Here is a 142,291-nt window from a genome sequence, read left to right on the forward strand (position 1 = left end):
AATGCTTCAATTCCCTTGAAGGATGTTTTATGTAAAATATGCTTTTCCGAAAAGACATTTAATCAAGATTAACCTTGGTATTTTAGTAGCCAGTGGTCTAGCTTTGTGAGGGTTCATAATGGAAGACAATTAAGCACTATACCTGCAGTGCTGAGGATCTGCTCTTGTGGGAAAAATAGCACGAGAGTTAAAAAAAAAAAAAAAGGACTAACTATATATCCTATATATTAATGAAAAGATCATCAGGCATGTTGAATATTCCTACCTAAATGGACTTTTCTACTGCATTTACGTTTTATAAACCATGCTTTGTATTAGAAAAAGAAGTCATACAAAAAAATTGAGGAAAAAAATGGAAAATTATATCGGCATTTAGGTTCTTGTTTATTTACTTTAATACATATCTTAATATAGCTATGTTGCGTTTTCTGTCCCAGCTCCGCGCTCAGCGAAAAACAAATAAAAAAGTGCAGGCACCCTAACTTCGTCCAATAAAATTATCTCTGTTTTTGTCCAGAATACTTCACCTTTAAAAATAAATTAAAATAGTCGAATCAGTACTTGTAGCAGCCATTAGCCTGCTGGAAATGTGGCAGCAGGGGAGCACTACTCTTGTGAATGTTCATTCATGGTTTTCAGAGCATGGCAGACTCGAGTATCCTCACATTGTCTGCTAAGAAAGTGCAGAGAAAATAGTTCTCCTGGGTGGTCCGGCTCATTAATACACTCCGCGCTTCTTGATTTACGGCTCACAGTTCAACTGCTGCTAATTAACGTGAAAACACGTAAACAAAAAAAAAAGAAAGAAAGAAGAAGAAGAAGAAGAAGAAGAAGAAGAAGAAGAAGAAGAAGAAGAAGAAGAAGAAGAAGAGGAAACTACAGAGAGGGGGAGGAGGCCAGTGAGTGTCCAGCACAACACTTGATTCAGGATGAACCTGCCCTCCACATCAAGGTAGGACAACAGCAATATTACACCGACAGAGCAGGAATACAAGTACCTGTGACCGGCGCACAGCATATACATCCGCTCCTTGAGGCGCGCTATTCCTCACAGCTGTGGCTCTGGTTGGGCCTGGAAGTGTCAGAAACTGCGTTCATCCGTTTTATAGGCCTGACATGCTTTTATTATGCTCTTTGGAAATACTGTGTGAGGTATTTAGGGTACTTTATATTCATTTGGTTGCTAATTGAGAAGAAAATACCAGGTAAAGTAACGTTAGTTGCGTTAATTTACTCTCGGCGACGCAACGGTAACGGCGAACAAAACTGTCGTTGTGCACGTTAACGCGAATTGTTTTTAAATAAAACCAAACACCCCCAGCTTCGCTTTATATTTAGTTTGGTTTACATATATGCACATAACACATGATAGTAATGTGTGCTGAAACTATGATAAATGGATCCCGACAGTATTCTTTTTCCTTTTAGTATCCCTGAACAGTGATTAAAGTACTCATTATAACTTCCAAATAGGTTTCAAGAACGTAACATTTGCTATCTCACGTTAAATAAAAAGGCTTACCATGGCGTGTTGATTGGATCAGCCAGATTTAGTTAGTTATTATTCTAACTAAGGAATACCATATTTCAAGTCCCTTTCGGTTTCATGTGCTGTATTTCAAGGTTGTAATAAAGCATTTTGTTACATCATCAGCATAAATCACAGGCAGCCTTGAGGACAGGAATCCACTGAAATCACTTAAAAATGGTATTAAACTCAACACCAACTTCTTAAAGAAAATCATTAAAGCAAACTAACAAGCTATATATATGAATGTAAAGTATTGACTGCCATTTGGGAAGAGAGCTGCAGCCACATGTATCAAAGTGGAGTATACTTAATTATACGTTTTTATATTACTCCTTGTAGCCTGTTGCTGGCTGGGTGAATGTTTATCTTTCAGTGGTCATTTATATTTTATTAAGGTGTCTCTGTCTTTAAAATGATTATTTTCTTTTTTGTTTGCTTTCATCCCTTGGCAGCTTCCTATTGAGGTCGTGCACTGTTGCACGGTACCCTGTGACCTTGTCAAAAGCAATCACCGTGGTAACACACAGCTATAGTTTTCCTCTCATCTTAAGACATAATCTCTTTAATTGGTGTCAAAGTCGGGGTCCTTATGGTGAAAGTCCTGAAAATATCCACACAGAAAGACACGCTCACTTGTTGACACTTAACAAAAAACCCAATGAAACAGGGTCTTGTCAATGTGGTGCTGAAACTTGTAAATCTATAGTGGGAGGGGGGGGGGGGGGGGGGGGGGGGGGGGGGGGGGGGGGGGGGGGGGGGGGGGGGGGGGGGGGGGTGTTACCCTCCAGCCACTCCGGTCTGACAGGATCCTTCGATTTAAGTCAGTCCCATCTCACCTCTCAGATTATTTAACCCTCCCTCTTTACACCTGCTCAGGCCTAGAATGACAGAATATGTGAGAACTTGAGGAAGAAATGTGTCTCATTGTGTGAAATATTCATGTTAATTTGGTCCAAACTAGGGTTGGGCTGCAACTACTATTTATTTTCCTTATCGATTCATCTACCACTTCTTTCCTTGATTGACTGATGAATTGATTTGTCTGTAAATAGTTAGACAATAGTGGAAAATGGCCATTATATTTTCCCAAAGCTATATGTAACTTTTTCAAATTGTTTTGTCTGAACACCATTCCCAAACCCAGATTATAATGATACAAACAAAGAAAACTGAAAGTCCTCACTTTGGAAAAGCAGGAACCAGAGGATGTCCGATAAAAATGAACAATTAATTGTTAATAATTTATTGTTAATATATTTTCTGTCAGTTGCCAACTTGATTAATCAACTAATCATTGTTAGTTTGACTATTTTCTTCCAAGGTAGTATAGTTTTAATATCTTTGGTTGAATAAAAACATTGCGAGTAATGTTGCAAATCAATTAACCAGACTTCTTTTTATGATCATATAGATTTACAGGATTTTGGCATAAATCTGATGAAATATTACATTTTTCAGGTATTTAATTAACTGGAACAGACAAAATACATTGATTCAGTATACAAGCTAAACGTATTCAGCGTATTTTCAGGGAGATTATAATCTGTTTTTGTTGAAACAGTTTTAGTGAGTTGTGTGATTCGACTTCATGATCATTTTGGAAGATGTAGTTATTATGTTATACTGAGAGATGTTTCTAATATTTACCATGTTGATTTAAATGCAGTGGAAGAAATATTAGAAAACACCTCTGGGTAACAAAATACATTTCAACACCATCACAAACTACAGCCTCCGAAATGAACATAAAATTGAATCAACGGCTCTTGATTAAGTTTCCTATTATAACATGTATTCAGTCAATGCATGGTTGTTGCATTAGACAGCATAACTTTTATCTTGCACCTAATAAATTGGCACCTGACCGTTTTATTTAAAATGGAATATACAATGATAGATTTTATCTAGCCAATCTCTAGATCAAATATTTGATATATACGTATATGAAGATAATCAGCACACACCCAGACGTGGTCATGAAAACATGCTGAAGGATGCTCTCAAAATCTATATAATTCTATAAATGCTGTGAGATCCAGTAACATGAACCAGGATCATGAATGACTCTGACATTACACCTGCAGATAAAGGTGGTGTTGTTTGAGCCACAGATTGCGTCAAGGTCACATGAGCCGACCTTCCACCCAGTCCTCCTACACATAAACATAGAGAGTGTAAGTTAGCAGAGATCAACCATGTCTCTTCTCACCTGTGACCTCTTGTCTGTGAAAATGGGTCACTGACTTAAACCAATTAAATCAATGAATAGGTGTCGATAGGGAGGGTGACAGAAAATCAGCTTCTGACATAAATCATATGTAACATGACCAAAAATCACCAAAGAATGTCACATTAATGGTATCAAAGAAAGGCTATTTTTTTTTTACAAGATACAAAATTTGACCTTCTCAAACAACAATTAAACCAATTGGTCTTCAGCATGGAGGTTGTTTAAATGTTCTCTTTTCCAGTTTTAGACATTTACCTGAATGCTCCTCACCTTTGCCACATAAAAAGCAGTGAGGAGAAAAAGGGGAAACCCAGATGAATGTGGAAAACACACATTAATAAAACTGTAAACTGGGGGGCTAAAGTGCAAATAATCACTGGATGTGAATGTGTCCATTGAAGCACTCTTTCGGGTGCTCGCCTGATGCTCCCACTAATGGTCTGTTTCACTGAAGTAGCACCAGGAATGCTAACCTTCTCAATGCTTCACAACTCAGGGCAAGCATGGCAGCACTCCCAGTTGTGTATGTGTGTGCATCTGTGTGTGCCTCACTGCCATTATCCTTTCTCAGGAAAAAAAAAACAACTAATTCTAGCATACTCTCCCATCCTGTAATGAACAGGGTCTACATATTTATGTTTTTGCCAGAGAACACTTGAAACACAAGAGGGGTTAAAGTAAAGAGTGGGGAGGTCTTTGGACCATTTTCAATATTTCCCCCCTCTGTGCCCCATAGGGCAAGTGAGGGGTTGCTTCTTTACAATAATCAGGTGACCAGAGGAAAATAGGGTGGCCTTAACAAGCCCAAATTAAAAAAGAACATCATTTTCATTATGCAGTCAAACACAATTACAAGCAAATGTTTTCTCTGTGGAGCTGCCCCTGCTTTCAGGGTCTTTGTCCCTCGCTCCTTAGTGTGTGCAGAGAAAGGCCCCGGTGGTCAATGGGCAGCTGAGTGGCGTGTTCAGCGGAGGCCCACATCCTTAGCCCCCAGCGCAGAATGCGTTTTGTTAGAAGAGCAGCCATACATTCTGAGCAGATTTGTTGAATTAGAGAGCGCAGCAGGAGACGGGGAAGCGGGGGGGTAAGTGATGGGGAGGACTTGTTGCTAGGTGACTGACATACAACTGCAGCATGCCAGTTTTCAGAGCTTGGCACTCCTTGTCTGTTTTCCTTTTTATTTTGTTTTCTTCCTTATCACCCCCCGTGCCCCTCCATCTCCACCTCCCCCTCAACACTCCCATCAATTCACTTGTCTAGCGCTTCTCATTGCTGAAGTGTAGATAATAAAATGAAGAGAAAATAGACAAAACAGGGTGAATCATGGAGGATTCTACAGTACACCTATAGCACCTACTAAGAACATAGTCATCAGCTGTTCGACTGTGTCGATACTTAAAAACCTTACAGCTGCTAAGTGTTGTGGGAGAATAAAAATGCTTTTATGGGGAAAGTAAAGGTGGATTCCCTCTTTCTAACGCGCTTGTTAGTATAGAATCTGACATAAAGTATTAGCCTCATGGAGACACTTTGCGCTATCAGCAAAAAAAAAAAAGTATTTTCCTCGGGCTGGTAAGTGACACACAAGGACAGGCAGGATTTCTCTGAACCCCCAACTCACTGCAAGCATTGCTGCTAGGTAGATTTGCCATTTGAAATAATGATATTTTCAAATACAATCCAAGATGGACAGATCACTATGTATAGTTTGAAATTCTCACTTCTTTATTCCAATCAAAATTATGTCAATAACTAGAACCCACATCAGGGTTATTAAAATTTTTCTAACCCACTCATTGAATTTTCCTGAGCAAACACTTCCTTCTGCTCTCTCCTCATTCAATAAGTGTGTTGTACATCTCCTGACGGCCTGACTTAGCAGTCTGACCACTTACCTTGTCAACCCCGTCACTGCATGTCAAGCATCTCAGCCCCATGCAGCCACACTGACCCTTTCAGAGGGCCACCTGCAGACAGAAGTTAAGAGGAAGATGGAAATGGAGGAAGAGAGTTTTAAGGAGTCTTATTTCCATAAATATTTATACTGTTTAAAGGTGGAGGAATTTGTTTCTGCTTCATAAAAGAAGAAGAAAATTCAAGCTCCATCTTCCCGAAGGTTGACCAAACCACAGGAGGTTTCACATTGAGATTTTCTTGACGAAGGTGTCCATATTGAGTCACGGTCACATGCATTGATAGGACAGTTGCTTAGTGTATATTTGATTGCCATGTCCAGCACTTCTGTCTTCAAGAGTTTAAATAAAAAGAATTGGCTGCACCTGCTGGTGCTACCGATTGTGGAGAGGCATTACCCGCACACTTTGTCTCTCCATTTGTCTGGAAATGTATTACACTTTCAGAATTAGACTTCCCCCCGCTCCCAGTCATCTTTGAACACCACATATTCATTCCTTGCCAGTGTAGGGTGTATAGATTCAGGGTCAGTGGGATTTTCGTATTCCCCCCTCGGTGTTGCATTTATATGAAGCTCTGTCTGAAGGTCAAAACCAAATACACCCAAACGAAAAAAGCCATTGTTGATCTGTTTCTCCACCTCGTGCCTCCCTATTTCCTTTCACCAAGAAAGCATCTTTCTTTGGGCTGCTGGGGCTTATGAGACTATCGGGGCTCTGAAAAATTCCCTTGCTCTCTATAAAGCAGTATTATTCAGCACAAGGCCATGACAGTCAGTGTTTCTAAAAGCAGTTGGAAGATTGTAAATAGTGATGCTAAAACTGTCAGAAACCCACCAAGGCCTATAAAGAAAACAGATTCTGCACACAATAGATTCATAGAAAATTGTCCGGAAGATACAGGCTTCATATTTGATAGTAAAATAGCCCTTGATGTTGCTTCCATAAGTGCAAGAAAAAAGGCAGCTTGTATTTGCCTGAGAAGGCGATATATGTTGTTTTTTATACCAGTAATTTATCTGGATTTTAAAAGACGTTTAGTGACTTTCGGTCTTTTGTTGAGGCTGATTTATTTAAAACAGCCTTTTGAGGCGATGTCACATTTTTAACATTAAGTGATTACAGTCACAGCCCTTTGCTGAATTCAGTTTAATTCAATTTATATTTTCTGAACAATTGGTTGGCAGTTAAAATGTTTATTTCATTTTTAACATTATAATGAGTCTCTATTACTCCCAATATGGGACATGTTTCTGCTTTATATACATCTGACATTACCATGGCATGAATGACAGTATAAATGTACCTTATTATTTTGTATTGCAATAATACAATAATAAACACATTTCCTTTAACTTACATTTTGTGAATGCTTATTGTGTCATTTTCTGTTTGCGAGAGAGGTTTTGTATTTAGCTTTGGTCAGGTTGTGTAAGTCCACCTGTGAACAGGTGAGTGTGAGTGTGTGTGGCACAAAAAGGGCTACAGCAATTGATTATCTCAGCTCAAACTAAAGCCTTTATGGACGTGTGCGTGTTTTAGTTGATTAGATTCGCAGCTACATCTCTTTGGCCAGGCTCCTTATGACTTCCAAGCTATAGCATTACAACTGTCTCAGCCTCCCAGCTGCTGTCAGTGACGAGGTGCTGCAGTGTGCCAAACTATTTGCTGATGAGACCATAAACATACTACTATCACATTCTTGAACAGTTACATGACTTTTGCGCCCTGTTTTTTTTATACATCTATCTCCATTTATATAGCTGATTTTAATATGGAGTTTTTCTTGGAGCAACTGAAAGTGAATTGTTAATTGCAACAGCGAACTCTGCTTGGACTCGCTTCAGCATCTGAATAAGCGCTTCCATATCACTGTCACCACAGCTGGCCTCGACACAGGCTCACAGCCACAACCTTTATTGATCGGATTTTGTCTGTTATATTATATTATTTTGGCGTCTTTAGAAAATCCACTGCTGACTTTTGGTGTCTAATAGCTTGCTCATTTACATTGACCTGAATCCCCAGCATGTCTGTTAAGTAGAATGATTTAATCTTCCCTGGCAGGAGCACCCAGAGCACCCCTCTGCTTACCCTCCAAACATGCATTTTTAATCAGTATATTAAGATGTCACATAACAGTCTGAGCTCATCACCAGTGCCGCTGGCCATAGCAGATATGGATTCAGCTGTTTAGAGTAGCATTAGACCTGGCTGCTGGCTATTCGAGAGTCACCCCTGAATGAGCATGTGTAAAATATATTTTCCTATACGAGACCCATATGAGTGTCTCTCAAGGTGCAACTAAATAAAATATTTGTTAAGGGTATTGCAGGAATTACTATGTGTAAGAAAAGCAGGGACCAAGGTGAAAATCATTTGACTCATCTTCTCAAGGTCCCTGAAGTCTCTACAGGGCCTTGTCCTTGTGGCACAAGACTGCTGATGCCACGCAGTGCACCGAGAGGGCTGTGCACGGATACATATTTGAGTATGTGTGAGCGGCGAAAGCGAGATGACTCTCAGCCTGTCAGTTGTGTTTGGAGTCGTGGCATCAAGCAGGGACCTGCTCAGTGACACCGGGTAACTCAAGCAATGACATGAACACATACACATATACTTTCTCTCCCTGCACTCCATCAGCCTCCCTCAGCCCTCTCTGTGTATCACACACACACACACACACACACACACACACACACACACACACACACACACACACACACACACACAGATAACCCTGTCAGCTAACTCCTGTCACAGGCATCACCCTCTAGGTACAGTGGTGAGCTTTGTGCACACAGTGATCAGGCAGCTCGCCAGCTCTGCCTTCTCCTGCCTCTACCTAGACGACTCCCTTCATTCTAATGAGCTCTGTCAGAATGGCATTTGACATAAGCCATCAATAAAGCACAGCTGACAGACATTAAGAGTCCGGAAATCCAAGATATCCATGGCTGCTGCCCCTTGTAGTGGAAACAATTCAAAAATTATGAGTTTGTGCTCCATTTGCAACTAGTAGACAGGTTACTACATTATGTGTGGGGTCAGATGCCCATGGATATCTCTGACGAAATCTTTCATTCTCTTTGCCAAATATACACCCAACGCTGTAAGCAGTTTTTAATCTGCAAATTTGAAATGAAGCTGCTTTAAATAGAACACTGTATTTGAAGATAAGGATCACTGGTCTTGTACCTTTTATTTTGAACTATACTCAATGGATAACAATGCATCATTTTTTTTAAATTAGAAAACAGCACATTTAGCCAATGAAAACATGTATATTTTCAGTAGGTAAGGGGTGTAATTGTAAGTGGAGGCTCTTCTCAGAGCCTTGCCGTAGTTTACAGATTACTGCCCATCTGTGCTTGCACTAATACAACACAAGGTCCAGAAAACAATTCAGTTTTATGGTAAATAAGGAATCTTTTTGATTATTCTTGTCTAGTAGAGTGTAATGCAGTGATGAGTGTATAATTTACAATGAAGTAATTCTGAGCTCAGATTGAAGTCACTGCGTTTCAAGGGGTTCGGTATGAATCGTTCCCCACAGCTAATGGACACAATTCAGACTTTTTATTTGGTTACCCTCTCTGTCAATTTGCCTATAGATTAAAATAGCGGGAAAGTAAATACATTAAATGAATATAGCCTGCCATGTATGTACAGTACAAGAAAGAAGTATTGATAGCATTTTTTCTGCTTGCATAAAACACATTGAATCGCAAATATCCTAGAGAAAGGTCACAATTGAAAAAGCTACCATAGTGCAGACAAAAGAGCAAGTCTGTTGCTAGAAAAGACATTTATTGACAGTCCTCTGTATGTGAGTGTGTGTGTGTGCGTGTGTGTGTGTGTGTGTGCGTGTGTGTGTGGTGACTAGGAGGAGCAGAGGCTCTTAGACAATGTGAAGTGGAGGTGAGGCCCAGGCAGCATGGCTGCGGCGTTGTGACCTGTGCCCTGACTCACGCATCATGTAGCTTCCTGGCGCCAGAGGACCTTCTGACCGTGATGAGTTTTGACTCCTGTCACCTTTGGGTGTCGTCAAGATCGCCTGACATGGAATTTCTTTTTTGAGTGGGTGCTTTTCTGCAGCCTAAAATGCTCTACGGGTGACCACTGTCCCCACCAGTGATACATAGAGAGGATAGGAGACACCAAGGAGGCTTTCTAGACTCTAGACACAAGGAAACAAAAAAGAGGTTTACTGGCAGAATATTCTGATAACTATTCAGAGAGGCTTGTTTTTTGGAAACCTGCCGTTACGCTGACAATAATAGAGTTGCAAACTCAGTCAGAAACGTTCGATGCACTGCTATCATAATAGATGTAAAGATTAAGACGTTTCAGATGTTATGTATTGCAGGCCCGCTGCGTATTCATGTGTGAATACAATGGAAAAAGAGAGACGGACATGGTGTGTGTGGGTGGCTGAAGAGGAAGGTCTAAAGACCAAGCATTCAATCAACCCACCTGCTTTGACAGTTTGTCTCTAGCTGTGTCAACAATTCATTTAAATGTTCTTGTTGTTGAATTTCATCTCGTACAATACTCAGGTTTGACAAGTGGACCATTTTGTTGGAGATTAACAAGAAACCATAGTTTACATCCATTCTCTATTGCTTTCTACAGTTGCAGTTCAATGGGACTGAAGACGAGGATGTTTTATGTGGAAAATCACTCACTGCTGTGTTTAATTTCAAGCATGCTGTACAAAACTAGAATTTACTGTTCAAAATTTACAAGTTGGCATTTTAGCTCTTAACAGCGAAATGCTGCCTCGCACATACAATCACTTTGTGGTGCAAGTGCTATATGTGATGCATGCATTTGTTCATTTGCAATTTCTGCTCTCTTGCTCTGCCTCTTACACAAACACTCACACGCACAAGTAATATATAGCCTGGCCGTGTGCAACATGCACTCTCTCTAGTTCCATTTAGCCCAGAAATTGACTGCATTCAAGAGTGGATGTAATAATTGCAAGCCCTCTATAACATGCTCTGTAAATGTGTTTTCAAACAAAAAAGTAAAGAAAGAGGGTTTCAAGGTATTCCTAATGGCTTTCCTAAAGGATTTGAGGTTCACTCTCACAGTATTGTTTGTTTTGTGGCAGCCCAACATACAGTAGTTCTCTCACTCAGATGCGTGACCTGCAGGGAAGACGGAAACATTCAATATAGGATCTCACTTTTTATACTACATGATCATAGCAGGATTCAATGAGGTTACATTTTCAAGCCACAGATTGATTAGATTGATAAAGCCTGTTGTAATGTGCAGGAGATCTGTAGTGATTTACGCAACAGAAAATCTCTTTGACCGAAGTGCACCCCTGCTTTTATAGCTAGCAGCATTGAAAACGGACAGTACACATTCAGTGCTGCTGTCAATCTCAGTTTGGTAAAGAGCATTATGATATTACATATTCACCATGCTAGTGTGAATTGGCGTGGGGGATATAAGGTCAAATATCACGTGCACTGATTATATTAACCGTGATCTACACTGTATAATATATGCCCTGTGAAACAAAAGCTTGGGGGAGGAGTATGTGTGTCAGGGCAGGGCTGGCCATGTGTTTATGCGCCCCCACTGCTCCAGTGTATTGGCTCTCCTCTATCCGTGTCAGCAGAGCTGTGTGAGTGAAAGGCACTGGATTACGTACACTGGGGGCCAATGGGTCAGTGGATAAGAAGTCTTCTCTGTTACCACAAATCCACAGATTAAACGTAGTGTCGAGAGCTAGTGCTGCCTCGAGGGCAACTGGGTCTGCAAACAGAACTCTCACAGAGCTTTAGCGTAACCCTCCTGTCACTGTGTAGCCACGAGGCAATGTCTTCTCTCAAGTCCTGGCCTTTAAATACATCCGGGTCATGCAGGGGTTATGGTGGTGTGTTGCTGACATGATATCTTAATTGGAAAGTTAATCCTGTGCTGAGACAGCTGACTCTCAGTTAAAACAGTCTGTCGTGCACAGAGAAGTCAACAAAGCACTGAAGTCAGGCAGGCAGTGAAAATACATAAATGCTTGCATCTTCCATCATTGCTAAGCAGAAGTGCCTTCCCGCCCCAGGCAACTAAAAGCAGACATTAGCATTTTGTGGCTCAATTTTACATCCTGCTTCTCTTGATGCTGTTTAGGTGTCGTTAACACCTAAGTGTGTTAAAATGAAGTTGATATTATTTGTTTTAGGATCAGATTGGCATTTATCAGTGGAATTTAGAGTGAGCACTTGTGCATGTTCATGAAAAGGAGCAATGATGGGGAGAGAAAGGTATACAGTAGGTCTGCATATGATAGTGGCAGGATTGCTGTTGTGACCGGCTCTTGTAGCGTCTCGTCTGCTCCAGCGATCCTAGGGAATCTGGGTCATTTCCAGCCTGTTCACATGTAACTATTCCCCACTCTTTCCCTCCCTCTGCCCTGGGCAAGCTAGGGCCCAGCTACATGCTAATGATCACACAAAGTGGATGCACTCGGCTCTTATCATAAATTGGGAGGAGAAATGAACGGTGGTCTGTGGCAGGGTGCACCACACCTCTGTGCTGTATCAATCCTCTCTTCACCTTGTAGTCCTCGTTGCGTTGCTGAGCTGAAGAAAGACATCAAGCCTTTTCTCTTTGTCAATAATCTTCTCTAACGGTTCGATGCAGCGAAGGATCTGTGTCAGTTGGTGTAACAGCAGCTGCAGAAGCTGGTTGTGTGTATGAAGTAGAGCCTTTGATATTCCTCATATTATTACACTTACTGTTGTAAAGTGGACCTATGTGTTTATGACGATAAACATGGATCTAATTTTGCTCTAATTTGACAGCTAATTAATATTTTTTTGGCTTAATGTTAATTATTAAACATGTAAAATTGTTGATAAAACACTCCCTTACTAAAGGTCCATTTAGTGCATTAGAGCTTGTAGTCATATATCACATGATCTTAACCAATGGAGTTTGCCAGTTATTGTGAAATTTAATATTTCCATTTTTCGAAACATTTGAAAGAATTCTTGGCAATATGTTTATTTTAAATGTTTACAAGTAGAAACCTCCTAAAGCATCTGCAGAGGACTTGCAAAACACAGGAACACCTGACATTATTGACATGAATGCGATTCAGTGAAATGATCCTGCAACCAATATTGGTTTGTTTGGACTTTTTCTGAATTGTTGAATTGTCATTTTTCAGGTCCCAATTAGACTGGCTGGATGGATTCTCAGGTGTCCCCGTCCCCCGTCCCCCCCCCCCCCCCCCCCCCCCCCCCCCCCACCCCCCTCTGTAAATGAGGGAATTTACATTGTATTTAATAAAAAAGCAGCCGTTTAAAAAACGAATATGTCTAATTGCATCAAAAACAATTGTGTCTGACAGAGGGAGGGTTGACTGCAAGTATGTCAGTGGGAACCATGAAACCATTACACAAAAGAGAAAAAAATGCAATTCAAATGTGTTTGAATGAGATCCACTGTGCGGTGCAGAATGTGCGGAGATATTGGTGTCAGGAGGCCGACTATCTCCTGACACAGTGACATAGGCCTGCACGGGTTGGGTTATATACCACTTCGGCTTAGTCTGAGTTGTCATATATTTAAAATGGCATATATTTAAATGTTATAAGGTGAAAGGATTGGAGTATTAAATAAAAAATAGAAGGATGCGAGTAATTAAAAAACAATACAATAATAACTAAATAAAAAGGCCTTATGGGGTTTTCTATCCATTGATTTAGCACCGGTTTGTTATTGTGGCGATACCATAACAAGAATTCAAAATGACAAGAAAAAAAATCGCTTCCTTCTTTTTTTCCTCCTATTAATGTTTTAACAGTGTCCATAAACTAGACGTGTGGCTTACAGAGCATAGTCTACAATTGTTATTTCCAGCCCTCCGTTTAAGAGATCCAAAACTCGTCTATATTTTATTGATGCGCGCTTCCTGGAAAAAGAATTGCACTCCTTGTAAATTTAGTTTGGGACAGGCAGCCTGCAGGGTTGAAATATTTACAAGCATCTAAATATTTCAGACCAGCACCTTGTCTGTCGCCCTCGGAATTTACTTCCACTGCTGCATCTGATGGAGCTCTTATCCTTTATTCACCGATATTTACCGGTTGGTGTGAGAATATGGGTGAATGAATGGCGACACCGATAGACAGAAGCGTGTTAATCTGTTCATTAATTGTTTATAATTGTCGCTCTATCTGCTATACATTGGACATTTTCAAGATAATGCTGCCTTGTTTGTCAAAGCGGAGAGACATCATCTGTCTATGTACAAATTCTTAATTATTATGTTCTTTTTTTAAATATAATAATGATGCTGTCTCCAGTAAACCAGCAAGAGATGGAGCAGCTTCCTGTGCAGAAGGCATTTCATAACGCTGCATCAAGAGTCCATAATTCATGCAAAAAGAGCCCGAAGGGGATTCAGCTTGAGTCTGTGGCGCGTGCATGAGAGAGAGAGAGAGAGAGAGAGAGAGAGAGACGAGGGGGGGGGATAGATAGAGAGAGAGAGAGAGAGAGAGAGAGAGAGAGAGAGAATGTGTGCGTGCGTGTGTGGCGGTGGGGGGGGGGTGGGGGGATCTGTGAAAATAATATCGGGCTTTTCCGTCAGAATGAACTTTACTACTGTATCCAGCCATGAAATAATCTGACCCGACACTTCAAACCATCTGCGCTATCTATCTGCCCTCTTATTTACTAAATCGGCCTGTGCACAAAACGGAGTGTGTCTGATACTAAAGCCGAGTAGCCTGGCAGGGCCATGATAATCCTATATATAAACAACTACATCACGTTTATTCCCTGCTATGTTTTTGCAGCCATCACAGAGGCACTAATACAAGATACTGTAAATAAAGGCGGATATAAGCAACTGTATGAGCTCCAGTCGCTGGGATCCCCATCGCACGCACGCACTCACGCGTACGCGCGCACGCACGCACGCGCACACATACACACACAGCTAACAATATAACAGCAATCAATTAGCCTGTGCATTTTTACATGCTGCATGCACATAAAAGAGCATGCATGCTTCATCATAATTTAGGCTCTGATATTGTTTATTATAGTTAATAAATGTGCACTCTTGCGAGGTGGCCTCTACTAAATCTGGTCAAGGTTGCGAAAGTGAGTTGGCTTCAAATTTGCAGCCCTGTTGAAATAAAGCCCACATTGACCCTTTTAATGATTTCTACAAATCAGCATCAATATAAGCCTCAGGATATATGAGTATTAAACATAACTAACTGCAGGGTAATCTTATTTTAAAACGAAGACATACATTCAAACTGCTTATAAACATTTAGCCACGTGGTATATGAATATTATAGGAGTATAAACCTGGTTGTAGATTAATAGAAAGCCTATAAGCGAGGTCACTATAAACGCCACATTTTAATAGCCCACGCTTAACGTAAATAGATATATACACAGTTGAGAATTATATAATATTATATAGAGTTTTAGTGCCACACAGCTCGTCAACGGGATGTGTCTTTTTGCTGTGTACCCTAAAGCCCGTTTCAAGAGCTCTAAAGGGAGACTGAGATGAGCGTGTTTGCCCGCTTTGGCACTTGACTACATAGACTGAAGAGTCTTTCTTTAACACAAAGGCAGAGGGTGTTTGGAAAGCACGACGGGGCAGTTAAACGTTTGAAGACGCGAAGCAAAAAGGTCAAAATGTTTATATTATTTTTGAAAAGGGAGGCGCTGAGATCTCCTTTCCGCCTGATTGGTCGAACTTGACAGTGATTGACGTGCATCCATGGCAACCGGGCAGCCAATCTGCCAAGTCCAATAGGAAATCATCGGAGGGGGCTTGACTGTCTTTTTCTCCCCCCTTAAAAAATACATCTCGCCACCGGTTTTAATTCTTTCGTACTTTCAATCCCAGCCTACCTCGAAAAATACATCGCGGCTGTGGCTTTAATTTGCACGCACCTTCAGCCCTTTGCCTGCCAAGTTTGCCAAGCCCGAGGATGCGGTAGCCGGGCCCCCGCGCAGCATCGGTCCTCCTCCGCCGCGTTTGGTGTTTGCGTCTTTCAGGGCTGGTCAGGCGATTGGTTCGGTGTAACTTTGGGATTGCCTGGTCTTGGGGCTTCGGCGCACGGAAAGCAGAAGCACGAGGACTCGACACGGAGGAGAGAGAGAGAGGGGAGAAAGGAGGGGGAGAGGGAAGCACAGGAGAAGCCTCCATGTTTCAGCTGCCCATCTTGAATTTCAGCCCCCAGCAGGTCGCCGGGGTCTGCGAGACTCTGGAGGAGAGCGGGGACGTGGAGCGCCTCGGCCGCTTCCTCTGGTCGCTGCCCGTCGCGCCAGCGGCCTGCGAGGTCCTCAACAAGAACGAGTCGGTGTTGAGGGCCCGGGCAGTCGTCGCCTTCCACACCGGCAATTTCCGTGAACTCTACCACATCCTGGAGAACCACAAGTTCACCAAAGAGTCGCACACGAAGCTGCAGGCGCTGTGGCTCGAAGCGCACTACCAGGAGGCTGAGAAGCTGCGGGGACGCCCGCTGGGGCCGGTGGACAAATACAGGGTGCGGAAGAAGTTCCCCCTGCCCAGAACCATATGGGATGGAGAGCAGAAAACCCACTGCTTCAAGGAGAGAACCCGGCACTTGTTAAGAGAATGGTATTTGCAGGATCCCTACCCAAATCCCAGTAAAAAGAGGGAGCTTGCACAGGCTACAGGACTTACGCCGACACAAGTAGGAAACTGGTTTAAAAATCGCAGACAAAGAGACAGAGCAGCGGCTGCAAAGAACAGGTGAGCAACATGCATCTCTTGTGTGGTTTCTGATCACGATAGCTGCAACACAAAACTGAGTATTTGACTAGACAACGACGTGTGCATCATGCGATTTAATAGTCTTTCAGTTTGATTTATAGCAAAACAAACCGGAACCCACGCTGGTTGGAGCACCTCATTCTTATATTTCTCTAGATATTAGATTCTGAATTGTTCTATAATCCTACAATCGCCGTGCTTTTTAGATTGTAATTAATGTTGTTTGCAGTGTCTGACATTATACGTGATAGTTTAAGGGGTTTCAAATGATGAACATTGCCAGCCGTAGTGACAATAACAACATAACGATTTCCCATATAATTGTAGATTATTGGGAGAGCAAACCTCTGGATAAATGATTTTACTGTATTTGTTATGAATACGATTAACACAATGCTGCACATTTAGGCTAACATGAAGAGTGAGCTAAACAGTCACATGTATTGTGTCCCCCCAGGAAGCCAAAGAATAGATGTATGATCTATAATGATAATCAAATATTGTTTTATGTATTTTAATAGACCGTATTACCGTATGGTAATTTCCAATATCAGTTTAATCAATCTGTTAAAAAACCTTAACATTGGTCATGTTTAATGCAGCCAAAACAGCCTAACAGTTTTCAGTTTATATGTAATCAATAGCCTACATTAGTGAGATATTCGTGAAATGGCAACACAATTTGTAATTATCGTATTAGTTAAGCCTATTGTAAATAATAATAATAATAATAATAATAATAATAATAATAATAATCCCTGCATAATAACAATATATGACAGTGATATGTGTTTATATAATGAATATTTCCCACCATGCACCCCAAAAATGGTAGTTTTCCATATTGTGTCTTATAAAAGTGAAGGGGAAAAAATGAGCTAATGGGTTGAGATAGCAGACCATCTGTCTAATTCCTTTTTGTGTTTAGGATGTATTTGTTTGAAACACACAAAAAACGTGCAGATAATTCAATTAGGCTTACATAAATAAATAGAAACAAACCCTTGTTTAAAAAAGATCAGCGGAATTAAATATGTTCCTCCATTTGTGTTTTACAAATAGTTTTCAGAAAAAGCATATAGAAAAAAAAAAAGATACTTAAAAAAATAACTCGTGTTTTGGTAATGTCCTGTCTCCTGTCCAGGCTGCAGCAGCAGGTCCTGTCCGGCGGCTCGGTTCGCTCCCTGGCGGACGAGGACGGCACCGTGGACCGCCTGGGGAACTCATCCAGTCCGGAGGCCAGTCTGTCCAGCAAAGCAGCCGCCTCGGCCATCTCCATCACCTCCAGCGACAGTGAATGTGACATCTGACAGCGTTGATGAATTAAAGGCGGATACGAGTGAAAGACAATCCGATACAAACAAGTCCTAGTGCCTGCGTTGAGTACAAAACACACACACACAAACTGATATTTGACGGGTGCCAAAACATGAGGGGATCTGTGATCTGCGGCGGAATACCCGTCCTTTTCCTTTTAGGCCTACATTTTTTTTTTTTTGCGTTTTACCCACGTGTGGATAACTGAACTTAATATGGACGAAACCTATTTGACGGACTAATAAACCAACGCCCCGAGATGAAAAGTTAAAAGAAGAAGAAGAAAAAAATACAAAAAAGGGGGGACGAAGGCATTCGAGCGCCTAACCTGCTGTTCTCTGTGGGTATTTCATGTTGAAAAAGAACTGTGATATTTTTACTTTACTTTCAAAGTTTTATAAATAATGTTTATTTGCCTATTTAAAAAAAGATCTGCTCTGTCTCTTCGAATTTCATATTCATTTGCTTGGTGTTTTTAATACTTACCTTGTACACAGGTGAACCTGTTGAGCATGCGCGCTTTAGTGAAAAATGTGTTTCAGTCAAAGAAAAAAGTAAAGATAACTTAATAAAACAATTGTTGATCAAGAGAGAATAACGTTTAGTCTTATTTTTTGTATTGCTGTTTGGGGAAAAAGACAGTCATGAATACAATTGTTAAATATTAACATTTTTTATATAAACAATCCTCTTCGACGTTTTCATGAAGAGAGAACTTTTACTGATTATAACACCACGGTGATATATTCCCTGACACCTTTTAGAGCGAGGCCTAATTGGCCAACATGCTTTGCGTCGTGTAATGCAGGGTGACAGCGAGAGGTCACAGAAAGGCCGACTCGGTAACCCGGATGATCCGCGAGAGAGATCCTGGAGATCAAAACACAGCCGATTGTAGAAATGGGCCTGGTTCTGTCCGTTCATAGAAACAAGCTTCCTTACTGCAAGTGTTATTTTTACAAGTCAGGCTTGGATTTAGAAGACTGACAGATTTATAAAGGCTACATCATTATAATATTGTGTGTAGCATTATTGCACACACATAGTATTATTGTAAATGTACACATATATCTGTTTGGACAAAATGGCTTTTTTGTCTTTTCTTATTTTCCCATTTTAATTGACTATACATGCTTGTTTATGTGTTGATTTTATCTACAGCCGTCTCCCCTCAGTCAGTCAAAATGTTCACTCTTAATTAAACGATTCATCACAATATTCCAACTATATTTAAAATAGATACTCTTTTTATATTATTTTTGTCTGTGGAAGGCTATAATATTCCATATTGGTTTTGTTTTTGTATATATCTGCAGAATATTTCCCAACTGAAATCTTTAATTATTCTCCTCCAGGTTGAAAACAATGTCTGTAAAATTTATCTCCGCAGCATATTACTAAACATTTCTACTGGGCTTCAAATATATATTTTTATATCGGAACAAATACACTGAAGTCTTAATGGTGAGCAACAAAGCAAGTAGAGCAGACTAAACCAGAAGTTAAAGTTGAGCTTTTCCAACTGATGGGACCGACACCTGGTTTCGTCCAATTTACTATTAATTAGGCTACAGTAACTTCTGAGACATACAAAAGCCTTTCAGCTTGAACACAGAAGCTAAATCTGTATGGAGAGAGGAAACAAGTGAAGGGAAATAAATGGGGATGGGGGGGGGGGGGGCGGGGGCTCTTTTTATTTTTTATTTTTGCTGCTTCTCTTTCAAACCACGGGGACAAAATGGCTGAATATTTCCGTTTCTATTGAAAATAAGGACGACCGGGGGACAAGATGAAAAAGTCTTTCTCGCAGTCAATAAGGTTGTCAAACTGGTCAGCGGTAATCAGTGCTAATGATGGGTCTGGGGTCCCTGCTCGGACAAAAGGGGCCCTGCTGCTGTTGTGTAAAGGGAAGCGACCGCGGGTCCCTCTCCAAAGAAAAGACTCCTGTGAGGGTATAGTCTGGGGCACGGAAATCACAACTTCTCTGTGCGTGTGCGTGTGTGTGTGCGTGTGTGTGTGTGTGTGTGTGCGTGCGTGTGTGTGTGTGTGTGCGCGCGCTACAGTTTGAGCTTATGGCTTGGCCTGTTAAAAGGATTTAATTACCAGTTGATTGTTTCCTGGCTTGTAGTGGCCTGTACTCACAGCGCAGCAAGCATGCTTCAGTAAATTAATAGACGATTGAATGTAGTTCGTTCTAACGTGATCTCGGCATTGTGGATGGAACATTTCATCGTATCTATCTGCTGGGAAAAGTATAGTCTATTTCAGCTTCAGAGTATTTCGACAATTTAAGGGTTCTCGGTAGATAAGTGAGGTTAACTTCATGTATCTCTTTCAGCTTCGGTTGTGATGTGTTGAATGGCAGACGTATAGTCAAGGCTGCAGCCTCGACTATACGTCTGTTCTTTATTGAACTTGTCCCCGTCGTTCAGTGTGCACACACTCTGAATTGCGATGTAGTTTTGGTGGATAAATTACTGCACAGGCATGATAGCCTGAGCTGGCCATTATATCTGGAAATAATCTGTAGAGCATCTGATTGGATCGCGTATTGTAAATTAACTTTATTTTAACACATCAGACTGTTTTAGCTTACTTCATTTGATCACAAAATGTGTACCGGAATAAATACATATTATACGAAGACTAGTCGTAATACTTGTAAATAATAACCTTAATGGTAATTGTAATGTATTTTTATCAAATGGAAACTGCTTTGGAGCTGCTTCATTAAATAATATAAGAAAAATAGCCTGATTAAAAACAAATAAGAGTAAATAAAAAGCAAACAAGTAGTCCTATATCGATTGCTAAAACAAATAAAGTAAATGTAAGGAACTTAAAATGCCACAGCCATACGATTGAAGTGTTTATATTCTTGTACACGACCCGAGAAGTCCCAGGGCAGATAACCAGAAGAGAGGCATTTAAAAATCTAGCTGTAGGGTGACAAACAGTGTAACCTTTTATTACTAATATCCTACAGAGAGGAAACAGAAAGAAGGTCACAGATACGAGATGTTGTCGAAACATTTCTCTCCAGCAGCTCTGTACTTTGTCTCCCTCCTGCTTTTTGTATCCTGCCATTGTTAGATTGATATATTGCAAATTGCATTAATTTTCAATCACGACGAGATGATCAGCAGTCATACAATACAATAAATGTTGAAAGCAGCTGAAGAACCAACCTTGACTGTCTCTTCCCCGAAGAACCTGATACCTCCAGCACCTGCTTTGTGTGTGATTAAACTCAAATGTAGCATAGCCGACTCAATGTATGTATAACACTGGTTTTAAAACTGATGGACACAATTTAAAAAAACACTAAACACCGACGAACGACTGCGGTTAAACGTGTCCAGCGTCATGCAGCCACATGGTTGGCTGTTCAAACAACGTGTGTTGGTAGCACTTGACTTCCGGTCTGCACAGTAATAACAGACAACTGGAAACAACAGTGTGTCCGATATACCAGTTAGAAAATGCATCTATTCAGTGTCTGAATGTCGTTGCAGACACCTCATCCAGTCAGCCCAGTGTCAAACACATCCTCTCTGAGCGCGAGCCGGAGTGATTTGATTAATCTGGGAGTAGATGCATCTCCACCCACAGGGATGTGCTTATTTGTGTGTGATGGTCTGTAGATCTGTAGGCAGATCCTTCCAGTGGAGGGATCTAACACAAGCACTGCGCTTAAGTCAAATTTTATATTTAAAAAAAACTATTGCAAATATTGTACTTTTCAGTCACATTTATCCGGCAGGTTTTGTTACTAGTTACTTTGCAGTTTGACATTATTAATGCAAAATACACTCAGTGACCAGTTTATTAGGTACACTTGTGGAGTCGGCAGCAATCCAAAAACAACTGTTCTGCAATAAAGTCTGCTTTTATGATGCCTATGATGTTCAGTCTTTGTCAACACTCTCATAGAGTTTTTATTAGTTTTAGCATTGCAGTCATAGTGATGTTGTACTTGACTGCATTGTATTGAGAACTGTTCCTAATATTCTGCACACCTTATTAATGTAGCAACACCACCTTTAGCTATAACCTTAATAATAAACATAATTTAACCGACATATTTTCAAAGACCCAACATTATGAGCGTTGTATTGAACTGTTATGTATTATTGTTCAGGTGCAGTGACCACTGAGTGTATAATCAAGTAATACATTATGATGTATTATTATAGATTACCGGACAGCTGCAACATTAGCATATACAACAATATAACATATTCTGAAAGGGGTCCTTCTTCATAATATGTATACTTGTGGTAATTTATTTTGATGCTCCAGTTTTTAATGGAATTTTACTCGTGGAAGAGTATTTCTACACTCTTGTACTTTTACTTCTCTGAATCTGAACACAACCCTGGAACCTGCCCCACAGCTAATACTAATAATATCAATAATGATAATAGTAATAACAGCAATTATAACAATACTCGTAATAATAACAATAACTATACTAATACAATGATGATGGTGATAAAACCCTGCAGCAGTGTCGGGCTAACATGTCACGCCGTCACATGTCACCCTCTCAACATGCCTCCTGAAGTTGTCGAGGTCGCTCAGCAGGGGAAACTTGTCCTTTTCAGCGGGGCTTTTGTTCTCTGCCCTCTTCCTTCTCAAACCAAAGCGCTCTCCATCCCATCAGCCCTCCAACAACGTATTTGTTTAGCCCCCATTGTTTACAAGGTTAAACCTGAACTCGCACTGCGTGATCTTTAAAACATTTCTTTTTTTAAATCCCCATCAAAATAGTTTTTTCCCAGGACCAAAGAAACCAACTGCGGGGTTTTCTTTCTTCCTGTCAGCTCATTGTGTGAAAAGCCATGAATTTATATCAAAATATTCATTTGAAACCCGCTCTCTTCCGCGCCCTTGGAAATACTATTTCGAGGCTCTCGTGTACGTTATTGTTAGCCGGCCGATGTTTTTCCTCCCATCAGAAACGTTTTCTTCTCGAAGAATAAGAAACTATCTCATATTTGGTGTGTGTAGCTGCATCATCTTCTGAAGGCGTCACTGAATTGCCCTCTAAAAATTAAACTGCAGAGCAGTGACGCCCCCTGGTGGCAAACACTAGTGTGGCTTTCCTGATGCATTTCACCTGGAACAATCTAACATGAAGTTCGATATTAGATGTTGGAGATACTCCACCTAAGCAGGCAAGTCACTAACCAGTCGCACCTGTTGCACTGAAACCTAAACAAAACATACTGAGAACAATGAATTGGTTGTATGTGTTTTATAGCTCTTAGGCATTGTTGTATTTATTACTCAGCTAAATAAGTTGAACCGCACCAAGAAAAATAAATCTACATCATATTTAATATATTATTGAGCCTTAACTGTTCAGTACTACTTTCAGTAAATTATCCTTGATGCTGGTATGAACACTGTTACAAAGAAGCCTATTCTGTCACAGAAAAGCAGTACAAAAAACAAAAAACAAACACCCAATGTTTGAGATTGTAACACGTGCATAACCCAGGTGTCCTCTCGTGGTAGCTGTGCTCACTAGATTTAAAGATGCGGGTTGACACAATGCACCTCCGAACATCCACTTACAATTTAAATTGAGGAAGCCATACTCAATAGAAGTTAGATTTATTCGCTGCAGGAGACTTTCAGCACCATGGACAGAGACACAGTTCAGCTACATAAATAAACGGTTCCATAATATCTGTTTCAGATCAGTATGATATCATTGACATTATCTGGGTAACATCCCAAGTTAGTATTTTATTATTGCAATAACCCCGTGTAGAGTATCGTCTGTTTAGTCTCTCCCATAAAGCCAAACCGCTTCTTCTCAATAGATTGACCAAGTTGTCAGAGCAATTTAAACATTAGAAAATCCTTTAAAAGAAAAAAACCTTTCGTAGTATTATTCACTACTAAACACCCACATGTGATTGTTGAACATTACAACCATTCCAAACCATATATATGTGTTTATGTATATATGCTGATACATTAAATCGGTCCAAATGATAACATATGTTGCCTATAATCATGTGTAACTACACATATAAACACTAAACCACTGTATTGTTATTGCAATAACTACATTTAAGATGTTACACATTGCACCTTTTTAGTAGATGATGAGGCCTCTTTACTGTGTCTTATACTTAAAAGACTATAAACTAACAACTGTAAGGAAGTTACATACACTGTACGTATTGATTATGTTGAACCACAAATGGAGTTCACATATACTGATGTTTTTGAGTTATGCCTCCACCACACCGCTGTAATTGTTTTCTTAACAGACGTCTAGACACCGTTTAGTTCTGCTGTAAATCACGTGCATGCTCCGATCAATCGATACATCGCTCCAACCTCGGCTCGTCTGCTTTGCTTACAAATCCGCTGTTTGTTAGCAGATACAATGCAGACAATGTGAGGCAATTATGTGAAGTCAGCCAGCGTTCACATCATCGGGCTGCTCTGCCCACACAAAGAGGACTAATGTCAGGATCCTCCGCTGCAAGGAGCCTTTGTTTTAACAAGCGCTGGTGACAAAATGTATATGGAAATATGATCCAGTCCTGGTTTGTGGGAAAACTTATATATGGACAGATTACATTTTAGATGAAGGTGCCTGCTAGAGGTCCCATTACCTACAGCATGTCAATTATATTGGGGATAGTTAAGACGCAGGTCTTAGAGCACCTTTAAACATGTCAGAAACCTAAATAGATCAGGCCTACCATAATTAAGAACGTCCCATCAAAATACCAAAATGAATTGCCACACAGGGAGCCTCTTTGGGACCCTGAGGGTCTTGGGCCCTGAGGCAGTTGGTTTGACCAGATGTTGTGATAACTTTACTATTGGACTCTGCACTCACTCTGCAATGCACTCATGTCTATTTTATAAGCTGATGGTTTCCATTAAAATTGTTTTATATTTTGATTAGCATGCCAAGAACGACAATTATTGCTGTGAATTTTTCTCAGGTCAGAGTGTGAAGTACAATATGCTGCCACTAGATGGAGACGGCAACTAAAGAAAGAGATTTTCTATAGAAGCCTTGTTATATTTTATCCAGATATGAATGAATGAGATTCTGTTAGTTCAAAAATATGCTTTCTTTTCTGTGACTAATTCATCAGCATTCATTTCTTCTAACTATTAAACTAAAACACTGACTACACACATCAATTATTTATGTGGGTTTTCGCAAAAAAAATGAAAAGATGTTAAATTATTATTGCACCTTTAGAAAGTAAACCTTTTGTACACTTGTTTAGAAGTTATAAATGTTTCTTAAATGTGACTATATTCATGATGAAGTGCTTGTTTTATTTTTGTGAAAGGCCTTGACCCCTCAAATTAAATGTTTTTTCTTCAGTAATCTTAAAAATATGACTTTGAATATAACTAGTGCTGTGAAATTGATGTTTATGCTATTTTATATGCTTATCATAATTATTTGAATGTCTCCGTTGTTTTTATTTATTGTATTTCCATATAAATTGTTTTAATTATATGATATGTTTAACATTTACTTTTACATAAAGCATTTTACAAAGTTTACATTTTTTAATTAAATGCTCATCTTTCACTTACTCAGATCAGCACTGTGACAAATGTTTTTCATGAAATGTAGGGTGTTTTTGCCATTAAACCTAACTATAAACATCATATACGATTATATACTTTTATAAGACAAGCTGTCTTTTCTAAGTTTATTTACTTAAAAAAATTAAATATACGCTTGGAACTGTCATGTCTGTACTTGTAGTACTGCCTTTTAACCATAAGATGGTGGACAAGATCCATAGTGAAGAAGAAACGACTCAGCAGCTCTCCAGGCGGTTTTGTACACTAGTCATATATCAATATATCAATGAAAAACATCATATTTGCCAACATTGCCTTCAATTACTAATTTTATTAGAAAAATAAATAATGATTTCACTCAGACTACAATGGAGGACGTCTTTTTTTATTTTGGCTTTTTTTCAGACCTCCATTTAGGCTTTATTGAATTAGAGAATAGTTAACCTACATTAAGAAAACCAATAACTGTACAAAGAGCTCTTTAAATGCATTTTTGACTGTGCATACAAACAGACTACAGGTACACCACAAGTAACTTTAGAGGTGTAAATGAGTGTACAGTATCACTGAAAGGAAGGTGTGAACGTACATGTGTAAGAAAGTGTTGAGGCAGGGCAAGTGCACCAGTTGGGATTTTTAAGGGGGTCTATATTTAAACTCTTTGGTCTCCAGTTTCTGCAGCTGTCGCCAAGTTTAAGTTCAACACCTTGAGCCTTTCTCAGTCATGCTCTTGAGTTATAGTTATAAACCTGCCAGACTCTGAGACGGAGAGCCTGAAGCAGAGACCCTCGTCTGTCGTTCATGTGGTATCTCCTGCAGCATCAGAAAGTCCAAATAGTCTCAGTGTCACTGAACTACCTGCCTAATTATCAGCTCAACTTTATCTGACACACTACGACTATCCAACGTCACTTCATAATGCATCGCACTATGCCGCAATATTACTGCACTTCTTCTGAAATGTTTGACTAACTCACATCTTAGTTTCCCCTTTTTCATCCCCCTAAATTATATTATCAATGATTCAGAGTTGACACTTTTTGTTATTGTATTGGTTTGTTCCCCGTGATTTCTAATCAAATATTTTTTATTTATATATTTTGCAGCCCCCATGTTTCTTTTGTTTGTAATGTATTGTAGCTGACTCCGACGTACTGTAATACCCTGGATATAACCAAAACCATTGTGTTTATGTCACATATACATTCCAGTATAGTCCCCTGTTTTAGATATTGTATAAAAATAGACAGATGAGTAGATTATTCATCGTGTTTTAGCTCTGTCTGTAACTAATATCCACAATCAGATCAAAACCTACATTTTTAGAGGTGATAACTATAATATACGTTGTGCTTTTCATACACCTTTTCAGAACCACTAGCAAAAAGATCATAATTGCTGATAAAAACAATCGGAAGTCACTGTAATCAATTACTGTATGAAACTAGCTCCCTGATTTATGTTTCCACTTATATAGTATATGAAATACTGTTGTATCATGAATAATACTGCATCGGCTGTAATCTGCATGTCCCAGTCAGTACTGTAACAGGAGCACAGCAGTCTGAGTTGTTGTCGTGATTTAGGACAGACCAAGATCACTATGGAAATAAGATATTTAAACTTTGCGTGTTTTTATCGGTTTCATATGCTCTTTACATTTTGTGTCTATATGCTCATGTTTTACGTTGGTTTGAATCTGTGTGCGTTTGTTGTGTGTTAAGTTGTTTTATGACTGAACGAGACAAAACCAAAGTGTCAGACTTGCATCAACTGTGATGTTTTTCACTTTTTAAACATTTTAATTATGTATGAAAAGCAACACAAAATGCAGAGACTGTGGGAAACTACGAATTTGAGAATGTCCCACTGTGATGGAGAATAATGCATATCATTCGAGAGATATGTCAAAGCAACTGAAACATGTAATCTATACTTATTTTTAAAAATACATTTATATGTGTCTTTCTGTAAATGTTATTGAGTACTCTTTCAGTAAAACATTACTTTACTCAACCATAACTTGTTCTTATTTTTAAAATGTTCAAACTATCTCTATGTGGTTCTTTAAAAGTGTCTCTGTCTGGGTATTACTTGGATGAAGGGAAACAAAGTGCTGAATGTAAATGTAAAATCTTCAGGACAGGTCTAAATATCTGATCTGATAACTAAACTGCTTCTTCTCTCCAGGTTTCTCTACAGGCAGCAGCAGGCAGTGTGAAGACATGCAGCCGGAGGATGATGAGAAGGCTTTCTCTCTTCTGCTCCTTCTTTGATGGGTGACTGGATTTACACAAAAGTCTTTCCAAAATGCAGCCTTGATAAAGACATTTCTGTCATTTTTTTGGAGCCAGATGACAACTCTTCTCTGAGTAATTATAGCTGCCACATATAATAAACATGTTTCTTACATAGGACAACGATCCTACTAATTTAGCACTCCGGCCTATACTTTGTAAGTATAAAACAATCATTCATCATGCAGACAGACTACATGGATGGATGGATGTATAGACAGACAAACAGACAGATGGATAGATGGACAGGCAGACTCTGTGTCTGCTGAAGTAGCGCCTACTGTCCAGTGGCAGCTCTGTGCCTAATAACAGAGCTTAGCTGGCATACCAGAGCCGGTGGCACATTGGTGTAGCGGTAACTCAGAGAGAGCCTGGTAATTACCACCGGCCGCTGACACCATGCTGCAAATGCACCAGTCAGCATTGAGAGGACCAGCGGAGTATTTCCCCTTCCTTATGCTGCCAGGATGCCCTGGTGATCAGCCATGGCACACAAGTTATTGGAGGGAAGAACACACTCTCACCAAACAGCAGAAAGAGAAGAAAGTATGATTTATTTCTGCTTCATTAATACAAATCTGAATGTATGAGTAGGCAGAATGTGTTTGATCACGCCGATCTTTCTCTCTTTCTGCCCTTGTCTTGGATTCACTCGAGTGGGCTGTGGCCCTGAATGAGGAGTCATGAAGGCTTCCTCTCAGGAGAGGCACGCTGGAAAACATACTGCAGGGCCGGAATGGGAAGTTTATTTTGCTTGGTGCATGAATATCTGTGGGATGTGGGGCTCTGTGCACAGAGGGCTGCCGGAGCACTCCAGTTTCATCACTGCAGCAGCCTCCTCCTCTTTCACTGTCTGAGGAAATAATTTCAGTTCATCCCCCACTGCATCCTAATAATTCCTAATCCCTCACTCATCTTAATTTCATGCCTTCTCTTCTCTCCTTGCCCTCTGTGTTTCCCTCCCTGTTCTTCTATCATCTGCAGGCTAAAATAGGCACAGCAGCAGCTTTTCTCTGGGCCTTTTGTCCCTGCTCAGGGAGACGTTTGGCACACAGAGGATCATGTTACAACTTTCATTTCCTGAATATTTTTCCTTTTTTTTCTGTGTGGAAACCAAGAAGGGTATTTTATCCTCCCTCTCTGCAGCATGAAGATGAAGGGCGAGGGGAACGAGATGGCAGCTCAGATTCGGCTGCTGTCACTCCAACGTCGGCAAACAAATAAAGTACAAACTGCATGTAGCTCCAGGGTCTTGGTGGAGCGTAGCTGTGGTGTGGTTTGGGCATAGCGGGGGGGTGGATTGTGTGTGTGAAGTAGGGGGGCTTGGTTACTTGAGCTATTTGTGAGCCCCAGGATAGGTGAGGTGATGCCCTTTGGGAGTGTGAGGTATATTTCATTATCCCATATCCCATACCACTTCCTCTTGTTGTGTCTGCCACCCCTGCCCCTCCCTGAAAGCCCCTTCAGCCCGGAGAAGTGATGTGTCTGGGTTTATACTCGTGGATCTTTTTTGCTGGACAGAGAAGAAGCAGAACAACAAGCAAAAACAGTCTGCAGAATTATCAATTATTAATCATATTGTGAAATAATGCCCATTATATGATACCAAACCCATTATAGATGTCCAATGCTGAAAGAGAAACTAGACTTGAGATGCTTTTTTGTGAATTTTTATTTCATATTTTTTAACGTTGGTAAATAATTTCAAAAGATGAGGATGGCGTTATTCTATGTTTTTCTTATTGCCAACAATAAGAAAAGACCAAAACCAACTATGTCTTACTCCACCTTTCAATAAGTTGGGACTTTCCATCCCTGCCTGTGACTCTCAGCCTATTGGTTCAACTGACAAATATACAGTTTTATGTTTTTTAAAGGTTAAGTAATTTACTAAAACATTTGGGTACTGTAGTTTTGTATCCAATGTTGCTTAAACAGAAGTAAACTGTGCATTTGTTAGAGACTACTTTCCACCGTGGATTAATCAGTGTGAATTTATGCCATCAGAACAGTGTTTGTGGGATTGAATTCAACATCATGAAGGAACATGTCACCCAATTAATTACTTAATTAATGGAATCAATTAATTGTTGGTTTTAGTCTTTTTGATGGGATTTGTTGAGAATAAGTACGATATAGAATATCACCAGACATTTGCTTTAAATTAAAGAGTTTTCTGTCTTTTTTATTTTGTTCTCTTTATTGTCTGATTAAAAAAATTGTCCACGTATAATAAACCATCAATACTTTAATTTATGTAGGACACAGTATAACTCTGTTTATAGCTGTTTCTGCACCTGCTATAGAGTACACATACATTTAGAGCATCTGTTGTGTTTTAATCTACAGCTGAAAATAGTCCCCAATAGATGCACTATTTATTTCTGGTTGAGTAACATTTGCTAAAGATTACAGCAAACATCTATTTATGATAAATGTAGAACCTTTTTAAGAAATGAAACTAGTATGTACATCTTCAGTAAGAACCAATGGGCTGAGAGCCGACACACATCCAACGCATTGTTAGTTTGGGCCTTTTCATTGTTTTGTTTTTGACAGTAGGAAATGTATCGAATAACACCAGTCTTAACCTTTAAAGATTGCAAAAGGTGATACATTTTCTTTGAGGAACATTTAAGAAAGCTATGGATTGGATATTTGCACCTGTACTCTTATTTCCACTTCAGTATGATAGTAAACTAATAACAATCCTATATATAGTATATTATATACTGCTCCTGCCCCCTACTTTCAGTTGTCTTCCTCTTGATTCAATCTTTTCTTAGTCCGTCCTTCATCAGGCATCTATACATCCCATAACAAGGACATATTATGAATATTGTAGTGTTTTGGATAGAACAGATCTGTTTTAATTTAGCTTTGCAAGGGTGTAACTAACTAAGAAAGGCAGTTTAGTCCTCACAAATGTATCCAAAAAACATCCCAGACTGATGTTACTTCCCTGATCAAACATATGAGACTAATGCCACTATTATCTTTCTCTCCAGGCTCCGAAAATATAGATATCTGATTCTTAGCAACCAGAGCTGGGTTTTGTCTCTGGAGGAGAACGGGTTGGTTTGTTATATGATCCTGTTCCTTCTGGACACATTTTTTATACACAAGTCCTTTAACGTAGACATTGCACATGTCTTATCTTGTCCTTTTGTCTTTTCCCCTTGTAACGTATTACAAAATATCCCTCTTTCATCAGGTAACGTATATGATGCTGTCCTTCATTTGACACACAACATGCTATTTAACACCTTAATAGGTGGGATCGTCTGCAGAGTCTCCTTCTCCTCATGTCTGAACTCTGGGTCATACATCACTCATCCGACTGGAAGAAAGAGATAAATATTTCTTTCAGCTCTGTCACAAGGAGCTTCCTGTTGGACGAAAGGCTTCCTACTCTCTGGCTCACGGCTCCCACATCAGTATAATTAACATTTATCAGATACAGTAGCATAATCCCTCTGATCTCTTTATACTTATGTCATAGAAATATAGCAGACCCCTTGCCATCTAGAATATTTTTTGTAACTTTAATCAGTTTTATTTCCTCTGGTACACCCACCCTCCAAGTCTGGTACACGTGAGTGTGGCCAAGTCCACACACACATACACACACACACACACACACACACACTGCATCTGCCTCTGGGTATGTCCAGGCAGGAACATTGTCAGATCCATGCATCATTGGTAAGAAAATCTCTCTACCCCCCCCCCCCCCCTCCCCTCCCCAACACACACACACACACACACACACACACACACACACACACACACACACCACCGCCCCTCCTGCCCCTCTGAAGCAGACCTGAAAAGATCCTTTTGTCCCTCATCACCCGCCTGTTCCCTTCTCTCCCTTCTCTCCCTTCTCTCCCTTCGCTCCCTTCTCTCCCCGTCTCCCCTTCTCTGACACACACCCCTCATAGAGCCAGTGGTTATGGATACCTAGGACTGTCTCACATGCTGCTCCTGTGTGTGGTAAAGATACCTGCAGGCACCAGACCATGGAAAGGCAACCAAAAGTTCTGCATCTTTGTGTTTTGTCCTTATAGGAGATGCACACAGACTCTGATGCCGGAGAAGACATTAAGCCAGCTCATGCAGACTACTCTACATGTTTATTTGCACACATCAGGGCCCTTCCTGCTGTTGATTTAGAGCCACTGCCACTTATACCTATGAGAAATGAAATGCCCTTTTGATGACTCAGACTCTGTTTGCCATCAGCAGCTGTTGTTGCTGGCACCGGTGTGCTACAGGCTGACATTACCTCCAGCTTTTGTCATCTAGCCTATAGGCCGGAGCACCCCTACCATTTGCACTTGTTGCATGGCTGATGAGAGGAAGACACAGTGGCTGATACAGCAGATAGATTTATGGCTGCAGTCGTCCCTCCGGATTCGAGAAGCGAGGGATTCGAGTATGATTAAAAGCACTCTCAGAGTTTCCGTTTCAGATTGATTTTAGTCTCCTGCACATCCTGAAGGTGACTCTGATAGCCTCTCTTTCTGTCATGTGGCACAGAGCCTTTTTAATCCTGGCTGTGTCTGTATGCTGCCGGACATGTTGTCATTAGATTAACAGGTATGAGGAGTCTCTTTGGTGGCTTTGTGATCACCTGTTTGTTAATTTGTGAATATTTAGCCTCACTGAGTGCCAAGGACAGGTGTTGTTGTCAGAACTCTATATGATCTGTAGGACCTTTGCTCTCTGCTGACCTCTACTGAATGTGGCATATGGCCAATACTGTTCGATTCACAGGTGTGGGCTATGTTTTGTCTTTGTGAACACATATGTCACATTTCTTGAAGTTAAAATCTAGATGTAATCTCACCTGTGGTTTCATGTACATTAAGTCTACATTTACTTAAGTAGCAAACCTAAAATACCTAACTGCGCTTTTCCTAACTTTTACTTTTACTTATTTTGCCAGCAATATATAATGTTCCAGAAAAATACTTTCAAACCAATCAAGTTTAAGAATATACTTTTCACTTCTACTCTATCACAATTCTGGGGGAAATATAACTTAGAACTAAGTTTATCTAAACCTTTGTAAATATATAGAATACGTTACATTCACGAAAAATACAATGCACTGTTATAGATTAAACAACCAAACAGCATATAAAATATTTAAAAAACATAACAATAACGATCCAACAATGACATAAATAATAGCATTATAATAACTGACTGACAGGGGTATTCTGCCCAATACTTAAAGTACATGTTGCTGCTAATGACTCTGTACCTTTTTAGGTAAAATTTGTAATGCAGGACTTTTACATAATATTGACTACTTTAAAATGTGGCTAATTTGACTCATGTAAATGATCTGAATACTTCTCCCACCACTGACTCTCACATATTAGTTTAGAAATGTAAAAAGAAGAAACACTGACCAAAAAGCCTGATGATGGAAGGTCTGCTGAGGACATTCAGACATTCACATCACTCAAACACAAGCATATGGATCTCCAGGTGATAGATGGGGAGCACAGCCTGGTGTTTTTAGTAGACCTGAGGGGTTCAGAGAGAGAGAGAGAGGGGCCTCTGAGATGCAGAATACCTCAAGGTCCCTCCACTGAAGCCGGGCGTTGCAGCCCTGCAGCCCTGCAATCTTTGCAATCAGGCAGTAATGCTAGCAGCGACTGTTTCAGATTATGCTCAGGAAATCCTCTGTGCTCTCTGCTCAAAACAATTTACCCTGACATGAGCCCAAAGAAGAGTGTAGGGGGTGGGGGACACGAGAGCTGTCCTCACCAGATTCCTGCTCCAGGCCACCATATTCTCATAATCTGTCCTACAAATAATCACTTTATTTATTAGTATTATTATCACATTGTTGTTGTTTACAATGGAAGTTATTATGATGACCTCTGGAGTGGGAGTGCCTGCTAGCAACCCCGCTAAAACTAATATTGTAGCAATTGTATATCTCTTATTATAGCCACAATAATTTGTTTTGTTTTGTTTATAGGAGATCTATATTGATTTTATAAGACAGTGGACTTCATATGAGATGTTTGCCATGTTTGTGCCAGAATATCCAGAGCTGGTATATAAAGGTTGAGTGGTGGCTCTTTCCCATGGCCCGGAACCGACAGAACAAACTCTCGGAGAGAGCAAAGAAAACACGGCAACAAAAAGCCAATGATCCGCAGCACTCGGGCTAAAAATGACGAGAAAGAAAGAAAAAAACACTTTCTCCTGAAGCCAAATATGTATTAGACCTACTCAGCAGACACGATACTCAAAGGAACTGGAGCTGGTTACGACAGCCTCCTGGCAGACAGCTGCTCATGTTGACTCACATTTATGTCATTAAATTTCCCTTTATGACTCTGTGTTTGAATTCTATGTTTTGAATTATCATTATTATTGTTTTTAAAAAAAAAAGGACCCGTAGAGCAGGTTCAATGTTTAACACGAAATTACTCACGATGTTTCATCGCGAATTATCCCAACAGTTTTTTTAAAATCATGTAATCAATCAACAATACAATGAAGATAATAATGAGGAAATTAATTACGTTCTTTCCTCCAATTCACGATGAATTAAAAGTAAATTATCAATGATAATAGACCCGATTAATTTGGTTTGTCTGAAGGACAGAATCTATGACAAAATAGTGTCTATTTTTTTTCTCTAAATACACAAATAACACAGAGACAAATGTATTACTTTTTGTTTTATTGGAAACTATTACCATGACTCTAATGAAAACGTTACCTCTTAGTTTCCATCGCAGGAGGTTTCTATAATTCTTTTATCTCAACAGAATATCATAAATTAAGCATATGGGCAGTCCAGTTAAGTGTCTCGTTGAGTTAAGAGTTTCAGGCAGATCCTGTTTGTGTGTTTTCGTGTGCAGGAGATGAGAAAAGCTCCTGTCATTGGGGATATACAGGTTAAGCGCATAAAGGAATTTTGTTCGAACCAAATTTAACGACAGACAAGTCAGTCTATATTATAAGGTAGGCTATAGTGTTATTTCATTAATGTTCTCAATCTGATACACTCATCAGTCTTCTTTTGGGGGTTTTTGTTGTTGTAAAATAGAATAATCTGGCAGCCTCTTTAAGAGCCCAAATCCACAAGACTGGAGGTTAGAGGTCCCAACAAGGAGTCCTGCAGTTGGTGCGGGTGTCCGTGCATGCTGTGCACCGGCTGTGGGGGCCCCAGGCCGGACATGGAGTAAGCGGAGGCCCCGGGGTGGTTCATGTTGCCCTGAAGCAAAAGCGCTGAGTTCTGGTCGGGGCTCTGAGGTGGAGAAAACTCGTCCTCCGAGCTGGACATGAGAGACTTTCCTCCGTCCAGCGGGGACAGCTGGTTCTGTTTGTTGCCGCCTGCGTTGCTGTTTTCACTGTTTTCTCTGAAACGACAACACGGAGGAATGAGAGAAAATACCCACATTTTTGAAGATTCTATCCTTATGTTGACATTATATTTTGGAAAAAGTCTAGGAGGGCAGCATAAAAGGCAGTCATAATTAGTATTTGTATAGTAACTACAAAAACATAGACTGTGAGGCCTAGGCCTTGAAGAAAACGAATCAGAGAGGTTAATTATTTACCTTCCCTGTAATTTTGTATAATTTCTTTTTTGTTCTCCTCATGTTGGTTGATATTTCCCGCTAACTTAAAAAATAAAGTTAAACCACGTTTTAATTGTATTCCACTGTAACCCAGTTTAACCTTTTACACGTATCTCAAAAGTAAGAAAACTGTTTTTTGTTTTTTTTCCAACATTATTAAACACGACATTATCTTATTTCTGAAGTGGATGTTTTTTTTAAGATTACATGTTTATGTTACAATTTAGGCTCAAGTCAAACGGGACAGTTTCTGTTGAAGAAAGTCCATCATTTGTCAACAACACGCTTCTGTTTACCCACCATTCACTGTTATCAGGAAGCGAGGGATTTGGGGACTACACATATCCAAAATGTAAAAAAATAAATATTTTAACTTCTTAAAATGAAATGATTTCCTTCTGAAATACAATGCTATTGATTTTCCTGCTTTGTCACTTCCTTGCAGTATATGCAGACTGGGATTCTTGCATTTTCAGTTGGCTGCTTGTTGCAAATTTTCATTCTCACTCGAACCGTAATTTGCTCTTGAAACAGATACAAAAGTAAACGTTTTGGTCTCTAAATTACAGGCAGCACCGCGACTGCCAGTTACGTACCTCTCTTTTGCCTCTGCGGCTCTGTCTCGCTGTCGTCTGTTTTTGAACCAGTTGCTGACCTGCGTGGTGGTCAGTCCTGTGGCCTCGGCCAGCTCTCTCTTTTCCCGTGGGGATGGATACGGGTTGTGCGTGTACCACTCTCTCAGGACGCCCCTGGACTTCTCCTTAAAGCAGTAGCTGGTCTCCTCGCCGTCCCATATCGTGCGGGGCAGTGGGAATTTCCTCCGCACCCGGTACTTCCCTACAGCTCCGAGCGGCCGGCCGCGCAGCTTCTCCGCCTCCACGTAGTGCGCCTTCAGCCAGAGCTGCTGGAGCTTCGGGTGGTTGTGCGGAGAAAACTGGTGGCTTTCCAGAATCTTGTAAAGCTCTCTGAAGTTCCCCCGATGAAAGGCCACCACCGACTTGGCTTTGAGGACACTTTCGTTCTTGTGGAGGTGATCACAAGCGGGTAGAGACCACAGGAAGCGGCCGAGCCTCTCCAGGTTCCCTCCCTGCTGCAACACCTCGCAAACGCACGCCACTTGCTCCTGCGTAAACCCGAATGACGGTAATATAGACATGATGTCCAAGCTTCCTCCTCCGCCCAAAACGCCGTTATCCAAAACGATAGCTGTCGTTTGCTTTCTGTGTTTAGTTTCTCGTCGCGATGCAATCCAGCGCAATCCGCCCGCGCGGCACAGGCCTATAGGCGATCCTCTCCACTCCAGCCCCTGATGCGCGCAGCAGATTGGGATGTTGATTGTTGGGACAATTTGTTCCTGTTGGAGATATGTCAGGCTTAAAGGGAGCCTGTGCGTTACGGTGATTGGCTCTCCCTTTGCCCTGCACCGTGTACAGCCGAGCAGGACTGAGTTTGCAGCTCCGTTTCCTCCCCAGAGGCAGTGCGTCAGGGGCTGAAATAGGAGCGCTCTCCCACCTCCCGCCCCCACAGTCCCTCTCCCGCTGCAGCAGAGGGAGCAGAGAAGCACCTAAACACTAATCAATTATTACAGACCTCTTAGAACGCCATATTAACATGTTCTGAATATACATCTTCTGTAATGGTGGCGACTATATGGGCTACCAGTTTTCCCACGTGGGTCAAACCACACACTGCATCTCGATACGTTATCAGTAATCACAGTCAGTGGAGGTTAAACCCACAAAAGACACAACGCTTTTTATCTGTGAGGGGAAGTTTGTCCACGTTTAAAGGCTGAAACACGCACTTTAAACCGCTCACACAATCAACCAATTTTATGCACATAATATGTTCATAAAGAAACAACCCACAATTAAAAATCTTAATTGATTTTGGTTACTTTATTTTTTTTCACCAACTGGAGGTTTATTTACCATCCCAGCTGATCATGGTTAACGCCCACTACCTTAATTACATGCAGATTTAACATTTAGTTGTATCCCCACCTTTCATTGGCTAATTACCGAAGCCGTTTATTTTACGAGGTGATATAATTTAATAAGTTCCTATGATTGTTGGGTCCATGAGTGCCATATCTTTTATATGAGAAACCTATACCTGACCAACGTGTTATTGGACATAGACCACCAGGAAATCAGACGCATGTGTGCGCGTGTGTGAGAAAGAGAGGCTGAGATGAAATGCCAGAGCTTGAGAGACATCTTCTTCCAGCAGCATTCACACTTACCGCTCAAATTGACAACACATATGAGGTTCAGAAATTGGTTAGTGAGAATACGTTTTTTTATACCACATTTTTTTTGACTTTTTGTTTATATATTTATAAATCAATATTAAATACCGTCCTCGCTCTTTATATTTGTTGTGTTATCCTTATTTTCTACATCATCACGTGTTTCTGAAGAGGCTGCAGCCGGCAGCCTGCATTTATATTTCAAGGATTAGACGGGCACCGCTCTGGCTCCAGTGTTTTCTGTGGGGTGAAACACTAAACCAATCCATTAGTAAATTAGTTCTCTGCCACACTGGATCTTGGTGGCGCAGTTGTTGGTTTGAGCTATATAGATCACATTTCTTTATCTGCACTGGAGTCTGAAACTAAGCACCCTTTCAATGGGCCTATGTCAAGGAACAGGATTTGACCTATAATATTGAACTTAAACAAATTCACACGAAACGTTTTGAGAAGATTATTTCTTTCTTAATGGATTTTTTTCTATAACAATAACGCCTGAAGAAACACAGATCTGTTCCGCCCTACATGGTGCTATGGACTAATACGTTTAAGTTAACATCTATAAGGGAATGAGTATGGCTACTGAAAAAATAATAATTTGATTAAAGAATTACTATAGGATCATTTGGTCAGGTTGAATATGCTTCTTTTGTGTTGGCCTGGTGTAAAATAGAAAAAGCTCAAACTTGATCACGTCCACATTTCTAGCATGATTTATTTGACTATTTATCCGATAGAAGACTGGCCGTAAACAGCTAATTTCCTCCTAAATGGATGGCATCGTGCTGAAATGAACGTGTGTCTGTATGTCAGGTCATTGGCTGAATCTCACCCAAAGTCACTGTTATTTAACAATACCTGCGAAGCATTGGGGTTCATTTTAATTGTATTTTTAGCAATAATTTTTAGCAGTGTCATTGTAGACTGTAGACACGGATCATTTCATGATAATGAACAAAAACGTAAATTCTCTAACACGTCCTAATTTATATCACAGCCTAACGTTCCTGTTTTTATACAACAAGCCCTTTCAGACCATACTGCTTAATAAACGTGGTAATGTTTGTATGTCTTCTAATGTAAATAATCAGGCTCTCAGGCCACTTGAGCTCGGGTCTATAGCTGCACTCTGCCGTGTGTAAAACCTCAGTGCTTCAGTAAATGAGCTGTCTGATGAGCGGCTCTCGGGTTTCTCTAATATCTCTACCACATTGCGCCGCGCCTCCTCCTTTAACCCGAGCAGCCCGGGGGGCGAGATTATTTCAAGATGTGGACTCTCCGCCTCTAACACGGCCAGTGCTGGGCTCCTCATTCCCCGACCAGTAATGCAATACTTAGGTAGGCGATCACTCGTTACTCCTCTCAAAAGGAGACTAGCAGGACGCAGGGACTCCTTCTTCTCCTTCTTTTATCGCCGTTAAACTCATCAGTTTACCTCCAACAACCGCACAACAACTCCGCGTGCCTCTCTTTCCTGGAGGCTCGGGGCTGCTGCATATCGTGGATGTTCCAAGTTTTAGTCATTTCCTTTCAGAAAAACTCAAATGAGTCACAATGTTTTCACCGCGAGAAAATAAACGTGTTGCCATTTCCCATTAAAGTGTTTAAACGGGAGGTAGGCGGAGGAGAAATGTGGACCCTTTGCTTGTTGAATTATTCCACCTCATCATAGAAATTTGGAGGGGAAAATGACTGGTTCAATATTGATATATGTATAATATAAATTCGTTAGCATTGCAGGAAAAAACGAACGAAATGTAACGGCGACTGTCGGAGAAAACGAGAGAAAGAAACAGTCTCAACTCAAAGCACCAGAAAACACTTCATAAAAATGTCATCATCAAAAAGTTCGTGTTTCCTCTTGGAGAGTTTATTTTTGTGTAAAATATGAGGGAAAAGTGACACGACCGCTGGCTCACGGAACAGATGGTTTTCACTCTATCTAAATCCAAAGTGCTATTTCAGCTGTATCGACTGGACCAAAGCCGATACTGTTTAAATTAAGTGAAAAGTGTCTGATTTGGTCCCCAGGGTTTGACTTTTTTGGGGAGACATGTTGGTGACATTCAAGGGTGTCCTCTTACTGCACCGAAAAAACACACAATTAGAATTTGTTTATTTATATAAAACATCAATAAAATCAAGCGTTTTAATTATAAGTCCAACTTATTTTACATAAACATTCTCACACACGTGGAAAGGCATTTATTTATTGTCTTATATCACAAAATACATAATAATTGGTTTTACATATGACTAACTGCACATTTATTGATACTTTAATTAACCTAATCAATGGTAGGCTATATTATTGGCTTACCGTTTCTGGTTATAAGATATACTAAATATGTCTTTAATTAAGAGTAAAGCGGTTTATTCTGTGAGGTGTAAGGCAGTGAAAAAAAAAACCTTCTCTCAAAACAAAACACAACTGTTGACATGAGTGAGTTAAATGAAATTGGAGCTGCAATTATCAGCTTAACAGAGTTTCCTGTCATGTTGGAAAATTAGACCTGGTACAAGTGCACTGGGGTTAGCCCCCCATCAAAATCATTACGCATTTCCTCAGAGGACCACCTCCACAAATATGCAATTACGGCCTCGGCTTTTACAGTGCTCTGCTCTAAACACGACTCGCGCATAGAGATGATTGGTTTCAGGGCAAATCTTTTTAGTTTTAGTTTTGTTACAGGGCTGGACTAAGTTCTCAAACCAAGCCGGCAGACCAACACAAAAACAAACAAAAGAAAGGATTTAAACGGTATGTGTTGCTACCTTGTGTGCCTGCTGGCAGGGAGGGGGCGCCATGACAGTGCTATCATTTAAGACAAGATGTAACTCCTCAGAGGATGAGTTGCTGCATGTGTTTTAGCGAATTACACCGTTTTAGAGGGCAGAGCAGCAGGTGTGTCTGCGCGCATCTCCGCTGATCATGGCAGGCCTCATCTGCCACTGCTCCTGTTACAAAGTGCTGTTTTTCTCTTTGGGAAATTCTGTTGTGTGGACCTGATGCTGCCTCCCAGCTGTTGCCTCTGTGTGAGTGTGTGAGCGTGTCACATTCACACATGCACACTTGCAAACTGTCCCTCGGACTTGTGCTCTATGTCCTTGTAGACCAGAACAAACCAGTGAATCACACTGTTTGCATCTTCTCTTTCCCTTACGATGAAGTGCAAATACCTTCGACCCTGCCAAGCAACAACTCAATTATATTTAAGTGGAGGTAGGAGAAAAAGCGGCAAGGGTTGAGGACATTTATTCTGTATAGTTCATAAACACCACCTACTTTTCCGCAAACTCGGAAAAGCCAAGAGTGGATTTTGTTTCTGCCAGGAGGGAGAAGTCCTCTTGCATGCCTCGGCCAGTAGTGGTGGGTCTGTGCTGGTACCCGCTGACCCCTGCCCTCTCATTAGTGGGACGTGGAGCAGTGGAGTACCGTGCTCCCCAGGTCATGTTACATATGGCTTGCAGTCTGCTGCGCCGCATTAAATGTCAGCTTTGAAACCATCTGAAAGATCAGAGGTCAGTGTTTTTAATAAGGCCAGAGTTCTGGGGGAGTTCCCTCTTTTTTACTGCTCACCCGAGTATGTTTTACATTGCATATTTGAAATTGTGGACAAAATGATCCTCTACTATTTAGATATGGGGATGTCCTGATTTTCACACATAAAGGGAACAGTACAAACATTAAATAAAATCAGCAACTAGCTGTATTCAGTCCCCATGAAAAACATACTATACATCTTCTGTGAGGGAACAATTGTGCTCCTTCTCTGTCTAATTTATAGGCACAATACAAAGGTGGAATTTGGAGTTTTCCGTGGCCCCCTCCCCGTGAGACCCGCAGACCATGCTGCGAATGGGATATTGTTCTGGGCTCCAACAAAGCTGTTTTCACCCTCTTCAATATTACAGGAGGAGTTACCTGATACCTAACAATCAGCTAATCCACTGCCCATGGCGACGAGGTCACCTGTGCACAGGTAACTTTATCCCGGTTGCCTGCCTCACCCTCCCTTTCCCGCTAGTCTCTCCCATTTTTTTCCTTCTCTCTCTGTGCCTCAACAGTGAGCACAGACAATCAGCCTCTGTTTATTTAGGTCATCAGTTAGATCATATATAACTCCTCCAGCAGGATCCGCTATAAGGACAACTCTTATAATCCAACACAGACACACTGTAAATAAAGTAAAATCCCCCACTGTTCCTCCATTTGTCAAACCTTGCCTCCTTATCTCTTTGCTGGTTTGGTCGGGGGTGCACATTGAGTGAACAAGCATTGGGTGGAAATTCATGAATTTAGGGAGAATCCTCTCAATCCACGAGAGGACTCCAGGCACTTTTCTGGATAGAGACTCAGTGTCTGTGAGTGACAGCACCTCAGATTCATTCCTCCACATGTTGAAGTAGCGGGTAGCTGGGGGGGTTGTTCGGCCTTCGCTCATTTAAAGGCCATTGGACTGAGCTATAGGGAGCTGCAGACCCCCCACCCAAAAGGAGCGTTACCTCTGGAAATCTCATTGCTGTTTATTTGAATTACATGGGCTGAGATGAGAAAAGGAGGGCTAATGAACTCCAGGTTGCCAGGCATGTGTAAACGATCACTGCAGGTTTGCAGAGAGCAGCACCAGGCTGCTGGATTACTGCGTGCCCCCCCATCCTCACAGTGTGGCCATAGAACTCCTAAAAGATGTGCTTTTTATCTGCCATGGATTTACTGATGTATTCTGTGCCTAAAATGTTGCAAAACCTCAGAGATCACTCCTTAATTCAGTCATCAGGAGGCTAAATTTGTTCAGAAGAATTAAAGAAAAATCAGTTTTATGTTTTTATAAATATAAACTTTTATTGCAGTATGGAGATTTAGAAAAATACATTCACATAATTTCAAATAACAAACATATAATTCAAACTAAGATTTAAAAAACAAATGACCATCAGTTTTACGTTTTTGCCCATGACTCATTTTTGGTATACGACATTAAAGCACTGAGGATACTTTCATTGAAACATCCATTCAAATTGAGGTGATTATTTCATAAATCCCGACAAAGAAAAGTATTTCTAGTCCACTTGTATGAAGACGTGTAATGCACCGATAGATGTGCATGGTGTGAGCTGGCTGTAAGGCTGAAATGTGCTATAACGGTCATGTATGACAGCGAGGAATTAGGCTCCTGTTGTGAAAAGCACTGGACACACTTGACAAATGGGCTCCACATTCTCATGTCTTTCCCTCAACTGACACCCAACAAATGTGCCAGTAACGGCTGCGTGCAGCGGTGGTAAATCTCTGAAGCTGCAATGTCACTGCCTGCACGCCAACGCAAGAGCTACGACAAAGCTTACTTTCAGTGTTATTCAAGAAACAAAAGTCAAAGGCACTAGTGTCCAAAACATTATGACGCCATGCAAAGAGAGATTATTACAATCCCTTTATAGAAAAATATCATTCATAAGTACTGACATTGGAGAGACACATCAAAATGAAACAGGATATAGTATAGCATCATCACATCTAGTTAACATACTATGAGTTGCAGCATTATAAACAACATATGATGAACAACGTGTGGACCGACAGCCAGACCTTTAGAGCATTCATATCTTGGTCTCACAGGTTGACGATGAGACTTGAAATATGAGTTATTACTGAAATAGTGTGCATTTGTTGAGTTGTGTCATGCACAACATGAAGGCTGTTTGAAACATGTTACATTGTAGTGTCATTATGGTAGTGCAAACGCCAAAACAGACCAATGCCATTGTGTATTTTAAGTAGCAGAAAGGCACATTTGTCTTAACTCTAGTCCAACACTCCTTGTTCATTTGGTATTATATAAAGCACAAAACAGGATTTTGTAGTGACTTGAGAGGCATTCAGAGAATTTAAGGTGATTACTGAAGGACACTTTTTCCTAAATCAGCAAAGTTGTGTGTTTAATGACCTATTCTCTGTATCTGCGCAGTCCTTTAGTGAAGCTGTTGCTTTTTAACTGACCGTTTTCACAGAGGCTCTCTCCCTCTTCCCCCTACTGAATGACCTTTTTGGTTTGACCCATATGACGCATTTAGTTTGGAGGAACATCCTTGTCACATGACTCCAGGCATTCCAGCACCTGCTTCTGCAGATCAAATCCACTCAACAGGAAGTAGCAGGTGTTGTCTATAAAAATGCATATTTAAACACGGCTCAAACACATACAGCGACTTCTTCTGTACATAACCGTCGTTATGTTTCATCTTATGAACGGGGCTTTAAAAATATGTCATAGACTTTTTTTTATTTTTATAATGGTCAGATAATGTGCACCTACAGGGCTCCCCTCTGATTAGAGTGCATTGTAAAAGTCAAATGAACAAAAATAATTTAACATTTAAAGGAATTGAATGGTAAAAAAAAGAACACACACACACGCACGCTCACACAAAAGTTCAAAGATTCACTGTAGCCCTGTTTGGGCGGACATGAGTGCTTCTACAAGAAGTTTGAGGTTAAAGGTCAGCCATGTTCTCCTCCATCTGCACTGTCTGTAGTTTGACTAGGTCCTTCCCCTCCACAGCCTCCATCTCCCCACACATGGCCCGCACCATGTCACTCACGCCTCCTGAGCCCGAACCGTCCACCTTGTTTTCTGAAAGGTTCATGTAGTTGCTGTTCATGCCAGTGCCCATCAGGTGCGAGGAGGGCCCCCGCAACTCGTGGCCCCTGAGATACTGTGTGGGCTGGAGGTGGTGGCTGCTGGGGTCTGTTTGGGCCATCAGGGGCGTGCTGACAGTGAGGGTGGTGTAGACCTCTGGCTCAGGGCTGGACGAGCTGACGGCGGAGACCTCAGTGGTCGAGGCGGGGCCACGGCTGGAAGGAACCGCTTCTGAGTTGGGGGTGGTGTAGCTGAGCTGACCGCTGGAGTCCAGGTGGAGCCCGTGGTGGTACGAGGAATAGACACCTCCCTCCAGAGGCTCCTTCTTGATGGCCGGCTGGCCGACGTTGCTCATGCTGTAGAGCACTGTGCTGTGGTGCAGGGAAGTCATGGTCAGCTTGTCCTGCTGCTGGAACGAGTCGCTGGAGGAACTCACTGCTACATTGTTCAGAGGCATGGTACCTGTGGTAATAAAACCATCGATCAATACATACAGGACATCATTCCTCACAGTATTATACGTTTCATTTACAGCAGGCCTTGGGCCACAATTGCTGTTGTGTGTCTCACACACTATGTGCTTGACCTGGTGGGGCCTCAGGGAACGAGTGCAGAAGCTTGCCAGAACTCAACAGCAAGCTGCAATTTTCTGCTTTTCCTTATTATTCTTCATGGTGTAGATTCTCTGCTTTATGTCAAAGTAAGTGCTGTAATGGCTTATTCCCTGTTTGTGTATTTCATGGCCTCTGAAACATATGTCCCCTCCTCCCTGCTCTGCAGATCAAACATGCAATGATGAGTGATGGTATAACTTCAGAGCTGGTTTTTATTCATCTCTGGGGTTTTCAAAGGACCACCTTCTTCTCTGTGTGTGTGTGTGTGTGTGTGTGTGTGTGTGTGTGTGTGTGTGTGTGTGTGTGTGTGTGTGTGTGTAGATGTGTGTTTGTGCGTGTGGCCCAACCCTGTTTCTTCTCATTGATCGGCTTTCAAGCTCAGACATATATGAATATAACATCTACAATATATTTTGATAGAAGTGTAAATTATGTCTGGATTTTTAATATTCGAATACAATGATACCTATTTTTTTCTTTTTTCATATGTTGCACTACATATGATACCAGCATTATAATAGCAAAGTGATACATTTTAATGGTATTACTTGACTGCTTAAAAAGGGTCAAATTACATCGATTGACTCTAATGCGTAAGCTCTATAGCCCCATTTTAGACAATATCACCAATACCTAATCAAGAATAAATACTCTAAAGTCACAACAAATTAGTTTTGTCACTGTCCGTTATATTTGCCTTAATATATAATATAACTTCCAAGTTAACATAACAAGGTTATTACAACATAATAAGAATTCCGTTTAAATAATCATGATGTTTTCTGAACCCACCTTGTGTGATTGTTGAGGAAGATGGAGCCGAAGATAGCTGCAGTGGAGGAAGACCTAAGTCGCTGTTGAGTAATGAACTGCCATCGCTGTCAGAGACTCCACTTGGTACCTGGACCAGATTGTAGCCTCCTAGATGCAGAGCACCTGACGAGGAGTTGAACGTGAGCACAGAGGGGCTTCCGTTCTGGGCAGCCATGGCGTGCACCCCCTCCAGCTTCACCTCTGCTCCGTTCACACAGCCTGAGTAGGAGCCGTACTGCAGGGCTGAGTCCTCAGCAGAATTGCCCAGTCCCTTCTCCTGTCCTGTCTGCATCTGCATGTCCATACCAGAGCCCCCCAGAAGCACCCCTCCAGACGGCCTCAGAGGGTTGAAGGCCAAGGGCTGGATGCCCAAATTGAGCCCATTGAAGAGGACGTTGCCAGGTGTGTGGAGGTAAGACGAGCCACCATTGTGAAACACGGCTGAGGGACTGTTACTTGTCACTAGACTTCCGTTGTAGAGTCCGCCACTGCTGGATCCAGGGGGCAGCTTGATGTCCCCGATTTGTTGGATGACCACCCCACTGTCCAGAGGCCCTGTTTGAATGGGAAGGATCCCATGGGTGATCACTCCATCTGAGGAGTTAGAGAGGGGCCGGGGAGACAACTCCTCCTGGCCTTTGCTAGACTCATCCTCTGTGCTGTGGTTTCCATCAGATTCACTGTAAAAAAAAGAAAAGACACGTGGTTTGTCACAAAACAAAGGTACAAAAAAATGATTAGTGGTAAACAATTGTCATAAGGTGACTTTCACCAATAAATAAAATATATATATAAAAAGATTGGAAAATGTGCACGTTCCTTCAATCCTTTCAATTGTGGACGCACCCTAAAGCACTATAACAACACCAATTCTATAAAATACAACTTGGCGTTTATTTCCTTTTCACCTACATCAGAGTCACATTTGGCGCTGTGTTACTACACCGCTTTAAAGAGCAGGCTGTGTTTGTGAATGTCTAGTCCTCTCTTACATCATGGAGAGCTGCTCTGACAACAACCAACCAACGTCAACAACCGTGCAACCATTTGGCGCAATAAATTCTGGTGTGACAGACTGCCAGCACTGGTGGCATTACAAAACAAATGGCTGAGAGTATTCATTTAAATTTAATTCTCAATTTAAAATGGTGCTGTAATTCAAAAAACCCTCTGTTTCTGTTTCCATGAAGATTTAAGACAATATAGAATTAGTTGGTAAAGATAATTACATAATGAATGACTGTTTTTAAAGATTGATCCAAACAGCTGCAACCCCTCCAGCACACTAACACACGCACTCACACGCACACACACACACACACACACACACACACACACACGCACACACACGCACACACCCTAAAATGTCTCACGAACATTTCCAGGAAAAGATACAAGCACATATTTGACGATTTGTTTAAAATGTTTACAGGTTGTAAACTTATACTTAAATGATGTTTCTGAATCATTTCAGTAGCGACTTTAAGCAATATATAATGGTGTGTGTGTGTATGTGTGTGTGTGTGTGTGCGTGTGCGTGTGTGTGTGTGTGTGTGTGATATAAAGAGAGGTCACCTCCACCAGGTGTGCGTCAGCTTTGTTCACGGAGAGAAACATGAAAGAAATTCGGTCTGTCTGTGTGGAGGAATATGAAATGAAACGCAGGAGCTGATGGAGGCTTTGAGATCCTTTCTGGTCTAAGAGGAAAAACGTGACAATGAAAATGCTTTATGTGCCGGGAAGGGGAAACGTGCACGCGCTAGCACGTTTGTTTGTGTTCATCTCTGACACACTCACACACGCTACACACCTAAAAGAATATACATTAAAGTAACTTGTTACCTGTTTAAGTTATCAACTTATCGTGTCTGACAGTCAAATCACTGGTGTGTGGAAGTCACTGCGTTATTTAGTTGCTTATGGTTTCAATGCCCCTTAGCACCAACACACTTGAAACCGGATCTGAATGGCAACCGCTTCATATTACAAAACATTAAAAGCGTGCTCCAAACCCTTTTACGCACACTTTTTTGGTGTCTTAATTATCACCGGTTAATGATTCACACTGTCAAGTCTTATAAACAGTCCGATGGGAGATTATGAAATACACTAAGTATTGTCAGTCAGAGAGCATGGTTGTGAACGAAAGGCGCCCCTCCACGAAAGAAAACGTTATAATACTTTGTTTAAATGATCCTGGTTCTGTCTTCTTGCAGGTTTTACGCACACCACATTCGACATGTAATAATGTGCCTTATATGGAGTGTGTCACTGATTCAGCCTAGTATGTGGCTTTTTGTTTCCTCACCTTTTGGATTGTGCCTCGGACGGGTTTCTGTCTCTCTGTCTCCTGTTTTTGAACCAGTTGCTGACCTGTGTCAAGGAGAGTCCTGTAATCTTGGCGAGATTTCTTTTCTCTGCAGGAGAGGGATACCTATTGTGGTTATAAAGATCCTTCAGCGCGTTCCGGGATCTCTCCTTGAAACAATACACAGTCTCCTCGCCGTCCCAGATAGTCCTGGGGAGAGGGTACTTTCTCCGGATCCTGTACTTGTCCACGGCGCCCAAGGGTCTCCCCCGCGCCTTCTCCGCCTCGGTGTATCGGGCCTTGTACCACAGATCTTGTAGAAAGGTGTGGTTGGACGGACTGAAACTGTGGTTCTCCAAAATACTGTAGAGCTCCTGATACCGAGCCTGGTGGTAAGCAACGAGGGCTTGGGCTTTCAGGATGCTTTCGTTGCCGCGCAGCAGGTCACTCTGTGGCAGGGACCACAGGAACCTGGCCAGCCGGTCCACATTACCTCCCTGCTGCAAAGCCTCGCAGACACACGCCACTTGCTCCGGGGAGAAAGCCAGAGAGGAAGCGGCGCTCACCAACAGCTCCGTGCGCACCGCGTCCGTGTTACGCTCCATGGACAACTCCGCCGCGTCCAGCGCCACAAGCTTGATGCACTCCCGCTTACCCACCTCCTTCACATTTTCCCTCTTGATGTCATTTGCTGTTGTGACTTCACCGGCAGAAGAAGAAGACATTTTTTTGTTCAAACCTTCCCTGGTAAAGTCACTCCTCCCAGCTCGATCAGGTTACCTCCTCGCCATGCGAATGCGATCGGATATCTGACAGCAGCTGTAAGTAGATATCTCTCTCCCCCTTTCCTTCCAACGTGACTTTTACTCTGCGGAGACTGGAGCTGGAAGGAGACACACTAGGGTCTATCTACAGGAGAGCCACGCTATTGGCCGCCGAGGGCCTCAGAAGGGAGGAGCAAGCGGGATTCAGACACGAATGTTTGGTTTCCAGCTGTCAGTCATATAACAGTATATTCCCGTGGCTCACCTGTGCAAGGTGAGTGCTTTTGGGATCGTGGGAACGGGATATCCTTGTTGTCAGTATTGTCAGGAGCAGCTGACTTAGCTGTGTGTGAAAACACCAAAGCAGTTTTATTCTCATATTGAGGAGAATCCAAGGGGGAAATAATCCTGCGACTATTGTCATTGTGTCAACCTGAAATCACTTACAATGTTATATTAACTCACAAAACATTAAATGCATTTTGAGATAGAGACTGGGATTTTTTAAATGCACTCCCCTTTTTATGACTTTCAGTACAGATATATATCGTTCAAGGTAGTAGTTGGGATTGAGAGATACGGTGTGAATATTGCCAGTCACAAGCCACTTACATTGGTGTTATCATAACCCAACATATAAAGATCAATGAGGAATGCCATCTTACATCCTATACCTAAACATATAACATTTAGTAATGGCTAGAAACCAACATCTCTTCATTGATGATAATCCAGAGTATTTCCTCAATTACATTAGTACATGTTGTGTGATATATCTGAACAGTTTTATGTCAACCTTTCACATTTCTTAGCTTCGTCTTCGATGAATGTAATTTGAAATAAAAGTATTTTTATATTTTCAAAATAAGGTTTACCAATCCACCGACAGCCACGTGAAATGTATCCTGCAAAATTTAACTTGAAAGCTGAGACATTTGTATTTTTTTCCTTTTGCAAATAATAATTGCCTCTGTGGGGCACTGGAGTCTATAATTTGATGTAGATCAATATCAATATAAGAAAATCAATATTCCCATAGAGGCCTGGCCTTTTATTGATTCTACTAGAATATTTATATATATATATATATATATATATATATATATATATATACTGTTAGTGTTACTCTTTTATAACTCTAATACTATAATCATAATTGTCCATCATACATTGTTTATTTAAAATAATAATTCACATGATATATCCACCTAGATAGGTCATGTCATTTATAATCTATTAATCCAACTAAAAACTACGATATGTCAGAAGTCCTGGTGAGTAACATCTGGAGAGGCTTTTTGTGTGAATCAGTCCAGTCTTACATGGGTATACTCTAGGTATTACGACAGTCAAACCTATGATAAAAACAGACATGTTATACATTCGCTTTAAATACACATTTTTAAGTGAAAATAAACCACTCAGCTTTTAACCTCGGACCCACCGTGACCCGTCAGGGACCCCTGGGTGTAACTGCCCCACAGAGTGGATACCGCTGCCGTAGAGGTCACGATTAAAAAGGAACTGATCTTATTAATGGCATTTCCCATCGGACCGCATTCTGTGTAACACAGCAGTTCGCCACCGGGAAAGTGACAGGAGAGGAGAGCTGCTAGTTGTTGACATTGCTCTCAAGTCTTTACTTTGTGTTGCACAGACAGAAATGGACGACCAGGGATGTCCGAGATGCAAAACAACCAAATACAGGAATCCGTCGCTGAAGCTGATGGTGAACGTCTGCGGTCACACGCTGTGAGTAAAGTTTATATCTGACTAATATCAGCTAATATCCTCTAGTTTGTGCAAAAATACACTTATTGACACCACCAAACCCTAAAGCAGGTGGTTAAGCCTTAGTATAAAACTATTATCACATTAATTAAGCTTCATATCCTTCTTAAAATCTGAATGATTTGCTGTTAACGTGCATAAGACGTTGAAAACAAAGTTTAAGCCCCACGAGCTTTAAGCTAACAGCTAACGGTTTTCTATGCTCTCTAATAATGTGGCACATAATGTTACTATATAAGGGTGGAAGAAATGACATCCTGATAAACCCACTATTTGTATTGTTAATATAATATTGACTTTGTTAAATATGCTTATTTTTTTGAAAGAATAAAGTTAGCATTTATATGTGGGTTTATGTTCTATGCCAACTGCCAATCATTGTTAATAAACATCGTAGTATGTTAACTCCTAATAACACAACCTTTACACTTATTTGTACCCTTTTTAAAACCTGTTAAAATAGGTCTTCTAACAGATGCTGCTGCTTCAAACACACACACACACACACACACACACACACACACACACACACACACACACACACACACACACACACACACACATACTCACTTGACCACTGAAGGAGTGTTCAGTCATCTGAAATATGAAATGTTGTTTGATGTTCACCACTTCAGAGATAATTGTGATTGATGGTGTGTATGCTAAAGTTTTAACCACATAATGAGTACAACACTTTCCAGAGATGATACAAAGTGTAATCTTAAATGAACACATACAATCTAATCTACACAAGGACTGCACTGCATGATCACAGGTATGACTGTTCTATAAAACTGATCAATCATGTTACATGTCTAAAGCTGGTTCCTGCTATAGTCACAAGCAAAGACAGAAAGCAGTCCCAGACCATACCCTAACATAACCCAAATCATTAAAAATGTAACTTACACATATTAATTTCCACCTTTTTTATATCTTAACTTAACCATCTCAAGACTGATTCTTAAACATAACAATATTTTACTCACTTACGACCCTGTGTTTGGCAGGTTCCGCAGTTTAACTCATAACCCTGGTTATGCATCCTTAATTTTACGAAATTGAATTAGATTACTTTTCAAGTAAATTCAATACAATATAAGAAAGGCTTTGCTTTTAGTCAAACCAGCAAATACATTTTAAAGTTACAGTTAATCAGAAGAATCATGTGATTACGATTGACTGGGTTGCTTGAACGAATTGCCAAAGCACTATTTTACACTGATTGTATTTATTATCACACTAAAGTCACTTTTGATGGTGTGTCACCATCATGTCAGTACTCTTGTACCCTTACAGTAAATCTGGTCTGCTGTGCATTTTCCAATATTTAACCTTGTCATCTGTTTAAAAACCTGGTAGTTTAATTGAGGGGGACATGTTCTCTATGAGCATAATGCAGTGACGGTGGTAGCCTGATGAGAGCATCTTTTTGACCCTGTCTGTTTATTGACCGTACCATCAGGAAGTGGCCGTGCTTTGTCATCAGGTCAGTAAGCTCATAACTCACCGGCTCTGTCTGTGTGCAGGGCTACACACAGAAAATTAAAATGATTCTGCAATGAAGCAATTTGGAGAGATGTCCTAGCCCAGGTCACCTTGGATTTGTTCCTCAGAGCGGGTGCAACAGTGAATTAATGCACCACTTGGAAACTACTCTACTCTCAAACTGCATCAGTATTTTCATCACTAATATCATTTTGTTTTTTGTTTGTAGCTTCCTAAGGAGTCATGGAGGTCTGTACGATAGCGTGAGCAATGTGTTACTAATTTCACATTTTGAGGTTATCAATTCTATGCTGAAAAAAAGGGAAATGTAAAACAAAATAGGAAATTAGAAAGGAAAATGTGTATGTGCACACACAGTATACTGTACCAAGTGCAATACTTGGTTCCTGCCTATAGTTCTGCAAAGTGATGTACCTCTATTTACAATTGTTCATGTCAGCAGAAACATCACAGAATAGAATCTGCGTTCATAGCGTTTTTTTATTATAACAACATAACAACCTTTAACTGTATGGGATGTCTATGCCAGTCATCCTATTTATTTGCAGCACTTGATTTTAAGGCTTGCTTGTTGGGGTTTAACTTTGTCCTGAACAATTAGTCGAATAGCAAACTGACAGAAAATTAATCTACAACGTTTTTTTAAATTGTGCCCAAATGCTCTCTGTTTTATAAGCAAATTTCTGAAAAATAAATATGATTTAGTTGTTGGCTTGGATGGACAAAAGCAATTTCAATGTCACCTTGGGCAACATTTATTTTTACAATCAACACTTGAAATGATGAAGGCACTTACAAATTATATTTAAGTAACTGAAAAAGACTCACTCTACCATGGCCTGATTGAGTGGCTGTTCCATTCCACATTGACCAAGTGATGCAATGCAGTATTGAGCTTCTCCACCTCAAGCATGCATCTAAATTTAAACCCCAGCACAGCACATTTTGTATCCATGTCATCGAGGCATTTTATGTGTTTTTATTACCTTTGCACAATGACATCGGACCCATGTCCTTTGGCATTTGACACTGGGCACAGACACAAATGATCGTAGCTTAGATATACAGTGGTGATTCGAGCGGCCCACCCTCTATATGAGGTTGAGAGGATGGACACATCTCATTAAGTAGAAGCTAGTTTTCTGCATCTGGTAGTAGTATGTTCTAGGTTGATAATCCATAATCCATTAGGAAAAGTTTTTTCAGGCATGCAGAATTCCAGAAGTCAAAGCTCTGTTAATGTTTTCCATTCGATAGACATGGATGGGCATAACATACTTTTGTCTGAGTAATCAGTACAAACTAGTGGTGATGTAGAAAATTAAAGGTATAGATTGACAATATGGGATATTCATTTATTTGCTTTGTTGCTGAGAAGATAAATACGACGATAGCTACGAGGAGATCGTTAGTTTGGCATAAAGACTGGAAGCAGGGGAAAAGGCTATCCTGGTTCTGTTTAAAGGTTATAAGAAATTCACTGTAAAGTACACCAAATCTAAGCTTTATTTTTTTAAGATCAGACAAGCCTATGCGAGCTTCCTGTGTAAGCAATCATGGGCCTCAGCATTTTTTAACTCTGCTGCTGCAGGTATTGTAGGTCACAGGGCAGGACAGAGAGTCATAGCAAGTTTAAATTTGACACAAAGCCAGCCCTGTCAGGACTCAGTCGTTGCTCTGTGAGGAATATGAGCTTTATGGCACAAACAAAGGAATAATGCTCCTTTGTGTTTTATAGTGCTGTTTTATTTTTGCTCCTTTTTGGGTAAAATGAAGGCAAAGACGCAGACAGTGTCACCCGTGATGGTGTGAAGGCTTCTTTGCTGAGCCAGGACCCTTTTCACCCTCCCTTTTAACCCCCTTCTTTGACCTGCTGACAGCTGCAGATGGGACAGATAGGAGCCTCGAGCTCTGAGCAGGACAGGTGAGAGAGGGAGGAGTAGGGAGTACTCAGTCAGCAACAACAGCCCTAGGACACAGAGATCACAAGCTGCTAGAGATCTGTTGGCTTACTTAATTGTCTGTTCTGTATGCTCAAGCAATACAGCGTAGCCTGGCAAGAGGTTTCTGAGTCCCCTTTTTGATTACAAATTGCAACAGGTACACAATCGAAAAGCTGTCGCTTTTCAGAGAAGGCGCATTTCAGAAGTAAGATTGCAAATCGACTCTAAAATCTCCTCCCTCCCTCTTAGACGTTCACCTCTTTGCTCTAGAGTTACACAGGATTTCCCCTTTGGAGAGTTCTGATGTGTGGTCCATTTATGGGGCAGGGGGCAAGCTACGCCCCACTCCGCGTCCCGTGTTGATGAATGGTCTCTTTGTGGGCCTGTGGAAACAAGCTGAATCCCTCTATCTACCTCCATATGGCCAGGCCTATACATCTCTTGTAGCCTGGGGCCACAGGGAACATCTGCCTCTTCCATGGTGCACTTGAGCAGGGACTCCTCATGCTCTTAAGCGCCAACTGGACAACGCAGATGTTTCTGTCTGTCACTACTTTTTTCATTTTTATTTTGTGGCTTCATCTAAGCCCAGCTATTCTGGCATGCTTGTAAGATAGTCCGCTGCAACGCAGGTTACATCTGTTTGTTGTGACTGTGAAAGCTTGGTGTCATACTTGACAGGTTGGGCTTGTTTGACCCATATCTGAGGTGTTAGATGTAAACAGTCAAACTTCATAGCTCTGCAGTTTCACCTTTTTAACTGCTTCTTTTGTTTGAATCCTGCTGATGAAGTGAAATGTCTCGCATGATGACTTTGTCATGATTGTTCAAATGGGCTTTTGACAAGGCTCAGGTCTCAAGCCCCGTACTTGACTTAGGAAAGAAATGACTCAACCATACTATCAATGATGTTTGGTTAAAAATCTGTCTTTTTCCCACTAACTTGGCTCTATTTTATTATGAAAACTGTCTGCTCAAAAGCAGATAGTGACATTTGGAAACCAGATGGTCCTTTTTTGTAAAGGTGGTTACTAGCAGGAAGGTGAATTCCTGTGGAAATAAAGCTCCACAGAGACTTAATTAAATAAGTATACCGTGCAAACGTTTATCCAGGCCCTCTGGATAAACAGACCCTATCAGGGGAGATTTAGGAACATTCCCATTGTCTTAAGCGTCCACTCCTCACTTGAGTGGGACAGATGGGGAAATGCCTACCTGCATAAATATGTGATTGATGGCTAAGCTCAAGGTTGTGCCCTTAGCTAGGTCTGACAGTTGTCATGGAGTTAAGTCATCATGGTGAAATAAACCTTTCTGTTTGAACCTGGGCTTCACCATCTGACTATTTTGTCCGGAGTTGGTTCATAAGTGGAGGGGCGCGCTCTTTACTTAATAGAATTATACGAGGACCTAAAGGCTGCCTGAAAAACTCATTATGACTGTGCTGTACTGCTACATATTTGTCTTGGAAAGTTATTGTCCCCATTAAAAAGATTTATAGTAGATACTTTGATCAATAACTGCCTAGATTTCCACAGTATTTAAAAATGTGGCTTTAATGTCTCCATAATACAGCTTCCTATCATTCTTTCACTGTGTCAGGAATAATAATTATGTTTTCGGGCAGAAAAGGGAGAACGGTTGCAATTGCATTTGAAAATTGTGATACTCCTTTTAGATATGAAACTTACATTTTCAGATAAAAGAAAGCCTCAAACACAAATTACTGTTAATCTCAAAATACTTAAATGTACCTATGAAGTAAGGAATACACAAAACACTGCAACTGTACATCTGTATTTATTTGCCTAAAAGACTCAGTCCATTATTATAATGATAGACTACACTGTGAATGACAGAGCAGAATTTTATCATATTATGTATACGTGGTATGACTGAGGTCTGTTGAAATAACAATAAAGCAAATGGTTTTCCAGTGCAGACAGACACACCACTGATGGGGTGTCAGACTCTTGTCTGAGAGGAGGAGGCAGCCTAATCGACATTCCAATAATAATCCCAGCCATCTTTGAGCACTTAGAGGAAATATTCATATGCACTATTATCACCCACTGTGCCTGATGATAACTTGCAGACATGAAAGAAAAAACACAAATTGACTTTATTGTGTGGGAAATTGTATCAGCAGCCACACACACACACACACACACACACACACACATGCTTACAACTGTCTCTCAGGGCTGCCTGGGAGGGTCACTGGAAACATTCAACTCAGCGTGATGTTTTTTCTGTTTCGTTGTCCTTTCAGATGCGAGAACTGTGTGGAGATGCTGTTTGCGCGTGGCTCGGGTAACTGCGTGCAGTGTGACACACCCCTGAGGAAGAGCAACTTCCGCGTGCAGCTCTTCGAAGACCCGGCCGTAGATAAGGAGGTGGAGATTCGCAAGAAGGTGCTGAAGATGTGAGTGAGGGGGACCAGGGGCGTGAGGGGTGGGGCTCTGTGTGTTTATGTGTCATCTCATGCCTCCTCCCACTTCTTAAGCCACCTTTTGTCTTGCTCATTACACTGTTTGTTTTGTAGACAATGAGTCTCCCCGGGGGGGGGCTCAAACAGGAAGGCTTTTTCCCTGCCAGGTTTTTACTTCTCAGCCCCTCCCTGCCTTCCCTCTCTCCCTCTCATCTGTTCTTTAATAGCCCCTTAATTGACATCTAATGTGTGTCTATTAGCCAGTATGCAGACATGGTATTTTAAAATGGTTGATTTAATGGAGGCTATTAATGCCGGCGTGTATTTGCTTTCATCGGGTTTTTACCATTTGTCTCATCAGTTTTGCTCTTCCTCTGCAGATACAACAAGAGAGATTTTGACTTCCCCAGTCTGAGAGAATATAACGACTACTTGGAGCAATTGGAGGATACAGGTAGGACCCACTTGGAAGCCTCATGCTGAGACAAACAAGGGATGCCTAATAAGTGTAACGCTAACACGTCTTGACTGGCAACCCACCGTGAACTTTAAGCATGGATGTATCTTTTACGGCCAGTCAGCATCTCTGCCACGTTGTCCCAGTGGCCAACCAAAGCTGCTGCAACAAAATCTAACAAACCCAGAGGCATTTGTCCTTATAGACCAGCATTAGAGACGTCTGTAAAACCTTTGACAGGACACCTCACACTACAAATAACGTTGATTATTACTATTTGTATTATACACTTTTAAACCATGAAGATTACATACAGTGGTGACTAAACTGTTTTGATTTTCGGCCACACACCCCAAACAATAGTAAATGCGTAGTTTGCGATCAGTTACACAGAAAGAAAATCTGTGTTTCTAGAACAGAAAATATCGTGTGCCCTAGTAAATGTATTACCTTTTTAAAATAACTACACAACAGTACTAAACAGTTTGACGTTTGCCCTTTCAGTAGTATTTCTGTATCTGCTGCTCTTAAATTTAAGTCAAAGTAATTAAATACTTTAAAACTCTAATATAGTGCATGGCCTTTGTTGTTATTTGTAAAATCTGTAAATAAGTCAAATTGAAACAGGCAGAAATTGCCAAATCTCTTTAATGGTTTCTGGTCATGGCCTAAGTGCCCACTTAAAAGATTGCAATGCAATCGTAGTTGTAAGATGTAATCTTTAAGTCGAATATTTAGATGTTAAAAACAGAATAGGCCAAAATGGTAAATATAGATTTCTGTGCCAAGAGATTAAGACTAAATCGGCGTCTAGTATTTTAATAGGATGTGCAATGTATATAAAGTGTAATTTAATAGCAATATGCTCAAGTCGTATTCTAGTTTAATTAAAAGAATTCCTCGTGGGCCAATTGAAACATACTTTAGTTGGCCTGCAGCTGCAGTTTACACACCCAGGTGAAATATTTCCCAAACTTTCCCTGAGTTTAGATAAGCTTTTTAAAATGTTGTGTGACATCGTCCAAATTCATAAAGAATGGGCCGAGTGGGACAGGGAGGGCGGGCCGAGGCAGGGAGACACTAATGTGAATGTCATGTTAAAGACGGGTGTCCAGTTCCAATTATAAATTGGCATTTCAGAAGGCTATAGGTCATAGGCCTGGTGCACCGGTAATATTATGTGTGCACCTCCTCATTTTTTTAACCATTTAAACCCTCAAAATTCTCCTTTAAATTCCCTCTTAAGCAGCCTTGAAGTTATATTTTTCACACAGTTCCCACACACCATTCAATTAAATGAAGAATTCTACTTGTCTTGACTGTCATTTTACACACTTTTTTTCAGTATTTCAGATGGCAATGTTTGTTATCCCTGACACTCTTTGGGTCCAGACTGTAATTTAAAATAATACTATTGTGGGTATGAACCATTATTCATCTAGAAATTGGCACAACAGTGTATATTTTCAGATCTGAAAGTCCTGAAAGACGTTCATACTGTTGCACTCAGTTGTTCACTTGAAAAGTGAGCTGAGAGAGAAGTTCAAACCCTGGCTTCTTTTTCACCTCCGCACAACTGGCCAATCAGTTGATGTGAATATCGGACAGTCAGTTTTGATTAAAGAAATACCTATCTGGCGTAGGAAAAATGTGTGCAGAGGAGGCTCTGAAGCTGTTCGACTATCCAAAATGCACTTCTAATGGAGTATACTGTCCCTTTTAATGCTGGTTTGTGTCTGCTTCATATAGTGTATAACCTGACAAACAACATTGATGTGGAGAACACCAAGCTGCAGATGGAGCAGTACCAGAAAGAGAACAGAGATCTCATCCAGAAGAATAAGGTTAAACTGGTATGTACTAGTATTTTCCCAAACATGTATAATACCTTCAATAATGATGATTATTACATGTTAAAATAAATGCTGGAAGGCATTTTCTTCTTGCTTGCTCCCACCCTAGGAGAAGTCAGAGTGTAGGGTCAAGTACAATATGGCATGCTGGGGCTGGTTGGAATTCAGCCTTTTAGTCAAATATGTGACAAGCTTTTTCAACATCCCTGCTCTCTTCAGACAAGAGAGCAGGAGGAAGTGGAGGAGCTGATCTTGTTGGAGCAGCAGGGCAATGAGCAGCGGAGACTGGATTTGCTGCAGGAGGAGCAGAGGCAGCTCCAGGCCAAGAGGAAGAACAAGCAGGCTCTGCTGGATGAACTGGTGAGATACACGCATGTTTCATGTACATTTGTCCACAGTCTGGTGAAGACAAAAGCAGTGACATTAGGGCAGATGTTCCATATCTGACACACACACACATAAGCACACACATATACACACACCCCATCAGCCTGAGGGTTCATGGCTGTGGATCATTAAGAGATTATTACCAGTCATTGTGCTAGGGGATTGCATTGTTTTCATTCTGTGATTCCAAAGCCTCCTGGCTCCATTGTGTTGAGCTGCAGGCTTTGGAAGTGATTGTTCCTGCAGAGCGGGCTGCTGAAGGACCACGCAGATAGCAGCCTAAGCTGTGTGTTTGTTTGTTTAAGGCACAGGGCCTGTTGACTGTAGGCAGATGAGATCAGCTCCTACCCCCCTAGGGGAACTGTCCTGAGCTTTGACATCTGTACATCCCTGTGGTCAGCTCACTGTTCTCATACATATACACCAACCCATATATTTAGATTCCTTGTTGCTGTTTGCTGAACTAGCGGTTAAATAAAACGCATCACTGGGAACAAGTGACACACTTCTTGATTATTGTTTTTCTCTAATGTAAACATACATTTTAAATTATTTGTCTGCAGGCTTATATTCTTTCTTGAACTTATTAACCTTTTTCTAAATATCTTTGTAAAATGAGAATCATGGATGGATTGATGGATGCCATCCAAATAAAGCACTACATTCACCTGTCCAAAATAGCCAACTAGCATGAATGAAAGTGGTAAATGTTTGATATCAGATGTGTTGGAAGCGATTTAAATCTCTTTTTGGTTCATTTTTAAATGCTAAGACACCTCTAGACTGTCCTACAATTGCTGTCCACCCGATCAAAAATGTCCTAACCTTTGAGTGAACAAAGTATCCAAGCTTGTTTTCTTAGACTTCAGTGCTTGGCAACACTCCACTTGAGAAATTGAAATGTCCGACCTTGCTTTTAATGGAGGTAAAGGCGGCGCAGTGCACTTGTAGCGTCCCCTGCAGTGCCACAGTAATGTGGATATGGCTTGCATCAATAATGTGGCCTGAAAAGACCCTATTCTGATGGGGGCTGGGGTAGATGGGACTCAACATATACATACAAGTGTCAAGCTGTTTTTGATGAGCACTTCCTGATGAAGCACTTTGTGGCATGTATCACACACCAAGATTAACATTCTCATCCCAAAATCCCATTTGTCTCACCAGGAGCAGTCCCAACTTCCTGCCACCATCTTGCTCGCCCAACACAAGGTCCGTGCTGCCAAGCTGGAGACCCAGATAGAGCAGCAGAAACAGGCAGTCAAACCTACCAGTCTATTCTCAACTGGAATCCATATGGTGAGTGCAACTTTAGACTTATTATAGACCTTTAATGCCAGTTCAAACTGTACATATCAATTCAAAGCAATGGACTCTTGCCCTGCGCTCAAAAAAATGCAAGGGTGGGGTTGGTGGGGGCGTGTCATTTCAGGTACTTGTGAGACATTGAATTATAATCCAGGAATCCGTCAGATCCATCTATGAGTTTTAAGGCCTATCAGAAGCTAACAGTGCTTTATGATATGACGAGGATGCGTTTGCCAAGTTTTCGACATTAATTATTTTACTTTCCTCTTCAGCAACCGAGAGGTAAACAGTCGAAATACTGATTTCATGTTGCACAGTAATTTACCAGGAATGTTAACAAATTAGGCCAGCTGTGAATATTTTTGTCAAATCCTTCCTCCTTGAGCCCACTTTCTTTATGCAGTGAGGGTGCCACCCTCACTGCATAAAGAAAGTGGGCTCATTCAAATTAATAAGGGTCATGGATGGGTAGTATCTCGATACACAAATAAGTAAAATGGTAGTTATTTTTAGGAACTGTACTTTTACTTTTTATTTTCCTACATTTATACCTTTTTATTTAAACTAGTCTGTTAATTCACATTGGTTGCTTTCTGTTTGAAGCCCGATGGTACATTTATTGAAGAGAATGTCGCTAGTAAAACTAATCTTGGATTTCACTAAATTGGCTGCCAGTCATACATAAACATATACATATTTAGGAAACATTTTTTGTAATGCATAGGAAAAGAGAAAATATGGATGGATGTTTGGCTTTACGCACAACAGACAAGTCTCCTTCTTAATATTTATGTATATTTTCATTCAAATATATATTTTCACTTCATTCAAAGATGGGCCTGCTATTATTATGTTCATAGATGCTTTAAAGGAATAGTTATATTGTATTGGGTACCTGTGCTTTTGGAGAAGGCAAAACATATGCAGCACCCATCCTAAGTCCATTTCAAGATAACCGATACAGGCAACAAAGGGCTTCACAGGTAGCAAGTATAATATTTTATGGTAATCTTATCAAAAATGTCATGTCGATAAAAAAATAATACTTGTATTAAATAGAAATAAATTACAGATAATCACCATGCATAGCAAAGTGCATTCCCTAGAAATAACCACGTTGCACAGTGGCTATTTGTGACCTGATGCATAGCGGATGCAACACTTATTCCAAAGAGAGACTTGGCACTTGACTCAGACGATCGACCAAAGACTTGAAACTTGCATAAACTGACTTGTGAAGATTTCTGGCGCTCAAACACTAAATATATTAAAACAGAATGTAATTTTTACTTTATAGTTCATTGAACAAGTGCTTTTATATACTTGCCTGAGGTTTGTGAAAGGGTTATTTTTACTTTTCTTTTAGCTTTTCTTTTTATGGGAGTAATACTATTCTATGATTAAAGATTTTCAGAACTCTACCCATCATTGATGAGGGGGCCACACCTTTTCAAGAAGGAGTAGTGTGGGTCTGAACACCAACTTCATGCATCCATTTGTCAGAGTTGGCTTTGCTTCTTGCAGCTTGACCAGAGTGAAATGAGCACTTGAAGAAGCTGTACATACCATAAATGAACAAATGGCTTCTATATTTACAATGAGCAGGTTAAGGTCACATGGTGGTACAAATATATCTGCTGGAGGTACTTTGGGTTTGAATGGTTTTGGTGTAATTTTAGCGTAGTGATCATTTATACTTCATGTGCAGTGCTTGTTGACAATAGAGTGCTGATAACAGTCCAGACCTTCAAAGGGAAGATGTTCCTTAATGGCCGGTGCGTCTTCATTGTGGGAACGGAGCCCTCCCCCTTCAGACATGTCATCACATTCCTGTGGGTGAACGGTGGGACCCACAGAGAGAGCATGTGGGCTCACGGCTGTGGCCGCTCTGAGGGTTGCAGCTTTGTGCTCACTGTGTCTGAGGAGACCTTCCATTTGGCTAGCGTTCAGGTTTTCAGCCGTTTATTTTCATTTTACTGTGATGAGATAGTCTGTGTCATCACCCCCACCCCCTTCACAGCAACCCTCATGAGGCATGGTTGTCTTCCCACAGTTTAGTGAAGCGTGTGAGAGATATCTGCTTCGTACTCACCTAGGCTCAAGCACAGGTATAACCCAACTCGCTCTGTATTTTATCGTCTTTGTTTGCCTATTCTGCCCATTTTAATGTGTGTTCCACTGACATAGCTCTTTGAAAGAACTCGATTAGATATTCCGATGGAGTAATAATCAGGAGGAATTAACAGAAGCATTCATTTACTCATTAAACCCCAAAGAGACAACTGGCACATCCACCACCAGTAGAAAGACATTGAATTGATCCAAAAAAAGGATTAGTACTCGGACTCTCTTTTGATATACAGCATAAAGTTGAACGTGCTGATGGAGAGAGAAGCAGCACAGTTGTGTTGCTTTTGGCTTCGTCTGTGGCTGTTTTTCCTCACTTTCTTTCTTCCCATTTCTTTTCATCCTCCCGTCCCTCAGCTCCTGTTGGTGTAGCAGAGCTCTCACCATGCATCTGCTCAGTTGGACTGTGAGACTTGAGTCAGGGGAACGTGTGGGTTTGGATTTTCCTTCATTTCAGAGTCCATAAGAATGACTTCTGTTTGACTTGGTGGGGTTTCAACACAGAGCGGTGGATTCCTGTAGATCGCTGGAATTCATTTATCTGCGAGTTTGTGGTCCCTTGTTCCAAGCAAGGTTTCAGTTTTTCTTCTGCAGGAATTAGGGGAGGCAAATGTAAAAACACATTTACAAACATGGTAGACATTTCCATGATGTGCCTTTTACACATTTAAGACGTGTGTTCCTCTCTTCACTGACAGGAAAACCAATTAGTGCTGACTAATTTGCAGTCGACAAGGCATCCATCTCTACACATTTCCAACACAGACAATAGATGGACATGATTAAAGTAGTCAAGGCTCCAATAATCACTTCAACCACTAGAATAAATAAATAAATATGCATTGCCTCTATAGCATCTTTGCAATGTTGCTAGAACTTGTGCATCTGAGTGATGGCTGCTTGAACAAAGCTGATTTTATAACGCTTTGTTCAACACCATGGGACCATACACCTTTATCCGGGAGGAAGAAGTTGAAATTGGGCAACCATTTCTCCAGTTTTTCTCTGTAAACGGATCGTCTTTGGATTTTTGACCGTTGGTCAAACAAAACAAGTAATTTCCTTTTGTGGTTCTTGGAAATTGTGAGAAACATGTCTCCCAACAAATAATAATATGCAATCAAAATATTCAGTCAGCAGGAATGACCTCTCTGCCAGTCTTTAAGCCATTTGATCCATGGAACGTGAGGATGCCGATTCTTCCTCAGCTTTCCCAGTCTTTATTTAGAGAGTGATCTAACATTGCATCTAGTTGTGTCATGTTGTTTACTGGGAACATGCAAGGGGACATCTCAGACATCTTTCTGGCACTACTCTTTGCCTAGGGTTGGTGAAGGAGACTCCAACCCTGATCCTGATTATTCTGGTTGCGTGTTAACATGTTGGTGAATGGATGCTTGAGGAAGTTAGCCGATCCTGAGAGAAAGTAGTCTCGGTCCAGGTGTGATGTGAGGTGGGATGGGCCTGGTCTTGCCTCAGGAATGGTCTAGAATCCCTCACTAATCCCTCACTTTGTAGGCACTCTATTGAACCCAGACACATGTACGGGTGCATGCACACACACATAAACGTACACTCCCCTCACCCACTCTGAGTAAACATCCTTTGAAGAATAAAGTGTCTTTTTAAAATAGACGTCCGCTGATATCAAAAGAAACTCTCTGTGAAGGAGGGAGGCAACGATTCACTGTTTAAACAGGTTTGCTTATTGTTGTCTGACACATAAAACCAGCTTCAGTGCCAAGCACGATGACCAGAGTCGTCGTGCTTGGCACCTGCTCAGAGCAGCAGATGAGGTGAGGGTTATTATAAAAGTGTAAATATTTATATTTGATTTAAGAATTGTATGAATAAATGTGCCTTTGATAGTTTTCAAGCATGTTGGCTTTGTTTGTTTTTGCCAGTGAAGTTATCGGGTTTTCTAGTCGCGTATGTGTCGCGTATGTGTGAGGTTGGGGATTGTCCTCAGCTGCTACAGTCTCCCATTCCTGAAAGCAGTGACCGATGGGGAATCTCTCCACCTTGGGGCAGCTTTCAGCGCCATCTTAGATGAAAGGTCCTAGGTTCCAGCACTGCTTCACTCCTCACAGACGACAGAGCAGCTGACATACCTGACGAGGCCAGCATGGGCACCTAATGAAAGCAGAAGGCACACACACATAAACAAAGAGCAACTCGCATACACAGTCAGCCAAATGTGGGTGGAAAGTTTATCCCTAAACATAGATGTGTAGCTGACTGAAATATGCCTGGGTTCTCGCTAGCTTTATTCCATTCTACACTTAGGCAGTGGTATTTGAATACCATAGAAAACACACACACACACACACACACACACACACACACACACACACACAGTGTGAGCTTGTTTGCTCACGCCTGATTTACTTGGTTAAGTTGTCCTCTACAGTGACCTCTGCTTGGCAGACGTACTCGTCAGCACAGGCCAAGCTCTGCCTTGCTTTACTCTGGCAGACTGACCTAACCTGTTTTACCTGTGAGGTGTCGCTCCATACTCCCCCCAATCCCTTACTCACTCTTTTACTATTTTCATTGTTATTTCCATTTGCCTTATTCACACTCTTTATACAAATAGTACCAGACACAGATGTTGTTTGTTGTTGTTTATATAAATTTGGTATTGTTTACACATTTTCACAAACCAATAGTTGTATATGGGAGAGTGCGTTGCCCCTTGGCCTTTTCCTTGTTATTGGATTGCTGGCATGTAGGTTAGCTGTGGAGTCTTGTGGAAAAGGGGTCAGCTCAGGGGGTAAAGAGAACCTTCGGCCCTGATTGGCACCAGCACATGTGGACATTCACACCTCTGCCCCTGGCTTGGCCCTGCTAGGTTGGCCTCAGTACCCCTTACCCATGGACAGGCCTAGCCCAGCCTAGCAGAAAAAGGAGTTGTCAGCTTTAGGAGCTTTGCACTGGGGCAGCTGCCATTAGACCGGCGGTTATATTTAAACTCGTAAGGCGAGGGGAGGCACTGTGCGTACAGCAGCTTTTACATTTGCTACTTGCTGCTCAGTGGGCAGCACAAAGCTCTTTATCCATACAGAAGCACTGGCAGTGCCAGGGCAGAAGGTGTGACACTAGGATGGTCCCTAACGAGGATTATTCATTGTATCCCCTGTACAATGACGACCGCTGTTTCCCTTTCCATTGATCTCATTATCACTTTGTGCATTAGTGACGAGAGTCTAGCAGCCTCTGGAGCTCTGCTGGACCCAGCTGTGGCCCCTTCAAACCCTCGGGAAGCTTGCAAGTGTATGTTGCTGTATGTGTGTGGATGTGTGTGAGGGTGTGTGTGGATGTGGTGGGGAGGTGCTGATGGAGAGCTAAGTCTCAGCGACCTTGGTGTGTCCTGCTGAGCTGCAAAGTCAGAGGAGAGATGGGGGGGCCAGGAGTGTGTGTGTGTGTGTGTGTGTGTGTGTGTGTGTGTGTGTGGCACGTATTTCTGGTGGCATTCTTTGTGGTCACCCAGTATTTGAGCTGTTGACCACTGAGCTTTTGATCAAGATTGGCATTGTGGACATTGGATAAGACCTCCTCCTTTACTTAGTATCACTTTCTATCTTTAGGAAAATATGAAAGTACAAATGGTCAAAGCATGGAAGTAGAAGTAATACTTCAAAACATTGGAGGTTATTGGCAGTTAATACAATGACGAATGTTGCAAGACAACATCTATAAAACTGAGTTTTAGGAAGATATTTTAAAGATCGGGCTTATCATTGTTACATTGTGTAAAAAACTAGGAGCACTCCTGACCCCATCCATCTCTTGTTTTTAAATGTAGAATTTGGTGCTATGCCTCAGGGGCAGACCCCTCATACCTTGAAAGTGATGTGACTTTTTAAAATGTGTTTGACTCCTAGAAATTGAAGCTGGTATTGCTAGATCATAGCAATATAACTCTGCCTGGACCTTGAGGTTAAATGTAGGAGGATCACAATACCAGGAGAAGCAGGACTAGTCTCTCTGGTGCAATTGTGATTTACTCAAATCATCCTCCCCTGTGGTTTTATTGAGATTGATGACCCCCAGAGTTTCATTTTAGTGTCACAAGGGTATTATAAGAGTCTTAAATACCAGTTATACACACACTTTAAAGCATCATGAAGGCACACATAATGTCATATATGTAGTAAGGTGGGCCTCTGTGATGTGAAAAGCAGATGTTTGTGTTGGCTCTTTCATCGGTGTTGTTCCAGTGGCCCCTTGTCCCTCAGCCATTTCTGCTCTGCTGGGCCTGGCTGGGGGTCCCCTCTCTCTCCCCTTCTGTTGCTTTCTTTCACCGGAGCATTTGGAAAGCAACATTCACATGCTGTAATTCACACAGGCTTTTAATAGGACACGATGAGTTCATGATTGAAAGCTTCAACAGTATTATTAGGTGGAGTGGAGGATGGAGCATGTCTGAGACCGCACAGCTCTGCGTTGGATGGACTGTCAGATGGCTTATCTTGCATCAAAGCAGCTTAAGAGTAACAAAAAACTTTCATTTACTAATTTTTGTAGATATATTCAGAAGAGCAAAGCTTATTCTTGTGTATGCATGTCTTATGCTGTGTTTGTTCATGATGATGTGTCTGCCAGTTTTCAAGGTGCCCTTGTAGAGGAATGCAACAGACATTTGTGGGGGTTGGCTCTGTTCTGTCTGTCGCTCAAAAATCTGATTTATTGCTCTTTAGCTATCGGCAACTCAATTTGCCTCTCCTACTCTAGTTTTCTTCTTCTTCCCCCTCCACCCCGTCTTCCCAGTGCGTCTCTGTGATTGGCGCAGTAGAGGAGTTAAACAGTGCTGAAAGTCTGAAACAAGATGGATGGAGGGACTGAAGGAGTGCAGAAGTGAGGGAGAGTAACTGGGTTTGGGTAGGTTGGTCTGGGTTTCATTAGCCTGTGGTAGGGCTCCACTGTTGGATGAATGGATGGGACTGTAGAAGGGATCACTGGCACCTTGGGGTTAAAGGTTGAATGAAAGCCATAGAGAAGTGTGTGTGTGTGTGTGTGTGTGTGTGTGTGTGTGTGTGTGTGTGTGTGTGTGTGTGTGTGTGTGTGTGTGTGTGTGTGTGTGTGTGTGTGTGTGTGTGTGTGTGTGTGTGTGTGTGTGTGTGTGTGTGTGTGTGTGTGTGTGTGTGTGTGTGTGTGTGTGTGTGTGTGTGTGTGTGTGTGTGTGTGTGTGTGTGTGTGTGTGTGTGTGTGTGTGTGTGTGTGTGTGCGCAACAATCTAAGGCATTTAAATAGTGGGCTAAAATAAAATCTGATTATGGGTCCATTATTTGATTAGGTTTTGTGTTTTCTTCCTATTATTTTGCATTATAGTAAGTGACCCAACATGGATACATGCCACATGTTGGCATCCCTTACAGTCAAAGAGCAAAAGTTTAATGTGACTGATGTGATTTGATTTATTATATAAAAAGAAATCAATCAATCATGGAAAAGATGATACTTATTTGTATAGTTAGTTATTTCAGAAACAGTAGTTTTAAGTGTATTTCACCAAAACACTTTTGTTCTGTTTTGAGTGATGTTCTGCCACCTGCATGTATAAACCCCCGTTGAATGCAACAGGTTCAGGCTTGTTCTGTTAAGAAAGTTGAATCCCATTCTGGGAAACGGGACTGGAGGATATGGATAAAATCCTGTATCAGTCTGTCATTTTATATTGTGATATATCCTGATGTAGTATATTTTCTGTGAAAAAGCAACTAAATAGCTGTTTATGAATAAGATACGTCGACAGGAGTCTCTTTTCTTTTCTTAGTATAGTGAATTAAATATCTGACATCACTAACAACATTTATACTGTCTAACGGTATTTATTTTCATATTACCCCAACCTACTGGGAAATTAAGGAAACTAAAGTAGTTGATGATCATGTTAAAGAAAAGTGTAGAAAAATAAATCCTGCATTTCTTTAACTCTAGATGTTGCTGTATAAAGTTTTATGAATACAGTATACATTTTCTGTGTGTGGTTATTGTTTTGTCTATCTTACACACTGGCCTGGTTAAAACAATTACCACCATGTGTTTGGCTCAGAAACTCCTGTCTCCATTGCTGTTTAAGTGTTCATCATTTGGTGCTATTGTAACTTCTAGCTCAGGTGTGTGTGTGTGTGTGTGTGTGTTCGCATGGGCCAAAGCATGTGTGAGGGCAGGCAGTCTGAGGCCGCGGGGCACATGTTATTCGTTTAGTTTGGTTTTCATCAGCTCCCCTCTGTGTTCTGTTGTTTACACTCCCCCACTACTCTTTTCTTTGCTTTCTCTCTTATCTTTTTATCTCTCCTTTGTCTGTGAGTTTGTTTGCTACACTCTAAAATAGTAATTGTTTGTTTAGACATCATCTTTTTAATTCCAGGCTTGTTTCATGAGTCTGGCTCATCTTCTGAGTCTCATTACTTTAATGCTGGAGAAAACAAAGTGGTCTGACGCTGTGTGGAAATTCCCCTTTGATGGCAGAGCCCCAAATCGAACAATTCTACTGTGTCCTCCAAGAAGTATCATGTTTCTCACTCCATCAGCATGGTCAAGAGCATTAGGAACTGGAGTAGCCCGACTGAAATCTCAACTTTGAGTACTTACGGCTTGAAGGGGTTTTATAAAACAGACTAGTTTTCTCAGCTTGACACTACAGGTCTAATTGACTGTAGAAGACACAGCAATTAAATATTTTTGTTGAATCTTGAGGATTTGCTTAATTTCATAATACACGAGTAGACAACAAAACTAGACATACTCAGTCATTGTTCCAGCAGCGCCCGGGGAAAGGGAAAATGTTGTTAGACAAAACTCCTATTGCAAAACCAGTTAGTCAAGAACTGGTGGTTGCTAATGCTGCAGTTTGATTGGCATTACGCCTTTTCCTGTTTGTGTCATCATAATTGTTTCATAGCTGTAGTTTCCAGGGTTGCACTGCATACTTACTGAGACAATGAAGACTATTGTCCTGTGTTGAATGTTGTCTCACTGTTTGTTTTTTTCAGCATCAGACGGTGTCTCTTCAGCCTCCTCCCAAGATAGAGGAAGTTCTGTACCACTACAAGCCCCTTCAAGTTGTGACATACGGACCCCCAGTGCCTGAACTGGAGCAGCTGGGCAGACTTGGGTACAAACATATTTACACACTCACACATCGGCCCAGCCAGGGACTGACTTATGATTATTTTGTACCTTTTTAGATAAGCAGAGTTGTCAAGTTTAATGATTTAAGAAAAACAATGGGTCCATAATTTCCTCAAAAGTTCTTTGTAAGTTTAATAGAAATAACTATGTAATTAGGTGCCAAATAGGCTGTCAGAAATCTAGAGACACTTGATTTCCAGTGAGATTTCCTTAAAAACAGATTTGAGTAAAAGTTCAGCTGACTGCCATGCACTTACTTATAATAGCAGCTAATTGTAATTCATTATTTAAAAATATACCAACTGAATACTGTCTCAATATTGCTTATCTTATCTTATGATTGATGCCAAATTAAAATGTTCTTTCCAAGGACCAACCTATCAATTTGCAGTTATATTCTACGATCTTTTGGTAATATAAAGTGTTTCTGATTACACTTCAATTCTACTTAAGTTTTTTTTATATTCTGCACATCGCTACTGTACTGCTAGTGTATTGTTAAAGTTTTTGGTGTTGAGTTAGAGAGCTGCTAGAGAGTCAGTCTGCTTGGAAAGCCTGGCTTGTCTTATTTGACTCTCCTCTGATTAACTGGGAGAGTGAAAGCAAATGAGGAGGAGGAGGGCTGGGAGAGTGAGAGAGGGAGTAACAACCATATCCCTGCCACAAGCCACCACAGTGCCTCTGTAGGAGTGTCCATTAACACACACAGGAAGTGCTTTCCCAGACGGCCCCTTCGGTCAAATCAATCCACAACGCCATAGGTCCAGTCTTTGCCGAATGTAAGCTATCCATCAGACAGCCCAGCACCCAGCCATCTGCACTGCAACTGGCTGGCACTAAAGGCTGCCCACACACTGAGAGCGGGCTGCTTTTATTAGGTGACAGGAGCAAAACGGGGTCATGTTCTTTTTGGGCAACCTCATTGACTTTCAGCCCTGCTTCACCCTGACAATAACCTTCATTTGGCTGAGAGGTGCAGATTTGTACATATTGTCAGCATGTTATGTGTTTTCTAGTTTATTCTTCTGTATTCTTTCGACAAACGCTGCTATTGACTTTTGTTGCACAATCACATTGACCTAATTACCTGTAAAATCAACTACTTAAGGTGAAACTTTTTCCTTAAAGGTTTGTGGGTGAGTTTAAGCAGAATAACTGGTACTTATTTACATTATGTATTCAGTGAAGTGCTGAGGTCCTTCTTCTTTTGGCCAGGCTGATCAATATGCAGATGAAACGCATCTCACAATTTTTGCCGCATGCTGGAGCTCAGAGGAGGAGGAGGGAGGAAGAGGAGGGAGGGCCTGGAGTCAGCAGTTCAGGGGTCCAGGAGGACCGATGCTGGATAGAAAGGGCTCTGCCATAGAGATAAATGAGGTTGAGTTCAGTGAGGAACGCCAGTCCCACTGGTGCAGGCCGCAGGCAGCAACACAGTCAGGATCATTCAGACAAACCACAACTCCCAAGATGCAAGGTGCTGTTAAGTAAAAGCCAGGAATTGTGCTGACACTTGTGCGCAGTTGGCAGTTTGTGATTCAGCTAAGTTTGAGGTTTTATGCTTGCAAACTCGGAAGTGCGTAGACGATCAAGCTTGCACATACACATCATCTGGTGTCCCTTAACCCCGCTAAACATTTTGTGTCATACACACTCACTCTCACCCCTGTTATTGCAGTCCCAGGTGTGTGTGTGTGTGTGTGTGTGTGTGTGTGTGTGTGTGTGTGTGTGTGTGTGTGTGTGTGTGTGTGTGTGTGTGTGTGTGTGTGTGTGTGTGTGTGTGTGTGTGTGTGTGTGTGTGTGTGTGTGTGTGTGTGTGTGTGTGTGTGTGTGTGTGTGTGTGTGTGTGTGTGTGTGTGTGTGTGTGTGTGTGTGTGTGTGTGTGTGTGTGTGTGTGAATGCAGACAGCGTTGAGAGGGTGAAAAGTGAGTCCCCAGTGTAAAGCCTTGGACTACAGCTCCAGTCCTATGACCTGTGAAGGGAATATGCTTGATTGTACGAGGAGATATGGATGTGCCTGAGTGTGGATGAGGTGAAAGGGGCTGTGAGGGGGCAGGTACTTATTTTAAAACATGGCTGTTTGTCTTGGTCAAGGCCTACGGTGACAGCAGCACCGCTGGTGATTTGTCTTGGACACAGCCATCAAGAGAGACTGGAGAGTTGAGCTCACACACCCCCCTCCCCGGTGGCCCCGGGGCCTCTGGGGCTGGTGTGTTGCACAGGATGTCCAGTCAACACAGGACTCACTGGAGCCGTGTTTTTTTTCAACTCGTTCTTTTCTTTCACGCCGCTCCTTTCCCTCTGTCACAGTGTCTGTGTCTTTTTCGCCTTGTCCCTTTGCCCCCAAAAAACCGCAGGAGTGCTGCACGGCTGCCAGGAAAAAGATGGTCCACGCCTCTTTCACTGTCTCTCCCTCTCTGTCAGCTGTACCTGAATAAATATGGGCTGAGCTGAGCTCTTCTATTAAAGACAGCTGCCTCAATACTGGCGCAGAGGAAAGGCTGCATGTTCAGGCTACAGAGGCCTCCAAAAGTGTCCATTCAGCTTACACCTCAACATCAACCCCCCTTCACACACACACACACACACATACGTAACCAAACGCTCCTCCCCTGATGTGCATAGGTGCATGTGATTTGCCACAGAGGCTAGGACTCCTACTGTGTGAGGTATCTATAATGGCAATACAGTGCTGTCCATCTCATTGACTGGCACAGACCCAGAACCATGCGTGAGCCATGATAGTTAAGAGTAGGCTATGAATGTAGTATTACAGCCTGTACTCCGAATATACCGCCATGGCTCCTTGCTTTTATGTTGAACAGTAAAACCCTCTAATAAACAAAATCAAAGTGAAGTAAATATGGCTTTGGAGACGCAAACGGAAACATATGATGTTTACGTTGACATGGCTGTGATATGAATCCCAGCAGCCAGAGACTGAAGCAGTAGCTGTTTTAACTCACGCGGACCCTGCGCCTGCTAACGGACATCACCCAAATGGAAGCACATCAAAATATACAGCACCAATTCAGACGTGCCTGCATTATAGATAAAATAAGTAAGTTTCTGTACATGAGCTCACCTAGACACATGCTGACGACCTGAAAGAAAAAGTTACGTCCTGTTTTCAGTTTGTGTGTGTGTGTGTGTGTGTGTGTGTGTGTGTGTGTGTGTGTGTGTGTGTGTGTGTGTGTGTGTGTGTGTGTGTGTGTGTGTGTGTGTGTGTGTGTGTGTGTGTGTGTGTGTGTGTGTGTGTGTGTGTGTGTGTGTGTGTGTGTGTGTGTGTGTGTGTGTGTGTGTGTGTGTGTGTGTGTGTGTGTGTGTGTGTGTGTGTGGATGAGCATCTGGGTCTGAGTTTGTGCTCTACAAGAATACTGTTAAAGCTCTGCGTGGGCGATGAAAGACTGACTGGGATCTTGGACAAGGACAAATCATATGGGGGGAAAAAAAGAGGGGAAAGAGAAATTGGTTGCGGAGCGTTGAAAAATTTGACTCAAACCTCAAGTGCTGACAATGAAAGCTAGCCAGAACAGTTGTTTGTGTTGGCACAGGTCGCCCTGAAATTAGCCCATCTCTTTCTGACAGAGGTTGCTCAATGTGCTTCGCCAAATGCCAGTGTGTATAATATTATGAAGTTTTGCCTCCTCCCCCATACGCATTGCTTTCTATAATTGGTGGAAAAAGTGAGGTTTTCTTGGGAGGGCTTGTCAAGCATCCATCTCTTGTCGGTGGGGTGAAGGGGAGCAGCTGAATGAGCAGAGTGTTTAGTCTGTAGCTGTTCTCCTGGGGTTACACTTCTCTGCACAAGGAAGTAGTCCTCAGAACACTTTCTCTCACCAAAACAGACAATTTGTGACTAGCTGACGGGTTAGATAGCAATGGATAGACTTCCTTGACTGTTTTTTTTTCATAAACACAGAGGACAACGAACAGTTTTCTTCCTCTGGAAACTGCCCACAAGTCTTCATTTAATGTAACTCAGTCTTTTTATGGACATATGTACATACACATGGACACACGGAAGAAGCTAAATTACTTGTGTACACATACATAGACCAACTTCATTTAACATGTGCTTAAAGGACGCCTGCTCACTGTTCTGGTTGGGAGCCAAGGGTTAATGGGTCTCTGAGTGATGCTCTCCTCATGCCTGTGTTCTTTAGCTTTCCAAGCATCCCTTGGCGTCTGCGTGTTTATGTGAATGGTGTGTATCTGTTAGTTAGTTTGTTTGTGTGTTGGCTTATACTGCATGTTAAGTGCTTTGGTGGGAGGGAGATATCCAGAATAGTCAGTGGTGCCATCATAGCCCTCAGTTCCTGGCATCCGGCTTTGCTAGCCTCTTCCCGCCTGGTTGGCCTGACTCCAGGTCTGAGCTCTTCATCTTTCCAGCTCTGGCCTTGCTGGACAAGAGCACTACCAGTGACCCTGAATTTGGCTCACGGAGTTAGCAGGACCACTAGATATGCTCCATAGAGTACTCCTGAATCCATTTCTGCCATCACTAAATTGGAGTAAATGAGGTTTAAATAGCATACAAGTCATTATTTCCTTCCCCTTGTTTCCCCTTTCTAACTCTGTGATGAAAGTGCAAGTCATCTATTATATTCTTCTTTTTCACTCAATATGCAGAGAACAGCCTCTCCAGAGGAATTTCTATCAACGGCCATGAATAGCTTTTCCACGTTATTTCAGGTTCTCTGATCCCTGCAGGGCGCACATCCATCTGATGGGCCTGACGGGGCTGGAAGTGCCGGGGGGGGGTCAGAGGTCCCTGACCACGGGAGACCTAAGGTTCAGCACTGGGACGTCAGAGTGCCGAGACTGACGAGAGCAGAATGATGGCACCTTGGAGAGACGGGTCTTGTATTCTTGGTCTTAAATAGTCATGCACTCACACACTCTCTCTCACACAAACACAGCGTTGATGCTTAAGTTATGAGCTGGAGACTGAGGCGCCAGTTAGCATGACCTCAAATGAGACTCCCTCAAGAGCAGTCTGCTTTGATCTGCTTTTACTACTATTATTGTCTCAGGGCACATATTTTGCATTCATTCAGCCAAATTAAAATATTCTGTGACGTTGCCAAATGGTTCCATTTATGGAAACAATAGTTTATTTGGCTCTTGCAAAAGAGGGGGGGGGGCTTCCTCAAATACTCTGGGGTTGCCACCATAACCAAGAACTAAAGCTGAACTTATCTGAAGAAATCTGATATCCTACTTTCTTCCAATAATACATACTTATCGCACATGCCATTGTCTTGTCTTACTAGATCCAGCATGGCCAATAACTATAGACTTCAGTGCAGTGCTTCCCTGGCAATTTAAGTGTTTCCATTGCTTAGATCTAAAAGCTTGAATGCAGCCGCGGGGCTCTCAGATTGAACATTTGCATAACCAAAGGAGAGTGCAAGCACAATGAAACTGGAGGTTCAAGCGCTGCTATTTGACTTGCAAACTTGTCTGTGTCAACACAAGGCTCCATCTTCATTCGCGGCATATAGCCACCACCTTGCTTTCATACTCCGCTTCTTGTACAGTAGGTGCTTACTCTCTTCGTTACTAACTAGATCAGAGACAGAGTGGAGCGTGGCCACTGTCCGACTCCCCACCAGCCCCCACCCAGGCCATTATCCTGTCTGTCTTAGTAAACAGACCATTAACAGACAGAGCTGGTGGAGGCCAGATCACTATTGTTTTCCCTCCCCATAGATTTGTGCAAATATTGATCTTCTCTTTAAGTATGCTTCAAAATAAGCATGCGCTGTAGTTGACTGGAGGCTTTTTACTCGTGGCTGAGTCATTTCTGACCCAAAGAGCGGGTGGGAACAAAGGGAACATTACAGTATGATAGAGCGGGAGAAACATTTGCCTTGTGTGTATTCTGGTCATCTGAAAGAGGTCTGCTTTTAGTGTTATTGTTTTCCCTCTGTGGGCTGTGTGCCAGACAGACCAGCAGTCTCCTCCCAAGATGAACAGGCCAGACCAGGCCAATGCCTGCGAAGGAGACACCAGCCGTCAGGGAACTCCGAGTAAAACCGCGTTCTTGCCTCCATGTTTATTTGTGTCACGGCCGTAAGGCGACAGTGATGACCCCGTCACCCAGCGCAGGGTGAGGTGATGTCTCCTGGCTATTTTAACACACACTGATCTGTGTAGAGGTTTGTAAAGCGATCGCATGCTTTCTAGAGTTGCATGCTTTGATTTTGAGCATTGATGGTGCTCATGACTCCATACTTTGTGTGTTATTCACACAAACACCAACAGACCTGCACTCTGTGGCTCTCTCCTGCTCATCACCCCTGGGGCAAAGGGCCCGGCAATGTACAGGGGGATTAGCTGGCTCATTTTCCCCTCTTAAGAGCTGGAGAAAGAAAACAAACTCCTGTCTTGTGGGGCTTGGCTGCAGGGACTTGCCACTCATGGTAGGAGGTGCTTCTCCACTATGATGTATGAATTATCCCCCTCCCCCTGCTGTACCTTTCCCTTCTTTTTTGTGTTCCTTCATCCCCCTTTCTTTGCTCTTTTCCCATCTTTCTCCCTAATTGAAATCTTCTTTGCATCTCCTCAGTGCTTGAGGTGCTTCAGTAACAGATACCTGTGGAGGCGACCCACCCCCACGGGAAAACTCTTTTCTTCCTCTCTGTATTGGTGCTCTATTCCCAGAATGTTACATTTAACTATCAATGCTCCTTTGCTGTGTATGTATGGGTGTGCCTTGTGCCAGCAGCCATTCACTGAACAGCATATGTTCTTCCATCGTTTATGGCGCCATTTGGCTTATGATGACACTGATGTCATGTCATGTCCTCCCTCTTCAGTCTGGTCGCCCCCCCCCCCCCCCCCCCCCCCCCCCCCCCCCCCCCCCCCCCCTTCCTCTAAGCTCTCCAGGGGGCAGAGTTATCAAGTAGCAGCTCAGGAGACGAAAGAAAGATGCTCTCTGTATCTAGTGGCTAGCGGGATGTGTGATGCTTCTACAAGCCCTTCGGGTGCTGCGGTTAGGTGTGAGGGCAGTGGCCCAGCCAGTCAGCCAACCTCTACTGCCCCCATCAGGTCAGACAGAGGAGGTGCAAGGCCAACGCATGAGAGCCCTGGATGAGTCAAGACAGGTGACACTTGGAGCAGGAAGTGAAGTTTGGGCACAAGAAGCACAATAGGCATTTATCGAGGGCACCTCCACAATGGTATCTGTTCTTAGACACAAAACAAGTGTACCACTTGGTCTTTATTACTGATGCCAACAAGCTGCCTTCTTGAAGACAGCTCACAGGTTGTCAGTCACTCTGCATGAGAATTTATTTCTATAAGCGTTAATGTCAAGTGTCACCCAAAGCTTCTGTTAACACTCTAAACATGTTCTCCCCTTAACTAACACCCGCCTCCCTCACCTCGTCTCTTATGGGACTCAGAGAGGCAGACTCAGTCCGTCCGTGGTGATGATAAGACACACGATAAGGGATAAGGGGTCTGTAGGCTTGTGAGGATATGGTGTAACCGTATTGAGCCCCCCTCAGACGCACTCACATTCAACTTGAGATAATCGGATGGACAGTGGGTAGGCTGATGGCTGAGGATCTGTCTCACACACTTGCACGTCCCAGAGGAAGCTGCATTCAATGGAAAAAAAGAGTGACCTATGACCTATGGTGATGAAAGATGTCTGTTGACAGATATAGTATACCTGTGAGAGCCCTCTGTGTTTGGCTTGTCTGCGGGGGTTTTGTTTCTGGACTGCAGCCTGGACCAATTCACACGTTCCCCACTGGTAGAATTCTGCTCCATCGGTTCGCTGTCGGTACCGATAGAAACAGCACTGCCCTTAGAAAAACATGTATTCGAACACATGTGAATTGTGTATCCACACACATGGAGGAATAAGCACACATCGCACATATACACAATGCGCTCAGTGTGCTGTGTCTCTCACAGGGGTACATTTTCTCTCAGGGCAGAGTGTAGAAAGGAGGGGCAGATGGGGCAGCAGTGCTGTGAGTGAAACCGGAGCTGCCTGAGGAATGCAGGGGGTGTTTTTGGAGGACTGGAGTGGAGTTTGGGGGGTAAAGGGGGGTTGACTTAAGGGGTAGGATGGGTGATTAGGGGGTGACAGCTGAGTGCTGACCCCTCTATAATGACAAATCATCTGGCAGGTGTGTGGCTCTGCACCCCCCTTCCCCCTGCTCCAGCCCCCTTCATTTCCAGGCCAGGAATCCTCAACCGCTGCCGCAGCAGAGCGCTAAAGGAAGACTTCCGGACATTCGCACTGCCATCCAGCAGCCTCATGACTGGCCTTCCCTGTGCTTGTCAGCTGCCCTCTTTGTGCACGGAAACACACCAGTTCAAGCTCCTTCACTTTGATAAACATAGCTAATGAGGCTTCAGTCCTTGGGATGGTCTCAGGTAGGGCAGGTTTTATTGATTTTTCTTTGTAGATTTTTCTGTCCAAATTTGATTGAACAGAATACATAGTTTATCTCGCCAACTCAGCGTAATCTGTTTGGGTCATGACTCATGCTGACGACAAGCTGAATTAAAAAAGGCCTCATTATTTATGAAGTGAAAGCAAATGCTGGTCCTGAATCAGTGAGGGTGCTGTGAAAGTGAAATCTCCAGGAAAAATTAAAGAACAGCCGGACTTATAAATTTCTCTCTGATTCTTTCAGAAAACCCCATTCATACAGATATTGCCTCAAGTTTCTGTTGGAGCTATTTTAGCTTGAGTTTATCTTCTTTGAACTATTAAGTCTTTATGTATGAAAGCAGCCAAACCACAAACGGTAATTCTACAGTGAGCGCTCCATTGTCCTGTGCGTCTGTTCTGTGGTTTGTACGTTGATTAAGTGTCTTCTTGCTGAAATAACCATTGTAGCATTACAGGCCTCTTTTCTTTTCCATCAAGCCCGGGCTTCCTCAGCTCTTCTTAATCCAACTCAAGCCAACACATGGAGTCTAGACAAGAGGCCCAACACAGCCTGCGCCTCCGTCTGATATTGGCTGTTTTCCCTCCAGAGTCCCAACCTCGGTGCCATTTCCCTGAAGAACCCAAACACCCTCCGTTCCGCTGCAGCGTCGTCGATCTAAACACAAAGAGAAGCCACACATTCCCAGCTGGAAATCAAGCAGAACCCCACCGGAACATTTTGCCACTTATCTTTTCACTTTGAATTAGAGATGCGGCTGTGCAGCGTTTTCCAGTCAGCCGGAGTGGGGAATACTTCCAGGGACCCGTCAGGGAAATCTTCTGACCGTTATTAGCATTAGCAGGAGACATTGCCCAGGTATTCAGACTTCCAGACCCAAGTGGAAAAATGCTGTTGGCCAACTTGGCTCTGAACAGTTTTGATCCACATGGTTTTTGAAAGAAATGGGGTTACAGTAGATGCTATGAGTAGAGTCTGTAAAATAATGCAAGCTCTTTAACATCTATTATGCTTTTAATAATTAAAAATCTAAATTTCACACTCGTGCTGAGATGTTCATCTGAGAAAAAAAACCTAGCAAAACATATATCACTCCTTTTGAGTGTGTATACTAATGGTAAAACTCCTGTGATATTCCCTTGTGGCAATTGCAGTCTGACACGCACACTGTCATACTGTGTCATTCAGTTGTCTTCATCACCTGCACTCGTCTTTTCCCACTCCCCCCAAGCGACATAATGGGCCAGTCCAAAGTGACCCATATTTACCCAATAATACGAAGCTTTGAAAAGACCCATATCGAGTTGCAGCTAATGCTCCAGTGAGGCCCGGAGAGTGAAAGATGTTACCGGCCGACACGGCTTGGGTTTCACGGCCCTGCGAACAAAAGGCAGTCCAGTCCTCAGAGAGAGAGAGGAAATTGGGGGGGAGGGGGGGGGGGGGGGCGTGAAGACTGAGTGCTCACTGAAACGGTAGCGTCGGAGGGTCTCGAAGCGTCCGTTTCAGAGCGGTATAGTTTGTGTGTGTGTGTTGTATCTTGTTTTATGATTGAAGGCTGTGTAAAGAGTCTCCCTGTTTTTGTAGGCAAGTGTTTTTAATGCATTTCACGTTGTTGCACGTATTAGGTGTTGTCAGTCCCCTCTTAATGTTTCAGCATTGTCAAGTACAGTCATGTGAAAAGAGTCGAGTTTATCTTTCAGCTTCCGCTACAGCCGGCCATGTGTATGTACATGTATGCTGCTGGCCTTTACAGGAAGATGTGGATACGGCCGCTGAGTTAATGGAGCAGAACTGAACTAACCTCGGGTGTTAGGGGTGAACAGAGGGCAGACAGGGTTGGTTTAAGGGAAGAGGGTTTGTGATGATGATACCCAAAGGTGATTTCACCTCATATCCTCCCTCCTCTTTCTACTTCCCACCCCTCCACCACTCCCTTCCTCTCCCCTCTCCTTCATGTTCTCTTTTTTCTCTCTCTCTCTCCCTCTCTCCTTAGGGGCAGGCAGGTATAAAGTTACACAGAGCTCTCAGCTTTCTTGGAAGGAATGACCACATGAGTAGCTTGGGGATTAGATTAGCAGGAAGAGCAGACTTAGCCGGGCTGTAAATAGCCCACTTTTTTCACCATTAAAAAAGCCCAGTACAATATAATCAATAGATAGCACTCATCTGATGCAGGAAGCCATATGAGAAGACCTCCCTCAAGTGCTCTGAAGGACAGGCTACAGCAGCTTGGGCCTAATGAAGTTATTATTAATCACTGGTCCTCCTGTTTTGAACTTGTGTGTTGTTTCTCTAGTGGGTGATGAGTGGCCTTTGTGTGCGAGACCTGATTGACATCTCTTGCTGCCCTTACTCTCACTTTCACTGTCTATTGTAAGACAAGACGAGGTCATCTCGCGTGAATGTTTGACTTTTATGTGTTTGTGCCACAGGCATGCTAGCGAATATGTTTCAGCTTTTATTTTCAGTGAAGGATTTATTGTGAAGAAAGCAGAAATCATAAAACACCAAGGCAAAATATGATCTATTGAGCGTGTCGTCTCACCAACGCCTTTTTTCTCCCTGTCCATCACTCTCTCTCTCTCTCTCTCTCTCTCTCTCACACACACACACACACACACACACACACACACACACACACACACACACACACACACACACACACACACACACACACACACACACAGAGGTGTTATGTTACTCTGTAAAGCAGCTAGAATGGGCACAGAAATCACACAGGCCTGTCTGTGCTCTTGATTCCCGTTTCTCTTTGAAGTTTCTCCGGCTCACAGGAACAGGGGCCACAAAGCCAGACTCGTGTGAGGGCTTTAGCCCTCTCTGCCAGGATTCTGATTTCTACAGGGTGGGAGGTGTAGGGGGAGACCGTATTGACAGGCAAGGCTACGTGTTGTCTCAGTTGCTCGAGGACTTTGCTTTTTTAGCTTTGTAGTAAAGATGCTACGAGAGAGCAGCACAGAACATGTGTGCAGGTTTCTCCCCGATTGACGGCACAAAACAGTGGAGGAAGGATTAGAGTGGGTGGGGACACAGGTCAATCCCCCCTATATTCACACACACAACTCATGAGTAGAGGGGCATCTATCGCTGTGGGGACAAGTCGTGGAGAATAAATTAACAGCTCGACTGTTTTTCTGTCTGTGCATGAATGTGAAAATAAACAGTGACTTTTGGCTTTCCTTAAGAACCCAAAAAGGGGCTTTGGCAGGATACATCTGTAAGCACTTAAAAAATAAAAGACACCCATAATACTTTAATAGAGCCATGTTGGAGAGGCTTTTAGGCACAAGGTGATCCAGTGTTAGTGTATGGGTATGTCTGTCTTCGTTGATCTCATCAAAGGGCCAAAGGGTCGCGGAGAGCCAGAAAAAATAACTTCAAGTGTGGATTTAATGAAGAATAAACTTACACTCAAGTTACACTTACAGGAACTACTTTTTGAAAGCAGCTCTCGGGGCTGCCAGTCAGTCACAATGTTTACAAAATACCTCACTGCTGTTACTGACCAGGGCTCTCTGTGTGTTCTCAGGTATCTGAACCACGTGCGGGCTGCCATGCCTCAGGACACAGCTGGAGGATACACCTCAGCTTTGGCATGTCATCGAGCTATTCAGGATGCTTTCAGTGGGCTGTTCCCTCTGAAACGCTGAGCACATGCAGAGCTGGTTAGAAATGTGACTAAAAAGGACAATAAAAGCCACACCACTACCATTAAGGAGAGAGGGCAAACGCTGCTGTGGTAGATGGTGCTATGACAGATTTTTGATCACGGTGTATATTACTTTTTATATTCATTTTATATTTAAATAAATCACAATGAACAATGAAAAGCTCAATCATTTTTTTTTTATTTACTTAAAAGTGAAACAACTTAAGACTCATGACCAAGCTTTGAATAATAGTAGTTATAATACATTCTAGTATGAACAAAGAGATGTCGTGATTTCTTATGAAAGGATGCAATGTCATCTATTTCAAAAACCTCTTGAACTCAGTTTGTGAAAAAAAGAAAACAACTCGACTCAAATGTTCCCTTATATTAGTGATTCATTATCATGATTGAGTCGAATCTGTAGCTTCTTCACACTTTTGTCTCTTTGGAGCTGGTTCTGCTGAAGGCTCTGTGGAGAAACAAAATGTTTTTAATTTAATGGGGTCAACCTTTATTGTCCAAAATTTAAACAATAGCCTTTGGCCCATCTGTCAGTACATTAAAACATGCAAATACAGCGACAGCTTGACTATTCTTACGGTACGGCTGCAAATAAAGATTATTCATTTAATGTAAATCAGAAACAGGTTTATTTATATATTATAGTAGGGATTCACATACAAAAAAATCATCTTTGCATTCTGATAGTAATTTATCCAAAAGATGTATATCTTCAGTTTACTTTTATGTCAGGTGACAAAACATTTGAGAAGCTGGAAACAGATCATTTTGGCAATTTTTGCTTGAAAATGTACTAACATTTGTTAAGCTCTTTTAAAAGCAATGAAATATACTACACAAAGATTAGGCAGTCTGATTAAACTTGAATTTATAAGAACTGAGCAACACTATTATCTGTAGGATAAGTTATTTCTTATACAGAGTATGTTTTATTAAAGTTTAGCCTCTCATGCTTTGAGAACTGAGGATGTGAAGTTTCCTCTGTAATTATGTTTCCAGAGAGCTCCCACTGGCTTCTACTATATATAGTATTAATGTTTTTGTTTGAATATTTTCCCTGAAGTTATCATTAAATTCCTCACTGTTTCATGGATTAACTCTCACCTGTCTGTTCCTGATCACCGCTGAAGAGGACCTCTTTCGGGACTGTGAAACTCACACACATCATATCTTTGTTGGGTGCTACGTTCCGCACAAAATGCACAGAACATCGGTCCTTCAGGGGGAACCCGAGGCTGTGGGAAGCCCTATCCGCCACATCCGCCTCAGGGTGGTCATCTTTAGAGAAGCCGTAGCAGTGCACAGTGGGTAGGTTCTCATCACAGGAAGGCTCCTGGTGCAATAGGCCTCTGAATGCATCCAGGAAGTCCAGAGCCAAGGCAGGCAGGTTCATCACTACATGAACACCGGCTCTTCCCTTGAGCAGCGCGGGAAGCTCCTGTTTCACGGGCCCCTGGATGAACGCTCTGCCGTCCAAGTTGAAGGTTCTGACTTTCTTCTCCACCTTGTTGAGTTTGCAGTTGTGCTGCAGCCATCGGTGGGACTCTGGGTTGAGATCGTTGGCCAAGACATTTGCACCTGAACGGGCAGCTGGGATGGCGAAAGGTCCGACACCAGCAAACACATCAAACACAGTGTCGCCACGTTTCACGAGCTGCACCACACGCTGGTGCTCGGTGCTCAGCCGGGGATTCCAGTACACATGAGAAAAATCAAACTCGTACGTCACCCCGTTTTCTTTCACCTGCAGCACAGACCAAGATTGTATCAACCTTAAGAAAATGATCTGATGACATCTGAGAATGACTGCAATTTAAGGACACTTTTTTATTTAACCTACTTTAGCAACCATGTTCTCCTCTCCAGCTAGCATCTCCATCTTGAAGTTGCGGTAGGTGGAGTCAATCATGTTTGTCTTATTGACCACACAGGTAACACCGGGGTTTTTGTCCATGATGACTTGACCTACAATGGAAGGAGCGACAATGTTAGCAATGAATATGACTTCCTAACTCTTTTCTTTGTTAAACCATGGCCCTTTAAGTTAGGTACCAATCAGAAACGTACACATTCATAAGAATTTAAGAAAAGTAAAAACAAATCTTAAAACTTCACATGCAAAGTGTAAAACGTTTTCTGAGAAAATGTATTTAAGTGTTGATAGTTCTGATAACACATCAACATTTTTTCCTCTTGAGAATTGATTGCTCACATGACAGTAAGTCACAGTTGAAACCTGATTTAAAGCAAAGCATTGTGCATTAAAGTTATATTGAGGCACTGAAGTATGTGCTTGAGACTTGACTTGCTGGACATCTATGAGATGTATGTTCCACGGTAATAATTTTGAGAGCACACTAACAAATACCTGATTCACTCACTCACTTCTATATGGACAGGTACAAAATGAATGAAAAGCTCAATAAATGAGGGGATAAACAACAAATGTCACTAACATTAACAATTTAACATGTTTTGATTAATATGAGAAGGATGTCAATTACATGCTATTGTCTTCACAGTCTCATTTCAACATGACTGAACAATGTAAACTTCCAGAGACTTGTACACAAGGAGCCAAAATAACCATGCTATGGGCTTTCCTTTTTAATTTGTCAGACATCTCAAATTACTCATTTGTGCTGAAATCCTTGCCTTGTAACATCTGCTTCTCACCTATGAGGTTCTTGTATGGCAGCTGGTGGTCCCTCAGGTTCATGTGTGCAATGTGTCCCACCCGGCTGAACCCAGAGGTCACGTCCTGACCCTGAGGGAGCACAGCCTCCAGCACTTCTTCACTCTTCAGGTTGTGATAGGTGAGTCGCAACTCATAGTACTGCAGCTCTTCAGCGACACTGAATGACCTCAGAGCCTCGGCTTCAGCTTCACTGAAGGAGCTGGGAGAGGACACTCTGTGGGGGTCCAACAGGACTAAACGAAAGTCACTAGTCTCCTCTTTATCTTGCACCACTCTGGGCACCCCTGGGCGCTGGATGGTCGCCTTCCTCAGGCTCTTTACCACCTTGTTTAAGACCCCAGTGGGTACCCGTAGAGCTGGGACAGTAATCGTCTGTGTGAAGGCCTCTTTGTCCAGAGAGGTCATACCCCGGACCTCTGGAGGGGCACGGTATAGTTTATGCTCCATTATGGGTTTAGGAGCAAAGCCAGAATAAACGGAGCCTGGCAGTGAGGCTACAGAGCAGAAGCTGCGGTGCGCAGCGGCAGTTTTTCGATGTCCTCCAATTGGTATCGACGTAAAGACTCTGGAGAGGAGCCTGAAATGACAAAAACGTTGCGGTTATGAAGCAGAAATGTATCATAACAGTAAACTGAGTGTTATATTTAACTAAACGAAGCAACTATGTGGTAAATTAAAGGTTATTATGCTGTTATTTTCAAGAGAATCCACATTCAGAGCTCACCTCAACATCTTCCCCTAGCAGGCATGCTTGAATGGCGTCATCGGGGGTCGACCAGAGCTGGCTGGTGATTGGTCAAACGAGGGAAGAGGCGCTTTCTGATTGGACGTTCTCTTTGACGACGCGGAAAATGCGACGGAAGAGAGGCGTCACGAACAAATAGTCAGCAGCTGACAGTTTGATAAGAGGGGAAGTTTAAAAGTGATTTAAGGGAAGATAGTTTTATAACTCGTTACGTCCTCGCGCCGATTGTGGAGTTTGTCAAAAGACAGAGAAAGTTTGTTTCTCAAAGTTTGTGTCTTGAGTTTTTGAGAGTAGAAAATGAGTATCAATCGAAATGCAACTGCATACCTTTGTAGTGAAGGCGTCGCCGGGGACATCGAAGGAAACGAAGTTACACCTTTATTAACACATGTAAGTATTATACCAGCACCGCGCCTTTCACAGCTATGTATCAGCGCTTCAGTCTAAATATGGGAATTTCTGGAATAATACGCACCAATAGTTTGTCCATGCACAGGTAGACTTGTCAAAATGTTGTTTATGACAGACATCACGTGCTTTTTCCTCTCTTGCTTTCTGCCTTGTCAGCACTTACAGGGAAAGTCCACCCTAAAACATACTTTAATAGTTTTTCAATGATTATTTTCCCCTGAGGATTTCATATATATTTCTATTAATTTATTATCATGATCATCACCACTAATGATCCCACATAAATATAGTTATATGAAATGCTCTCTGGCTCTGGAGGGAGCTTAATTTCATTTAGGTCTAACTAAACTAATTGTTTTCCCATTATAGTCACATTTAAACCGGCAGAACCAGTCTTAAAAAGCACACAATAAGTCATTTTTATAGAATATAAACTCCTCTTCAGGTTGTTTGTTGACCTGTTTTCAGGTCTCCACAGCAACACAAAGAGCACAACCCTGGTGTCCTGTCCTAAGTGGTAGTACATCCCAATCAAGAGATGAATTGATGATCATCAGCGGCTGTTTTTGGAGTTAGTCTATTAACACCATACCATAAGTGATATGATTCTTTCAGCTGAAATACTTTTTGTTTGAGGTTCTAAAAGTTGTATTTGACTATGAAACACATTGGCATTTAGTCTGTCTCTCTGATGTTGAACAAAGGTGTAAATAGTTCAGATTATCAAAGTAATATTAGGCTATATTAAGTACAGGAACAACATATCCAAGTGTATTTTCTGTTAATTAACCTTAACAATCCATATACTGAAGAAATGCAGAAGCAGAGAAATGTGGATCCATGTAGAGTTGTTGCAGGGTTCATCAATAGTGAGTAATCTGTAGTAGTAGTAGTAGTAGTAGTAGTAGTAGTAGTAGTAGTAGTAGTATGCTACTCTGATCAATCAGTGTCATCTATTTAGTCTTTTCATGTATCTCGAATCCCCTCCCCCCCAAAAGGAAGCGGTGACTTACCCTTGCACTTAATTTGATGTTAATTAATTAATTAATTACAACAGTCATGGTCAAACATGTCTCAAATTACTTTAGAGTGAATATGTCATCTAGATCCATCAATCTGAACCATGGGCAAGACATAAAATAGAAAAGGAACCAGATGGGATGAGCAGCGATTTGTTTATTATACTGGTAGGCTTGTTGTTTTACTCAGCATTGTGTTGGACTGGTGACTATGCATGCTGGGATATTCTTTACCCCCACTGTGACCATGAACAGGAATAAGATGGTGACGAATACATCTCTATGGAGTACATTAGTGTTAATGTCATATCACATTATTCTGCCGGTTAATGTTTTTTTTTTATAATTCACATTCTTAGCATTTTCAAATGCATAATAATTTAACAAGACAACCAGTCCTCTTTTCTACCTGGGGTCATGGTTTACTTCCTGTCTTTCAGTACTGTAACCCAGGGAGAATCTGATTCAGCAGCCTTCAGGTCAATCCAAGCTTGTTGTGACACTGACACCAGAGTTGCCACTCGTTCTCTCCAGGATATCCCCTATTAGAGAGGTCAAGCAGTTTGGGCAGCTCCCCTTATCCTGAGCTCAGGCAGCTGTCCCACAGCTAGCTCCTCAAATCCTACCCCATCCATTTCCATTTCCATTCCCTGATCCTACATGCCACTGCAGTGTTGTTTCATGACATCCATCATCAGGACTGGCCAGCTGTTCTTAATACTGTCAGAAGCAATTCTCTTAAAGCTCTTACAAAAATAATCAGAGTTCTTCTGCTCCTTGTCATCACCCTCATTGTTTTACCTCTGCATATTTTATTCACATGTCATCTCTGCTGTATGTGCAGAGATCAGCACCGACTACAGGAGCCTCCTTCGCCTCCTCTGTGTTTAACTTAATGAATGCCATCATGGGCAGCGGCATATTGGGTCTAGCTTATGCTATGGCTAACACTGGAATATTGGGTTTTTGGTAAGAATGCTCTCATTACATCTTTTACCACATTGTTGTTTAAATATCTGACAGATGTCTATATATCAGACTTAAAAAAAAAATTCTAATCTATGTACCTTTCCTCTGTAGTATCCTGTTAGTACTAGTGTCCATCCTGGCAGCATACTCTATACACCTCCTTCTGAAGCTATGTGACCAAACAGGTGAGAGTCCGACAACAATGGATACACAGTCTAACTTTAGATTATCACTTTCTGTGTGTTTATCCAGGGGGTTTCATCTGGGTTTTTTTACCCACACCCTGGTGTGTTCCCCTTACTTTAATCTATTCAGGGAAGCTATCTGATGTGTTGCTATCTCTTTGTTGTCTTTACTCACTTCCTAGTTGTAATAGAATCGGTTGATGTTTAAGAGCCATGAGATAACAATGGATAACAGTGGTTTGTTGTCTGTCAATTTTCATCCAAATACTGTTGAGTTCTCTGAGAGTAACTCTGTCGCCTTTTCTTTTCCTAATCTTGAAAACGAACTCTACCAATTTTCAGTATATTTTCAGCTTTCTCATGTATAAACATTTTTTTGGGGAGGGGGGGCTGTCTGGGGGTGTCAGGAAGAGATGAGTTTGTCAGACCTCTGCAGCTGGCTTCAGGCTCTGCTTGAGGCGAGCAGCTCAACACTATATTAGCTACTACACGCATAACACACCCAAATCTACACCACACTGTCAGCAGTATAGTTGCATTGTGGGTAAAGTAGGCACCAGGTTTTGACAAGGAAGAATAATGCCTTCACTAAAACCTCTGGTTCTGCTGCAATAATGTTCACCCTTTCTGTTTTAAACTGTCCAATGTGAGTCCGACAATGTTAAAGGAGTGTAATGCTGAAGCGGGTGAGCACTCTTTTAAGTAGTTGAGTACGTGTGATTCTTTTTTAATTTGTCTCATAGGTATAAATTCATATGAAGACCTTGGAGGAAGAGCCTTGCAAAAACCAGGAAAAGTAAGTGTTGTCTTTTGGATTGGTTTGAGTTTGCCCCGTCAAAAATATAAATGTACACACTTGTATGTTCAACAAGACCAGAAGATGTATTCAAACTAACGTCCTTTTAAAAATTATTTTTAGATTCTGGTCGGAATTTCTATTATCATCCAAAATATAGGTGGTAAGTCAGCTCTCATTTCACTGTACAGTTGCACACATTTCTTTGACATGCTGAATAGGGTGAGACTATGGCCAGTTTATTTTGGAGGCAGATGGTGCCTCCTACTGGTGATCAGACGCCCCTGTGATCAGGTTTGCTCCCTCCTTCCTGTAAGGCTATTATCCGGATTCCTTGATAACCTTTGACTCTGTAGCCGCTGTCCTCTCAGCCCCCTCCCCTGGGCCTGAAATCTGACTTCTCGTCTAATTGATCACTGATGGTAAACCCACCCAGTGTTGAGTAACCTAATGGGACCCCTCCCTTTATTTCCCCCATCCCCCACACTTCTCTGTCTCCCTCCACTGGCATCTCTCCACCCGTCCCTCAGCCACAAACTGCGCTTCTCAGACAGTGGAGAGCTAAGGTGATCGCTCCTCTGCAGTCATTAGCGGCACGGCCAAGTGGATTATGGCCGTGCCCTCTGGTATGTTTGTGGTTTTCCCAGCATGGGGCAGTATGTGTTAGAGTGTGAGAGCCAGCACTGCAGCATGCATCTGTCTACACCCAGGGCCCCTTTTTATAAGAGTGCAATTAGCCTCACTGGGTAAACATTCATCTGTACTGCCAAAGGCTGATGGGCCAATTGACCTTAATTACTGACCAGCCCAGGGCTCTCACAGCCTGCCTGTCCCCTCACTCTTAATGAAATGAAAGTGTCTCTGTCTTATGTTGAACACGCTCTCCCACTGTTTGCTTACCACACACGGACGGTTTGAATCAATATTTCTTGATGATTTTTAAAATGTTATCTTTACATACATGCTGATTATAAGAATATGTTTTCCTGCCTCTTGGCCAATAACACGTTTCCTTCACTCAAGGCTGCTTTTGACCATATATGTAAGTACTATCCCACCAGGAATTCCCATCAACATGCTGTGCTTACTGCAACCTACTGCATGACATTAAACCATTGCATCATGTCTGTTGTGTGATCCCTGTCCGTGTGTCTTTATGGGCCAGTGTGGTTGACATTTTTGTTTTGTTTTTGTGGTTGGTTTAAATTGTTGGATTATACTTTTGCAAGAAAACTTTTAGGCTAAAATACTAAAGCAACTGCTGCCTCAGAGCAACCCTACTGACATATTTTAGAGCTCATGAATGGCGTTAGTTATTCACAGAGTGCGTGTCCTTGTGTCTGTGTGGGCTGGAGGGTTATTGGATGAATTTTCTTTTATAAACAAATACAGGATCTGAGGGATTATGGTCTAGGCTTATTTAACGACGAGTGCAAGACCTGCCTCGGGGCAATGAGGTCCCAGCTAACTCTGGCTCTGCCTGGCTTTACAAATGTAAATCCCTAAACATTATCTCCCTTTATGACTGACCACACACTGCATCTGAAGCCAGAAACGTCCTTTCCACCGTGTGCAGTCTCCATCTCCCCTCTCCCATTTTCCTCCTGGTGATTTTGGGGCTGTTAAGACCCTCAGGAAGTGACCCCGATCCCCTCTACGATTGGCTGTCCGTTGGAAGGATATTGGAGTCTGTCGGAGGTTGATAATATCCTGTTTCCTAGTGAGGTAGAGCAGTGGGAGAAATACCTGGATTAGCGTCAGAGATCATTATTGTTATGGCATTCCTCCCCCCTTGCACTTCTCCATCCTGGCTGCTACTCCCAGTCTCCAGCAGTTGGATGATCTGCATAATGTCTGCTCCTCTGCACCGAGGGCTTTACTGGTGATCCCCTTGAGCTGCTTGCCCCACCCATCTGCATTAACTCAGAGCCCTGGTTCCCCCTCACCCTGCCTTCCATTTCCTTGTGCTGGAAAACACACACTACCCTCACACAGCAATTTAAGATTCCTTGTGGCAACATACAGTCATCTGCTATGTTTATGATTTAGTCGATAGGTATGATTGCACGTTTATTTTATTTAGAAAACAGACATTTTCTGAACCTTTTTCCCTCTCTTTCCTCAGCCATGTCATCCTATTTGTTCATCCTGAAGTCAGAGCTTCCTGCAGCCATCGACAGCTTCTTGAACCCAGAAAGCACAGGGTGGGTACATGAAACACTGTAAGCTCACTTCTCCGCCAATAAGGACATTTTGTTTTAAATCTGTCACAGCTGTGGGTAAAACCAAGCCATTCTTTTAGATTAGCTATACTAAGATAACGAATGAGTCATTTCTGTTCCCATGATTTTGGAGATTATACCCTTTGGCCTTCAAAGAAGTCCAATTTGACATTTCAGCACCACAAAGCTACAAAAACTGGAATTAATCGGGCAATGAGAAATACATGAATGATGCGGTGGAAGAAGATCACTCACCAAACCACAGTGCACGACTAATACCTTGTCTGTGAGTGACTGGAGGAAAACCTGTGCTCTGTGCTGTATGGCCTGAAGCATGCCCACAGGAAATGTTTTTATGATGGAGAGCTATACATCATCATTCATGAGCAGCAGTGTCTTTCATTGGCCTACGTGGACAAGCTTGCAGCTCCTAGCCCTCACAGAGAAGTCCAAGGCCAAGAATGTAACTTCCATCACTTTATTATTGGCCACAATGGTTTAAGCAAGAGTTGTAGCTGCTCTCAGCCCAATCCGTCAACATCTGAATCTTCCACACACAGCTGCTTTGTATTAGTGCTCTCCTTTCACCCCCAAATCTCTCACACATGTTCCCCGGAATCAGACTGATACAAGAGGATATCAGTGTTGCCATTCTAATTACAGCTCACTGCTGAGGGAACCAAAACATTTCTGTTAATGAGTGGCTTTGGGATTTTAACGGACACATACTCAATTCCATCAAAGCCCAAATGAACAAGTTGTTTTACATTTAAACAAATTTTGTTTTCACTGACTCATTTATTGTAATACGACAGTGTGAAAACTGTTGTGCTCAATCTTTAAGTCTTTGCTAATGGGCTGTATGTCTTGTATCTATCAACGTGTTTCAGTTCAGTAACAAGGCCAAAGACGAGGACGACTAGATTTGAGTTTGTGCAGCATTGGTCAGATTTATGCTGATCTTTCACACTGTGTGGAGATTGACTCGTTGCCAGTCATACTCCAACCTTAACTGAGTGCTATCCTGTATCTCATTTTAGCGTGAAATGTTCCACATTTCATGGGTCTTCTAGGTATCCTGCGCCTTTACAGTAAGCCTTGAGTCACTGGAGAATGGATCCTAGTTGTGGTGGAGATGTTTTATACAGCCCTGTGTATGTATAACATACTGTAAAAGTGGAGAGGGGGGTTAGCTAAGCTGCGGTCGAGTGGTTCAGCTAAACTTAGGTTAGAGTAGAAGTGATTGGACAAGACAGAGTCGGGGTCAGGGCAGAGGTCTCCCTGACATCCAGTTACAGGGCAGAAACAGCGTAGACGCAAAGACAAATCCATCAGCGCCGATGGTAACGCCACAGCTGTGAAACTGCCAAACACGGGTCACTGGGTGTTGATGTGGTCAGAGCAGGTGCTGCTGACTGTGGGAGCCCCATAAAGAGTTGTGGAGCCAGTCCCTCATGACCCCACACTGCGGTTCAACATACAGCAGCGCCAGGCAGCACCCTTCCCACCCGACCCCAACCCCAGCGGAGCCGGCATGCCTTCCACATGTGTCACCTCGAACACCGCCCCCTCCTCCTCCTCTAGCTTCCCAATCCCGAATAAACCGCTAAGGCTATCCCTCAGCAAAGGAAAATATTATTCCCCCTCTCTGAAAAACCGGCCAAGTGAAATGTGGTATCATCTGACGGAGCGACACAACGTTTGCATGTGAATTACATAATTGTTATGGTTTGCGAGAACTAAAGCCCTTAATTTATACCACATGAAGAATCTGTCGTTCTGTGTTTGAGCACAAAATGAAGACACATTTTCAGACTCTCAAGATTCACCTCTCGTCATCCCTGACATTGCAGGACCAGGGAGATGATGATGTCAAATGTGACTTGATTCAGTTTTAATAATTCATGTTCACTTGTTTTCCAGACATGCCTGGTATGAAGATGGCAGGTTGCTTCTTGTCCTAGTCACACTTTGTGTTGTACTACCTCTAGCAATGTTGCCTAAAATTGGTACGTATGGAGATCAAGTGGCATCTTGATTTGCTGCTGTAGCTGGTTTGAAATGTTGTTTCTCACTTTCTCTCACCCTTACAGGCTTCCTGGGCTACACAAGCAGCATTGCCTTTTTCTTTATGCTGTACTTTACAATTGTGGTGAGTTTAAGTACACCCCTTAAACTTCTTATTTATTTTTTTACTTTTCTGTTGTTGACGTGTTGTTTTCTTTTCTCCTCTCTAGGTTGTGGTCAAGAAATGGTCCATCCCTTGCCCACTGTCTCACAATGTGACGACACTTTCAGGTGCCTTCAAGGTAACAAAAAAAACCCAGTTTCCTTCATGTTTGATGTAGGTAGTCTAGACCAGACGGTCACGGCCACAGGATTATGAGGAAAACCCAGCAGACAGTGTTTACTGGTTATGTCAACTCTGGCTGATGAGGACCAGAGGAAGTTGTCGAGAGCTGGGAATGGTGAATGGTGCCAGTCCTGAGGGGAAGGAAGTTCAGGTGACCTTGCATCAGTCTGGAAATGACCTCTGGCCTTTTAGAATTATACTGCCCATAGTATTGCTGCAGACCTGGCATGGTTTACTTAGCTGATCGTTTTCCTTTTGGCTCTGAAGCCAGGCAACGGATTCCAGCTTTATGTTTTCCCGTCTGCAGCAGCTTCTCCTCTCAGAAATATCACGCTTCCTCCTCTCTCTTTGTTTCTCCAGATATCAAATTCCTCTGACTCAGAATGTACACCCAAACTCTTTGTCATCTCCAGTAAGGTACGTGTATGAAACCAGCCTCATAGTAAACGCTGCACATGCAGAACCTGTGAGGTGGCCTTGAGAAGTTGTTGAAAGTAGGTCTACTGCACTGTTTTTGACTGGTGAGAAGTCACACTGGTTTTCTAAGTTGGGCTGTATAAGGAACTCGGGTGCACTATGCAGCTGCCACTCACATTTATGTTACATGTGAAGGCCACATGTACGTACATGCAGAATTACACAAAGCACATGTTTGGTCCAGATGTTTAAACACTACTTGACAGTGTTTAGCAAGAAGATCCTACAAAGTCACATTTACACCGTTCTTAGTAATATGCTGTATATTTATATCCACTGAATAAAATGAACTTTGAACGCTCACTCTCAGCAGCCCAGATGGTAATTAGTACTACACAAACCATACCTTGACCCACCTGCCCCCTCACTCCTGGGTGACAGAGTAAGCTGATAATTGGTTAATGACGGCTGCGCTCTGACTGTCTTGCAGTCTGGCTACACCATCCCCACCATGGCCTTCTCCTTCATGTGCCACACGGCTATCCTGCCAATCTACTGCGAACTGGACCGGTCAGCATTGCAGCCTCTCACGTTCATGTTTTTTTAATAAAGTCATTGATTCTATTGTTCACCAGCCAAGTAAAGATTACACTCAGTGATTGTGTGCATGTCCTTGTGTCTCTTCAGGCCTACGAAGGCCAGGATGCAGAACATTACCAATATCGGTATTAGCCTCAGCTTCCTGCTTTACCTCATTTCTGCGCTGTTTGGCTACCTCACCTTCTATGGTAAGCCTGTAGCGTTGCACGTTACTGGAGCTACTTAGTGTAGCTACTCTTCCAGTCCCTGTCATATCAGTTCACATTGTGCCCTCACTCTCTCCTTGTCTCTCACTCATAGCTCATGTGGACTCTGAGCTGTTGCTTGGCTACGATGCATATATGCCTCGGGACATCATGGTGATGGTGGTTCGACTGGCCATCCTGCTCTCTGTGTTGCTGACTGTTCCCCTTATTCACTTCCCTGTGAGTACACCAACCCCATAATATTCTCTCAACAAAAAGTACCAAAGACTATCCCAATTTCCTCATTTTTATTTTGGATTATTTACTCAAATCTATGAAATTATTTAAAAACAAGAAATGGTTGAAATTATTTGACTGATATAAAATATAATTGTATATTGTTAAACGTTTTTTTAGAAGTTTATATTACTGTTTATTATTAAGTTGATCACTTAAACAAATGTAATTGATGATTTCAATAGAAATATATATATATATATATATATATATATAATAGTTTTTTCTTTTATTGTAATTTGTGTGTGAATTTAAATGTATTTATAATGCTGAATTTCCTATCAGACGTATGTCTGTGCATTTGCACAGTTCCTGTTTTGCAATTTGTAAAAAAACCAAAACAACTTTTAGTGCTTCCTTCCAGTCCAAACAAAACTCCAGTTTCCTTCTTCTTCTCTTGTCAGATATTTGGTCAGAATCATTAACAGAGCACATCTTCTTCGAGTATGTTTGGTTAGATTAAGCTTTGTTTGTTTGTACGCTCCAGGCCCGTAAGGCGGCCATCTTGCTGCTGTTTGGAGGACGGCCCTTTTCCTGGCTGATCCACATCTTTGTCACTCTAATCATCGTGGGTGTTGTGCTTTTGCTGGCCGTCGTTGTGCCTGATATCAGAAATGTGTTTGGAGTAGTGGGTATGTGTTTTTAACATATAAGAAATTCATTTGTTGTTTTTTGCTATATTCTGGTCATTATACATGTTATAATTATTATTATTCATTTTATTTTAGGGACAAAATAATTGTGCTTAACGGTGACCTTAAAATATTCTGATCTGTTTTCAAGTACAGCATATGTTAAAAGCAGCCAAGCTTTTAGCAAAGAGGTCAATATCAATATAATTATTGATTTTGGTGGCTAAAATCACAGTATCTGCTTATACATAATTAATAGTACAGTCCTGCTCAACCGGTTTATGAAGCTGTTTTTGGTCAGACGTGTACAGTATTGTCTGTACAATTCAAGTGACTTTCCTGTGTCTTTCCTCAGGATCCACAACATCCACCTGCCTGTTGTTTGTTTTTCCCGGCATTTTCTACCTCAAGCTCAACACGGGACCCCTCAGATCCTTTGATTCCCTTGGGGTAACTGAGATATAGAGATATATATTAATATTAATATTACAGCCACTGCTTACATTTGTTCTTATTTTGACTATTTAGTTAATGATGCTAACTGTGTTGTTTCTGCTCTTTGCGTCTCTAGGCTATACTTCTGGTGATCGTTGGTTTCATTATGGGAATCATCAGCTTCTCCATCATTGTCATCACATGGGCACAGAACTCATAACCCCCTCTTTGCCACCCTTTCAGGGTAAAGCGTGCCAAATAAACTAAACAATGGATACCAAAAGGGAATAGACAGCATTACCTCAAGCAGATTATTTGTTGTTAAGTTGTTCCCAACACTAGACCAGGGTTTGTTTCTCAACTTTCTACCTCTCAAACATAGACCAAATTTAAAAGGACTTTTCATGTTATGCTTCTGTACATTGTTGTTTACACACTGACTTTTGACAGACACCCAATTCAGGGCAATGTTTAATTTTTTTCTTCCAAAATCAAAAATCTTTATCTACCTCTTTTTCAGCTTTATTTTCTGACAGCCTTTGTATTGTACTGTCTGGATGAATACCAAATGTATGTAAACCAATCTGCAGTATTTAAAGAATAGCGTTGACCAAATCTAAATCATGAATGAGTCAGGTTTACCTCTTTCTCAAATTTTGTTTGTGTATCTAAAACTGAAAATGTTCCACAATCACAAATGTTCATTACTTGTTTTTCTTTGATGCATGTATCTTTCTGCTGCTGCTTGTATTCTTTACCTCCTTAATGAATGCGACAAAAATGATTTATATTTTTCAAATTAATGGCATTTAATATAAGTGAAATTGTTCATGTACTGATGTGTCAGTGTTCTCAGTTAACCACTAACGTGTCTTTATTAGTGTTGTGTAAAGCAACCTGTCACATTCATGGCTGTGTGTTTGATTGGCAGGCAGAGTATTGACACTGAGACTTGCTCCTCAGCGTAGTGCTGTGGGTTCAGCCTGTAGCTAATGAAAGCCACATGCTCGGTACTTTTCTAATCACAAAGCTGTTTAGATTGTCTTCATGCTGCCTCTGGAACTTACAGCCATCCGACTGCTGCTTTTAATCTAAGGAATTAAGCAGTCCGGCCCCACAGTCCCTGCAGAAAGCAGTTGCTGCCTGCTCTTCTCGCCCCTTTTTAAAGAGGTTCCCCAGTCCAGGAAATATCCCAATCCCTCCACCCCCCCACTGTGAAGGACACTCCCAGAGAGAAAGTTCACCACAACTACTATTAACACTGAATATTTGGTCGTTGGTGGTGGAAAAAGTACTCTTTACTTGAATAGAAGTAACAATGCAACAAAATAAAAGTTACAAGTCCTTTATTCAAACCCCTAAAAGTTAAGATAAATGTCCCCTGTGACTGCTTTTACATTTTTACATTTATTTTTTATATGACACTATTTTTTTGATACTGATTTGTCAAATCTAAAAGTAGCATGTTCCTCTAGCAGGTCACAGTGAAAATATGTAGTTTAGTTGTTCCCAACCTCGGGGTCAGTCCCCGACATATGGGAATAGGGCCACAAGAGGACATCTCAAGGGGATTCGGGCACTTAAGTGAAAATGGTTGAAAACCACTGGTTTAATTTTTACCTTTGCACTGTTTTTCATAAGTTTATGGTGTAGTTTTTATGTTGAACATTAATATAAATGTAGCCAATTCAAAAGTAGAATATTACCCTTAGAAATGTAGTTCATTATACTGTATTATTCAGCACTGTAGCATATTTATCTTTTTAGAAAATAAAACAACTTCTTGACTCTTATTCATGGGAACCACTGAGCTATACCCATTTGCAAAGCAAGATTACCACCTAGTGTCCGACTGTGTTATAGCAGTCCAGTGCCTCACTTAACATTACTCTTAGTTCACGAAAGCCTAACTAGGAAAAGATAACCAGATGTTCTAGTTTTCTACCAGTTTTATCATGTGTTGGAAACATGCATTTTAACACAGAACAGATCTGTTTTTATGGAGGTCTGACTGGGGAATGAGTCCTCATCCCGGGGTGGGAGTGTTTTTGTTTAGTTAAACTCACTCACACCCTGGGCCCATGTCCAGCAGTATGACAGCACCAGCTCCCAGGGTTAAAGGATGGAATGAGGCGGAGGAATGATGGTGGGCTGAAATGAATCCCCTGTCGGCAGCCTCTGCTCTCGTATTGCTTTAAGAGGAGTCGTCTGTGTTCTTTGAAAATGATTTTCTGTTGTTGGAAATCAAGATTTTGGGGTAACAGCTGGGTCTGATCCCAATGTCATTACTTTGACCTTTTACACAGTTTGACATCTTATTGTTTGATAGGACGACCTTCATAGATTAGATCAGCGATTCCCAACTGGGAGTAGCCCACCACTTTGCCTTTACCCAACTAATTCAACAACAGAAATGCTTTCTATATTACAATTTACATGGCAATAATATTACAATTGTGAGATGATGAGCTTTAATAAAGTGAACAGAAGTTAAATTGTTTAGTGAAAAGTAAAGGATAAATAGTTAAAGTTAACTCAAAGTAAAGGACACACAGTTAAAGTTAACTCAAAGTAAAGGATAAACTGTTTAAGTTAACTCAAAGTAAAGGATAAACAGTTAAAGTTAACTAAAAATATAGGATAAACAGCAGAGCCTATGCAGAATTCTACTTCCTCTTCCTGTTTGTCTTTCATGTCTTTCTTTTCTTGTCAGAAACTGCAGCAAAGCTGAGAACATGCACATCTGCTTTCTGTTTACCCATAATCTTGTTCAACAGGCATTCCTGGCTGAAAGGTGGTTCAAGGGTCTTTTCACATGAGCCTTTTAATGCCGGTTGGCATGATGAGTGGTTTTCCTTGTTAGTCATGGTAGCGCACTGCAGCTCAGCAAATGCCATCGATATGCAAGTGTCATCACGGAAGAAGTGCTCTCCATCTAATTTATTTTTCTCTCCTATTTTGTCCGTTAACCATCACTTCATGCTGATTTTCTACTTTTAATCAATTTCCACACTCTATCAGTAAACATGCTTTTTGGGTCACAGTATGAGCATTCCTCGCTCGGAGGACTCAAGACAGCAGATACAATTGCCATACTGGAATTTGCTCTTTTTACATGTACATTTCTTCATTTTTGTGTAATTGTATTGATAAAAGATCAAATAATAGACTGTTAGGATATTGTCATCTAACAAGGCGTGAGGCAAATAGTGTGATCTTAAACACCCCTCACCGGGTTGGGCTTATCTTCAGTGGTCTTTATGTATAACTTCGTGACTCTTGACTTCGTCATCTGCTTCGTCTACTTTTCAGCCAGTCTACGCTCCATGCTGCACGTGTGCAGACGAGTGATGTCCTTCACCGTACTTTCATTGTGGATGTCGGAGCATCGCAGACTGCACAAAGCTGTCACCAGAAACATTGGAAACTGTGCCGAACCATTGTGTGCAGCAAATATGTTTCTGTCCTGAATTGAGCATCTTGAAACGGTGTTCAAGGGAAGAATGGCCTGACACACTCAGGGGCCAACATAATAGCAGCAACACAATGACAAAAAGTAGACTCCAAAATTGCTGTCGTCATTTTCACCAAGACGTAATAAACCTTTTAGAGAGAATGTCAGATTTTATATTGTCAGCGCAAAAATCAAGGTCACAGGTGAAATCATTCTTTGGTAAATAAACAAGGGGGATTTTACGATGTCTTAAGAAGTATTGCAGTGCTTAGTTATTTTGGCAGACGATGAGCAGGGGTTGAGAGGTCGGAGGGGTACAGTATTGGTCAAGAGCACAGTATGGGGTTCAGTCTATGTGTTTGGGGTGGTGAGGAGGGGGGAGCTTGTCTCTGCGATCCCATCAGCCCTGGGCTGAGCTCTTAATGCAGCCCTGACGCCTTGCTGGCGCAGGGGCCACGCTGCCTTACATCTGGAGCCAATTACCCTGGAGGGGCTGTGACAGAACAACCCCATCCACCCCCACCCCCTCCACTGTCCAACGCAGCTCCACTTTTCACAACACCACTCTTTATTTTTTGTCAGTCCCTCTTTCCTCTTTTTTTCTCCCTTACCTTGCAAACACACACACACACACACACACACACACACACACACGCACACACTCCATTGAACATGATTTATTTTTGAACTACTAATCAGCTGTTAAAAGAAGTTAAATTATCAGGAGGCAATGATCACTTTGAGATTTAATACAATCACCTTTAATCACAATATCCCCTGTTGTTGTATGTCATCCACGCTCTCTCTCTCTCTCTCTCTCTCTCTCTCTCTCAATAAAGAAATGTAGAAAATACAATGTAAAAATTTTTTTTTTAAAGTATGATCAGTTTGATGTCACACCAACTTATTTGACCTTCTCACTACACCGTGGTACAATTTCTGCACAATATTACCATCTTAAGTCATGCTTTCCTGTGGTAGAGCTCTGGCAGTAAACACCACTTGTGAATAGCACATTTAGTACCAAATCAGCTTTTACAGGTGTGATTTATGGAGTGCCTCTGCTTCCATGCAGGAGAGCCCCAGGGATGTGTGTGTGTGTGTGTGTGTGCATGTTGTTTGCATGAGTGGTTCAACACGTAGGTTTCTACACAGTCTTACCTGAGGAGAGGCTGGGGTCTTGTGACTGTAGGATGGGGGTTAGTTTTGCTGCAACCCAGTGACTGATGGATGTAATTGAGTTTGTGGTGGTGCAGGAGGCGTGGTGAGGGTGAATACTGGCCCCACAGGATTTCTCTCACCGGGGTCAAAAGAAGTGGGAATGGGCTTCGCCATATCTGGGCTATACGCTCCTTTTCTACGCTGCCCTGCTTGGCACTCATGCTATGGTTCATTAACTGCAGCTTTAGGGTGTACCTGGGCAGGGAGCCAGAGGATTGAGCTGTCCTGGGTTACACGGACATAAACTGGAGCATAGACTGTGAAGGGAACGTGGAAATACAGGTGGCTAAAATTAAGTCGTACAGCTCTGAAATATGGGAGGCTTTTGGTAGTTGGCTTTGTGCTTGTGTGCAATCAAATGTTGTCATCTTGAGGAGATACATCAGAAGTATTCATGTGTGTGTGTGTGTGTGTGTGTGTATGGCAGACACGTGGCTCTGTGTGTACATGTACACGTGTAGCCCACAAGTCTGTGTTCTCAGTTAGGTGTCTAGAGTCATGAGAAGTTGTTGCAGACTTCTCCCATGGGTGCATAATTCAAGATTCGGCCATGACAACCACTTACAGAGAGAAAGTTAAACTGGAATGAGGAGGAAGGGAAGAAGGGATGAAGGGCCAAAGAGTTGACAGAGGATGGAAAAAAAGAGGTGGACTGCAGGTAGAACAAAGAAACAAAACAAATCATTCCGGACCGTAAAAGTGCCAGCTCTGTCTCCGGGGCTTCTTAAAGTTGCTTCATCATAAGAAAGAGGCAAGCAAGGAGGATGAGAAGGGTGGGAAAAAATAATTTAGCAGTCTTTTTCTGCCCTCTGCTGGATAATGATAAAAAATGACTATGGTGAGTAGTGGTCAACTCACAACATATGACTTCTCCCACACTGACCAGGTGCAACAATACCATGAAAATACCTTGACTCTAAGGCATTGGGTTGCAAATAGTGAGATTGAACATACTAGTTTGTTTACTCTTGTTGGTCGAGTTGATCGACAACACAAATTTCAAGTGCAAATGTTTCACTTTAACCCATCAGGTCCAACAGAAATGTCAGGCCTTTGCTGCGGATAGCTGTGAGCGTATTAACACTCCACTATCTGCATGCTTTATCATTACGACCTTCTCCGCTCAGAAAGGTCACGTCTGAGACATTGTTTACAAGACAGTCTGTATCCCAGGGATGTGTAAGATCTGGGACCCAGGATCTTTATTTATAACAGCTGGAGCAGAGAGATGTGGAGCGCTGACATTTGGCAGAGTGGGGTGAGAGGTCAAGTCTAACACCAATAAAGTGGGACTTTGATCATGGCATTTATGGATAGAGCAGGCACAGCACCCTCAGAGAGAGAGAGACACACATGGAGAGAAGGGCATTTAAAGGAGAAAAGAGAAAGGATAGCACTTAGTTTCAACTGCTCATTATTTCCTGCACCTCCGGATTTATTTCACATTAGCAACTGGAATTTTTGTTTTTGTTTTTTCAAATTAATCAATTAATCTTTTGGTAAATATGTTCGGGGGAAAAAGTACCAAACAAGACATTTGTTTTATCTGACCAATTGCCCAAACTGCAAAACATTAAATTAACAATGACAAAACAGACAAGATTTACTAATTGATTAATTTCACCAATCATGTTTGAACAATTCAAAACCATCAAAAGGGTTGTTCCAAATTTGTGATTGGCCACATGTGTGTCCACAGCATTTAACTTTAGCTGCCAGGATGAGAATCCTGTTGAATGTAAATGCATCCTGAACGAAGTGATGTAGCCAAAACCTCCCTTTTCCACAGTCTTTTTTTTTAACTATACATTAATTCTCCTTTAATTTCCAAAATGGATAAATCCGATCTGCTGCCTTCTGAGAGGCTAAACACAATATATCTTGTATTTACCTTATTTTATTCATATACATATTTTCAGCTATAAAAATGCCCTTAAATGTTGCCCTCAAATACAGTATAGGAATAGGTCAGGTTAACAAAGAAAGCATTCCTGTCATGTAGCTCACTATAACAGCCACTAGAGGGCGGCCTTTCCACACTCAGCGCAGGACAGGCGAACCATCCGTCCACAACCTTCAGCGAGAGGGAGTGATGCATGATGGTCAGCGTAGTACCAGACGACTCTTTCTAAACCGGAACTACAAATTGAGTCATGTGACATACCAAACCCACAGTGACAGGTTATATATGTGCACGCTCCGTGACAAGTTTCTGCGGAACTTATGCCTCCTCCTCGCCATGTGTGCGTGCGTGTTCCTATTTACCGAAACGTCTTGAAACAGGTTCACGCCGCGACAGAAGAGCAGCTCGGCGCCGTGAGGCGGTCGATAAGCAGGTCCACGTTGAGTCAGGATGAGCGCGAGAGTGTGAGTACACTTAGAGTACGCAGATCGAAAATATGAATTTATGACGGCATATTTGTGAGTCCGTGTTGTTATGAAGTTGGTGTGACGTTTAAAAAAAAATGTAAATACACCTTTTGCTTTATTTATTTCGCTTTTTGAGATTTTTTATTTTTTTTTTAATTTCCGCTTGAAGCTAAAGTAAGTTGATCGAAATGAAGTTTAACGGATATTTGAAGCTTCGGATCGGCGAGGCGGTGGGACTGAAGCCTACCACCTTCTCCCTTCGCCACACTGTCATCTTCAACAAAGCCTCCCCGGCCCTGGACCCCTACATGGTGGTGAAGGTGGACGACTTCAAGATTGGACAGACCCTCACCAAACAGAAAACCAACACGCCGACGTTCAACGAGGAGTTCTGCCTCAACGTGAACGACGCGAAACAAATCGAGGTGGCGGTTTTCCACGACACTCCGATCGGATATGACGACTTTGTGGCCAACTGCATTGTTCAGTTTGAGGATCTCATCAAAACCTCCAACACCGGAGAAACATTCGAGGGCTGGGTGAGTACAAAGTGAACCCATCGAGCCTAAACTGGAAAACGATGATGTAAACATGTGTTTATTACCCCGAAGCCTAGGACTTGATTGACCTATTAGGGAACACATTTACCAATGGGTCCCCCTTGACCCGCCCCCACCCCACTATCAGGCCTACAGCGTGATGCCACATTTGGGTTTGATCCATTTCATACATTCATTTTATTTGACAGCTTTGCAGATTCAGATGTAATATGACATATCATGTGCCATTCTGCAGGATGAGCACCTTTTGTACTCTAATTTAAGGACGATTTTCAACTTTACACTGGTATGGCTACTTTTTTTTCTTGAGTATGCTTACTGTAAACTAGATCAAGCAGGTGTACTGGGTCCGAGCATCGTGATGCAACTCTGAAGCAAAAGCCCAGTGACCAGATGTGACCCAGAGAACAATATCAATACATAAAGAGGTGAAATAAATGGGTCTGGGAACCTGGACGCGTGGCACACTTTTCTCTGATGGCAATCCAATCTTGACCATAAGAACCAGTAGATCCTTGGATTAATTACCTAATGGGTTTACTGGCCACAGTCATAGGGCCTTGAGGAGTCAGGGCCTCAAATCCAATCTGATATTTTTCTAATCATATTTGTCTTTTCAGTTATTTCTGGTCCAGGGACCTATTTTATTTCCTCATATCCCTTCTTGAAGAATACTATAAAAACGATTTTAATAACATAATTGAGTTTCTCTCTCCACAAGGGTGTTGTGGTTTCCCCAATGAGATCTTTGATACATGCTGAATAGTATTTAAGAGCAGGTTCAGGAAACAAAACCTGCCATATAGCTCAGGGTGATGTTCACTACACGTGTCAGGGAACATTGCCCGTTTATTTTCTGCCTGAAACAATCAACACTGCCTTGTATGCACAAGCTCTCTGCAGACGAACACCCTCACATGTATTCACATCGACACGTCTCAGTCTGGGCACTTTGCACCAGACAGGGTCCTCTTGTCTTGCACTCATTGGCTTAGAAACTTTAACTCTGATCATTGGCAAATGTACAAACCACACACTCCATTGCTGCTGCAGGGTGTTAGTCTGCCATACCACAACGTAGAGTGCACGAGCGGACACACATCACCTCAGGCTGCAAAGCCTCTGACCTGCCTGAACAAACAACATGTACGGTGATTAAAACCCCCACACTTTACCTTTTCTATTGCTCATTAGACCGTTGAGGAAGAAAATGGACCTCATCAAAGCTCTGATTAAATGCCTTTTATGTAGAGTGTCACATTAGTCTCACTCTCTTCCAGACACAAACATAAAATTGCTCTTTTTTTAAAGGAGTTTCCCTCCTCTTGCTTATTTTCATCCGTCTAGGACTATAAGCTCCTGCAGGTGTTGGTGAATGTAACCTGAGCCTGTTTGGACCCGGAGCAGCCTCAGGTGGTGTTGCCCATGTACCACAACACGCTCGTCACATGCAGAATTGTCTCTCTGCTACGAATGTATTCTCCTTCAGCCAACACAGCTTTTGTCAATTAGGCATGTTTTTAGTAGTTTTTTTTTTTGTTATCACCCAGTGGGTTTATATTATGCAGCAAAACCAGTGAAAGAAGAAGTTGTGTTTCAGAAGTTAATAAATTCAACAGCCGGTGCCAAAAGGGAACTTAGATTAAATGTAATATAAAACAGTTAAAAACCAAAACATGAAAGCTTATTATTCTGCATCGTGTATCAAAAACTGCTTCAATAACATAACTTTAGGTGTACGATAATTAGTAACATTCTTAAAATTATTTCTGAAATGTAAATTCCCACGACCAGACCTCACTAACACTTTTACATTGCGACACATGGTGGGAAAGTTTCTGTGGCAAGTCAGAACATAACGTCAGCCAGTACGCAGTAAGTAAAGCGCACTGAAGAGCTTTCAGGACTATAATTACACTTTGCGGCCACAGAACAAAGTACAAAAGAGATTTAAAAAATGAAAATATAACTTATGCAAATATGAGAACAGTTGATGTTTTGTTTGAGCAGGATGAAAAGCCAAATAAATTCCGGAAGTGGTGGGAAAGTGGAGCTGCTCGTAGTTTTCTCCAACAAGTAACTAGTTGACGCTTGAAGTTGTTTTCCGTTAGATCTGAACAGTTTTTGTTGGCGCTTTGTGGCACAGAAGAAGTGCTTGGCTGGTTTGTTCCACATGTGCGGGAGCAGAGTCTGAGGCACAAGCCTCCACACGCCCACGCTGCTGTTCATCACAGCGCTCTCCCACCTTCTGATGGCTCAAGGGCTCACTGGGAAAATACTCTGCATTGGCTCTGATCCACATTTCTCTTTTCTCCCCCTCTTGTGCACACTGTCCAGTTTGAGGTACTTAAACCTTCATTACTCATCTCCTTTTTAACGTTTTGTCAGAACTGACATCACGTGTCTGAGACATTCACCATATGACATTTAGACACACAAGGCCAGTTTCACTTGCCTCCCACCCGTTGACAACATGTTGTAACATCTTGGACTCGTTCCTTTTTGAGCTCTTTAATTTCACAATATGTTGTCAATAATCAATATTAGGGTATGTGTGGTGTTGGAGTTGTTTATCAGGCTTGAAGTAATCAAGTACTTCTGAGATGCATTGAAACTGAAAGTAGGTTAAATATGGCCCCTCAAGCAAAGTGTACTGCTTGCTTGACTGAAACAGGCCCTGTTTAAAAAAAAAAAAAAAACTCCCTCCTTTTGTGGTGCAGCATTTAGTGTTCCGCTTTGAATCTCCAGCATCATGCCGCCTCCACCTAGTTTAGATCAGACCACCATCTGCTCCACCCTAAATGATAAAGTCACCCCTTTTCAAGACGGTCTTAATCCAGTTATCATATACCCGTTTGTGGATTCAGTGTTCATGGTTGCTGAAATCCTTCTTCCTGTCTCTAAAGTAAAAAGAAATGTAAGTGAAGGGGGACAAACTTCACAGTCACCGTTCTGTGCTAAAATACCTTAAGTCAAGCCAGTAGCCAATTTGAGATTTTGACAACAACAACCAATCACTTTTCCTCTGTACGTATAAATATTGTTTTAAAAGAGCCTTGTGACGTTGTCCTTTTAATCATTTTGTACAGCTGAGTCGTTCCACCGGCAGAGAGACATTTCAGGAATGCATTGCAGCTCTTAGAGCTCGGCCAGACTAAGCAAAGAGGAGAAGCCCAAAGAAGGCACACGTAGAGGAAGTCTTCACAGAGGTCTAGACAGTAAATTAAGAGACGAGACAAGAACAGGTAACCGAAAACAGAAATAAACTCTTTCATGAAATGAAAGTTTTCCACTAAATGTACCAATCGAGTCGCCACAATTGACAACAATGTGTCACTGTTTTTTGGGCAGAAATAATTTTCCAGGCGGGGGTGTATGTGTCGTATAAATAGAACGGCTCTTTATTTAGGTGTCCAGTGACCTAAGTTTCCCCTCAGTGGTTGCTGCAGGAAGTATCGCCCGTCACTGTCCATCCCTACCAAATGAGGTTTTTCAACTTGAACTCGAACCTTTGTCAGTCAGCACTCCCAGCTGAGCGTCAGGTCATCACAACCTCGGCTACAAGCCCGACCTGCCAGACCTGCTTTGCTGTCTTTCAGCAACAGTGTCCAAATGCCTCAGGCATTACGTGCACACTGAAGAATGCAAAATGATGCACTGATGTAGCTCCATTCTTCCTTTGGAGAAATGTCACATGCTATCTAATATGCCTGTTTTAGCCCAATTCTTCTAATTAAACCACCAACAATATCTAGTTTCATCATTTCAAAAGCATTGGATATGCCATATTTCTGATTTCCTTTTTTAAAAAATATATATATAAAGGGGAGTTTTGGTTCCATGAATTGGTCTTAATTGCGGTGGATGCCATTATCTGTCCTGTCCATGCAGTTTCTGTTTGCTATTTGCATATGCAGAAATGTAATTGTGAGTTTGTGTGTCTGCAGATGGACTTGGAGCCAGAGGGCAAAGTCTACATTCATATTACGCTCACTGGATCCTTCACTGATGGTAAGATTGCTCCTGGAGACTGAAATGCAGCCCTGTGTTGCTCCCCTTGCAGAAACATCGCTATTGCACCTTTTCACACAATCTAACAACTCAACTTGTCAGTCTCTTGTCTTTTCTATTCTGTGAAATACTGCTGACTGTTTTGAAAAGTATGTAGTACTATTAATAGTAATGAAACTGTAATTATAGAGGCTCTGAGAATAGGCGTGCATGTTTTAGTGTCTCGAGGAGGATAGTGTGCTTGGTCTAGCTAATCTTCTGTGAAGACGAGAGGAAAGTTTCCTTTCTTCAGACATCAGAGGACATGTGTAGCTTTGTTATGAATTTCATCTTTTATCCAATGTAGATGTCACCATTTAAATTACACCAGTAAGAAGCGACCTTGCAGGTCTTTTGAAGCAGAAGCAGAAGTAGAAGAAGCTGGCGGCCACTTGGCCTCATTAAGTTCCCCGTTTTTTTGTTATCTGCTGAAACCATGCCTCACTGCAAACCAAACCTCATGAAGCACTAACATTTACTTTACCTGTGAAATACTTTCCAAATGCATTCATTTACAGCTTAAACAAAAGTCGTCCAGGTGTTTTCCCCTGATTTCTTTTCATTTAACCTTTCATAATCTCACCACTCTCAAATAGTCTCTTTTTCCTTTTTTGGCCTCTGCAGAGTCCGCTGGAATGTTTGTTTTCCCCAAAAGCACCTGTCACAATACTACGAGCAGACTTTACAATTTACTCACCAAGCTTTATGTAAATATTATAAGTGTACATTCTGCATCAGTCATGTGATTTTAAATGTGCTGCCAAATATACAATAAAGCTCATATTGATGCCAGGGAATGCTCCATTCTGGTCATTTATTTCAGTCAACAGTCGAGCTAGGAAGTATGATTGAAATTAATTAATCACCGATATGGAGATGCATTATCAAATGGACATTTTGTTCAAAATAAAGAATAAACATTAACATTGTTTAATGCAGTGAACTGCTCCACTGCTGTTTGTAACATCAGACAAAGTCTTTGCACAAGTGAAACAGAAACAACTGTTTATTACTTTACATTAAAATATCCTGGTAGTCATTCATTTGCATCATGATAACACAGTATGTTCACATCGTTACGATACGATTCCACTGAAGGTTGATAAATAATATGTAATTATTCTGCTGCCTTAGTCAATATGCACTTTAAACTCCATTTTCATGCAAACATTTAAAGAAAACAACCCAATGATCTTTCTGGTGGGGGCAAAGCGACACATTCATTGTTAATGTTTTACAGTAATAAACTAAGCAGTTGTTCATATGATAGAACACGGTATTAATAATGTCACGCCTCCTTCTTACTCTTCTACCACAATGTTGTTTGAAGGGGATGGCGGAGGCCTCAGCAGGCAGGTTTCCGTAATGCATGCGTGGTTTTCCATCTCACAAATGGCTCGACTACACTTATTATCAGCTACAACATATAGAGTCAAATATTGCAACGTGCACAAAGGTGATATGATATGCACATGAATTTGCACAATACAATCTCTAAAGGACTCTTGTTCAGACTTTTCTCTACCTCACTGTCTTTTATTCCATCCATCTTCTTTTCATCTGTTCTTATTCTGTCTGTTCTGTACTCATATTGGGGACCTTTTGTCATGCAACAGTTAAATAATATCTTGTAGGTTTGCCACTATGAGTGACCCCTTTTCACATGGTATGATCCATTTTTGATAAAAAGATATTGATTTGTTTTTTTGTGTTTTTTAAAACGGTAGCCCTTATGGCATATGGTCCAGGAATTAGTGTATGGGCTTCTGACTCATTGCATTTGTCACATATTTTATTTTAGCACAAACCTTTGCTCTCTTCTGTTTCTGTCAGATGACGCCATAGTGAAAACGAAGAAGAGCTTCAAGCAGTTCACAAGGAAGAGACAAGGGGCCCTGAGACGCAAGATCCACCAGGTGAACGGACACAAGTTCATGTCCACTTTCCTTCGTCAGCCCACATTCTGTTTCCACTGCAGAGAGTTCATCTGGTGAGAAAGTCGAGCTCGGATAAATCACCACAGCCTGCACGTATCTGCGTGCACCGTAAACTGGTTCTGATTGTGTACCTTTCTCTAATTGGTAGGGGTGTTTTTGGAAAGCAGGGTTACCAGTGCCAAGGTGAGCAGGCCTTTATTTTCTCTTTCCGTCGCAGGTTCTTAAGGACACAGACATGAATTTGACACTGAGCTGTGGTTTTTCTCCAGTGTGCACCTGTGTGGTTCACAAACGATGCCACCAGCATGTCGTCACTGTGTGTCCACGCATGAAGAAGCCAGTGAAAGAACAAGTAAGAACAGCAAGAACTGTTGTCGATGCAGATCATCAGAGCAGTAACACAGTGACCAGTGTCTCAGAAGGTTTCAGGCTCTCAAGTATGATGTTGCTCTGGGTGTAATACAGGATGTGCACAAGATGGCAGACCTTCCACAGCCCCCTCCTCCTACACACACACACACACACACACACACACACACACACACACACACACACACACCGGATTAACAGCTGCAATGGTACGCAGACTGCACAGGTTCCTGTTTCTGTGTTGAGCTGGTCACTGAACTGGAACACTATACTTGTCCACGCATGCTTGTTGTAGCATTTTCATACGTTTCTATAAATACATCTCTGCTTGTTTTAGCATCGGAACATGCCATTTTTGCTCTGACCTACTATATTGCTGATCATTACAAGTTTCTCTCCCTTTGGGGAATTCAGAAAGAAGCAAATGCAGCAATAAACAGAAAGAACTATGACACAAATAGGAACTAACGGAAACATTTTTCACAATGCACCCAGTGTAGCAATTTAAGGTTATTTCAAATACATACACACATGGTTGAACATACTGTTGCAACACATAGTGGTTAGTTTACAGTATGTCTTCTCTCCACAGCCCATAAACCAAGGTTTCAGCATCAACGTTCCTCACATGTTCAACATCCACAACTACAAGGCGCCCACCTTCTGTGACCACTGTGGCTCCCTGCTGTGGGGAATAGTCAGGCAGGGGCTGCACTGTAAAAGTAAGACTTGAGTCAACACTTGTCTCTCAAAATCCAATTTGAAATGTCATATTATGTGTCTATTATTGAGTGTTCCTGTCTGTCTGTGTGGTTTCTCTCCAGTCTGTAAAATGAATGTTCACATCCGCTGCAAAGGCAACGTTGCTCCGAACTGTGGGGTCAACACTGTGGAACTGGCCAGTAAGCTGGCAGAGATGGGTCTGCAGGCTGGAGGACTCTCTAAACGCAACTCAATGGTACAAAGGCAGAGCCAAATCAGCATTCATTTTACTTAAATGTGGCATAATAAGGTGTTTTATGAGTGGTGGTAAATGTATGTACTTTTGCACTGACAGGCCAAAAGTCAGATGAGGGCCCCCAGTGAAAGGAGGGAGAGTATGGGCACTCAGCAGCAGACTCCTCGACTGGGCATCTCAGACTTCACGTTCCTTCAAGTCCTTGGCAAGGGCAGTTTTGGCAAGGTGTGAATGACATAAGAGGATAATACAAAGCATGTCAGTTGTCAGTACTAGAATACATTTACTTAAATAGATAAAGCTCATATTCTGATAAGATTTGCATCAAGGTGACGCTGAATTTGGAAAAACTTGTGAATTCTCACCTTTCCTAATCCGTGTATGTTGTATCTACAGGTGATGCTGGCGAGACTAAATGGCAAAGATCAGGTTTTTGCAGTCAAGGTGTTGAAGAAGGACATCATCTTGCAGGATGATGATGTGGAGTGTACCATGACGGAAAAGAGGGTGCTGTCACTGGCCCGCTGTCACCCCTACCTCACACAGTTGTACTGCTGCTTCCAGACGCCGGTCAGTACAGATTAACCACACATGCATTTGTATAACAATACATTAAGCTTTTATTGTGAGGGCAATCTGTGCATTTTGCAAATCAGCAGAGGTATTTTTTTTAAATCTCAGACCAAATACCGTCTACCTTGCTTTTCCTCAAGTTGTGGCCATAAATAACTGCTGTTACTTGAAAAGAGCACCGTGTAAGAAAGAGTCTGTAACTTTGCAGTAATATACTGTATTTCTTGTCAGGTATTTTGATAATAGTTAACTTGCACACAAGCACCTTGCAAAGATCATTTTCACCAAGTTTAAATACCTTGTATGCCAGTTACTTTTCAGTATAGCACTTTTCTAATACATTAATCTGTACCTGTAGGTAAAACAGCTCAGTTGAGACCCAATACAGTGTATACAGTTGGTATGTGGCGTCTAATTAGGACACAGCATTGTAATGCGTACATTGGTCAGCAGGTGGCAGCAGTTTCTCATTGCTGTGCTCGAGAAGGTGTGAGAGGGGGAATATGGGCTGGCAGAGCAGACAGGACACCACTATTCTGCTTTCATTGTTTGAATCGACACTGACCTACTTCACCTGGGATCAAAATAAAGTTGCACAAAATGAACTGACAGATTAAAACAACCACAGAATAGCCTTTGTTCCACTACACATCATCTTTTACTTTTAGAAGGTTGTCGCCATTAATAACTTTACATGTTGTTTTTAAAGCACCAAGGAATGTTTTGAAACACCTAAGAACGGGGTCATTTTGTCTTTTTTGCTCGACAATTTAAATAATTGTAATAGTCATTTTTCATGCATTTTTAACTTACCTCCAGAGGGAGTTTTCCGTGCGTAAAGGAGGGGGAGATGGAATGAGTCGGGGGAATGTGTTGCGTCTGTGGTGAGGTGGAGTGGGCACATACTTTTTCCTTTTACCAAATGTCTCCCTGGAAAATTGTCCTCCATGAACAGCAATTTATCATCATCTGCTCATCTTGCCTATTTTAAAAAGCTAATTAAATGTTGTCTTGCATTGCCAGACATCTAGCTCATCAAGTTTACAGAGGTTTGGAGAAAGTCTTGCAAAATACATTAGTTAGTTAAGTTAGAGGCAACAATTAATTGGCTTTAAATGCACACTCACAGAGGAAATGTCATCTGTGGTTACTTTAATGTTCAAGTAGAATTGTTTCATTTAATTGAAGTAACCGTATCAGTAAACCAGCTTTTTTGAGAAAAGATGCTAACTCTCACTCAAATGTCAGTGTTTTTTAATTATACAACTCAATAGAGATGAACAACCAATACACTATTTTAGTGTAGAGTTAAAGATTCACCACACACATTACTTCCTGCTTTACTGGTGCAACACTATTCAAAGTTATGCATCTCGGGGTAAATACCAGACCGCTATAAACCACAGAGCAGTTAATCGGAGTCAGTTGCTGAATATCCTGATCTCTTCAGGAAGCTTCATGAGCAGATCTGTACATCACATGCTCCTGCACTGCTTATTTCCCCCCAGGCTCATTTTCTAGATTACATATCGACCATAGCCTGTAATGAGAAAGGAAAGATTTATGGGTATTCTTTTTGCCCCATTGACTTTCAACATCAGTTGCACAGAAATCCATTAAACAGACGTGACATTTATGAGAAGCAGGAATGTATCATCTTTGAAGCCATCCCGGCATGAGCGTGGTCATGGGTTCTAGAGCTGGATAATAACAAGGAGGCTGCTGGGGTTTGTATGCACATGTGTAAATCTCATTCACTCTTTCGTTTGCAGGACCGTCTCTTCTTTGTGATGGAGTTTGTGAATGGTGGCGATCTTATGTTCCACATCCAGAAGTCCAGGAAGTTTGAAGAGCCGAGAGCACGTTTCTACACAGCAGAGATCACCTCCGCTCTCATGTTCCTGCACAGCAAAGGCATCATCTACAGGTCTGAACCCGAGAACACAAAAAAAGCTGTATGCAAGACTCTACTGGAGTAGGTCTACATCTTAACTAGATATGTTCTCTTTTAATGAGTCATAAAATAGCATTTTGAAGAATGTAATATTACATTCACTACAAAGAATCCTTGCCTCAAATTATTGGCATGACGGATACTTTTTGGAAATAGGGAATCTGCACTGTAAACATTTAATTGTTTTCTCCAAGATGATTGAATTGTTTTCAGATTTGTAATTTTTTTTGCAATTTCTGAATATCATTTAAAAAAATCTTTATTAAACGAGAGCGCCACTTGCCCGTGTGGTTTTATATCAGCCTCCTCTCAAACTATTGCACAGTGTAGCAACAGATTGCCACAGAGTGCATGCTGTAACATCATGGTTACAATTTTCTTTTTGTGTGAAATTAACTTTCATAATGTACTTTTATACATTTGAGTTTATGCTTTGAGACCTTTTTTAAAATGCAGGGAGTTGGGTGGCAGAGCTCGGGCTCCCTGCATCATGTGAGGTGAATCCTGAGTTATATTTTGTGCTCTGTGTTGTCCTGCACCACATTGCATGACTCTAGCTTAAGAGGCAGCACACAGTTTGCATGCTACAACTAAAATAACAAGCCAAAAAGCAGCTTGCGCATCAGATCAGTGTAGGTAGAGCAGCGCTTATGCTGCCTCCCTTTTTAAAATAAGTCACTGTGTAATATACTTAACGAGATATCTCTAGATATAATCTCTTTTTAGCTTGTTGTCAAGTCATATGCTTTTAAGTTTTCAGTTGATTCAACTGCATGTTACCCGTTACCGTTCTCCTCACAAAGAGGATTATTCATGACATACAATACATTTAGTTTAGTTGAAGACTTAATTTCAAACAGTCTGAAGGCTGGCTGACTTTTAACAACGCTTTAATGAGGAGTCTGCAGGAGGTGAACACATTATCTATCTATTGATTCTTGTTGTTCTGAGTTTGTACTCATGGTTGAATGTACTTATTAAGTAAGTCGCGTTGGATAAAAGCGTCAGCTAAATTATATGTAATATACTGTTTACTATATAATGATATATATATATATCTATCTCTATCTCTATCTCTATCTCTATCTCTATCTCTATCTCTATCTCTATCTCTATCTCTCTCTATCTATCTATCTATCTATATATATATATATATCTATCTATATATATTGCCACAGAGTGCATGCTGAGAAAGAGGCTGAAAGTTAAATCAGGTTTGTCTTTCCAGTGTGTTGAGGTGGGTGAAGGAGAACAGTGTAGAGCAGTTAAACCGACAGGGTTTCTTAGGGATTAATTTCTCAGTGGACACCTTCATACTGAAACATACACACCAATAGTACTTGAAGCACTTTGGAGCATGAACAGGAGAACTGAGCACAACTGCCCATATTTGGCAGACACCCACTCTAAACAAAACATAATTTACTGGCCTCCACGGTCTATTATTCCTGTTGTAGTAAGCACTTACGCGCTCTTACTGCGGTCTTGTTGTGTTGGCATCAGAGTTGCTGCGAGGGACAGTCACCATGAATATCTGAGTCACTGTTACACAACCGGCTTAGAGAAGAGCAAACCAGATCCAACCAAACCAGTGTTGCTTGAACAGCAGGCTGCCTGTTTCTTTTTTTGTTTCATCAGAATTTTAGTCACCGTATTTGTCTGTTTGAGGAAGTCAGTCAGGATCCTTTTTTTAATTATTTTTTTTTTAATATTTTTATTTTATGCATCTCCCAGATTTTTCAGTTGTTTTCAGCATCAGCCCGTGCTATAACATAGTACAATGTCTGTAAAATGACCTTGGTTTTACAGTAGGTCACCTGACTGCAGATTAGAGGTTAAATCCTGAGCCCAAATTTAGAAGCTTTTATCTTACTGTCAGATGACAAAGCAACAGCTCACATGCATAGACAGCACTGGAGAAGATACTTCCACTGGTATGGCAATACATTTTATTTTCAATTCATATTGAGTTATGATAATGAGAACTTGAAAAGTATAAGAAAAAAAACTAAATGATTAATTTCTGCGGTTACATAAAATCAATTTTATTGGTAGACCTCCAAATCACACTTGATTTTCGAGGAAGACAACCAACATTGATAAACCCCCATAAATAGGTGTTCCAAATTGCAAAATGAATCAACAAAATAATAATCACTTTATCTTCATTTACTTCCAGCGCATCTAATTTCATCTAAGTCACCTGTAAGAATATGTTCCACCAAAAAACAATAGCTCAGGTTTTGTCTGAAAATATTGTTAGGGAGTATAATTAGAAACAATACAAACAGTACCAACAAGGTGTGTTGGAGACTGAGCACAAGGCTGAGGTGGTTGATTTATTTCTGCTTGATGACAACGCCCAAAACAAATGTCTGATTTTCTTTTACTTTCTGTGTTTGTCTTTCAGGGATCTAAAACTGGACAATGTTCTTCTTGACAAAGACGGTCACTGTAAGCTGGCGGACTTTGGCATGTGCAAAGAGGGCATATTTGAAGGCGCAGCCACAGGAACTTTCTGTGGGACCCCGGATTACATCGCCCCCGAGGTCAGTTCCTACACTTGAACAAACGTAACCAACTAAGTTTATATACACACGCAGTGTGAGACCCATAACTACTAATGATTACAGCTGCAGGACATTTACATATATTTTGGTTGTATATATCCAGCAAAGCATACATTGAAACCCATTCAGCCTCCTGCAGCCCAGGTCTTCTGAGTTCATATGATGCAGTTCTAAGTCCCATCCTCCCTCCCTCACACCACCTTACAATAAACAGACTCTGTGGGCACTGCCTGTAACTCCCTCCTGACTTACTGGAAGTCAGCATACCTGTGAGGTCAGCTTGTGAAAGTCTCTGTGACTTGACAAGACCTGATTTCCTCATCAGAACGCACCATTACAGACAGGCTGGGTTTTCATAATGAGGGAGTAAGTGTGCGTCCTCATGTTTGTGAGATTTATCTCTGACCAAAACTGAGTGAGTCTGTCTGTATGAAAGGCTTATTTGTTCTCCTCACTGGCAACTCACACATCCAACATGTCTACTTGCTGAACCTCATGAAGTGGTTTTAGGTTTGCTGTGAAGCTCTCTGTGCTGTGATGATTAACTTGTATGGTATGCTGTGACATGTTTCCACAGATCCTGCAGGAGATGCTGTATGGGCCCTCTGTTGATTGGTGGGCTCTCGGGGTGCTCCTGTATGAGATGCTGTCGGGACACGCTCCCTTTGAGGCCGAAAATGAAGATGACCTCTTTGAATCCATCCTCAATGAAGACATTGTTTATGCGTCTTGGCTCAGCGCAGAGGCCGTAAATATACTCAAAGCTGTAAGTCTTCGTCTTTAAAAGGGTTCATCAACTTGTAGAAGATACAGCTGGATGAAAGCCAGGTGTGGTTGAAGTCTTTGTCGTTTGGCAGACATTTACTCTCCTCAAATTGCCGCTCTCTGGCTTTTTTTCACAGTAGACAATTGCAGGAAAAGTTTATGAAGCTTTTTTAAAACTGAAATAAATCAGTTGCTCACTGGCCTTGTGACCAGCATTGTGGAGAAAATAAAACAATAAGTTGTGAATATTTACTAAAGGACCAAGTCCATGCTTTCCTGGACAGTGTAACATAATCCTGCCGTGTGATAGATATCGAAGGATGAAACAGGTTTTCTCTGAACTTCTGTGATCAAGGTTTTTGTATTTGTTGTCCTTCACACTGACTGACACTCTGCCAGCCAGCTGTTTGGCCCTGGTCTCTTACATAACTATATTAAGGCATGGTCTACTGCCCAGCCATAGCACACGGGCTATAAATACGACGACACCTCCTCCCTTCTTTGCCCCCAGTTCTCCTCCTCTTATCCTTGTTGTCATTCCAACATGCTTCAGGAAGCATGGGACCGACGTCCCTTGGTGATGTGTGTCACTGCTGCCAGTGGCACATGTTATGTAAAGATGCTTGTTGGTGTGAGTGGATTTTAAAACACTGCTGCACTATTTATACTGAGGGTTGATCCGTAGCTCAGTTCTCCTTGTTCCAATAAGCAAGTTCATGATGTTCAGTTGAGTATGTTGACAATAATTACTTTTTTTAAATAAGTGAAGTTTATTTTAGTGGTTTGTGTAAAGATTGTTTATAAACAGGTGGGTGTTGATTATCATATGAAGCTATGAATTAGGTCTGAACAAAATAATGACTTCATCATTTAATCCATAAAATATCCAAATGTCCAACAAAAACTCCCAAACCAAAATAAGTTTGATTTACATTGATATAAAACACTCCCACATTGCGGAAGCAGCACATAATTAAATAAAAATATGTTGGTTTATAGATTACTTAAATGATGAATCAATTCAAACAGAAATTGATCAATGAATTAGCCAGTTGACTAATTGATCAAAGGACTAAGAGTTTCAGCATTTCTTTCTGCTGGTCTAGGAAAGACTGGCCTCTTTATGTGCTATTGCTGACATGGAAAGATGGCACCAAATTCAGTGCAATACATTTTCTTAGGTGTTGTGGTCTGTAGGCTCCTCAACAGATTGACCCCTGCTTGTGTCTCTCACACTCAGTATTTCCACTTCAAGGGCCATATGGTGTGTTTATAAAAATATATATATATATATATATTAACCCATTACCTGCTAATCAAAGTCATGCAAATCAATGCAGGCGACTACATCAGCAAGAAACTAAGTTTCCAAAAATATGTCTTCATGTTAACAGCCATATGTTACCTGTTGATGCAGGATTTAAGTTTCTGCAAGTTGAGTATGATGGTGGTCTTGCATCAATTGAGAAAAAAAGGACTAAACTATGCAAAGCCGTAAACAGTAGGGGAGGTTATCTTTATCTCCCTTTTGAGTGCCGTTTCTCTTCATCTGCATTTACGTCTCTAACTTCCTTTGTCTTTCTCTTTCTTTGTGAACGTAGTTTTTCCGAGGCTTTGAGGCCATTGTTAGTTAATAGTGTTTTGAAACTGATATAGCAAGACCTATTGATCTTTCCAATGACCTCGGGTCAATCTAGCCACTGTCACTATGGAAATGGCGGTCTGTCAGTCTGTTGCAGCCTAGTCTGAATGTCATCGCCAGCCCATAAGACTCGTCGGGCCAAGAGAGAACTTTCCGAAACACATTTGTGTTTCATTACTTTGGTTGCAGAGAAATATAGCATTGTTCTATTTCAACAACACCAGGAATTTGAGACACCTTAGTTGCACTTGATTTAAACTCTCTGAAGTATCTTGTGGGAGGAGTCAGATACAAGCCAGGGCTTGTTTGTTTTGTGTGAGTTTGGAGGCGGTGATTGCCTGGATGTCATCCTGGCCGGAGTCCAGTTTGGCATTACTCCACAAAAAATCTGGTTTTATCTAGTTGAATAACATGTCATATTTCCTCACTATGTACAAATCATAAATAACTGATCTGCCTGATTCCACTTGATCCTACCGTGTTGCTGTTGCTATTATGTGTTAGCCTTTCTTGTTAATTGACTGATTTCATTTTTGATTTTCTTATTTAATCTCTCTGAATTCATCCTTCATTTGGTTTTCACAGCTCTTGACCAAAAACCCGGCTCGGCGTCTGGGCTGTGTGGCCTCAGAGGTCGGAGAGAGTGCTGTGACCAGCCACGCCTTCTTCACTGGTATCGATTGGGAGAAGCTGAATCGTAGAGAAATGGAGCCACCTTTTAAGCCCAGGATCGTAAGTGGCATGAATTACTTTATTGATGGTAGTGTATAAATGATAATGAGGACACTTAAGATATTACGTGTTTGACTTTGTCCTCCCTTGTTTTTTTGCTAAAATCTTGCTGCTGATGAATAATTCTTTATTATTCCCCTCCAGAAAACACCAGAAGACGTCAACAACTTTGACCCCGATTTTACTCAGGAAGAGCCAACCCTCTACGCCATCGATGACCCTCTGATCCCTCCGTTAACCAGGACGAGTTTCGTAACTTCCTCCTTACACCTCGCCTGAACTGCTGGAGAGCTGAGGGTCTCCTCTTGGATCCACCAGTCATCCTGCACTCTTTTCAGTGTCTGTAGCTTTTTCTAAAACAGTTCCAAGTGGTACTTGCAGTATGATGCTGTTACATTCCCCAGAGACATGAAGGTGCAAATTGCCAAGGAGTCAGTCAAACACATGCTCGACAAGAACTGTGGCTGCACCCGATGAACTCTTAAGCATTCCTATAATTCCCCAAAGAGTGGCGCGCGATCATCTTTCAAAAATGACATTTAGTTGGGACACATTCATTCAAGTCTCTGTATGGAAATGGTTTATTTGACATTTTGGTATGTTGTAAACTTGTTTGGCAAAGGTGTACAACCTCAGTATTTTATTGTATATTTTGCTCTGGATGATTTTGTTTCTAGTTACTTCAAATGAAAAAAGTACTTTTTTTTTTTTTTGGCATAGTCTGTTTCATTTTTGATCTTACACTGGAAGAAATAATGAGCCAGCCGGCCAGAGTATCCCAGTAAGGTTGAGCTGACAGTTAAAACCTGGAAGAGCTGAGTGAGCAGATGAAATAGTTTCTCAATGATGTGACCCTACTCTGGAAAAAAACAAGTACTCACCGACTCACACGCTCTGTCTAAATGACAGTTAAAACAATTACAGGGATGATTTGTCGAAGTAGCTCCAAGCCGTTTTGCATAATAGATGAAGTTTATTTTGTGTTTATAGATCAAACTCCATAAGAAAACATTGGCGTCCGTCTCAATGATTCTCCATGTAATTGAGTAAACCAGGCATGTTTAGGATTATGCAACGTTCCATCTGAGGTGAAAGCTCTGCTATTATGTGACGCAGATATCCCAAACTTTTGAGATCACGCCACACGGGGCCATAAGAACAATGCTAGTATGGTGTTTGCCAATTGCCATATTCAAGTCTTGGTGTGTCTGAAGGTTTCACAAGAGCAACAGTAATCATTCAGTCTGCTGCGCTCTGCTTATGCACACACACACACCACACACACACACACACACACACACACTCTTTCTCTCAACAAACGGAGCCATTGACAGCTCCCAGGTCTGGGTAATGAGAGCTCACATGGGCATTTTCAAACTAGCAAATCCCATAAAAGTTATTGAATACCCTCCCTGCTGAACACTAACACCACCCTCACTGTGAACATATTAAAATTAGGAGGTAGATGGAGAGAACTTAAAATTGTAACCCTTCGGTAACTTTGCTCTCATCATGGTGGTGTCCTTCAACAGTTAATTTTTTTTAGACTAAACAGGAAACCACACAGCGTCATTACTGTTGCCTTTGATTGAAACAGGAAGACACAAGAAGACAAGAATTAGTCTTTTGGGACACTTTAAGAAATGTGAATACAGTATGTGCTGTTGCTGACAACAAAAAGACTTTCATTGAAAGGTATATTGTGTTCCCTTTGCTGAACTCTTCCTGTTAGTTTCAAGTTGGAAGTCTTCAGGCTCCACATCACATCTGTTTATCTCTTCAACCCCTATCCCGTTGAGGACTGTGGCTAAATATTGTAGATTAGTGGCTTTAGATACATAAATGCTTGTGTCTAATCTGAAACTGGAACGCAGTGCTGTTTTGTTTTTACGGCAAAAAACAAGAGCTATGTTTATTTCCATTAAAGTGAAAAAAGGAGACTAATAATGCAACTAAAGTTTTCTAACTAATCCTGTTGAACAGCATTTTAACTTTTAAAAGGGCATTGCTTTCAGGGATCCAATAGCATCCAACTAATCTACTTGAAGCTTTCCTTAACAAAGATGGGCCATAGGATTAAATGACTTGAGTTTTTGTTTACCCATTACCTGTTTGGCAGCTTTCCTCAAGTAATGTCTGAATGAGAGGAAAGATTGAGGAGCCATGTCTCAGCTTCTATTACTGAGATGCACTGATGGCTGCCAGCAGTGCCTCTTCACTGCTTGATTGAAACCCTGAAAGTTGCAAAAGAAGAAGGAAAAAAGACTCTGACATTACCAGTGATCCCCTGAAGAAATCGTAATGTTTCTTACTTGTTGGGCTTTTTGTGCAGCAACACAAAGTTCCAGAATCCAATCAGACGATGGCCATTGCAACAATAACAATGCAATCTTTCTTGTACATTTCAACATTTCTCTTTCAAATCATTGTGGTGCTGTTGTTGTTACAGAGCACTCTCTTATCTGTGTATTTTCATTGAACTCCCAAGTTTGTGCCACAAAAAAAATCTGCATAGCTTTTCATAGTTTTTCTCACTAGAAATATGTTACAAAAATAACAATCTCACACCGTTTGCTATTACAGAGATAACCAGCCGAGCTTGGAATATACCAATTTCACCTTGCTAGAGTGACCAATAGTATAGAAAAAGGTGTGGCTAGCACCTTAGACAACTTCCAGACCATTGTAAAGTTAATCAAAATGAATAAATAAATAAACATTATTTGATGCAACTGAGCAATCTGTAACACTCGGGTTTGAATACAGCCTCAGTCATTGCTGATGAAGCACTGCTAGAATATGAATCCTTGTATGGTTTTCACAGATTTTCTTAGTCACACTCTGGTTTATATGCCTAAAAGATCAATTCACAAGGTATAGCAATGCTACTTATGGCCTTCCTGGTTGTGTATTTGTTTGATCTGAAGTCCAAGTCTGCAGCTCTGACACACACAATGAGATGTGCTATGCCACCCAGCCAACAGTCTGGGAAGTGACAAAGATTTGCTTAAATTGGTAATTTCCCAGATGTACCAAACAATATGCGCTAAGTAAGAGGATGGAGAACTGTTAGGCCAGTGACTTTCCTTGTTTCGGTGATGTAACCCATGTTGAAATAATTTTTCAGCCAAGTTCCCCCTAACCAGCGCAAAGCATTTTTGGTTGAAAAAAAAGTGTAATACACAGCGCTGTGCCATCAGTGTCTGATTTAATATATAATATATCAAATTCAGTTTACGAACATACACTTATATTTTATTGAATATTTATTAAATAACTATTTTTTTTTAAGGATTTTTGAATTGATTCTAATTTTAAATTTGTTTTTTTTTTATAAATCTCACATACCCCCCTGGAGTGCCTTTCTGTGTTTTAGTGGGTTGGGAAATCAATTTTCTAATATTTTAAATGCACATATCTTGGTAATGCTGCAGCCTGCCAACCAAGAAAACCACTGACTCTTTTTTATGAGTTTGCACACAAGCAAATACATTCATAACGTTTACAATGTTTGAAGAAAAAAAAGGTTTGGGCAGAGACATGCCACACAGGGAACTGAAGGGGCACAGAGGGGCAATTTGGAGGATGGGGCACTGAGGGAGAAGGCAAAGACAGCAGACATCTGATAGCGTGTCATGTTATGTATTTTTTGTAAAAACACTGTTTTGCCATTTAAAGAGTACTAAAGTAGTTAGTACGAACTAAAAGCACAGCAGCGGTTGTTCTATGCCCCCTCATGCAAACTAAACAAGGCTGTTATTAGCAAAACACCCTCCAACCACAAATCTGGGTGAACGTGATAGGATAATTATAGTTAAAGTAACACTAGACACAAACAGCAGCCACACTGAATAACCCCGTGAGGTCTATGTTGATGTCATAGACGGACAGTTGAATCAAACACTGTCTAACTTTAGTCGAAAGTTACAGTTAGTTATTTGTTTGTTCCAGCTCCGCCAGGTTTTCTGTGCGCATCCTCGATGGAGAAGAGCATGTGACTGCGCGTCCCCGCGGAGCCTGGGGGAGGAGTGCCTCTAACCGACCAGCGTGGCACTGTCACGGAAGAAGAGAGTACACGAATGGGATGTTTTGAGCGGATCAAAGCTTGACGTCTTTCACGAAATTCACACAGTGAGAACCCGTATGCGAAGTGTTTGAGGATTTACGGATTCACATCAGGACTTTGGTTTATTTCTCGACGGGCGCGGACACAGCTTGGTATCGATAGAGAGACTCAACTCCGGTCCTTTCGTCCTGACATGGACACAGGAACTGTACCAGAAAAGAAAAGGTAACGTCGATGCTAACGTTGGGTAATGGTACGCAGCGGGCTATTTGGTTGTTCAAGAGCCGACTTAACTTTTGAGTTCAGTCGGGATTGTGTTGCTCCTCGCTGTGTGACATTGTGCGCTTCATTTCGAGGTTCACTTCTAGTTTTACGTGTTTGTTTGACATATTGCGTTCGCTAACGACGAGATAATCGTTAGCAGGCTGCTAACGTAGCTAGCTAGTTCCCTGAGAGCTGTTGACGTTAAACTGTTTTAACAGTTACGTTAAACTGTTTACATACCGACATGTCTGTTTATGTTGATCAAATCTGCTTTGAAATTAAATCCGTCCTTCTCAGTTTTTGTTTTTGATCCGTGTCGAGATCTCTTAAATGTAATATCTACAGTTATTTAGAGTCTGACACATGTGGAAGCTACAAATACAACTTGTAGTCAACTATATAATGATGTGTTAAGTAGTGTAGCTTACTGTTTGTGTGTGATGTGCCAACCTTGATAGTGTGAGCAGCCCTGAGCGGTGGTGTGCGGTTTCTGATGAAATATTTAGGGTTTGACAAAGTTGGCCTTGGTTTGAATTTCGCTTTTTCTGGACTGGAAGCCGTTTATTATGTTAAAGTTTAATAAGATAATCTAAGTTATTATAATGTGTTAAAAAACTACCATCTAAGTTTACGTGGAAAAGTTGTTTAATAAGATTTGGATTTAACACTACTTTTAATTCCACTTAATTGTTTTCTCTGCTTGTAATCTATCAGTAAAAAGCCCAAATATTGTGTTGGATGCTGCTGAGTCTGTCTGCCCCAGAAGGCATCCAGCAGATTACTGACGGCCTTTCTATCTCTGACAGACACACTAAATATGTGGACATGTGCTGAAGGTATCCTAAGACTTTTGTGCGAAAAGCTTAAAATGTGTAACATTTCAGTCCTGGTTCCAGTTTGGTTGTACACTAACTGTACATATTAAGATGGAGGGAAATGTGGTTCAAATGGGAACGGCAGGTGCAAAACCCCAAAATCATCTGAAAATAAAGTCAGTCCGGAGAAACTAAATAAATGTAATAGAGGTGATCAACAGATGGTCAGCAGAGTCTTTATTTTTGGCAGGAAACATGGGGATTCTTTTGCTGTCCGATGAGGGGGTGAAATAGCAGAGGACAACACTTGTCTTCTTTGAACAATTGTCATTGATGTGCTTTGCACCAAGGTTTCCTGTACAACTTCCTAACTGATTTGCATGGTAACGTTTGTATAAATGGAATTGAAAGGTCCCCTGAAATGACCTTGTGTTTCAACAGTTGATAATGGAAGATGTCTTTTAAAAAAAATGTTACCTCAACATGGGTGCTAGTTGTTCCATAGAGCTTAAGTTTCATCCCACATGCTAAAATCCTACTGAGCTGTTAAGATGTTGTTACGGCTGTTGGTGTTATGCACTTGTACTAAACTGTTTGCGTGGCAAATTTTAAAATGTCTAATTTGTAGACTGAACAGTTAAATAGTTTGCCTGTAGTTATCGTCCTTAAATTCAGTTCCAAGCCATTGCCTTGATGGGGATGTGTTGTTATCCAAGACTAGTGCAAGTGCATCCACTTGTCCGGTGGGCTTTACTCATTCTCTGCCAGTTTGAATTTAGGCCCTTTGTATAGGCCTAAGAAAGTTTCAATAACTTGTTTAGTCTCAATAATTTAGCTATTTGTTATTTTTTTTAAATCTTGGTATAAATCAAGAGTTATGGTCGGTTTGATGCAGTTTAAGCTGGTGTCTGTGAGGTGCCTTCGTGGCGTAATATCAGTCTCATCTCTTAATCACTAGGGCTTGACGTCAATAGGAGTGGCCAAATGTGTGTTCCGATTCATTGCTGTTCATTGTTCAAGTACTTGTGTTCAGACAGTTAGAACTTGAAAATTAATTGGTGTCCCTTGTTGGTACAGGTTCTAGGTATATATTGGTTGTATGTGAACATAAGAAAGTGTGGAATGAAGGTTTAAACAAAAAAAGAAGACTGATAGATCGCTGCTTACTATGGATGTTCATTAAGGTTGTTTGAGCTAGCAAGTTGCATAAATGCAGAGGTTTTTACCAATGAGATCAAAAAAAACTGCTTGTTGTCCATATATATATATATATATATATATATATATATATATATATATATATATATATATATATATATGGACAACAAGCAGTTTTGGCTTGTTGTCCATATATATATATATACAACAAGCAGTTTAAACTTTCTAAACTTTAATTGTGATGACTGATTGTCGTGTTAAAGGACATCCTATCAGAAAAATTGCACGGGTTACCTGTGCATCAAGACTTTTAATGCCACATTTATCTGTGTAATGATGCATCTTTGTTCACTATTTTTATTATCAAATAGGCCACTGTCATAATGGCTTTGACAAAGTGTTTCTAAAACAATGCTAGAAAGCATGTATGAAAACAATACCTCTATGCATCATGTCTTCAATATACTGAACATTTAAAAATACATGTCCTATTGTCCTGATACTGAACTATATACGTTACTACGTCAAAGGTATGTGTCCAACATTTGCCCAAACTTATCTTTCTTTTTTTGCCTTGGACTCATTGACCATACCTAAATCCGGATTCATATTGGGACTAATGTTATGTTTCTTTTTGAGTTTTGGGCTCATGAGTGATGAATAATGATACTTGAACTACATTATGATGCCAAATTACTACAAATAACTCTTTAAGAGATGCTGAAGAATAACCATTTTTAAGTTCGACTTGTGTATTTTTGAAAACTCTTAACTATAGCAATATAGCTTTTTGGTAAGCTGTAATCTAATTGGTCATGGGTTGAAAGGCCAAAGCAGGTCAGCAATGTCAATGTGTTTAAAGTTCAAAAACTTAGATTTTTGACCCGTCTCCCAGGACCCTATCTTTCCCTTGTCAAAGGGGAAAACACGCTTCAATGATTTTTATTTAGCTCTGATAAAACCTTTCCCTGCAAAATTGCATTTCTAGTCAAACGTAAAATAATGCGAGTGTCTGCTATTTTAATATATCATATTGTCATGCAAAGCATAGGTCCGTATTTCTTTTACGATTTTTAACGGCTTTACTATCCCTTATACTAGTTTTATTTGTTTTATTTTATTTTATTTTTCCTTTCTCAAGCGAAAAAAATTTAGCTTGACAAAAAATCAACTATTCAAGGGATTTCAGAGCTTTAAACCACTTCGCATTGTCTTTAATCATAATTCATTCCACTCCCAAATTAGGGAGTAATATTTATTTTATCATCCACTACTTTATTTAAAGATGCTGGTACAACACTAACAGCAACATACTTGAGAATTTAAGGTAGACCATTATTATGTTGTTCCCAAAAATGTTACACACTACATATAATATTATCGTGCCATGGGTTAATGTGTCTGTAAAGGTTTTACTTTCAGTGTTGCTTTGCTTTTCATAGTGGGTGGAGGTTTTAGTTATGGTGCTTGTCTGAACTGGATTATATAATAGATAAGACAATGTTTACTGTGGCACTACAAAGGATTGACAGACAGTGAGAATATTTCTCTGGCAAAATAGGTCAACCCGTAGTAACATTATACACAAGCAACTCTGGTAGCATTGGCAAGGCTTATTTTCTTTTTATGCTGCGTTTCCCCCAATAATCTCTAATCCACTTGCTCACATCTGTTAACAATTTAAATAAAATGTGTTTACATAATATAATAATTCTTAACAAATACAAAACAAGTCTAATTAAAGATAGCGGAACTGGACATGTGATTGTGTATTCATTGAGGCATGTTTCATGTGTAATAAGTGTAGACAGTTTTGTTTTACCCCTTAGTTGAAAACTGTACTTTTTTATATTTAAGTATCACACAGTACTGAAAAAAGACCCAAAAGTAAGTGTTTGTATTGGACTTTAGACTTGTGTCACAACTTTATTCTTTAAATTTGGATTCAGATTTATGCAAGTAGAACTGACTAAAGTCCTCTATTATTGTAGTAATACACAGTGGATAGGATTTGCATAAAGTTGTCTAATACAATATGGGTGCCGGCACTACAGAGGAAATCAATTTGTCTACAGGCCTGTACTAATCGATCATCTAGCTTCCAATGGGACCGTTTATAACAGTGTGTGGTTTATGTCATTAGATCATCAGAAGCTTAGCCAGTGCACTTCCCCAGTCCATTTTGTAAAATGCCTTGTTTGAATTTGTGATAATTTCACCCTGTGATGATAAATTAACTTAAATGAATGCCGGTTGGCGGTAATTGTTGCAGTAGGAGACAAAAGTCAGATTATAAGAAAGAAAATTGTGAATGTGAATACCGAAGTAGCATAACTCCCGAGATCAGCTTTCATGATGTCTAGATATTCTGGCTATGTCCCGTGGAGTTGACAGAAGATATTGTAAATATTTCCCAATTGTATTGCAAATGTGCAAACATGTGGGTGAGTGTATACAGTTGTAGCTGTAATTACAGTCTTGGTTGAAGCATGTTTATCTTACAGTGCACATAAACTTACAAATCCCTAAGAGGAGGAAGGCTCTTGGTATTTCCCCCACCAAGAACCTCAGTTACTCAGTCTCTGCGGGCATTTGTCATTAAAATGGAAATTAAATAAGGAAGGAAAGGTATCCAGTAGAATTGTGGTTGGGACATTATTAAAGATGTTGGGTTGGTCTGATTTAAAAAAAAATTAATTAAAAAAAATGTCTGCAGTTGAACACCCACCCCATAGTTCACCGTATATGATTATGCACAACTGTTTTTGCACACACAAAATCCTCATGTGTTTACAGACTCAGGTTTGGGCTTTTGGTTTTGGTGCAACCTAAGAGATAAAGGCCACGCTCTGACTTTTCACCCAGAGGAGTTATTTATTTATTTATTTATCTGTATTTGTTGGAAAGTTTTGCTCCAAAAACGAAAGCATTCCTTTCTCAACCCTATGAAAAATCTGTCTGCAACCCTGCCAGATGATTTGATATGCAGGAGGGGAATTTCAGTCAGCCGGTCCCTTTTCTTGTTTGAGAGCTTTAAATAACAACATAGCCTTGGTCAATGCTGTAAGTATATCACAGATCAATTTCAATTAGGTGTGCATTTCAAAGCCAAGGGCTTTTGAACTGCCATCTATTTTGTGGTGATGCTGCCTCAGAGTCATCTAAATGCTTTTGAGGTTATGAGACCGTGGTTGTAAGAGAGATAATGGCTGAAGGTCAGCAGCAGTCAGGTTGACTATTGCAAGTATTTTGCACATTTAGATCATATATTTATGTTAGTGGTCATCATGAGAGATGCCCATGTGCTCACCAATACAAATAAAAAACTTAAGCAGTGCTTTGCTTAACAGCCAAGAGTGTGCCATTGTTAGACATCAGTACAATAAAGTGAATAAGTGAATTGTGTCCTTTTTAAAGTTTGCTGTTCTTCTCATTTTAAAATACTGCCATGTATTATGGACTTGTTTACAGTGTGGTGAGTCCATTAGCCCAACCTTGGATAAATGGTTGATCTAATATGGGACAAGTAGAAAGAAGTTATGTGGCATGCCAATAGAAAAACTAATGGAAAATATGACAGTTTGTTTGTCCTGGTATTGAAGGTGTCACTCATTATGTGTTTGTGTGTGATCTCTGTCTTAGTGCCACTATTATCATTCTCTTCCCTGTAGATCTGTTCAGCCAGACTCATAAATGTCACAGTGTAGCATTGTAGCTTGGCTGTGCAGTGTGCACCAAGAGACAGACAGGAGAGTCCATGCCCTGCCTCCCAGCCAATCACTTTCAGGGGGTGGACTCCATGTTGTTTGTTCAACATCCAATAAGACGGTTGCAGATAGCCATTTATGTAAATTATTATGACAGGGGTCCAGACTGAAGCCTGTCTGTGAGCTTGCTTGTTTGGACTCCAGCTGCTGCAGCCTCCTCAGTGACAGGACACACTCAGTCGGGAAGGGGGGATGTCAGCTCTTGTAGTGTGTATTGAACCTGTTTGTGGCCAGGATTTGGCTGACCCACTACCTTTCTCCTGCAGGGTGAGCTCGGAGCGGAGGAAGGAGAAGTCGAGGGATGCAGCAAGATGCCGGCGTGGGAAGGAGTCGGAGGTGTTCTACGAGCTGGCACAGGAGCTGCCCCTGCCCCACAGCGTCAGCTCCAGCCTGGACAAGGCCTCGATCATGAGACTCATCATCAGCTACCTGCGCATGAGAAAAGTGCTCAGTACTGGTCAGTATCTGTAGTTGTTGTACCTGTCAGTCGAGCATTTAGCTTAGTTTGCATTAACAACATAAAAATATTATGTCAATTTTCCTTAGTTTTATTGTCTTCCTTTTATCTCTCTCCGCCAGATGAGCCAATGACAGAGGATGAAACAGAGCTTGAATCACAGCTAAATGGCTCCTATCTAAAAGCTTTGGAGGGCTTTCTTTTGGTCCTGTCAGAAGATGGAGATATGATCTATCTCTCCGAGAATGTCAACAAGTGCCTCGGGCTGGCACAGGTTGGTTTGAATTGACCTGCTGTGTGTAAACGTTAAAGAGATCATGCAGAAAATAGCAGTAGATTGATGGAAAACGGAGTCAGAAGCAGAAAATGAAATATGGTTGATCTTACGCTTCTATAGATACTGCTTAAGAAGCAGCCACATACACATTTGGCCTTTTTATTGACAAAATGAAAGCAATAGTAACACAATGTCCACCATGAACAACTATAAACTGCTGTATATACATGGTAATAGGACTTTCACTCTTTTCTCACACTCTGCTGCAGTTTGACTTGACTGGACTCAGTGTGTTTGACTTCATACATCCTTGCGACCAGGAAGAGCTGAGGGAGATGCTGCTCCACAAAACAGGTGAGGGATAACAACAATGAGTGGTGACACAGTATAATACCTTACTAATGGACAGAATCGGGAACACACAAGCGGTCTGCCAGTGCTCCAATAGCAGGGAATCTAATTCACTTTTTGGCACTCTGGCAAATTCAGACCAGGAGGTTGTGAGAACAAGTCATTATTTCCCACTTCAGTCCAGAGGTCAAAGTGATTAGAGTTAGCTAGTGTTGGACTTAAGTCCAACACTAGAGTACATCATTGGCAATTTTCCTATTTGTAATTGCTTTGTGTCAATGGATTAAATTTGTTGTTTTTATATAATTTCCAGTGAATTAATGTAAGGTTTTCACTAGAACTTTTATGTGAAATTAATTTGGCTAAAACACTTCAGTTCTTCCCTTATGAAATGTATGCCTTTTAGACACAGATATCTCAGCTACGACAGGTAGCTCCACTTCCTTTATTTAACTGTTAAATGACCACCGTGCTTTATAGCCTTATGTAAAATGCAAATGTGGACTCTTGGCAGTTGGCAAAAGTTTATAATGAAACACTGAATGAAAAGCCAAAGTGGAGGCAGTGAACATCTCTTCCTGTTTTGTGATTTCAGGCTCCAAAAAGGCCAAGGAACCAAACACAGAGCGCAGCTTCTTCCTCCGAATGAAATGCACTCTCACCAGCAGGGGCCGCACTGTCAATGTCAAATCAGCGACATGGAAGGTAGGCGGAAGTGGAATCAGTCAGGTCAATCAAATGTCAGGAAATGTATTATCCTTTACATTTTTCTACCATCATTTAAAAATACCATGAACCTTCAGAGAGGGCATGTCAAATCATGAGTCACGTGTAATGCCCTTTAATGTGTTAAATGCCACTCAGCCTGTAAGAAGGCAAGTAAGCAGCTAGGATAATAAAGACTTGAATGTGCTGATGTTTAAGTTATATCTGAAAAAGGTTGAACTATAGGTGAAGAGTTAGAACAATTATGGATTATTTAGACAGGCACCCACCCATATGTACCTAATGGACACACAGATATACAATTTATTTATGTAAAGGAAAAATGGAGATGAAAGAATTATGCAACAGCTACCCACTTGCCAAACACATGTATGCCTTTTATTTACTTGGGTCTCATAATTATGCGTCTGCTGCATCAGAAACATTTTACTCTTCTTGTGGTCTGGAAATGATAATAAAAATGTTATGACCTGCCTGTTGTCGCTCTCTAGGTGCTCCACTGCTCAGGTCATGTCCGTGTATATGACACCCACACCGAGGAGCCTACCAACGGGCACAAGGAGCCACCTGTCCCCTACCTGGTTTTGATCTGTGACCCCATCCAACATCCCTCCAACATTGAGGTCCCTCTTGACACCAAGACTTTTCTCAGCCGCCATACAATGGACATGAAGTTCACGTATTGTGATGAAAGGTGAGTGTGCTCATCTGTGTGATTTATTAAGAAGTTTGACATGGATTAATTCAGCTTCTTAGGCCACCTGTGGAGCGCCTGTGCTTATACTGTTATTATTGCCAAAGCTCTCACTAGCATAGTCACACAGAGCCACCTAGTGGTCATTGCAGATACTACAGAAGCCTAGTCTGCGTCTCAGCAGAGGAATTGAGAGATTGTGTTTTGCTTGACCAGGATCACAGAGCTCATGGGTTATGCTCCAGAGGACCTGTTGAATCGTTCTGTGTATGAGTACTATCATGCTCTGGACTCAGACCATCTTACCAAGACTCACCACAACTGTAAGCATGAAGAACAAGAGTGAATTTAATTCAAACTTGTTCTTAAATACAACACAGTTGGTGTTTTTGCCAAGCCTTTAACCAAATGTCTAAATCTATCTTTTCTTAATTTCCTGTTTGTTTCTCTTTGCTATTAGTGTTTGCAAAGGGCCAAGTCAGCACAGGCCAGTACCGGATGTTGGCCAAGAGAGGAGGCTTTGTGTGGGTGGAAACACAAGCCACTGTCATCTACAACAACAAGAACTCCCAGCCACAGTGTGTTGTCTGTGTCAACTTTGTGCTCAGGTACTATAAAAGCTCTTCAAAAAGAAGAGTGCCGTATTTTCCGCACTATAGGGCGCACTGGATTATAAGGCGCACTGTCAATGAATGGTCTATTTTGATCTTTTTTTCATATATAAAGCGCACCATTAAGCGAAACAAAACAGTCAGTCAAACTTTATTAAACGTGTTCACAATAACTCAACATTGTTCAAACGTTAATGAGCGTATTCACAATAACTCCCAACCTTGTTCAGTTGTAACACGTAAAATACAACACAATACACTCACTTTTTCAGTTCATTCCTCGTCCACAAATCCCTCAAATTCTTCATCTTCAGTGTCCGAGTTTAACAGTTGGGCGATTACGGCATCCAGCATGCCCGGATCCCTCTCGTCATTATCCAAGTCAGAGTCAGTGTCGTTGCTGTTACCTGGCAGTTCAGTGATGATTCCGGCCTTCGTGAAAGCTCGGACCACAGTTGAGACTGATACCGTAGCCCAGGCATCCACGATCCATTGGCAGATAGTAGCGTAAGTCGCCCGGCGCTGTCTCCCTGTCTTGGTGAATGTGTGTTTGCCTTCTGTCATCCACTGCTCCCACGCAGCTCGCAGTTTAACTTTGAACGCCCTGTTGACACCAATATCTAGCGGCTGGAGTTCTTTGGAATGATGGCAAGCTCCGAATTAGTTTGCTTCACTTTGTTTTTGACAGCATCGGTGAGATGGGCGTGCATGGAGTCTCAAATCAATAGGGACGGAGATGTGTGGAAAAGGCCATCTGGTCTCTTGACGTAAATTTCTCTCAGCCACTCACTCATCTTTTCCTCGTCCATCCAGCCCTTTGGGTTAGCTTTGATGATGACGCCGGCTGGAAACTTTTCTTTTGGCAAAGTCTTCCTCTTGAAAATGACCATGGGTGAAAGTTTCTGGCCATTAGCCTGGCAACCGAGAACTACAGTGAAGGATGACTTCTCGTTCCCTGTGGTGCGTATGGACACCGTTCTGGTCCCTGTTTTCTCCACGGTGCGGTTCACAGGGATATCAAAGGTGAGGGGAACCTTGTCCATGTTGGTGATGTGCTCTGGCCGGATCTTTTTTTCAGTGATTTTGTTTTTGCAGTATGCACGGAAAGTGGCCAGCTTTTCTTGGTAATCTTTTGACAGTTGCTGCGAGATGGTAGTTTGTGTGCGGATGGAGAGATTACGTCTTTTCATAAAATGAAAGCACCAAGAAGAAACGCCTACCTGCTGCTCTCTGTTCAATAACCCACTGTTCAATTTTGTCCTCTAACTTTGGCCATCTCGCTTTGTTCCCTCGGAAACGCTGTGTGGTCTTCTTTACTTGGCGCAGGTCATCTTCTTGCTTCCTCCACTTCCGTACCATTGATTCATTAATGTTGAATTCTTTCGCAGCGGCTCTATTCCCATGTTCTACTGCGTGACTGATAGCCTTGAGTTTGAAGTCTGCGTCGTAAGCGTGTCTCTTGACAGGTGCCATTTTGGGGTCCTTATACACACACACTGTAATATTATGGCGAAGCACAGTATGTATTACTCCGCAACGCTCCTGACTACGGTAGCCGTAATGCTGCAAGCGGTGCGGCTTTGTAGTTTACCAAAGTCGTACTAAAACATTTTGACAGAGTGCCGTGTATCACACAAAATCGCTTCGAGGTCAGTAAGCACAGCCAGAATTAATACATATATAAGGCGCACTGTCGTGTTTTGAGAAAATTAAAGGCTTTTAAGTGCGCCTTATAGTGCGGAAAATATATTTAAAAATATATTATTTTCAGAAGAGATTGTAACTTCAGTTTGTTGTGTTTTTTCTTGTGTGAAATGAGAACTAAAGAACTGGCTTGTATGAAAAAGACAGATTACAGACTGTTTTTTTGTTATTTTTTTGTGGTGGTATTTTCAGAGCCATTGCAAAATACTCAGTAAACTCAATCTCACGGCTGAATAACACTGTTACAGTGGCATCCAGGAGGAGAAACTGATATTGTCCCTGGAGCAGATCGAGGATGTGAAGTCAGTGAAGGAGGAGGAGCAACAGCGGGAGGAGGAAAAAGAAAAGGATGAGGTGGACAGCAGCCAGCCTGACATGTCTCAGGCCCCGCTGAAGGACGAGGAGAAGGGCCCAGAGCTGGATGTGATCAAACGGTTCACCCAGGCCCTAGAGGCCAAGCCTCTGGCTAGCCTGTATGACCAGCTGAAGGCAGAGCCAGAGGCTCTCACACTGCTGGCCCCAGCTGCTGGAGACGCAATCATCTCCCTGGACTTCAGCTGCCCTGGTTTGTGACCTCACAGCAATTAAACTTCTCCTCAGCCGAAATGAGAGTTTGAAACCATTCTTACCTCCAATTGTCTTCTGGTACAGATTCAGAGGTCCAGCTGCTGAAGGAGGTCCCTCTATACAATGATGTAATGCTTCCCTTCACCAGCGACAAGATGACTCTGCCTCTTTCCCCTCTGCCGCTCAGCGAGCCTCTCTGTGTCGCCACCACCAGCTCCGAGGATGTCAAAGCTAAGAGCTATGCTCCAGCCCGGTCCAGCCACAACTCCTCAGAGGTAAGACAGTCAATTGTTGTCATGTTGCACGTTAGAAAATACACTTTTCTTTCTCCACTTACTAATGTGTTCTGAGAAGGGAATGACCTTTGATTTCTCTTTAGGCCGACAGTCAGCTGGACTTTTGTTATCCCATGGACTCAGAAATGAGCTCAGATTTCAAACTAGACCTGGTGGAGAAGCTGTTTGCCATAGATACAGAGCCCAAGACCCCCTTCACCACACAGGTAATAATGCCAGGAGATACTGTAGATTCAATTGCAGTTAAATCAAGTTAATTGTTGATCTAATACAGAAAACGGATCTCGGTATTCTTATTCATTAGACATTTCTTTCTCCCGTGAAGGCAATGGAAGACTTAGATCTGGAGATGTTAGCTCCCTACATCCCCATGGACGATGACTTCCAGCTGCGCAGTCTGACCCCAGAAGAGTCTCTTTCTTGTGGACCAGTCAAATCCCTTCTGAGTTCTCCAGTCCATGTGCCACAAGACATTCAAAGCTATCCCAGCTCCCCATTCAGTGCAGCAGGTAGTCGCACAACTTACCCAGCACCACTTACCGCCCCTCGTCCTGCCACCATCGTTGCTAAGAGGTAAAGCCTCCCAAGTGCTCCAAATGTATTTCTTTATAAGGCTTTGGGGTTATCTCATCACTGTTTCTGTGCCACAGGACCCCACAGCTGGACAAAGAAGTCTCGCTCAGGACCCTGGCAGCTCAGAATTCACAGCGCAAAAGAAAGCTGGGTGACATAAGAGAGCTTATTGGACAGGTAAGTCATTAACAACAATGGTTCATATAGATCTAACTTTATATTTACAAATGGAGAATTTGAGTGTCTGTATTTCATGATTTTCACAGAAAACTTTACCCCTGGAACAAACGGAGCAGGGCAAAAAGCTGAAGGCCTCAGGGTCGGAAACAACCAGGACCATACTTCTGCTGCCTTCAGGTGAATAAACTGGATCTGCAATAAAAACATTAGACTGCTACTTGATACTTAACCCGAGCAGAATCATAACTTTTAAATATCTTGTTCTTAGATTTGGCGAGTCGTCTGCTGGGAAGCACATCAGAGGGCACCAGTTCCCTTTTCACCCTGCCACAGCTCACCCGCTACGACTGCGAGGTCAACGCCCCCTTGCAGGGTCGTCAGTCTCTGCTGCAGGGAGAGGAGCTGCTGTGCGCCTTGGACCACGTCAATTCAATCTAGCTAAAACTCAAGGAGTCTCTGTTCACTGCTGGACACTACAATTTCTCCCTCATATTGTCACTCCCTTTCCAAGACACCTAACCCCGCCCCTTATTTATGTAACTGTAATTCAGTCTGGCTGCTGTTTGTGCACCTCGTGATATCTGCAGCATTCCACCGTGGCAAACATAGCAGCATCTGGGTTTTGGTGCAAGGAATTCAGGCATCATGAAATGTCCAATTGTCTTTTTTAGTTTAGTTTTATTTCCTTTATTGCGGGGAATCGCTCAGCACAACGCCTCGACAGATGACCCTTTTCCGGCAGGTCATCACAGATCCTGGCTCTACTGCCAGCAGTGTATTGTAAGCTTCAGTCGCACAATTTATATTTTCTTAAAAAGAAAAATATTACCAGCAATATATATATATATATATTAAGCCTTTTTAAAGTCGTTCTAATGGGATTTGATCAATGTAATTTTTCCTCCCATACTTGTATGTTGTAGTACTCGTACCTAACAAGATGTCATAAGTCCAGGTTAAGTATGAACATATTGTTTAGACCTTAGGTGGTTTGAATGTTATCTCCATTTAGCTAGTCTTTGACATAAATGCATTTAATTGTGTAGCAGTCCAGTACATGTCACTTAATTACTTTACTGTAAGTGTGTTACTGTACATATACCAGGGAAATTACTTGGTGTGGCTTCACAGCTTACTATGACATTTGAGAGTAACTGCTTCACTTTGTTTGCTTCTCATCATGGAGAATTGGCATTTTTCTTCAACATGAAGTGAATTCATGTTTTTTGTTTTTACTGTGCGTGACACTCAAAACAGTCTTTTAAAATTGGTGGAATTTTATATTTTACTTGTGTGATCATCGTCATCCTGGTAGCACTTTTGAGTTGTTAAATTTGTTTGCTCTGTTTATGGTAGTCAGTTGAATACCATTGATCCATGCCATATTGTTGGGTCACTCATGCTTCTTGTTGCCGTCCAACATTAAATGGCTTTAATAAAGTGCATTGTTTCTGGTTAAATTAACATTTACTTTAGAAACATTGTATTTTGGGCTGGAGAAACACAATTCATTACATGGTACATGACTAGTTTTGCTACTTTGCCAATTAAGGGGAAGTATTTTGTGGAACTAGAAAACACATTTTGTTTATTGTATTCAATACCGGACTGTTTTTCTATTCTTTTTCTTAGGGGCTTGCAGGTTCACATTTAACAAAAGTCATCATGAACTAATCATGTGAACGTCAGTCCCTCAGATTATCATGAAGTTGAGAAATGAAATTGTGCGGTCACTCTGTGCACTCTGGAGTCATTTGCAGTCGAAGCAACTCGTCTCCTCTCTGCACAACCATAGTGATTTTGTCGCTGCTGCGGACGGCCTGGTAGATCTCCTCTGAAGTGTTCACCTTCACTCCGTTAATCTCCCCCACAATGTCTCCTGGCAGCATGCCAGCTCTGAAACAAGTACGACAGTACTGTGGGTTAGCAGCAACATATCATACAAGTTAAATTCCTTGCCTATTGCTGTAAATCCACCTCCAACACTGATACTCCACCACTCATCCAGACCCATAGTCGTTTGATCTGCTTACCTGTTTGCCGGTGAGCCCAAGATCACTCTGTGAATCAAGATGCCATGTGTCACGTCTGGGAAGGATGGGTCTCTCAACTTCAACTCTCCAATGATGCTGAAGCAAATGGGACCAATCAGAAACACATCTGGTTTTAGACACAGAGGTGCCAGCTCAGCTGTAACTACACTTCTGTTTGTGAAGCATTTACCTCGGCGTCAGTGTCAGCATCATGACCCCAATGTACCGCCGCTTCGTCTCTGATTCACCGAACCAAGAATCTTGAAGGAGATGTGCAAAAACAGGATGTGTAAAAAAAAAAAAAATGTATTTCATAAAAGAAAATGGGAGACAGAAGGAGGCTTTTTATTCTTACTCTTCTTTTTTGCTGCTTGATCAAGAAAAAGTGTCACGCGATCAGATGGAATAGCGAAAGAGATCCCTGCAGTGACCTTCATGGTGTTTATACCAATGACTTCACCATCCTAATAACAGGAGAAGCAACACATTCAGATAGCGAGTTGTACACCAATGTGTTATTTGGCTGCCAAAAACATTGGAAGTATTAACTAATGCAACTTTTTTTTTTTAAATACAAAAATTAGGTTCCTTGTAAGTTTACTGTTACTACATTACACTAACATGAATATGCCCTGTCCATTCAGGCAGAACAGGTTTGGTGACATTTCAATGTGACAAACAAGTAAACCAGATGTGTGACTCACCAAGTTAATCAGGGGACCTCCAGAATTTCCAAACTGCAAAACAAATCGGTTACATGCTGCGTGAATATGAGACAGTGCTGAGTCACCTCATTTTTCTTGATTGAAGTCAAAGCAAGATATTGTGTACATATATATCATTTTAATAGAACTATTGCAGAATACTCACATCTATGGCTGCATCAGTCTGGATGTAATCCATGTTGGAATTGGATAGACCCAGCTCTTTACTGCCTCTGTGTACTGAGCTGACGATTCCTGACGTTATTGTATTCCGTAAAGAGAACGGGCTTCCCATGGCCACCACAAACTCTCCTTGTCGAACATCAGATGACCGACCAAGGCTGAGCGTGGGTAACGGATTCTGGGATGAAGAGAAAGAGCGTACTTCCTTACAGCTCATTGGTCATTCATGCTATCAAAAGAACAGAGCTTTCTATTTTATCAATGCCCTATTTTTCTTGCTGCAATAAGCCAAGCATGCAAGTGTACTGCTTTATTATAAAGATGCTCGTTCATTTTGTTATTCTATCACAAACGTCTTTCAATGGGAAAAGAAGAAGACCATTCATTTTTGCAATAGTGGTATTTCAGTACACAGTATTCAGGCAAAAGATACACTATTTACTGCCGACATAAAAGTTCAATGTTCTGATGTATGTGATGACCATGTTTAAAAAAAAATATATATATATATATATCCATTATCACCCGCTTATCCGGGGTCGGGTCGCGGTGGCAGCAGGTTCAGCAGGTTCAGCTGGCCGACCCAGGCTTCCCTCTCACCCGCAACACTTTCCAGCTCATTCTGGGGGATCCCGAGGCGTTCCAAGGCCAGCCGGGAGATATAATCCCTCCAGCGTGTCCTCGGTATTCCCCGGGGCCTCCTACCAGTTGGACGTGCCCGGAAAACCTCTAATGGGAGGCGTCCAGGAGGCATCCTGACTAGATGCCCGAACCACCTCAGCTGACTCCTTTCGACACGAAGGAGCAGCGACTCGACTCCAAGCTCCCCCCTGATGTCCGAGCTCCTTACCCTATCTCTAAGGCTGAGCCCGGCCACCCTACAGAGGAAGCTCATTTCGGCCGCTTGTATCCGAGATCTCGTTCTTTCGGTCACGACCCAGAGTTTGTGACCATAGGTGAGGGTTGAAACGTAGACCGACCAGTAAATGGAGAGCTTTGCCTTCCGGCTCAGCTCCCTCTTCACCAAGACGGACCGGTACAGCGCCTGTTTTACTGCTGCAGCCGCACCGATCCGCCTGTCGATCTCCCGCTCCACCTTACCCTCACTCGTGAACAAGACCCCGAGATACTTGAACTCCTTCGCTTGGGGTAGGCAGTTTGCCCACACCTGGAGGGAGCAATCCGCCGGTTTCCGGCAGAGCACCATGGCCTCAGATTTAGAGGTGCTAACTCTCATCCCTGCCGCTTCGCACTCGGCTGCAAAACGCCCCAGTGAATGCTGGAGGTCACGGTCCGAGGAGGCAAACAGGACCACATCATCCGCAAACAGCAGAGAGGCGATCCCAAGACTCCCGAACCGGATCCTCTCCGACCCAGAGGGACCCGGTCAAAAGCCTTCTCCAGGTCTACAAAGCACATGTAAACTGGTTGGGCAAGCTCCCAGGACCCCTCCAGTAATCTTGCGAGGGTAAAGAGCTGGTCCACTGTTCCACAACCGGGACGGAATCTGCACTGTTCGTCTTGAATCCGAGGTTCGACAAGCGGTCGGAGCCTCCTCTCCAGCACCCTGGCATAAGCTTTTCCCGGGAGGCTGAGCAGTGTGATACCACGATAGTTCGAGCACACTCTCCGGTCCCCCTTCTTGAAGATGGGAACAACCACCACCCCGGTCTGCCAGTCCATGGGCGCTGCTCCCGACTCCCATGCGACACTGAAAAGACGTGTCAACCAAGACAGCCCAACAATGTCCAGCGCGTATCTCATCCACCCCTGGCACCTTGCCACCAAGGAGCTTTTTGACTACCTTAGCGACCTCTGCCAGGGATAGGGGTGAAACCACCCCAAAGTCTTCCGGCGCTGCCCCCTCTCCGGGGGACATGTTGGCCGGGTTTAGGAGTTCCTCAAAGTGCTCTTTCCACCGCCCGACGATGTCCCCAGTCCGGGTCAGCAGTTCCCCCCCTCCTGCTGAGAACAGCCTGGGGTAGACCCTGCTGCTTTCCCTTCCTGAGCCGTCGGATGGTTTGCCAGAACTTTGTTGAGGCCAACCGAAAGTCCTTCTCCATGGCCTCCCTGAACTCCTCCCATGCCCGAGTTTTAGCCTCCGCGACCATCGCCGCTGCAGCCCTTCTGGCCCGCCGGTACCCGTCAGCTGCTTCAGGAGACCCCTGGGCCAGCCAGGCCCGAAAGACCTCCTTCTTCAGTTTGACGGCTTCCCTCACCACCAGTGTCCACCACCTGGTTCTCGGGTTGCCGCCACGACAGGCCCTGATGACCTTCCGGCCACAGCCCCGAGCAGCCGCGTCCACAATAGAGGCTTTGAACAAGGTCCACTCGGATTCCATGTCCCCAGCCTCCCTCGGGATTTGTGAGAAGTTCTTCCGGAGGTGGGAGTTGAAGACCTCCCGGACAGGATCCTCTGCCAGACGTTCCCAGTTCACCCTCACTACACGTTTGGGCTTGCCAGGTCTTTCTAGCCGAGTCCCCCGCCATCTGATCCAACTCACCACCAGGTGATGATCAGTTGACAGCTCTGCTCCTCTCTTCACCCGAGTGTCCAAGACATACGGCCGCAGATCAGATGATACGATTACAAAGTCGATCATTGATCTCCGGCCTAAGGTGTTCTGGTACCAGGTACACTTATGAGCCACCTTATGTTCGAACATGGTGTTCGTTATGGACAAACTGTGGCTAGCACAGAAGTCCAACAACAAAACACCATTCGGGTTCAGATCGGGCAAGCCGTTCCTCCCAATCACGCCCCGCCAGGTTTCTCTGTCATTGCCCACGTGAGCGTTGAAGTCTCCCAGGAGAACTATGGAGTCGGCAGGCGGCGCCCTTTCCAGGACCCCTCCCACCGACTCCAAGAAGGCCGGATACTCCGAAATGCTGTTCGGTGCATAAGCATAAACAACAGTCAGAGCCTTACTCCCCGCAACCCGTAGGCGCAGGGAGGCGACCCTCTCGTTCCCCGGGGGAAAAACTCCAACACAGCGGCGCTCGTGAGTATCCCCACTCCCGCCCGGCGCCTCTCACCCTGGGCAACTCCAGAAAAGGACAAAGTCCAACCCTTCTCCAGGAGCTTGGTTCCAGAGCCCATGCTGTGTGTGGAGGTGAGCCCAACTATATTTAGCTGGTACCGCTCCACCTCCTGCACCAGCTCCGGCTCTTTCCCCGCTAGTGAGGTGACGTTCCACGTCCCTAGAGCTAGTCTATGCCGCCAGCGATCGGCCCGCCCAGGTCTCCCGCCTGGCCCGCCGCCCGGTCTACATAGCACCCGACCCCGATAATTCTCCCTGCGGGTGGTGGGTCCACAGGGTGACTGCTGCTCCATGATGTTTTTTCGGGCTGAGCCCGACCGGGCCCCATGGGCGAAAGCCCGGCCACCAGACGCTCGCCGACGAGTGCTATATATATATATATATATATATATATATATATATATATATATATATATATATATATATATATATATATATATATATATATATATAGCACTTTAAAGGGCACTTTTTGTCTTAACAGACAAACAAGCTCTCTTGAGGAGATATATAGCAAACACCAACATGCTCTACTGCGCAGTATGTTGAAAGTCATTTAAAAGAAAATCACAAAAATAAAGTTTGTTTTCTCATTAAAGGGGCATACAATGTTGATAGTTTTGATCACATTGTAGGCTGGTTTGTTTTCCTCCTATATTACAAAATGTTTTAAGTTATTAAAAACCCATTAGACATTCCCCTGTGTTCATGTTTCTGAAGAAACCACTTATTGTGTTCTGTCTCTTAACTGTATTGACATTTGTTTTCTGATTATGTCTGTTAAAGTGATGAAATGTTGATAAGTCGGCTGGTTTCATTAACCATTCTGATAGAAGCAAATGTGGATCCATTGAGGTAAACAAATAAATGTACAGCTCCCTGAGCAGAGATTATTGTTGCTCACCCTCGCAGAGATTTTGATGGTGGCAATGTCTGCCACTGGATCAACATCTTGCACAGTTGCACTGTACATC

The 142,291-nt window shown here is 41.9% G+C and overlaps 9 protein-coding genes across 12 annotated transcripts in view; 5 read left to right on the forward strand and 4 right to left on the reverse strand.

Moving 5' to 3' along the window:
- Positions 1 to 15,857: 15,857 nt before the first annotated feature.
- Positions 15,858 to 18,073, forward strand: six6a (SIX homeobox 6a). Its single transcript, XM_034563584.1, has 2 exons — positions 15,858 to 16,445; positions 17,611 to 18,073. Exons 1-2 carry the CDS (start codon positions 15,874 to 15,876, stop codon positions 17,774 to 17,776), a joined length of 738 nt encoding a protein of 245 aa, XP_034419475.1. The 5' UTR covers positions 15,858 to 15,873; the 3' UTR covers positions 17,777 to 18,073.
- Positions 18,074 to 34,415: 16,342 nt separating this feature from the next.
- On the reverse strand, positions 34,416 to 36,553 carry LOC117751614 (homeobox protein six1b). Its single transcript, XM_034563545.1, has 2 exons — positions 35,883 to 36,553; positions 34,416 to 35,064 (listed from the first exon to the last, which is right to left on the reverse strand). Exons 1-2 carry the CDS (start codon positions 36,440 to 36,442, stop codon positions 34,770 to 34,772), a joined length of 855 nt encoding a protein of 284 aa, XP_034419436.1. The 5' UTR covers positions 36,443 to 36,553; the 3' UTR covers positions 34,416 to 34,769.
- A 5,881-nt stretch (positions 36,554 to 42,434) lies between these two features.
- Positions 42,435 to 48,770, reverse strand: six4a (SIX homeobox 4a). Its single transcript, XM_034525647.1, has 3 exons — positions 47,917 to 48,770; positions 45,588 to 46,288; positions 42,435 to 44,643 (listed from the first exon to the last, which is right to left on the reverse strand). Exons 1-3 carry the CDS (start codon positions 48,639 to 48,641, stop codon positions 44,036 to 44,038), a joined length of 2,034 nt encoding a protein of 677 aa, XP_034381538.1. The 5' UTR covers positions 48,642 to 48,770; the 3' UTR covers positions 42,435 to 44,035.
- A 1,487-nt stretch (positions 48,771 to 50,257) lies between these two features.
- Positions 50,258 to 81,888, forward strand: mnat1 (MNAT1 component of CDK activating kinase). Of its 3 annotated transcripts, XM_034562935.1 has the most exons (9): positions 50,258 to 50,432; positions 56,196 to 56,348; positions 56,735 to 56,808; positions 58,561 to 58,664; positions 58,884 to 59,024; positions 60,219 to 60,350; positions 69,485 to 69,606; positions 74,334 to 74,481; positions 81,588 to 81,693. In XM_034562935.1, exons 1-8 carry the CDS (start codon positions 50,344 to 50,346, stop codon positions 74,446 to 74,448), a joined length of 930 nt encoding a protein of 309 aa, XP_034418826.1. In that variant the 5' UTR covers positions 50,258 to 50,343; the 3' UTR covers positions 74,449 to 74,481; positions 81,588 to 81,693. The 3 variants fall into 3 exon arrangements, with proteins under 3 accessions (XP_034418826.1, XP_034418825.1, XP_034418827.1); XM_034562934.1 differs by lacking the exon at positions 74,334 to 74,481 and having other exon boundaries at positions 81,588 to 81,888; XM_034562936.1 differs by lacking the exons at positions 74,334 to 74,481; positions 81,588 to 81,693 and adding an exon at positions 78,630 to 79,453.
- trmt5 (tRNA methyltransferase 5) lies at positions 81,888 to 85,192 on the reverse strand. The gene is made up of 5 exons (XM_034562931.1): positions 85,154 to 85,192; positions 84,408 to 85,006; positions 83,572 to 83,696; positions 82,836 to 83,475; positions 81,888 to 82,179 (listed from the first exon to the last, which is right to left on the reverse strand). Exons 1-5 carry the CDS (start codon positions 85,159 to 85,161, stop codon positions 82,112 to 82,114), a joined length of 1,440 nt encoding a protein of 479 aa, XP_034418822.1. The 5' UTR covers positions 85,162 to 85,192; the 3' UTR covers positions 81,888 to 82,111.
- Positions 85,193 to 85,267: 75 nt separating this feature from the next.
- Positions 85,268 to 96,530, forward strand: slc38a6 (solute carrier family 38 member 6). Of its 2 annotated transcripts, XM_034562932.1 has the most exons (16): positions 85,268 to 85,564; positions 87,449 to 87,573; positions 87,685 to 87,758; positions 88,502 to 88,554; positions 88,678 to 88,717; positions 90,680 to 90,758; positions 92,700 to 92,785; positions 92,870 to 92,928; positions 93,014 to 93,085; positions 93,490 to 93,546; positions 94,037 to 94,116; positions 94,234 to 94,334; positions 94,447 to 94,571; positions 95,116 to 95,260; positions 95,616 to 95,710; positions 95,832 to 96,530. In XM_034562932.1, exons 1-16 carry the CDS (start codon positions 85,472 to 85,474, stop codon positions 95,913 to 95,915), a joined length of 1,368 nt encoding a protein of 455 aa, XP_034418823.1. In that variant the 5' UTR covers positions 85,268 to 85,471; the 3' UTR covers positions 95,916 to 96,530. The 2 variants fall into 2 exon arrangements, with proteins under 2 accessions (XP_034418823.1, XP_034418824.1); XM_034562933.1 differs by lacking the exon at positions 95,116 to 95,260 and having other exon boundaries at positions 85,294 to 85,564.
- Positions 96,531 to 102,619: 6,089 nt separating this feature from the next.
- prkcha (protein kinase C, eta, a) lies at positions 102,620 to 121,577 on the forward strand. Its single transcript, XM_034562603.1, has 15 exons — positions 102,620 to 102,737; positions 102,910 to 103,279; positions 107,248 to 107,311; positions 109,184 to 109,340; positions 109,436 to 109,470; positions 109,557 to 109,639; positions 110,249 to 110,378; positions 110,481 to 110,614; positions 110,714 to 110,839; positions 111,011 to 111,184; positions 112,960 to 113,114; positions 115,552 to 115,690; positions 116,289 to 116,477; positions 118,704 to 118,850; positions 118,995 to 121,577. Exons 2-15 carry the CDS (start codon positions 102,929 to 102,931, stop codon positions 119,127 to 119,129), a joined length of 2,019 nt encoding a protein of 672 aa, XP_034418494.1. The 5' UTR covers positions 102,620 to 102,737; positions 102,910 to 102,928; the 3' UTR covers positions 119,130 to 121,577.
- A 1,208-nt stretch (positions 121,578 to 122,785) lies between these two features.
- Positions 122,786 to 136,810, forward strand: hif1aa (hypoxia inducible factor 1 subunit alpha a). Its single transcript, XM_034563026.1, has 15 exons — positions 122,786 to 123,141; positions 129,187 to 129,377; positions 129,500 to 129,651; positions 129,924 to 130,008; positions 130,601 to 130,710; positions 131,223 to 131,425; positions 131,642 to 131,748; positions 131,886 to 132,033; positions 133,989 to 134,305; positions 134,392 to 134,582; positions 134,687 to 134,809; positions 134,929 to 135,176; positions 135,254 to 135,353; positions 135,443 to 135,533; positions 135,625 to 136,810. Exons 1-15 carry the CDS (start codon positions 123,110 to 123,112, stop codon positions 135,792 to 135,794), a joined length of 2,268 nt encoding a protein of 755 aa, XP_034418917.1. The 5' UTR covers positions 122,786 to 123,109; the 3' UTR covers positions 135,795 to 136,810.
- The window catches only part of LOC117751278 (serine protease HTRA2, mitochondrial-like), a 7,266-nt gene continuing 1,241 nt past the window's right edge, over positions 136,267 to 142,291 (reverse strand). Inside the window, exons 2-8 of the mRNA XM_034563027.1 lie at positions 142,222 to 142,291; positions 138,260 to 138,454; positions 138,094 to 138,126; positions 137,745 to 137,853; positions 137,580 to 137,649; positions 137,390 to 137,485; positions 136,267 to 137,252 (exon numbers count right to left, since the gene is read on the reverse strand). The exon at positions 142,222 to 142,291 is cut by the window's right edge and continues 135 nt beyond it. Of these exons, the coding sequence (XP_034418918.1) occupies positions 137,087 to 137,252; positions 137,390 to 137,485; positions 137,580 to 137,649; positions 137,745 to 137,853; positions 138,094 to 138,126; positions 138,260 to 138,454; positions 142,222 to 142,291 (739 nt within the window). The 3' untranslated portion in view covers positions 136,267 to 137,086. The remainder of the gene's footprint in view (positions 137,253 to 137,389; positions 137,486 to 137,579; positions 137,650 to 137,744; positions 137,854 to 138,093; positions 138,127 to 138,259; positions 138,455 to 142,221) is intronic.

Source organism: Cyclopterus lumpus, chromosome 22 (assembly GCF_009769545.1).
Source record: "Cyclopterus lumpus isolate fCycLum1 chromosome 22, fCycLum1.pri, whole genome shotgun sequence".
Lineage (NCBI taxonomy): Eukaryota > Metazoa > Chordata > Actinopteri > Perciformes > Cyclopteridae > Cyclopterus > Cyclopterus lumpus.

What these genes read in the sequence shown, in the direction of transcription:
- six6a (XM_034563584.1), top strand. Translation starts at nt 15,874, where the DNA reads ATGTTTCAGCTGCCCATCTTGAATTTCAGCCCCCAGCAGGTCGCCGGG. An exon ending in GCAGCGGCTGCAAAGAACAG is followed by an intron (nt 16,446 to 17,610) that starts GTGAGCAACATG and finishes TCTCCTGTCCAG; the next exon opens with GCTGCAGCAGCAGGTCCTGT.
- LOC117751614 (XM_034563545.1), bottom strand. Translation starts at nt 36,442, where the DNA reads ATGTCTATATTACCGTCATTCGGGTTTACGCAGGAGCAAGTGGCGTGC. An exon ending in GCCGCAGAGGCAAAAGAGAG is followed by an intron (nt 35,065 to 35,882) that starts GTACGTAACTGG and finishes TTGTCGTTTCAG; the next exon opens with AGAAAACAGTGAAAACAGCA.
- six4a (XM_034525647.1), bottom strand. Translation starts at nt 48,641, where the DNA reads ATGTCTTCTTCTTCTGCCGGTGAAGTCACAACAGCAAATGACATCAAG. An exon ending in TCCGAGGCACAATCCAAAAG is followed by an intron (nt 46,289 to 47,916) that starts GTGAGGAAACAA and finishes TTTTTTTTACAG; the next exon opens with TGAATCTGATGGAAACCACA. An exon ending in TTCCTCAACAATCACACAAG is followed by an intron (nt 44,644 to 45,587) that starts GTGGGTTCAGAA and finishes TTATTACCACAG; the next exon opens with GTACCATGCCTCTGAACAAT.
- mnat1 (XM_034562934.1), top strand. Translation starts at nt 50,344, where the DNA reads ATGGACGACCAGGGATGTCCGAGATGCAAAACAACCAAATACAGGAAT. An exon ending in AGAAGAATAAGGTTAAACTG is followed by an intron (nt 58,665 to 58,883) that starts GTATGTACTAGT and finishes TGCTCTCTTCAG; the next exon opens with ACAAGAGAGCAGGAGGAAGT. An exon ending in GAGCAGCTGGGCAGACTTGG is followed by an intron (nt 69,607 to 81,587) that starts GTACAAACATAT and finishes GTGTGTTCTCAG; the next exon opens with GTATCTGAACCACGTGCGGG.
- trmt5 (XM_034562931.1), bottom strand. An exon ending in AGGAGAACATGGTTGCTAAA is followed by an intron (nt 83,476 to 83,571) that starts GTAGGTTAAATA and finishes TCTGTGCTGCAG; the next exon opens with GTGAAAGAAAACGGGGTGAC. An exon ending in CGGTGATCAGGAACAGACAG is followed by an intron (nt 82,180 to 82,835) that starts GTGAGAGTTAAT and finishes GTTTCTCCACAG; the next exon opens with AGCCTTCAGCAGAACCAGCT.
- slc38a6 (XM_034562932.1), top strand. Translation starts at nt 85,472, where the DNA reads ATGAGTATCAATCGAAATGCAACTGCATACCTTTGTAGTGAAGGCGTC. An exon ending in ACTGGAATATTGGGTTTTTG is followed by an intron (nt 87,574 to 87,684) that starts GTAAGAATGCTC and finishes TTTCCTCTGTAG; the next exon opens with TATCCTGTTAGTACTAGTGT. An exon ending in TTGAACCCAGAAAGCACAGG is followed by an intron (nt 90,759 to 92,699) that starts GTGGGTACATGA and finishes CTTGTTTTCCAG; the next exon opens with ACATGCCTGGTATGAAGATG.
- prkcha (XM_034562603.1), top strand. Translation starts at nt 102,929, where the DNA reads ATGAAGTTTAACGGATATTTGAAGCTTCGGATCGGCGAGGCGGTGGGA. An exon ending in CGGATTACATCGCCCCCGAG is followed by an intron (nt 115,691 to 116,288) that starts GTCAGTTCCTAC and finishes ATGTTTCCACAG; the next exon opens with ATCCTGCAGGAGATGCTGTA. An exon ending in CCGTAAATATACTCAAAGCT is followed by an intron (nt 116,478 to 118,703) that starts GTAAGTCTTCGT and finishes TGGTTTTCACAG; the next exon opens with CTCTTGACCAAAAACCCGGC.
- hif1aa (XM_034563026.1), top strand. Translation starts at nt 123,110, where the DNA reads ATGGACACAGGAACTGTACCAGAAAAGAAAAG. An exon ending in AGTGCCTCGGGCTGGCACAG is followed by an intron (nt 129,652 to 129,923) that starts GTTGGTTTGAAT and finishes ACTCTGCTGCAG; the next exon opens with TTTGACTTGACTGGACTCAG. An exon ending in TTCACGTATTGTGATGAAAG is followed by an intron (nt 131,426 to 131,641) that starts GTGAGTGTGCTC and finishes TTGCTTGACCAG; the next exon opens with GATCACAGAGCTCATGGGTT.